At 33.4% G+C, this 112,313-nt stretch overlaps 1 protein-coding gene across 2 annotated transcripts; it reads left to right on the forward strand.

The window, feature by feature from the left end:
- The first annotated feature begins 43,304 nt into the window (after nt 1-43,304).
- LOC118181179 (uncharacterized) lies at nt 43,305-111,591 on the forward strand. 2 transcript variants are annotated; one of them, XM_035350259.2, is made up of 2 exons: nt 43,305-43,616; nt 109,558-111,591. In XM_035350259.2, the coding sequence occupies exons 1-2, from the start codon at nt 43,593-43,595 to the stop codon at nt 110,473-110,475; spliced, it is 942 nt and encodes a 313-aa protein (XP_035206150.1). In that variant the 5' UTR covers nt 43,305-43,592; the 3' UTR covers nt 110,476-111,591. The 2 variants fall into 2 exon arrangements, with proteins under 2 accessions (XP_035206150.1, XP_085665259.1); XM_085809133.1 differs by lacking the exon at nt 43,305-43,616 and adding an exon at nt 96,011-96,142.
- The last annotated feature ends 722 nt before the right edge of the window (nt 111,592-112,313 follow it).

Genomic DNA, 112,313 nt, shown 5'->3' on the forward strand with positions numbered 1-112,313 from the left:
AATAATACGGCCGAGCGTAACAACAGCTTAAAGAGACGTAGCCAGAAGCAAACACGATTTACTCAGGATTCCTAACTCTCTCCCTCGAAGTCGGTTGAACTTTCCTTTAATACTATCTCTTCCTCATTTGCATTCAATGAGGTTCTACAATGCGGTTCAATGCAGATGTTAGCAACTAACCTAATAATTAATTCTTAAAATAAGAATTAAAAAGTTAATGTTAAACTGAGTTTAGTTAACGCAATTTTGAAATGTATTTCCTAAACTTTTGTAAATGTTTTTGATAATTACCTAAATTTTACACAGAAGTGATCTATCCGTGTTTGTTTCGTATTGCTCATCGACATTTTTCAATTGCATTTTCAAGTTCGTAATCCTGCTTGTAGTCTGCTGATCAGCATCTTTCAGTTACTGTGTTTTTCACAATAACATTTGTTGTTCTTTTTTATATTCCATAGAGTCTGGAACGTTATCACTTTCTTCCGCATCACTCTCGATGTCAAATTTAATTTCTGCAGCTCTTTTAACATGTTATTTAATTTTTTCACATGTCATCTCAGTATTGCTCACTGCAACGTGTCCTGGAGCTGAATCTTCTTAACTTTCTTTATAGATGCAACGTCGGCTATAAACCTGCGTTTCTTCTAAATGAAAGCTACATTTTCGAAAGCAGGTTTTAACTGTGTTATAAGAGACGGCTCCATGCAATGACTATAATATGCATGGCCTTTATCAGAGATATCAAATAAGTTATTTCTTTCGAAGTGTTAGCATTTTCACAATGTTCAATTTTGTTTATAATTGTTTGAGTGACAAATTTTTTGTAACGATATTTGAAAGATTTATAATACCTTGGTCTAAAGACTGAACGATAGAATCGTATTCGCAGAAAGAAACACTAAATTAGAATTTTTCAGAATGAGATCAGAGAGTAGAGCAGCACAGCTATCTAACAGTAAAGCTATTTTTTCAGTTTTCAGTTCTTCATCGCATTTTAAAAGAAAATAATTTAAAATACTTCCTGTTATCCATGACTTCTTGTAGTTATGGTAAATTAGAGATAAAATCTTAAGTCTTTCAAAAAAAAAACTATACTTTTCTCTTTTTGTCAATATTGCGTTTTTCAATGTCTCGACAGCGCGACTTACGATATATATTAGATTTATATATAGCATTATTCTAACATAGGTCTTTTGACACAAAATTGGACTTTTTCTGAAATGACATTTGAAACCAGAAGTGAAAAAAGAGCGATGCCCTCGCCGGGACTCGAACCACGGGCCTCTCGAATACGCGCCGAGAGTGCTGACGACTACACCATGAAGGCATGCTAAGAAGGCGGGAGCTCATACTCACATTGAGTATGGGAAAAACCACGAAAACGCTCATACAACTAATCCTTTCGCCGAGATTTGAACCTTGATCTTATCTACTCAGTCATCGGCTGGCAAAAACTATGTTTATTTATATAATTAAATTTCGTATAAAAGTGAGACATATAATAAGTTAAAATAATAATTAATAACTTTTTTTCGGTCCGTTTTTAACTTATTTTTACTTCATCTGAATAAAATTGTTAAACTTATGTCATAAAATTTTATGAAAAATAAATTTTGAATTATGCTGTATAACATCTGGCTGAGGCAAATAGAATCAATGAAGCTAAAAGCTTCTTTTTTGAAACAAATTCTTTTATAAAGAGACAAATTTATGGAAGGTTTTTTACTCTTTTGATTTTGATGGATTTTGCCCGCAGACATATTTCCTGAGTTTCTTTTCAAAGCTGTACATTCTAGAATAATATATAAATAAGGTTATACACACTGAAAATCGCTTTTAGGTTTTAGAACTACTGTTATTCACGTGTTAAATTTCGCGTTAAAAGGCACAGTGCGGAATCATCATGCAAGGAGTTTCGTAAGCTTCACACACTTCTGTTTTCAAAAATGCAACCTAAATTTATCACTCTTTAAATTTTTCGTGAAAATTTAAAATTTTGAGCCTTAATTAGATAAATTATTTATTGCGCTGTGTAACTTACGTGTACAGATTTCGCCCATTATCCTTAAGTACAACACTCTCATGAAAACTTCCACTTTCCGAAATGGCTCAAAACAAAGAAAAAATGTTTCCATCAATTTATTTGAAAGTATTTTTTAAAGCTAGAATAAAATTAGCAACAAATCTACTCCTGTCCTTCTTCTTACGATGCATTCGCGCCATATTTTAAGTGTTACTAATGTATTAAGTTCGAAATACCGTAACAGCGTTCGTAATATCTAAAGTTCTGGAAATTTACAGTCTAAAGTTATAGACAGTTACAAAAGGTTATTTTGCAAATACTTGATACCCTCCAAAATCGTCGAGGAATTTTAAAATTTCCTTATTTATTTATTTACAATGACTACTTTCTGCCAAAAAATGACCTGTTAGATAGCAAAATGTTAAACAGTTCCATTTTTTAACAACAGCTGTAAAAGATTAAAATATTCAAGTTGTTTGTCAAATGCCGTACTGTTTCTAAGCAAAGTATGTCTTTCAATCGATAACACTTCTCAGAAGTCGAAAATGACATCATGTACTTCAGTGTGATTTGTCAAACTTCCCTTTCTTTAGATAATTCTTAGAATAAAGCTGAAAACGTGTTGAATATGAGCCAGTTTCCATTAGAAAGCCCTCCGCGAAGGCATCCCTTCCCTAGGCAGATAGCTCTCGTGTTCTTTGCCTTATTTTAAGTAACCTAAGCTATAAGGTTTTTCTCCCGCCTTACAGCACGCTTTCTTAACGTAACTAGAAAGCACTTCCAGCTGACAATCTGGTCCGGCTTCAGCATTGCTGAATTTCTCACATTTCTGGTTTAAAAAATTCTAAAGACCTCTAAAAATAGCACCCAATCTAAAAGGTGGTGGACGATTATTCTTCTCCGCTAGGGTTGGCGATTAGATCCTGGCCTCCCCATTGTCCTTTAAGTGGAGGAGAATGTAAGGTCTTCCCCCTACCACTTAACCGCATTCCTTCGTGGTGTAACTAGAAAGCACGTTCGGCTGGCAGTCGGAAAGGCTAGAGTTCAAGTTCCGAGGGGTAGCACATTTTTCGAGTTTTCTGCTTCGACAAACCTATTAACTCTACAAACCTAGCTTAGTTGCCTACTAATCAAGTCCTGCTTATGCTATTTCTGATATTTATGCCTTAAAAGAATAACTTTTTGCAGTTACTTTTGTTTTTAATCTTTTACTATAAAAGCAAAATTCGTCTTAGGATTTTTTCCAGTTAGCTAAAACGCATATTAATCTTTGTTTACCATAAAAAGCGAATTCTCACATAGCGAGAAGATCTTTTTCTTCAAACTTGCCTTTAATATACCGGGTGGCCATAATTAAACTGACAGTGCTCACAGTGTTCTGTAGCGCAATCTATTTGCGAGAATGACGCCATATTTTGTAGGAAGATTAAATAAGACGGGGGACGAAGGATTCCGCGAAAACAAAAATTAGTTCCGAAAGTCCCCGCTAGGGGAATATTTGGCGCTGTGTAATAGAAAAATAGAGTGTTAACAAATGCAAATTAATACTGAATAAAATTACCTTTCATTATGGATATGCCTTATGGAATATGGATATGCCTTACAGTACGGTAGGAAAATCTTACGAAAGATTATCAACTTCTATCCGTACAAGATCAGCCGTGTACAGGAGTTACTGTACCCCGACCATGATAAGCGATTGACTTTTGCTCTCACCTTTCTTGCCAGAATGGAGGTGGATGATGCTTGGCCGTGGAAAATCTTATGGGGAGACGAGGTCCACTTTTACCTAAATGGAACTGTGAATACCCAGAACTGCCGAATTTGGGATGACAAATTAACACATGCAGTCACAGCAATTCCCTTACATTCACCAAAGGTAACTGTTTGGTGTGGGTTCACAGCGGAATTTATCGTAGGTCCATTCTTCTATGAGAACATTATCCCCACAGGACCGGAAACCTGTTTTGTTACCGCAGAGAAATATCGCCACATGTTGAACAGCTTTGTCATTCCGGCACTTCAGCAAAGACAATGCCTGGGGAAAATCATTTTCATGCAAGATGGAGCCCCTCCACACGTTGCTGTACGGGTGCAACAGATGCTACGACAAAAATTCACAACAGAAAGAGTCATTAGCCGCTACTTTCCAACTGCATGGCCACCTCGGTCGCCTGATCTTACCCCATGCGACTTCTGGCTATGGGGATTACCTTAAGTCTAAGGTCTATCAAGGAGTGGTCCAGGACCTGGCTACGTTGAAGGATAACATATCACGGACTGTACGGGAGATTCCTGCAGACATGTTACTTTCTGCTGTTGTGCATACTGTGTGCAGAATGCAATATGTGGTCCACAACAACGGCAGCCAGATTGAACCTCATTGGAATGCAAAATAAAAGGTAATTTCCGTATTGATTTGCATTTGTTAATACTCTATTTTCTATTACACAGCGCCAAATATTCCCCTAGCGGTGACTTTTGGAACTATTTTTTTTTTCCGCGGAATCCTTTGTCCCCCCGTCTTGTTTAATCTTCCTACAAAATGTGGCATCATTCTCGCAAATAGATCGCGCTACAGAACGCTGTGAGCACTGTCAGTTTAATTATAGCCACCCGTTACATAAAAGTTAGAAATCTTTCAGCTTCGGCATTGAGTAATTACATTTATTTGATAAAATTATCACTGCTTACAAATTGCTATCGAATTTTGCCCATACATTTTACTTCAAAATATTCATTTCCATGAATGATCGATTTTGTTTTAGCTTATTCTACAAGAACATATGAGTACTTGCCTTTAATTGCAGTTTGCCGGTGCCCTTTCAACTGCACTGCAAGGACATTAATTTGTAGACTGTTTTGGTCTGCATTTTTAGATGTACCCTTACATATGAGGAAAACCTTGCTCTAAAGAATCGCACTATTGACCTGAAGGGAAATCCTATTCTAAATCAATCCATATGTAAGGAGTACACTACTCAATATATCATTCTTTTCATAAGCGAATGACGTTTCTATGGTCGACTTTTCTAGAAACAGTAATGGATGATACGAAAGAAACTCTCATCCTCTTTTTCCAGTATTAATTTCAATATGCGCATAAATAAAAAAAAGTGCACTGACACATTTAGTAGATTTTAGATAATGGAACTGAAAAGATGTAATGTAATTATAATTTTAAAAACTAGTTTTTTAAACTATTTTGCTTTGAATATATTTTTAAGAGCTAAGTTATTTATTTCGTTAAAGTTCCAGTTCAAGATAAAATGAACTACATTCGCCTGTAGGTTTTTGAAGTAAAACAAATAATATAATCAAAAGATTCCCATTAATGCCTGGGAAGTTTTCCGAAAACAAAAAGTATTTGAAGCTGATGTGTTTTAAATCACTGTTTTTGTAGAGAAATAGCTCTCGAATTCGATCATTTATTTTTAATGTATCCTTTGTTTTCCTAGCCAAGGTGAATAATGCATTTCACCTATATCCTGTCCGATACATTAAGCTGCAGTTGCCACTAGTAGAAAAGGTTAAAAATATGAATTTTATTTAGAAGAGTTTGACGTATTCGTATTAACTGTTCGTTTACTGGTCAAATTAATGGCTTTGATGAATAAATTAAATTATGATTATGAAAATACATCAGCTCGACTTGATTTTATTAATAAAACTGAAAGGTATTTAGTGAAATGTAGATATTTGTTTTTCAGTTTTCAGTGACGTCAGTACGTTAACAGCCTAATATGATTTTAAGTGTAGAGGCAAAATTTACAATTGGGTATCCCATGTAAACAGCATTAAATATAAATTATCATTCGCAGAAAATCAGCGTGAAATATACTACTTCCAATGAGATACTGTCTCATGAGTCGTATTATTACTTTTCCTGGCATATTTACTGTTATTAGTTTTTATCATAATATTCATCATTCATCATAGTCATCAATCAACTGTCATTCATCATAGTATTTTTAACATACAAAATTTGTTGTTCCTTTTGTTTATAATTTTGCTTTATTGTTTATAATATTATATAATTCTATTCATAATACTGTTTTTTACTGATATATTTTGAGGAATTTAGAAAACTTTTGCTCGCTGAAATTATGGATTTTTGTGAAAAAGTTATTGCTGTTTACAAAAGTGTTTTCAGTACCTTTTCCGAGAAGTAATGCAAAACTGGATTGCTGCCTTTATGCAGTGGTCAGGAGTTCTTTTTGGAACTCTCGTAACTCAAAGAATTCTGTTTTAAAACCTTTATATGTTCTTTATAAATTATAAACTATATAGGAGTGAAATATTTTGTTTCTTTCTAATGTTAATTTTGCCACGTTCTTGTTTATTTATGCCTGCAAAACTTCTAGTAAATATCTATTGATTATGCTTGATGTTTATAATGTATTTCTCCCCACCTTCTTAGCATACCTTCGTGATGTAGTGGTCAGCACACTCGGCGCGTATTCCTGAGGAGGTCCGTGGTTCGAGTCCCAGGGAGGGCATTGCTCATTTTTCATCGCTCCTGCATCGAAATAACCTAATGTCTCTACAGTGGCGCTCGAACTAAAAAAGGTGGTGGATGATGATTCTCCACCACCAAGATTTGGCGATTAGATACCCTAATTCCCAGTCGCCCTTTAAAAGGGAAAGTATATAAGGTATTTCTCCCACCTTCTTAGCATGCCTTCGTAGTGTAGTGGTCAGCACATATTCGAAAGGTCCGTGGCTCGAGTCCCGGCGAGTGCATTGCTCATTTCTCGTTCCTCTTGCTTTCAAAAAATACTTGGATGCTACAACTGGATACTACAACTGGATGAACCAGTCTTCTCTCATATGCAAAAATAGGAATGAATAAAACTATTCTTCAGCTTAGGGAACTGATAATTAATGAAAAAAGGGAAGGTAATTTAAGACAATTGCTTTTTATCAAGAAAATGTCGGTACTTAAAATTAATTTTAAATGCATCAGTTATTCTTTAGAATGTAGTTCTGAGCTATGTTTTGGAAAAGCAGAGATTAATTTTACCCGTCTTGTGGGTTAATGATCCTTTCATAGTCTTGCATTCATTGTTCTTAACAATTGCAATACTTGGAATGTATTAGGCTCTTAGTAAGATGAATGTTAGGGCAATTGTAATCGTAGTGAATGATTTTCTGTTGACAACACAGATTTCGAAATAATTTTCAATACATTAAAGCGATTTCTACAGGTACCCTATTATTCTTATTCTATTGTGCAGGGTATACTCGTAATTTCAAAGTTTATTCAAATTGCAATCGATAAAGAGAAATATGTAAGATTTATTTTACATTTTAGTGCAACTCTGAAATAAAAACAAGAAAATTCTACAACTGGGGCATAAAAAGCACGTATCTTAACAGAACAAAAGAAGCAATTTTTAAAATTTATGCGGACTAATTCTATAGTCTGATTGCAGTGGTTGAAAAGTGTAATTAATGATGTTTTTAGGGAAAATAGGAACCTGAGTGTAACTGGAGTTAACATGTTTTTTTGCAACCTAATTGAATTTTATTTATTTTTTTACTTCTTTTACACCACGCTGGTTTGCGTTGTTCAGTTCCTAAGAAAGTTACACTTCCCACATCTGATTTCAGCAACATTTTTCTGAAGGCTGTTGATTGGTTTAAAGCTAGCATATCCAGTTTAAAACTTTTTTCAGCAGTGAATTCATTAACTGAAACATTTTTATAATACAAGATATTCGAAAGCCAGTTTCTTCAATGGCAGAATAAATATATTGTAAAATATCATAAAAACATTAGAAACATAAGAGACATTAAAAAAAATCTGAAAGGTTTCAGATTTTAAATTACGTCCAAAGGAGCGTTTTTTCAACGTTTTGTGTGTTACCTTTATTTATGAAATATCATGTTCTTTGCACTTAAACCATAAAATTCAGTTCAACAGCAATATTGCAAAATAATTTTAAAATGAGAATATCTTTAGAATTTCCGCTACAGAGTTCCCCCCACTGGAGATAAAAAGGTTTCCCTCCCCCCGTAGGTTGCCATTGCTCGCTTTTAAATCGTTGAGTTTGTTAATCAAAAATTCGTTAGAGTTTTACAAAATATGAAATTGATAATAAAACAAATTCCAAATTTCAAATTTGGACTTTCAGATGTCCATATTTGCAGTAGGATTACGTCATTCAAATTTGATAGCTCTAGGTTCCGTTGTTTTAGCACAATGGTAGAAATAGACATACATTTATGCAGATTTTTCATTATTTAATTTCTTTAAATATAATACAGGGCGATAATATTTGGTGGGGAAAATTTGAAAAGTGAAACAACGCTTGTAGTGAATCAACGCAAAACGCCAAAACGAAATCAATAGTCCTTCAAGGACAAAGCCCCTTTGGACTAATAATTTTAAGTATAAACACTGTAATTTTTATCAGAACTGCGATATATAATATCATTGTATCAAACATCAGGAAGTAATGTTGTGCACAGTATTATTAAATAAAAATACATTTCGCTTCAATCAAAAATAAAAATTTAATAATATGACATTTATTGGTATTACGATAGTATTATCAGTAGTAGTTCATCAAAAAAAAGGCTTAAATATATAGATAACTGCATCATACTTAAATTTTATTGAATAGTCGTCGACAAAAAACTCTTTAGTTTTTGTTTATTATCAAAATTGTGTTTTCTTCTATTTAAATTTTTTCTACTAAAATTTTCTCGAAATTCGAAATATTAAAGTTATAGTCGAAGTATTGCAAAATTTACTTAATTGAAAATATGAATTTATTAATAAGATGAATAAAAATGTTTTTTATTTAATTTAAATTTAATTCTGAGTTTTGACTGAAAATTTAAATATTCAGGGCTCAAGCTATATAAGGTATTTTCTCCTTTCTTTTCGCATGCCTTCGTGTTTTAATTGGAAGTATACTCGACGCGAATTTGAGAGGTCAAGAATTCGAATCCCAGCGGGGCACTGCACATTTTTCATGTCTTCTGCTTCAAGAAACCTAATAACTCTACCAGTGGCGCGCGAACTGAAATGTGGTGGACGCTAAATCATCACCACCAGGATTTTGCGATTGGGTTCCCTGATTCCAAGTTTTCCTTTAAAAGGGGGATTATATAAGGTATTTTCTTCCTCCTATCCGGATTCCTTCGTAATATAATTGGAAACATACTCGACGCATATTCGAGTTTCTACATCTACTCAACTGGTCCGACTTACCGAATTCATCGGCTCAGCGATACATAACAAAATGAGTGTTGCGATCCTGATGCTAGACGTGGCAAAAGCTATTGACCGCGTCTGGCATCCAGGCCTCATCTACAAACTCATCAGGCTCAATCTGCCCTGGAACTGACCATGATAATCACATCATTCCTGAAAGATCGTAATTTCTCTGTCAGGCACGGCACCGCGACGTCGAGCATCAGAAACATCCTTTCGGGTGTCCTCCAAGGAAGTATTATTGGTCCGATATGTTATATCATTTACGAGAACGATTTCCGCAACTTTCAAAAAGATGATACTAATTTCCTCCTGGCCAGTTACGCTGACGACACGGCTCTTGTTTGCAAGTGACGTTGCCCTGACCATACATTTGTCAAACTCCAAGAAAAGATTCCAGTTATTGAGAACTGGTTTAGCCGCTGAAAAACCAGCATACAGCCCACCAAATCCAAGATTCTACGCATCAGGAAGTATCGGAAAAGAGCGGAAATCAAGACTCATGTTCCACTCTTCGGCCACCTTGTCCCAAGAGTTAGCAAGACAAATTATCTTGGAGTTACACTTAATCATAACTTTACATGGAAAGATCATATGGCACAGGTTTGTGGGAAAGCATACATACATACCTTTTAGCCGTTTCCCCTGCTCAAAAGTGAGATGCTTTCTCTTCTTTTGAAGAAAAGACTTTTTCTCTCAGTCATCCGGCTAATTTTAACTTAACCCAGCCTGGGCTAATGCTAACGAGAAGGACTACAGGAGACCTTCAAGTCGTCCAGAACAAGTTTCTGAGAATTATAACTGGTGCGTCCTACTTCGTTAGAAATAGAAGCCTCCACTCCGACTTAAAGTTGGAATTCATCAAGGAATTTACAACTAAGAATTAATGATAAATCTTTTACTAGAATGATTAGTAATAATCCTGCTAACTTTGCCGAAACTCTCAACTACGAGATTCTGAGCGAGGTAGGTTCATACGCTCATACGCCCACCTCATTTGCACATTTGCATTAATCAAGCGGACTAATGAGAGAATAGATTGACCCTCTGGACTCGACGGAAAAGTATTTTCATATTTTCCGTTGTTTTTATGCTCTGTGGAATACTTCTGATGTAAGCACATATATAACGAATTTTTATAAATATTTTGAGCAGTTACTTTCTATATTTTAGACATTTCTTCCAGTATTCATGTGCGAAATGCTTTTTCTGCCTTTTCGAGTTCTGGACTTTCCAACTGCCGCTGATGAGCTAGGTAGCTCCTGGCTCCCACATGCCTACAAATTCTGAGATACTTACTTCTGCTCTTTAAGAGTTGACTGTGTATTGTATATAATGCAAATAGCGAATTTTTTACTGTTTGTATCGTGCATATTTTACTTTGTACAGTAGTTGGCAAGTTAGGAGTTTCGGACTCAAGACCACATCAGTCTCATGCGTTGCTTTCAAAACATCGAAGCAAAGAGCTTCTTCTTGTGTCACCTCTTCAATTCTACCTCGTATGGAGAACTCTCATCTTCAGACTTCATCATATGTCATGCCCAGTCGAGATTCTCTGAGGATACTGGTAAGAGCAGGAAGGAATTATCTTCCTGAATGCCAGGAAAAAACACCAAAGCATCAAAGCGTATTCAAGTCCCGGCGAGGGCATTGCGCATTTTTCACGTCTCCTGCTTCAAAAAAATCTAATGATTCTACAAACCAATAAAACTGATTAATGTTGAGGGTAATGCTGCTGCCGTAGCAATGTCTCTTTATTCCTGTTATAAAATATTGATTTTAAACGAAATAGAGATTATTAAAACAGTTAAAATTAATCCAGTAATCCAGTATTGAGGATAATCTCGATAGTTTGTTGATATTACGGGATCTATTGTACCCTTAGAAATAATCCGAGTACTCACTGAATCAACTTCATGTTTAGTTAACAAGTGCATCAGTCAAAACTGTGGCCATACTTCCTACCTTTTACGTAAGTAAGTTGGACCACGGGACTCGTGCAACAGTTTGAAATCGAAGAGCTCTTCTTTTTCCCACAGAACGCACTTCTTTACGTGGGTCAAGTTTCGCCGCATCTGAAACACTTCTTTTATTGAAGGGCAACGTATTTTAAAGATTAATATTTCCCTTTTAAAGTATGGAACTCTCTCTGTTCCACATGGGACTGTGCCAGTAACTGGTTTGGCTGGATAGGTAAAGTATTTACAGTAAATGTTTTAGCTACCAATCTTGGTATCTGAAATTTTTAAAATTGGGAATTGTTAGAAGTATTAAAGAAGCTCTGAAATTTTTTGGCTGTAAATGTAATAGCTTTGTCTATTTATTTCTTGAAAATTTGAATACAAAGAATTATAAAAATGTTAGTTTGCGTGATTTTTTTTTTTTGTTTGTTTTGAGTTCCATTCATATGCAGAGATATTCGTTCGTATGGTCATAAATCTCATAATATCAAATAGCTGAATATTTTTATTTTGAATACGTGAAGCATTTCCTGACGTTATACGCGAATTAATCACAGATATTTAATTACTGGTTTTAGATTAACTTATTTAACCGAGGAAAGTATTGCGTCAAGCTATGCATTTATTCAATAGATTGATTGGTTCGGTGGAACTTTTAATTCGACTTAAGAAGACTATAATCTATATTTATGTCTGTAGACACACCTGTTTCAGATCAGCTATTCCTATCAATAAATCTCAGCGACTTTTGACTTTTTTTAAATAATCGGATTCATTGAGTATTAAATTTATATTATACGATAAAACTGTAATATATTTCTAAATGATATGCAAATACATTTCTGTTTGGCTAATTAGTTATGTATTCATTATTTTAATAACGACGTTTTCAGGAAATGATTTGCGAATTAAGATTTAATAGTAAATAAGATTATTTTAAGAGAATCTTCGAGTCTAAGACAGCGTTTCACTTCACAAGATTGCTTATTTTATGCACCGCAGGGATTCTAGCATTAGTTGGCTTTTTAAGAAATTAGTACACATGCAACTTCATAAGCAAGATCCACGGGATACATTTGACTAATTAAACATTTTATTCAAGACTCTGGGTGTAGTTTTGACTGGTCACACGACTTCATGAAATAACAAGCTCTGTTATTTTGTGATCATTAGGATCAGCATCGAACCATGTTTATAGCTAGGCAGTTATTTAAAGGGATCATGCAATTATCAGTTATACGCTGTAAAAAATATTTTTATGTGTTAAAAATATTTTTTCAGTCAGTAAATTCTTCATAGATGGTCAAAGAGGTTTCTTAATGTAAAAGTTTTTTAATGCAAAATAATAAGTGCTATGATTTTGTATTATTGTTAAGTGTTTCATTTAAGTTTTTAAGTTTTTAAACGAAATTCAACAATTATAAAATAAAAAAGGATGTTTAATTTAATTTTAAACCAGAGTAATTTATTTTCTAGGCAAATTAATATTATTATAAAATTTTTAAGCTTAAAAGGTACTTAAAATTATAAAAGTATTTACCCCTAGAATAACATTCGATCCCAAAATAATATCCTGATATTACATTAAAAATAACACATTAAGATTAAAGAACAAAATTATTCACCTGTTTAAGAAATTTGGAAACACTATTATTAATTGCCTGTCAAAAAGTTAACAAAACTTGTTTTTAAGAAAAAAATTGAATTATACAAAATTAGTATTTAAAAAATTAAACTACACAACATTAATTAACTTATTTGTTTATAACTATTTTAAAAGATATAATAACGCTATGAATATTATTATTTATTTTACAAAAAATTGCAAATGAAATGTTTCAAATACAAAGCAATATATGATAAATCTGAGAACAGGGATGTCCATTTAGACCATAATGGGAATAATTGTTATAACTCTATGTTTTCACATGAGAAAACAGTACCCGAAGTTTTCAGATACAATATACAAGAAAAATCTTTTTTTTTTTTTTTTTTTTTTCTTTTTTCTTTTTTGTAAAAGTATTTTGTAAAATTTTGTCTCCTGCGAAAATTAAAAGTACTTTCTTTGATAATGAATTTCATAATAGTTGCATTCATGATTATTCACTTCAATGCCTTAAACTGCTAAAATTCATATAAAATCGGATTTGGCCAGTAATCTGTTTCCATTGAAGCGCTGAAATCAAATATTAATTTAATTAACTTCAGTTTCTGTTTTTTTTTTTTTTTTCGAGTAAGAATAGAGAATTTCGTCTCACCTTGAATTCCTTTTCATCAAAATCCGTTTAAATACCTTTATATTTCCTGAGAAGGTTTTTTAAATGCTTAAATTCCTAAGAAGTTGGTTGTCACGCATACAAAGAATTTTAAATTTGCTATGTGTGTTGCCGAATTGATGAATTAATGACTAAGAATGCTAGAGGGTATGAACAACGTATATCTTATGTAGGCATGCATGATGAGGCATGAGTTTCGATTCTACGTTTCCAAGGAATACACGCTCGAGTCCTTCAAAAGAGATTAATAAATTAAGCAATCAATTATTCAGTATTTTGAATTGACGACAGTCTATTTCTTATCATTAAAAATCACATGCATATCAAGAATTGTTTCGCTATCCATATATATTGTCCTAAGATGGTTTTATTTTAATTTGAAATTATTTTAGGAGCGTCAATTGACAAAAACTTCCATTGTTCATTGAATATCATTGAATGTAACACACCTAAGAGGGTGCGAATGAATCAGTTATCAGAGCACGAGCGTTAGAATCGAAGAATTTTAATATTGTATCCAGCTTTCTAAATTCTATAAAATGTCCCATAATTCAAGCATATAAATATACTATTTTTTATTTCTATCAGTTATTTCCCCTCAACATTCATCTTGAAGTTATGATTGTACCGCAGTATATAATAATCGTTATGATTTGGATATAGAAAGCTAGTTACAAACCAGATTTTAAGCGTATGGTTAAGAAATCTTATTTAGATTTGGAACTCGATTTTGAGAATCGGCTCACTGCCTACTATCTACTTTTTTTTTCTCTTTCAGATGATGGTTCATTGCTTCCCCATGCTTTTAGTTTTGTGCTTACTAGAATCTGGATTCAGTCTTAATTTACTACTATCAAACCGGAAGTTATAAACACGGCACACTTAGAACTCTATCAACGTATCCATTTGAGACCATGGGTATAACAGTAGGTTTTTTTAAATTTAATTTCAGCAGCGGATAAAGAAGCTTAACATTCTTGAAGTCAGATTGAATTTATATGAAAGAAGATATTTTCTTTTTAAATATCAACTCCATGTGGAGTTGCATTTGCATTTTATTATTGAAAACTGGTCTTGGCCCACCTCAAAAGGCGTCCTAAGAATGAGTCTGAGACTGGCACTTAGTTTTTCAGCTCATTTAGAATGGTTTTTCTTAACTCTTCGCACATTTCACAGCACTCAAAGTTAGTTACTCAGTTCTTGATCCACTCCAAAAGGCAATGAATGAGGATAATTTTAGAAGATAAATAAAAATCTGGAGAAGTAATGAATCAGTCTCAGACTGATCTTGTAAAATATTGAGTACAATGTTATTTCACAGAAGTTTGTAATCGGTTAAATTTCTACATCACATTAAAAAATATATTTGACGCCCCATTTGTTCCATCTACACATTCTAGCAGAAACATTCAGCCATCATTGGCTATTCCTTACTTTTGAAATAATTAAATTGGTTTTAAGAAATCATTATCATGTTATTCCCTCATTATTAAAATAAGTTATATATAAATACAGTAAAATAAGAAGCTGATTTTTAACATCTGACAATGAGATTGAAAGCTTGAAATGTAAAATTTCTGTCCAAATATTATGCGTACGTTATTGTTATAAATTCCGAGACATTAATAATTAAAATCCGCATTCTTAGCATGCTTTCGTGATGTGGTGGTCTGCACGCTGGGAACGTATTCCAGAGATCCGTGGTTCGATTCCCAGCGAAGGCGTTGCTCATTTTTCACTTCTTCCTGTTTAAAAAAAATAATCTAATGACTCTAAAACATCAGTTGGAGGAATGTTGAAAAAAATAAAAGAAGAGAATACTTTCTGTTAGCAATTTTTTGTACATTCAAGTTCTGTCTATTATAATAGAAATTATAAAATTTTAAATTTTTTCGACTTGATTCTTCCAAGTTGAAATACACATAAGAAATTACTTCTTAAAAAAAAAAGGATGAATTTTAGCTCGATATTAGTTAAATATTGCATATGCATTAAATATTTTTAATTGCAAATAAAATAAAATAGTATAGGTATGTTTATATCAAGCAGGCAAGATAATGTTTGGATTAAGTCTTTTTACTTCGCAGGCTTCTGTATCATATTTACAACCAGGGCCTTTGTAAACGTAATCAAGCACCTGCGCATCACATCATGATTGCGTCTTATCTATTTTCCTAACTACAAGAAAAATACTCACAAACAGTTATGACTGGGTATAGCTTTATAAGAGTGAGTAATATATCAGACAACACTATGCAAACTGCAAAATTAAGAAAAAAACGCTTATTCTGGATCCCGTTTCATACTCAGGACGTAAGTATTAAAAATAATTTTCACGAAAATATTGGTCACAAATTTGATCTCAACTTACTAAAAGGAAGGATCATGGGATCAATTTTCCAGAACGGAGGATCATGGGATCAATTTTGCAGAACGAAGGATCATGGGACAACACGCGAGTCGCCGGACAGGTTCTAAGATGGCAATTTAACTGCGTATTTTTGCCTTAAGGCAGATCTTGGTATTATTAGAAATGTTAACCTATTTGATATTTTTAAGTCTGTGCATTTCACGCATTAAGTTTGTTTGCTTAAATATATTTAGCGCAAATTTTAAATTTTAGCTAAATTTATTATGATTTTGGAAACAAACTCAGTTAAAAGTTATAAAATTTATCAAAGTATCATTTAAAGGAGTAAATGTTTTCTATACATCTCTCTCCTTTTTTAATTCCCCAGGCTAGTTTACATGGTAGGAATTAATTTATAACCCTCTGAAACAGGAAAAATAGATAAGTTTCAGTTTAAAAGTGTCTGACGGGGAACCGAAAAATATTTAATCTGTTTCTTTTTCATTTTTTATGCATAATGCTAAAATATTTTAAGGGTTCCGGGATTTAATTTTAATTCGAAAGGCTTGGTCTACAAAAGTATGGGCAATAAAACAGTAGGAGTGATAATTATGAGACATATGTATAATTAACATTAATACTCATTTTCATGTTTGTTAGCGATTTGAATTGGACTTTAATAAGATATTATTCATTGGAGTCTTTAAATATATCGAAATGGATATTTCCGCACATCTCATTTGTGTACACATAAAACATAATTATAAGTTTTTAACTAAATTCCAACTCGTTCTCATTACGCTAAGCCATCCCATCAACGGCATTCTTTGCTTTTTATATTGAGGTCAATAGTATTACGACGTACGAAGTGAGAGAGTTGCTTACTCGTCCCCTCTTTGACCCGAATTTGAACACATGCGGGCGGATTCTGGTTGTACGCCAAAACGTAGTATGCGAACAATAAGGGAGGTAGAATTCCTTTCTCATCTTCAATAATATCTTTCGAAATTGCTTTTTTTTTTTTTAATACTTCAAAGAATTATTCCAGAACAAAATGAAGTGTTATATAAAGTACCTTGACGGTTGTGAAAGAAAAGTGGTGATTCGGTGATTCCTGGGAACCAAAAATTTCATTTAAATTATGCATGCGAATTAATTTATTTACATTAGGCCATAATAGGCCAAATAAGTGTAAGACTTTCATTTAAAAGGAAACTTTTTTTATATTGTAAATGGAGCATTATATTCCTAGAGATTTGTAAATGTATTCTTTAAATTAGGTTTTATCGTAAACAAAGAGACATTGTAGCTTCAAAGGCCCTGCCGATTTAATTATAAAAAGTAAATAAATGAATAAATTAGAAAAGATTATTTCCTCATTCCCCTGGCAAGGGCAGCAGATCGGGCTTCAGTCGAATAGATTGAAGAATTGCAGTGATGAAAAAGACTTTTTGTGGGACGAGATAGGAAAAACCAATATATCGCTGCTTCTAATTTCTGGAAGTCATATCTTTTGCCTCGGATTAGGTCTTTGGGTTTCGTCTTGATATTTTTCGCCCTTTGCTGAAATTACCGTGGAGAGATTCTGTATTAGGATTTTCAGAGGGAGAAAACTTAGAAAAAAAGTGCTTTTTCTGGGATTCGAAACACAGATTTTCATGTGCTTGCTGGATGGTTGTTTGCATATGGCAAAGCACACAAGGGCTAACTGCCAAGGGGCCAGTAGCCTTTGTGAAGGATTTTATAAGGAAAACTGGCTCGTATTCACTTAACACAGAATGAAGTCCACGAAAACCAACCATGCAGCCAGCCCGTTAGCCTGGTTTCGAGTCCAGGTTGAACTACCAGCATTCAGCGGTCTTAACCATGTGACCACTGATCAGCTGCTAGTTGGATGTGCTAACGACAAGTGAGCTCGCGCAGAGAAAATGTGATGATTCCTTTCAATTCATCCAATTAACTGAAAATTTTAAGAAATCGTTCCTACAAAGGAACACAGACCTTATTTGAGAAGGATATTTCAAATTATTTTAACTTTATTTATCTTCAACATCGACATTTTCATTTTTTTAATTGCCTGTTTACTGTTTTCAGAAAGTATTACAAACATATATTCTGTGTCGAATGAAATTTGTTCTTATTCTCGTTACCGCTGCAATTATTTTATTCTTTGTACTCCAGTCTTTGCCAAAAGTTCTGACAAGGTTAGGCCGGGCATGACCCAAAGAAATGGCATAGAATTCTGCCATTTTGCGAATGCGGAGCTGACTGACAATGTTTAGTAGCTTTCATCTCTCGATCAACCGACTATTATTATAGGCCATTCCTCAAACGATTTGTTGTTAGTGGCGGTAATTGTTAGCACTGTGTTTGTAAAACTGCTTCTTTTAGTGTCGTTGTCTTCAGACTATAATGTGCGGAACCCTGAAACTTATACAACTCCTCTATGGGTTCCGCAAGTTAAAAATGAGATTATGAAACATTTTTTGAATACTGTGTGAACTTGAAAAACTAAGCATTAATTAATTAATTTTTCTGTCTGTTATTATTATTATTATTATGCAAAAGGAACATAAAGCAGGTTCTCAGAATACTAATATATTTCAGTGCTTTCCTTACACTTATTTTTCTGACAAAGGTAGAGGTTCCAAAGGAAAACATAATTATACTTTAATGGATTCCATGTGTCGTCAAAATTTGAAGACCCCTGCTTTAGAGTAACTAATTATTTTTTTACTTTCCTACTTCAAAACTACATTGTCCACTACTATATTGTTCTGTAAAATTAGAATTTGGGATTCAAGGTGGGTGCGTTCAAAAATAGATTAGTGAATAAAACTAGAAATAAAAGTTTTGTCTGAGGGTATGCATGAATTTCACCTTTGTGAAATTTTCCTTATTTGACATGATGAATAATTCTGAGTTTTAATTAGACAAGAAATCTTCAGGAAGAAATCCATTAAGAGGCTGAAATGAAAAGACTCTATAGACCTCTGATTTTGGAAGTTATATCTAATATTTTACGAACAAAAGGCTATGTGTAAACATTTCTTATCATCCAAGCTTACGTAACCGGATGAAGAAACATCTTAACCTTGGATGAACAACTTTCTTCACTAGTCATTTAATGACTCAATGTCAGATGATCTTCAAAAAGGCACTGGTAATTAAATTTTCTAAAAGAAAGATGAAATCTCATGAAACAAATCTTGCTTTCTTCTTAAGGTTTTATACATTATTGATTATCTTAACAATTTAACAACGGAGCTCGCCAGTTGGAAGCCTAAAGAAACCTTACGTTAACGCGGAACGCCATCTGGAGTTTTATCTGAACGAGGGCATTTTCAATAAAAGGTAAAAAAAGGATCTTAAGTTCTTACAGAGCATGTGAAGAGTATGAAAAACGTATGAGAAGATTTTCGAGACAAGATACGATCAAAGAAAATAAACTTTCAGAGACAACTCGAAATCAGGCTCAACCGAAGAACTTCCATTCTTGCAAAATTCGCAGATTCCTGAAAGAGGTGAAATTCTAAATCCAGATAAAAACACTACTGAAGGTTTTACGATCACTTTCGAAAACTCAAAGAAACTAATGAAGAAGAACCCGGATTTTTCGCAACAAAAAGAAATTACTGCATCTTGTAGCTGAATTTAAAATGCAGAGTAACCCAGGAAATGAATTCTGTTTTCAAATTCATGATATCCTAGAAGAAATGTTAGACAAATAACCATTTCTACGCGTCACTAGATAAGCCTTTTCCTGCATTTTTAAGTAGAAGAAAGTTTAGTGGTTTTGCGCTAGAATGTTTTTATGGATCTTTACATCGGTCCCCCCAGATGAACATTAGCTAGTATATCTCAAACTTTAAGATGCCTTACTAAGACATTATATATTTTTAAGCATTATTTATTACCTTATTTCTAAAAGCTTTAATTTATTTTCAATAGCAATATTTTTATTTGTAATGCATTATTTTTCGTTTTCTTAAAATTTAAGATCTTAACTTTCCAAACTTTACAGGCCATTTAATACTTTCAGGCATTTATTATTTTTAATAGCATATATTTTCTTTTGTAATGTTTATTTTATTATGCTTTATTACTAACGAAATTCTTTTCAGAATCGAATGGATCCGGAGAATTTTTCAAAGATGGGGGGGGGGGGGACTAGTTCGTCACTGTTTTATTTTTTCGCCTGCTGATCTGTGTATTAACGTTGGCGCATCTACGCTTTTTCAATTTAACACCGATTTTTCAATTTCATGCCGCTTTCATCTTATTTACAGGTAAACACCCACAGTGGCTGTATGTCTGAGTATTCACCATGGTATACGGTATACAATAATAAAATGATTGATTCTTTAATTATTATAACGACTAAATTAAGTAAGATGTGGATTTAAATTCTGAAAGTGCACAGTTTTTCATATCCTGAAACACCTTCTACGTTTATTCATCACAATGTCATTATTTTACGTAAATCATTCTCCGTTAGTAATGTTAAATATTCCATTTGGTGTGTTCTATTGTTAATGTGTTAACTATTATATCATGCAGACCAATATATAGCAAGTCAGTGTGCTTTTCCTTACTGTGCTTGGTCAGTGTACCTTGATTACTCGCGTGAGAATTAGTCACAGGATGCAACCATACGGAGCTAGTATGTGACATTCATGGGCCTCACAATGTTGTCCTAGTTTTAGAAAATAGATCTAAAATTATTAATTAAGTTTTCTCTTTTATTCTTAATACCAGACTGTCATTTCAGTTACTGTATTTTTAGGTCGCATGATATGCTTCAAATATTAGTACTGACTTACTGAAAACTTTGACTGATTTATCATAATGTTACAGCAGACTTTAAAATGAAATTTTTCTTTTGGATTTCATCACATCTGGTTTTAAAACGATTTTATTCCCATAGAAAAATCACTTCGCAGTAAAATAAGTATAAATTACAAATGTATTTCTGCTCAAATCTCTCTCGCCTATAACGATATGTTGGAAAGAGAAGCCCAGTTTAATCGAAATATTTGCAGGTGTCATGTTTTAGCTGATTCTTGTAAAGTGCGATTGATAGAAATAAGGAAATTTCTATGGTGACCTTGAACAGGATCTTGATCTACGAAAACAGCAGCGCGTGAGTGAAGCATCTGAACTTTGGCGTTCAGCAATGATGTTCCAGAAGATATCACTTAAAGATAATTTTAAAGTGTGGTGATTTATAAATTTCACCATCGGAAGGGAAAAAAAAATCATTATTTTCTAGACTAACTCAAGTCTTTTATACCGACCTTTCCGTAGGAAAAGCTTCATATTGATAGGGATACAACATCATCCCTTTTCATAAGGTTCCCATCCCTTTGTACAATACTTCGCGTACCTCCTAGTAAAGTTTTACCTACCTAAAGCCAAAAAAGGGGTATATCTATTTAAGGATTTAAAGGGGGGATACGTTTTATCTGGCTATATAAGACGTTATACCTAAGCAAGAGGGTCCTGATGATGTACCCTTTGTATGAATAGATAAAAAAAAACATTGTAAGGTACATTTTAATTTTATAACAGTTATTTTAATTAAATCGTGCTTTCCTATCGACTCTTGTTTCAACTTACAACTCCATACCAGAATGAGTTTTTAGAATCGCGTTGAATGCAAATGAATAAAAACTAGTATTTAAGGAAGGTTCAAGTTACTTCGTGAGAGACACAGCTAGGAATCCCGAGTAGCGTGCGTTTGCCTTTGGGCTAAGTCTCTCTAGAAGCGGTTACGATCGGCCGTATATTACGTGGCTTTTGATATTCCCCGGCTAGTTTAAATTAAGGGCGAACTACGTTAGATTTGTGTTAGCTTCGGCTAAATCTCTTTTAGTTAGCCCTAAGTTAGCTCTTATTTCTTACTTTTGAGTTTAAGCCCTAGTGGAAGCTTTGTTGTAAGCCCGAAGAAAGGGGCCGACTCTTCATCTTACTTTGAGTGAAATAAAGGGTAGTTAACCCTTGAGTATACGTCTTAGTTGTTTGAACTCAGCGATAAGTAGCTAACAAATACACTAGGTTCCTCAACGTTTATTTTAGTACAAAAAGAGTGAGGAACTATAAAACATACTTGTAGTACAGTAATAAAAATCAAACAAAACATGTCTATGTGCAGATTAAAGTTTGTATTCATAAATTGCATATATCTGTAAACACAAAGAATGGTTTGATCCACTAGCGATTGAGCGGCAAAGTCGTTGAACACTGGTCATTCGATCTAAATACGACTGAAGGCGGATGGGCTGACTGCATGGGCGTTTTCACGCTTTTTTCCATGTATAACGCGGATACGAGCCAGTTTCTTTTAGGACGTCCTTTACGAAGGCATCCTTCCCCTTAGGCAGTTAGCCCTCGTGTTCTTTGCCATAGTCAAATAATTCTGTCAAAAAAGGCATAAACGGTAATCTTAAAAACATACTGGATAATATCCAATAGGGAATGCTAATTGCTTTAATTAAGATAAAGCACATTAGGAATATCTGTCTAAAGGATTAGAATTAGGATTAGGATTATTCAGTTATGGCAAAGCATACGAGGGCTATCTGCCTAAAGGGAGGGATGCCTTCGTGGAGGACTTTCTAAGGGAAACTGGCTCGTATACACTTTACACATGGGGAAAACCACGAAAACGACAATCAGCCAGCCCGTTCCGCGGGATTCGAACCTCTCTCTCTAAATGAAGAGATAACTTTGTTGAGAATTTTCTGCTGAAAAACTGTACTGTATTTACGTTACACATGGACGTACGGCCAGACCCTTCGCCTGAACCCAAATTTGGGTTGAACTACAAGTTTTTAATGATTTTATCAATTTGGACACCGGTGGGCAGTCTGATAGAGAAGGGTTCTATTCTTAGATAAGAATGGGAGGAGGTACTGACAAATATATATAGACATTATCAGCTACAGCACTATGCTTTGTCATTCCCTTCTCAAAAACTAATCAGTAGCAAAACTGAAAATTTGCTACTACACTGCTGGTCATTAAAATTGCAACACCAGGAAGGAATAATCTGACAAGCGTCAAAATCATATGAAAGAAAGAGGTTGGGATATGCAGCGAGGAAATGCATTAGTATTTCAGCGCATTTAGACGAAGTAGGAGGGAGAAACGACAGCTGAAGAACTGCATAAAAGAAAAGTAGTGTAGTGGATTACTCATTTGGAAAGCGCTTTGTAAGGTCGGAGTTTGATCAGAATATCGTGTTATCCCTCGAATAATAATAAGAAATGCTTATCAGCAAGTGTCGGAATTCGATAGAGGCAGGATCGTTGCCTATCGAAAGTGTGGATTATCGTTCCGTGGTATCGCCCGTCACACAGGTCGACATAAAACTACTGTCATGCGAATATGAAATCAGTGGTTTGTTGAAGGTCATACTGAACTGCATGCACGGTTTCAACGCCCTCCCATAAATAACGCCCGCGTGGACAGATATATTGTGAGGTCAGCCCTGCAAAAGCGTACAACCGCATCATGGACTATTAATCAGAAAATCGGCATATCTGCAGCACGTCCAGCATCCGCTCGTACTGTGCCTCGACGTTTGCAGCAGCGAGGAAAATCAGCACGGCGACCATTACTTCGTCGTCCCTTGACAATGCAGCATAGAGAGAGACGGCAACTCTGGTGTGGCGAACGACAAATCTGGATACAGGAGTGGCACAACTTCATCTTTTCAGACGAGTCCTGGTTCTGTATGCGGTATTCTGATGGCCGTATAAGTATCTGGAGGCTTCGAGGAGACCGTACGCCAACTGCTTGCATTCGATATCGGCTTAGAGGCCCTGCACCTGGTGTAATGGTTTGTGCAGCCATTGATACACGACGCGCACATCTCTGGTTCGCATCGACAGTAATTTGAATGCAGATCGGTACATTTCTGACGTCTTACGTACGGTGGTTGTGCCCTATCTTCGAGGCCAGCCAAACGCCATCTTCCAAAATGATAATGCATGACCACATGTTGCACGTTGAGTTCTGATCTTCGTCGATACACAGGGTATTCGATTGCTGGCCTGTCCTGCTCGGTCTCCAGATCTGTCACCCATTGAAAACATCTGGTCATGGGTTGCTGAGAGACTGGCTTGCCACCCCTCTTCAGCTAATACCGTTGACGAAGTGTGGCATAGACTTGAAGCAGCATGTAATAAGTTGCCCGTTTCTGTCATCCAAGCCCTGTCCGACTCCATGCCTAACCGGTTAATCGCCGTTTTAGCTGCTAGGGGTGGCTGTTGTTCCTACTAATTTCGCCTCCTGTAAACCCCCAAACTCCTTACAAATTTAATTATTTTGTCTTCATGCCTTACTCTTTACGTACAATAAATATCTTTTTTGTATTTGCTTTCCTTTCATGGTGTTGCAATTTTAATGGCTAGTAGTGTATAATCAACGAATTCGAGCACTTTCAGCTTACGGACCCCAAACTTTTCCGCACCACAAGTTGAACACTGCGTCAAAAATGCATTCTGTAATTTTTCCCGAATGATTTCTGTACCTCTTGCAAGGACTTAATGTTTAATAAAGGATGAAATCTTGTTTTTCTTTTAATTCATATTCTGATACATGTTGCTTTTTTGTCCTTCTTCACAACTTCTTCATCAGACTAACAAGATCAACAAAAGAATATAAGTCAGTCTTAAGGAATATCGTTGAATTAAAAACCGCAAAGCTTTTACGGATTTAATTAAAGATACTTATCGAGAATCATATTCACTCTTGAAAATACTTCTTTTAAATTTATTGTGCTTTTTGAAATTATAGTTTTCTTTTAAATTTACGGAACGAACGTTGTTTCTCCGTATTGTTATTCTTAATCTATGCTTGATTTGGTAATATTAACAAAGGAAAATTAATCATTCTGAATTTACCACTTTTTAAAATGTGCAGGAAGAGAAAAGGATAATCATGAAAAAAGCTTTTCTTCTAAAAATTTAAATACGGGTCTTCCTTTCTACTCCGTTTAAATGTGTAACAAGATAAATTATCATACGTTCTCAACTTCCCATAAGTATAACTTACCGTAACCCCATTACGCTAACTTACTAGCAACAGGTATTCTTTCACATTCAAAACGTTTTTCTTAAAACAAATCTAATGCACAACATGAATTTCTCTTAATGCGTAGGAAATGTTCAATTAATACTCTACTTCAACCACACGGCGAGAAGCATTTGCAGTGTCACTTTGTCGACTGTAGCTACAGTTCTATCATGTAAATCTTCTAGATTATCCACCTCTACAGCGTACAGCCAATCTTCACTTCTTGTACTTAACCCAGACTGTGTGAAACAATATTGTCCCCTAGGTTGGTTGGCCGGGGGCGTTAATCCTCCTCGGAAAACCTCTAGAGGTTGGGGCGTTTAACTGTGTATGATAGCCTTAAGCTTGTCGGTCTGGGTGCCCCAACCTCCTAGTGTATTTTACTATGCTGTACTCAGACTTCAGTAACTTCAGCAGAAGAATAGCAAAATTAACTTCAAGATAAGGCATTTAATATTAATCCTGTTTCAGTTAATCCTACGATAAAGCAAGTTGCAGATTGCAGAGTCATTATGTTTAATTTGGAGTAGGAAAGAAGAAAAATCAGGAATGCTCTTGCTTGGATTTGAACATCGGGCCTCTAAAGTATATTTCTATAATTACATTGGTCCTTTGAAAAAAATTCATGCATCTCTTCCCGTCCCCTATCTGCTGAATCAGAGTCCGCTGTTTATGAAACCCCACTTTACTTCGAAAATTAAAGAAATAAAAGGTATACAATTTGCAAATTGTGTGCTAAGCGACAGCGAGTCGTAATATTGAGAAAACGCAGCTGACAATACTGTTTCTCTATACTAGATCTGACACTCAGTAAAAGTATGTATGCACGATTCAGATCATTTTATCGCATTTAGCATTTAGCATCCCTGCCATTTCTTGAAACTAAATACGATACCATACAGAGAAAAATCAGTACATTTTCACTTATCGTTCTCATGAGAATTAAGCTAAAATGTATTTATCCCCAGTTTTCACACGCATGCGATGAAACAGAAAGTACATTGTAAATGTGTAATGTTAACCCAACAAACTATCTAAACGCATTTGTTTAACCTTCTTTGATCCGATGAATTACCGTCTTCACAAATAAATAGATGAAAAGCTCAGTATTACTGGCAAGAGGTAAAACTGAGCTAAAGTATTTATTTGGAAACGAAAGTTATCAAATACTAGCCACTGCTTCATGCGGAATTTCAGGAACTCAAGCAGTAAAACACAAACTCTAAAACTTGTTCTAGCAGCATGGGTTTTGTCTCTATAGATGCAGATACAAAATTCACTCGTCAAGTTCGCGTGTCGGTTAGTGGAGAGGCTCATCGTCTGATAAAAACATGCTATACTGGGATACCATCACTAGATTCTCTAAACTACAAATTCGCTCGCCCATTTAAATTTAAACTAATTTTTAATCTAGTGAAGGCTGACAGAAGAACTAGAAGGCACAGAAAAGAATTAAAATAGAAAAACATGTTTTGGCTTAAATAAACTTAAGTATACAATGTAATTTATGAGAGATTCCAGCGTTACTTTATGTAATGTTGGTCATGTCTCACTATGCGTAATTTCTGAAGAAAATTTAGGTATGCTTATACATGAATATCGCGTTGTATGCAACTTTCTGTATTATTTGTAACTTCATAAAGCCGCGGAGACGTATTACCACAGAAAGGTACTACTATACTGGATATGGAAACATTGCTATAAATTAGCACCCAAATCAGCTCTGATTGTACATTTCAAGATTATTCTTCCTACTGGTCTATCCCTTTTGTTCTTTGAACTAATGGTACGTTACGAGTTTTTGTTTTATTGTACATATAAGCTGAACACCCTGTGTATGTATCTCTGAGTGCATACTATATGCACTCGTAAATACATGCACACTGATTAAAGCATGTAAGGGTGTTCGTAAGAGGTGGTTTCAGGATCGTAGACATGTAATTCCACTTGATACGTTTCTGAAAATAAAACAGAGAATTTTATGAAATATTTTCAAAGGTGTGGGCGTAAACGTTCTGTAAATACTATATTAAATATCTAACTTTTTTATGATCTCTGTAGAGCACAAATTCCGTTCGACAAAATTTGCATTACGCTTCAGACATTAAAATATAAAAAATCCATACTTTTACACGCACAATTCGCACATATTGCTAATTAGTAATGTCATAAAGGCTAGTTCTTAAATTAATAACGTACTATTTTAACTAATACTGTACCATTGATCACTAATTTTAACTAATACTGTACCATTGATCACTAATTTTAACTAATACTGTTCCATTGATCACTAATTTTAACTAATACTGTTCCATTGATCACTAATTTTAACTAATACTGTACCATTGATCACGAAAACGCTCAACTTTTGTTTTGTAGTTGTTTCCTAAATTTGGTCGAAATATTTGGAATTTTATCGGTAACAGGCGTTTGAAAAGGACATAAATTAGTAAAAGCGCTTCCTAATATCTCCAAAAATTTTACACATTAAGGTATGGAACTTCTAGTACTTAATTTACTGAAATATACTAAATATTTTAATAACTGGCAATATTTGCTCTTAAGAGATCATATGAAAAATAAAATTTAATATTTCACACGCCCTTTCATCCAAATGTTGAAAGTATCTTCATAAAAATTCTGTATCCTATTTTGAGAAATTTTCCAAGCTATAATATCAGTGTATTTTACGAAATAAAACCGGTAGCTACCTTTTTTCAAAAATTTAACATTTCTACGTCGAGAACATGAACAAACTTGTTCTTAAAGGTATTGTTTGTGAAAATTAGAGTGAAGCTTCTTCGTTAGTCAGTATTTGTTGAATAAACAATGAAACAACAGTGAAATACAGTAAATTGCGTGTACTTAAAGAAAGAAAATAAAGAATACTTGGCTCATTGTTAATCAATAAGAAGAGAGTTAAGCTTTTATAATAGGATGTATCTCTATCTGTTTCATAAGTTAACATAGTATATATGATCACCGAATTTATCTGTCAGTACAATTTCGAGAAATGCTATGGTTGTGGTTTACTATATATGCAAGAAGAAACAGAATTCTCCCGACTGACACAATAATACTGTAGGGTGGGTGAGAAACTGGGGCATTGTGAATAATTACATATGCAGATATTTCTAGTCTTACTTAATATATCGTTTACCGAACTTCAAAACCCGTTTCGTTGGAAAACCGATTGTATTTCTGCTGCCTTTTGCCATTGAGTAGGTTCTTCAGTATGCATAAAGAAGCCTTTTTAATACATATAATCTAAGAAAAGATTACATGTTAAAGTCGATTGTTCATATCCCATCATGAGGAAATATGCATGCTGCAAATCGGAAGATCAGTCGCGATAGATTTAATGTATGCACAAATTGCATTTTGTGTAATACAAAAAGTAAAAAATATACTGATTTTTGCGTCAAATGGGAGACTGTGGAAGTTCCGGATGGTTCTAATAACGGAATATACTAATATCTAAGGAGGAGAACTAAATTTTCGCCCCTCGAGTTGAAGAATCTGATTACATTTGGAAAAACTGACGAAAATATATTAAGATTCAGGTATCCCAGACTTCAAAGTACAAAGGAAAATAGACAACGCGTTTTACATTCGACTCTTCACTATTGATGTACACCCGCAAGTCACTGCGTTGCTGTACAATAAGAATATTAAATTTCATGCATACAAGCTTGATTATGACAAAACTTAAAAGTCGCAGTTAGGTATCTTCCAAGCTCCACTAATGTAGATGAAGCAGTGCTCAGCCTTTGTGAAAAGTCGTGTCTCCTACGCGGATCGGGTAATTAATAACAGCAAAGTAAAAACCACGATGCAGACAACCACCCACGTTGACGAGTTTGGGTGGCAAAATCGCAACTTGAGAAAACAAAAACCGTTGTTGAGAAACTCACAGCAGCCTTGGCAATCTTTGATGACTTGGCCAAGACTCTGCCGACTGCACAACCTGATTTATCGATGTAATTCCAGGTGACCATGTCACCCAATACGTCTTCCTTCAAGACTTCTGGCGGTGTTTCCAGCCCAGAAAACCAATTATCTCCAATTTGTAGCTGTACTAGCAAAAGGTCCTTAAATCTTCTTCTTTGGTCATCAGGTACCTCGCCGTGAACCCAAAATAAAGATTTTCCAAAAGTTAGGCCCTAAATGAAACCTCGTCCAGGATCTGTTAGGAGCGGGTTTATTTTCACCCTAAAAAACCGAATAACCTACAAAGCGTCAAAGCTAAGCTATAACTTCCACGTGGACTCCTACAGTCTACCTATGTGGACTGTATTAATGCCTCGCAGACGAGTTCGCGAACAGTATGAGGTAATTTAACTATTTGAGAGAGGTTGCGAAATTGGACTAAAAGAAAACAGGGTGATCAAATTACAGGATTGCTAGACACTTGGGTTGAAGTGATACTATCATTCGACGATGTTGGCTGGAATGGGTGTGTTAAAATTAACTTCATATACAGTCGATTAGCAAAGCGTTTATTAGGAGAATGTAAAAGCAAGCATTCAAACTACGGTGATCAACATTTCAAATACTGAAGTTCGGAGCTTTCGTTGGTAGACTGCTAAAAACATGCATTACATCACATAAAGCTCAGAGAGGAGAATACAAGCTAACAAAGAAAAGAAACCAATCATTATATCAATGCCAAAAACATACATTGCGTCACATAAAGCTCTGATAGGCGAACACAAGCTAATAAAAAATACATTACATTAGTCATTGCATCTCAGGATATTCGGAGGTATAAAATAAAAACGGGGTATCATGGCCGTATAAAGTGTCAAGAAAGTAGCGGTTGACCAAGAGCTACGACAGAACGCGAGGAAAGCGTGATCGTTCGATCGGCGCTCACGGCCGCGCGCTTATCAATAATCCGACAGATGCTTCCTTATCAACAATCCGACATGTAACCGGGACACCTGAGACTAGCAATGATCATTGAAAATTGAATTAGTAACGGGGGGGCTGTGGTCGCGGAGACCATTGCGCAGACTTCCCCTCGTCGATGCGCACTGCCAAGCGCGTTTTCAGTAGTCCCGGGCGCATTCGAGCCATGATCTGACGGACTAGTCTAATTGTTTTCAGCGATGAGTCACGCTTCGATCTGAGCCCTGATGACCAGCGAAGATGTGTCTGGAGACGTTCAGTACCACAGTGGGATGCTCATCTGATTGTGGTCCACCACCCGGCTCTAAAACGAGAAGTTATGCTATGATGTGACATTTCATTTGATAGTCGAACACCTTTGGTTATTATCATTGACATCCTTTACATCATAACGGTACGTCGACGAAATTCTACGCACTGATGCCATTTCATTTGATATTCGGACACCTTTGGTTATTATTCGTGACATCCTTGCATTGCGATGGTATGTCAATGAGATTCTGCTCTCCCCAGTATTGCCCTTCCTTTCACTTCCTTCCCTCACATTTCAACAGGATAATCCCCGGCCGCACGTGGCATGCATTTCTATAGTCTGTCTTCTTTCTTCTCCAACACTTCCCTAGACGGCGCGATAACCAGATCTCTTCCCAGTAGAACCTATTTGGGCTTTGATGAGCAAGCGTCTCCGACCGTCCCTGGATCGCGCCGATCAAACTTGACATTTGGAACGTGTTTTTATTATATTAAGAACCTACATATAACTCTGAAATGCTCAGGCATATGAATGTAAGATATCATTATTTGTGTAACACTACTACTTTATTCACCTTCTGATTTTGTAAATAAACTCATCTATCATCCAAACCTTGGTGATGATGGCCGTCTTATCTGTCAGCACCCTGGTGGTGGCGGCTGCTGGACAGTAGATATATCTGCTGAGTAGACATTATTCAGCTTGGTGTATATATTAGGTCAGAAACCTGGTCAGTGGTGATAAATAAATAAATTTAGAAGGTGTATGCCAAGCAACTTCGCAGGAGGACATCCGCCAACTCTGCGAATCAGTGCCCAGAAACAGATAGTTCAGATAACAGTTTGCACCAGGGCCAGAGATGAGCCAACACATTATTGATTTTTTTTAGTAGCTGTATTTCCTGAATAAAACATTCAGTTCCTATGATACTATTAGCGTTTCGATTTCAATACATATACATGATATCTACCTATTTTTGTTTCATTTGGATAAATCCATCTTAGTACTCTGTTTTTCATGTTATTAAGTGTATAACGTAGTGCTTAGATTTTACGTACATATAAAGGAAATTTTACATTTCTTTCTGGTATTTTGCGGCTATCAATACGCACTTGTCAAAGGTAAAATTTCAGCCCCATGAAAGAGTTTGAGTAGTGGTATGAGAATAACATGGTCGGTAAAGGTAAGCCACATTATGTAGACGATTAAGGACGCAAAAAAAAATATGAAAAATTGAACTGTTTATTCAGTATCTAATGCGGCCACCACGGGAACGAGAATGTTAAACTGCCAGGAATGTGCACAAGGGTTGTTCAGTGTCTGAACATGATGCCACTCCAAACCATGAAGCCCGGTTTCTGGCCGGTGTAACGATCGACGATATGGGCTGGCAGGCAACGTTCTCCGGGAAGCCATCACACATGTCCATTCCTCCATAAAATAATCGGAATTCATCTGAAAACAATACCCAATGCCAATCGTTTCTCTATTGACAATAATGCTGACACCAAAGCAGACGAGCAGATCTGTGTCGAGTGGTTAAAGGAACCGCAGTGGCTGGTCGCCATGCACGCATCCCCGCCTCATGCAACCTGTTACGGGAGGTTTGACAGGAGAAAGATGTCCCTTCTGATAATGGTAGATAGGTTTGAATATGACTTGCCATGGCGAATGGATCCCTACGAATCATTTGCCTATCAGTGTGATCTGACGTGCACCTGAATGATCCACTGCCTCTTTGCCGTGTTACCGTGTTCTCAGATGGTCCTGCGTCCATCGTACCACACATCACTGAATTGTACTTAACGTACAACAACACGATTGGCGATTGCGCGCATCGAAAAATCGAACTTATGCAGTTCTAGGATACATTCTCGTTTTTCAGACGATAATTGCTGGTATTCATCTCGCTGATGTCTTCGAGTCATTTTCTAACCTTCTTTAATAGTTCCGTTAGAACAATCTGTCATTGATAGCATATATAGAGCTACGACTACAACTCGTTATTATTACCGAACTATTGCAAAAAGCAACTTCGCCGGTTCCTTGAAGTAAAGCCCAGAGGCACATGATATAAAATGTTTCAGACGTGGGGATCTCTAAAGGGAAATCGGTGGCAAGGCGGCATATACAGAGAGAAAGAAAGCCAGCTACTGGCTTTTATAGCCAGAAATTGGGTATTATGTGATCAGTTGGGCACGCGAATTTAATCATTTGTATATGTGTCTGAGATTTACCGATCCTCCTATATTCACATTGCTAAGCGCATTCCTTCATTGTGTTTCAGTTTCACTTTTTGACGAGTGTATTTTCTATCGCCTTTATTGTGGCTTGGAGATAAACCAATTTCACTCACGTGCTCAGTCATCTGTTTCAAAATTTTTCCGTATGCCTAAGGCATCGATTAACAAAAAAATGGATAACAAAGTCACCAATTACCTGTTAAGGTTCTTTTTATGACAGAACATGTGCGTTCAATACTCCAAATTAACTGTAATGCTTAGTACGTAATATTTTAAATCGATGAACATGTTGTTGACGTTGTAACACATATCTAATTAGGATAAAACGGAGTTATCGGTGAAGATGATTTATCATTAATGTGTTCGTTCATAATCAATAGCTATTCAGTCATAATTGCCTCTGTGTTTTAAGGATGAAACTTGAATTTTTTATTTATTCTTATTACTTGCATTTTACCTATTACGAATTCAAAAATTCAAATTTCGGAGTTTATCTTCTTTTATTTATTTTATCCTTCTATATTAGCATTTCATTTTCCAATTAATTGATTACATTAAGGAAAGTCAGGAAATTTCCCCTTCCCCTTTTTTTCTTTTTTTTTTAGCTCTAATAACTGATTGCATTAAAAAAATCCGGAAGCTCATTCAAAAATGAAATTTAGAGGACGGAAATGCATTCTAGATATATGAAAAATGCTGTAAATGACATCATTATTCGAATAAAATAAATCAAATTTTATGCGTTGTATAAATTTCATTTATCTAATTTTAGTCGAAGCGGTATTTTACACAGCTTATTCATAAGTAAAGGGTGGCCCAGAAGTCACTTTACATTTTGAAAATTAAATAACTTTTTTTCTATTAATATATTTCTTTTTCTCTTTTCAGAATTAAAAAATATAATCCCTGGAAATTTTTGGCATGGATAAGTTTACAACAGAACAACGAGTGAAGATAATTGAATTTTACTTTGAAAATGGACGGTCAATTGTTGCAACGCAAAGATATGCGCCATTTTAATGTTCGACATCCCCCTAGTAGGCCTACAATAAGGAACTTAGTGACGCGTTTTCAAGGTTCAATTAGTGCAATCTTTAAAACCAGCAGACTTTCAGAAACGAGTAAATTATGCTGTCAGGTTTCATAGAACTGCAAGAAATGACAATGAGTTTATTCACAAGTTGATCATGGGAGATGAAGCTCATTTCTATTTGAATGGACATGTGAATAAGCAAAAAATAAAAAAGAATTAATTAAATACAGTCATTTAAGAAAAAGTTATTTAATTTTCAAAATGTAAAGTGACTTCTGGGCCACCCTATATCTAATATTACAATGAATATTTCTTGTTTTATATAACACTAATGTTCCACTTAATATTTAAATTACTTCCGGTATCTTATTACCTGTTGCATTCTGTAAATCAGTAGCTACAGGATCAAAATTCAATATAATATATGCTACGCTCATATAAACTCTAAAACTAAAAACTTCAGATTTAAACATTCCTTGTCTTCCAGCAGACATAAGAAAAACATTTCACTCAAAAATGTCCTTTTAAAAATCTAAAATTAAAGCTGGCGTTAGATATGGAATGTAGCAACACAGCACATTCTTTCTGTGCTTATCAATAATATATTGTGCTGCCAATAATATTCTTGAAATAATATTCTTCAAAAATCGTCAGCCTATAATAAAACCCCATTAATATCGATTTTTTTTTAATTGGGACGGTAAAGAAATATAATTTTTTAAACCACATTTCCTTGTTGTTTATTTGGTTAGGTAAGGTTACGTTATTTGAATACGGGAAAGCACACAAGAGCTATTTGCTTAAAGGGAGGGATACCTTCAAGGGGGATTTTCTCAGGGAAATTGTCTGGTATCCATGTTACAAAATGAGGAAAACCACGAAAATGCCCATGGTGCCAGCCCGTTTACTTGGAATAAAACTACTATTGTTCAGGGACTGACTGGTCTATTGCTTACAAGAATTAAATATTAAGTTCATATTTTATAATATAATTCATATTTTATACTCTTTTCGGGGTATACCGAATGAGTATATTGCAGGCAAAAATAGTGAAATGGTAACTTAACTTCTGCTTAGGAAGTAACTTCGCCACGTTCTACATTCTCATCAGTAACGTAATCTACTTTCATTGATGGATTCAACAAATGAAATTCAAATTGGCTTCAAAAGATGCCTGAAGTTGTTAGAACTGGAAATGAAAAGATCAAGGATCATGTTTTCAAATAAGTTTTTTACTCCACCCCCAAAAATTAGTTAATAGCAAACACTAATGCTGATTCATATTTACCAGACACTTTTAAAAAACTTCATCAATACAACATTAGTTTATAAAAGTGGTAATTGTAATATAGTAAGAATTTAGTACACTTATCCCCTTTAACATCTGATCCACATTATCCTTTAAATTTATGTTTTTTATTAACAACGTTATATGTATTCGCTTCTACAGTTAATTGCCGAAAACAGTTATCATGAGTTATCCGGAAAAAGTGTTATCCGCGATGGCTACGTCACAGGTATTTCGGATACGCGGGGCCTTTTCCGTAAGGATAATTTTAGGTATCACATACGTAAATAAACAGAGTAAACTCTTTGAAAGTGTGGAGGGATTGTATTTAATTTCTCTAGATACGAAAATGAGACCACTTGAAATTCTAGCCAAGTGTCGTAGAGTGACATGACCCAGAAATTTCGGGGCTTGCTTGACTTTGTCCTACATTTGGTCGAGCTTCTGCAGATTGGCGAAAATTTTTATAAACGCTGGCCAATCAAGTTCGTCGCGCGCATTGGATAAAAATGACAAAAACTTAAATTCACGGAGGAAAGATGCTGCTACATTTGGCAAATTATCGCACTTGAAATAACGCTGATATTAACTTCTCAATGCATAAAACGCGCTGAATGTTTTCCGGTCTTATACAGGATATTTATAAATTAATTTTTCTTTTGCTTTTAAATTCTTAAAAAAAGTTTTGAAATGCATTCAGCCATTATTTTCTAGATATCTCCTCCAAAAACTATTATTTCATCCCCAATCAACCTAATCTGAAACAAATTACATTTGATCTCCCAAAATTTTTACGCCAATATTTTATAATAAAATTGATAAAAAATTATGAAAATCAATCGGACGATTCTAATTATCTAACTTATATAAAAATCAAAAAATTAGTAGAAGCCAAAATTCCTTTTTTTTAAAAAAAGTTGTATCATTATTTGTTAAAAAGAGGCATATTGTTCTCGCCTTCTTAAAAATTGCTGCAACGTCTAAGATCATAAGTCTTTTGAAATATAACTCTAACGTCTGAGATTACAGATATTTTCGTTGTTTTTCTCTTTTTAAACAAAAAAGAAAAACCTCGAAAACACCAGTACAGCCAGTTCGCTGGGATTCAAAACGTGGTACCAGAAATGGGCGCAGCCTGCCAAACCTAACCAAACAAGTTGATCTTATGGTCACTACAGGCCACGCCATTTAAAGCTGCGCGAATGTGCTAACCACTTCCATAACAAGAACACACATGGCAGGATGTAATAATTCTTTATGCTCTCCTCTATTTAAAGGGCGGAAGCTAATTGGCAAAACGTGGTGACGATTTATCGTCCATCGCATTTTGTTTCGGGTGTCATTGTGGAGATTAATAAGATTTTTGGGCCGAGAAACGTAAAAAAATTCCCCTGTGCATCCAGCATTTGAAAAGCTGTATGTGCTAACCGCTTACAGTACAAGAGAACGGAAAAGGGTATGAGATAATTATGTATGAAATTAGAACATATAATGTAGATTTATTTAAGTACTTACGTATTATTCCGTCAACCGTGAAGTTTCCTACCATTTAACCTCGGAACACCAATAGCCTAGCTGTAAAATCGCTGAAAACTGATAGTTCTGACCTGGGTTCGATTCCAGGCTAACGGGCTGGCTGCGCAAACGTTTTCGTTGTTTTCCCCATGTGTAACGTGTACACGAGCCAATTTCTCTTAGAAAACCTCCACGAAGTTATCCCTTCCTATAGGCAGATAACCCTAATATGCTTTCCCATAATCTTCTAAACCGAACCAACAACCCATGAAAGTTGCAAGAGATGCGCCATTCGTTTATGCGGAATTCCGAATCGCTCTTCTAATTCTTAAATAAATCATTTGTCAGTCATTTTACACAGTCCATCAATAGCTAATTTTACATAATTATACCAAACATAAAACAATGGTTTTACTAATACTGTGCCTAATGTTTTCTCGAAAGCATTGTAAAATCGAATAGGTTGTTATAAATGCATTAAATAATTGCTCAGTTTTCATTTAGGTAGTATTTCTAACAGATTTATTTCTAAATGTCTATGCGTTATCCCCCCGCAAGCCTTTTCTCCTATAACTGTCATTGTTTTCTTTAACTGCAATGTTTACTTCTTCCAGACATGAGCTATCGTATTTAATGCATTGGACGCACTTCATTTTTGTGCTTCTTAAGAAGGCTTAAAGATATACGTCAATTTCTATTATTTTGTTAGTCCCTTCGATTTTACCGGAAGTTCTTATTAGAACTTATTATTAGTGCAAACTTCCTGTTTCAATCTATTGCTCTTTTGTCGCCTATAGCCAGCTGTTCTTTTTTCAATTCAGCAGAAGTTAAGTCTCTTGACCAGTTGCAAATGAAGTGGAATGCGGTCACAAATATGATTCTGCAGACCTCGAACTCATTGCTTGGCAACAATTTCACTGTCAACGAGGTAATACGTAAGTACCTTTATTTGTATTTTCTTTTCTTTTTCTATTTTTTTTTTTTTTTTTTTTTTTTTTGAAACACTCAGTATATACTGTAGCTTTATTCGGGTTTGAATGGAGTGCATAGCAAATACTGTAGGTTATTTATATTTTAAAAGAAATTCATTAAAAATTCGATCGTTTATGCATGTGAAAGCATATTTCTGCTTCTTTAACTACTCACGTTTGTTTTATATGATGAATAAAATTACTTGAATAGGGAAGAAATTTCAAAGTTTTCTATGTTTACAATTTTGGAGAAATTTTAAAAGAAGAATTTTGAATGCTGTCTTTAGAATAAAACTTCGGTTACTGATATAAGAGAAATTACTTACTGAAGGAATCGGATATTCAAAGAAGACTGCAGTAAGAAAGCAGTTGTTGTTATTATTATTATTCCTTTTAAATGTTTCAATGCATCCCTTTTTAACATCCTATCCCTCTCAAAACCTTGGACGTCCATCAAAATCTTGAGTTACTTTATAAATCATATAATAATCGGACTATAAAAAAGGTAATTTCTAACAAGAAGTAAACATAATACTTACTTTTCCTTCTACTGAGACTGTCATTAAAGAATTTTGGCAAAGAATAAATTTAGGGTTTTTGGAGAGAAAAAAAAACGGAAAAAAGGAACTCCCTTTCTGCCTGATTTAAACATACATTTTCAAAAGGCTAACAATTTATACCACGAGAGCAGGCACAAGAGAGTTACGAGGGCAGGCACGAGAGAGATAATTCCTTACAGATTTAGAAAAGAAATTTCCAGTCGTTTTCAACGGGAAATGAAAACTTTTATAAAAGGTCCCTCAAACTGGCAAACTGGCCTCAGACAAATAAGGGCATTACCCAACTGTATAATAATCTCAAATATGAGAACAGTGAGCTAGCTTCGTAAGCTAGATTTGTAGTCTTTATAACATATGCAGTATTCTTGAATTCGTGAAATGCATACTCAGTTCATTTTTATTCTTTTAGTAGCGTACTTAAGTTTATCATGGTGGTTTTAAAATGCGTTGTAGAACTTGTTTTAAAATGCGTTGTAGAACTTCTTTCCGATTCAACTTGGAACCAATGTTTTACATTTCCGAACTACACAGACTGTAGTATGGTATATATTTATGATTTCGTAACGTTGCAAAATAAAGCCGTTTGCAAGTCACAAACCTACTGTTGACAGCATATTTGTATTCTTGTGGGCCTGATACTGCTTAGATTGAAAGGCTAACGCCTAAGGCCCTGTATATGAATGGTACCCAATGCTCTTAAAATACTGTATTTCCATTACAAAAGATTTAACACTTCATTTACAGCTGGTCGAGAGAATTAACTCATAGTGTTTTGACTAGAGCTTTAACTCGAAGCTGGTAAAATCGGACAGCCTTTAACAAAATAGTTGAAACCGACGAAAGCTTTTTTACGAAGCGTAAAAACGAAGCAGGTTGAATTCTTGCTCAGTATTGGCTATTCGGTGGATTGATCCGAGAGATTGACGAAGTTTTTATTACAGGAATTACAAATGGAAATGCGGCTACTTTGATGAAAGCAGTAGAAAAAATATAGCCAACAATTGTTTCAATAGTTCAAAGGTTTATAAAACTAGTGAATTATAAGCTGCAAGATTTTCGAATATGAAAGTAAATCATAGGTATAATTTGTAGATCCTAAAAGTGTTGCAAATACTCAAGAATATCGAAAGACTGGAGTTCAGCAAAAGTGAAGCAATAAAAAACACCGCGGTACACAGCATCAGCACTCCTTTTTTTAGATTAGATTTTTAAGCGAATTTGTATGATGTCGAGTTCATAAAAAATATTTTGCTACTATTTTAAAAGCCATTAGGGAGTTTTTGCCACCGCAATACCTGGTGTAAGTTTGCCTAAATTTATTTATTAGTAATTTATTTAAAATATCGCATGAATGTTTATGCACGTTTTTCATGCTCAATTTATAGTTTGCATTTGTCGACAATACAAGCAAATGAAGAATGATTCTTTACTAACGAACTCTAATCTGGACACTATATGACTTCCTTGTACGGGCCGTTAAATGATATATATTTTTTGCTGCACTTCATTTAAAATTATTAAATTAATTAATCCTAACTGAATTAATCGATCCTTCAAGTCAAATTGAAAATGAAAACAAAGATTGCAGATTTTGAAATTAAATATCCCGGTCAATTTTTATCATACTGAAATCAAACTTCTTATAATTTTATTTTTCCATAATGAGTATAAACTGTTGCCGAAATTTCTGTGAACGGGTTAAACACATTATGTGTAATTGGGTAGTCACACATTATGTGCGACTACCCAATCTTAATATCGATAAATTCTTGTATCAGTCTTTTGTTTTACAGCTTACTTTTGAATGTGCACATTTAACAGTCGGTCACGAAGTTGTGTTTTCCATTCTCTAATTTCTTAAAATCTTTGATTCACGAGAGAGAAAAGGAAGCTTCTATTTACTTTGATACCTCTGAAAGCATTTCAGTATAGCTGTGCAAAAAATCATCATGTGCTAAGGATGAAAGAAAATTCTGATCTCATATTTTGGGAAGGTTATTGATTTTAAAAAACGCGATTTTGAGTTATCTAAAGCATTAATGTTTGCAATAGCTTCTTTTTATGTGTTATTTACACATTGGCTTTTTCTTAACGTTATAATTCTACGACATTCAATAACGTCCATTTATTTTCCTTTAAAAAAGAAATTTGAACTGTTAACATTTGCCAATATTATATTTTTCATCAAAAATATTTTTTTTTCAGTTTTGGTTTAGTTGATTATGGCAAAGAACACTAAGGATATCTGCCTATGTCTTCGAGGAGGACCTTCTACGGTAACCTGGCTCGTATATACTTTACACCTGGGAAAAACTACAAAAACGCCTATGCAGCCAGAACGTTCGCCCTGAATCGAACCCGGAACTATCAATGTTCAGCGATTTTTACCCCTCGGACGCTAGTGGGTTGCTCAGATTCTCGTTATTTATGCTTTTATTCTGATAATTTAAGTTTTCACTTCGTTTTATTTATTTATTTTTTTCAAAGACCATCTGCAGTGCCATTAGTTGTAATTTGCTTTTCCACATTTTACGCCTTCTAATTTTTGTAATTTTATGAAGTACTGAAGCACCTTTTGCTGGTATCGTAACTGAATCGCCCAGCAAGATCTTCACTCAAGCAAGATGCAATTTTTTTATTAAATATGAGTCTGATAAGGTAGCTTTCGAATGCTTTGAAGTAATTAAATGACTAATCAACTAAATGAAAATGCACAGAATCCAAATGATATTCCAGATTTTCCTGGTGTTCCACGAAATAGATGATTCCTATAAAACCATACCATTTTCTAGATGAAGAATATTAAAACAACGAAGTTGTATTTTGGGCTATATTTTGGACTCTCTTGATTTTGGCATTCTAGAAGGAAATTTTCAAAATGAGAATTTTCTTGTGTTTTCATTTGCACCAGTTAATAATAATACTGACTCCACAGGATGAGGTTGCCCGCATTTTATATTAATTAAAAGGCAATAAGGAAGCAACATTCTATATGAAAGACATTTATTTCTGTTATAGCAGACTGGAATTACATTAAATTTGTTTCGCCAGGAGTGCTTCAAAGAGCCACGAACAACTTGGAGTATTTCCTCGATCAGCTCCAGTCTAAGTGGATATTTTCCTTTGAGATTTATTTAAAGCCTAAATTCCCGCTTAAGGTTCTCTACGTCTAAACGTGCAAAATGTTTGATTACTAGCTGAATGTTCGTTGCGTAGTCAAAGAAACGTATTTCATAATTTTTTTCTTGGGGGGGGGGTGTGGTAACTTTGGTGTTTTTCCTTTATAATGATGTAAACTAGAAACTTTTGAGATAAATATTTTCTAGGATATAATTTTATTACTCCCAGGATCTTCAATGTGGATACTTTGTACGAATGAAACAGTACATATAGAGCAGATAAATAAACCAATCTATTTGTTAGAAAATGAGAATAAAATTTCCAGGCAGTATCAGACTTTTTGTTTCTTTTTAGAATACTAGAAGGATTTATTGAACGTCTGTATTTCAACAGCATGAGCTGTTAAGTTATTAAAAGCACACAGAAAGATAAATTAGTTTTAAAACATTGAAACTCAGTTTTTGATTGATTTTTAGATATTTGCATTACACTGGGATAAAGCCCTCAAAAGCTCTCACACCGCTAAGCCGTTTCTTACACGGAACAAGGATTGCTCTTGTGTGACGTAACTGACGCCTAATCTGCTTAAATACTTTCTTTCTACCTTCGTTCCTCCTACTTGCTTTAAATAAGTGATATCGGCGTTGCAAAGAGCCCAACTCTGTTTTTTTTATTGATTTCGACTTGGAATTTAAACCAAAAGGGATTTTATTATTTCCGGATCATATCCGTTCGTCCATAGATGGGCTTAGCACTGATGACATATCTTAAATTTACATGGCCTCACGAGACCTAAGCGTAGATTTCGAGCGTTACTTTGAAAGAATTTATTTAAAATAAAGTATATGAAGCATAGTATTAAATTTGTCTGGTTGCATTAACGACTGCATTTTCTATGCATCACGTAGTAAAGAAAATGTTTATCTTGCTAGAAGTTAAATAAAGTCAATTGATTATTAATTTGATTTTTAAGTATCTTTGCAAGCCAATTTATCAGTAAAATTAAACTAAAGAACTTTTTTCCTAGCTGCGAAACACACTCATGAGCAAAATTAAGAGAATTTACATATTATGTAGAATTTCTGAAATACTAAAAACAGACTTTAATGAAATTTGATATGAATATATATTTATAACAGAGAAAGCGATGTACCATTCAAAAGTAATTTTATGTGAGCATAATTATCAGTAAAGATCATAGTGCAGGGATTTCCAAAATACACCTTGTGATATCGAAATGAAAATGAGTCTAATATGGCGTATAGCCCCCTCTCATAGCCAGACATTTTGCGCAACGTGAGTACATTGTTGGACAGGAGGTATCTGAGGTTGATCTCAAACCTGTAGGAAAGCAGTTTTGACTCCGGGATGGTTCTCGAAGGGCGATGGCGAGATGAAATTGCCCTCCCAAGAGCGTTCATGCTGCATAGGGTTAAGGACATCTGACTGGCCAATCTATGCGGGGAATATCCACACTTTTCAGGTAATCGTCGACCAGCTGAGCCATATTTGGACGAGCGCTGTCATCCATTACCGGGAGACCAGGTCAACTGTATCCCTGAAAAGTCGAGCTTAGGGCTCTAAGATCTCCTCTCTGTACCTCACAGTCAAGAAACCTTTATCAAACACATACAGGGGTATAATGCTGTCCAATTCTCATTCTGTCATCCATACGTTCGTGGTTACTCATTTTACCTCATACCTTATAAAATTTATACATGTCTTGCGAGAAAGACTGCAAATGTCGTGAAAGAGTACGAGCACACAAAATCGCCGAAAACCCCTTGTGCGCTTACTTCCCCTCCGCAATCACACCTCCGCAGACTCGCACTTGTACGCTTACGTATTCCACTATGAATACTTCCATACTTCTTCGGCAGCATTAGTACCTTTGGTTAATACGTTTCGTAAAAATAGACATAATTTGCATATTCTCTTAATTTTGCACACGAGTGTAATTTGTTCGTAATAAATATCTAGATAATTACGCAAGAAAAGAACCAAAATTTTAGAATATTAGTATCTTTTGCCATCTATTTTTTTTTTCCTTTTAATTATCAGCTTCACGAGAATTCAATTTAAAAATGAGCATATTAATAAAAGGTAAAATCAAAAATGTGTAAATTAATTTCGAGTTCCATAACCTCTCGCATAATAAAAGTGATTCTCCGAAATCGGTTATCTATTTCTCTGATCGTTAACTGATTCAGATAATAAAAGAACAATAGGAAAATAACATAAAAGTGCTGTTGTTCATGGGCAAAAAAAGAAAAACCGTCAAAATTATTGCGATAATTATATTAATAAATTAATGTCACTTCTTTAGATGAGGCTACTTTTTCAATGAAAAACCTTGAAAAATATTTTCTTTGAGCATCAAATACGAGCCGCAAATTCATGTTTGGCGATTTTCTTTGATTCGCGAGTTGATTGGCGCCTGGCGAACGAAGACATGGCAACCTTGCAGTAAAACGAGAAACACGTCGAAGTGTGCGCTCTTTCAAACTTCCAAAAGAGAAAGCTTAGTGGACATGTGATCTTCATTTATCCTCGCGTGCGTTTTAAAGCAGCGGGATTTCAGCTCTTGTGAATTTTAAAGAAGGATGTAACTCCTTCTTAGAGCCATGTGATATGATTCATAAGGAATTCATTTATGGTGTTCTTTGTTGCTAATACTGATTTTTCGTCACGCGGCTAAATTAATGAAAATGATATGGAATTTTAGCAGAAGTTTGATATCAAAATGAAGAACAGTCTAATTTTCTGATTTTCCCTGTCCAGCATGCAGTGGCTAAGACATTTTGCAGTAAGTAGATACATTTATGTAAAAGTATTTAAAAAAAAGAGATTATTTTTTTAAATTTCGGGTTTGTCTTTATAAAGCAGATACAAAAGAACTAGGTCTAACAAATATATATCTAATAATATGATTTTGGTCAAAAACAGCGATCTTAAGAGATCTCTGCTTGAAAAATTATCTTAGAATTAAAGAAAAATTCTTGTTAAGTCGATAAAAGTCTAGCGAAAGATAAAACACTTGAAAGGCTTTTCTTAGCAGCTCTTTTAAATGAATTTCTTGCTTTCGTGTAGCTATTTTTTTAAATTTAGTTAAAAACTGCTCTGAATACCAATCTTTTAGTACGTTTAAAATGCTACATCCGTTGGCGCTATTGGTATTTTAATTGAAATAAAAAGTAATTTTACAAGCTAAAGTAAAACAAGTAAATTTACAAAGATTTTTAATTACTTTACACTACTTTATAAACATTAATATTTTATTGTAAAAAGAGCCTTTTACTCACCTGGTTTAGAAAGCAACCTTAGTACTCCAACTGATATGTCCCTCTAATTACTGAAACTGCATGTTACGGCATGCAATTAAATACATTTGTTTTTAATAGTTGAACATTTAAATTTGAAAAGATGCTTTAAAATAAATAATTTTTTGAATCAATATTTTCATATTAGGCTTATAGTAACTTAATATTGCTTACTGAGATCCATTAGAAATCTTAGTATTTTGTGATAGTAAAGGGTTTTCCACCTGAGGGATTATAAAAAAAATCGCGTAAAAATGACATCCTCATCAGACATGTCATAAACATGCGTATTTGAATGTGTGCTTTGTGCTTATTGCCAATTGGCAATATTGGGTAGTTTTTGGTCGCCTAATTTATCTTCTCGCGACTAACTCTCCCTTTTCATCTTCAGTATCATCTCCTTTTGGCTTTCGAGACACTACTACAACACTCGTATTTAACTAAATTCTTAACCCACTGTTTTTCTTTACCATTGCATTGACATTAGGTAACCCTAGTGAATTATTCAGAAGTTTGTTTTTTCGGTTCATTACATACACAAAACACAAAATGCTACTAAACTTACAATATATAAGAACTCGTACGTTAAACTTTGCTGTTTTTCAAATTAGTGGTTATACTAATGGTAAATAACAATCAAAATGCGAAGAAAATATTTCAGTTCTCTGAGCCACCTTGTTCATAGCTCTCAAGATGTATATTTTTTGCGATATAATTTTTTAAAAGCAGTTATTTTTCTGTTATTATCAGTGAGAATTGTTACGAACTGCATTATCTTTGATGCAAAATAAATGAATGGTGTATCTTAAAATTCTATCTGTTCAAGGAAAATTAGAATGCAAATTCCGAATCCATACTAAAATATATGAACGCAAAATTGGAGGAATTGTATTTGTGAGGTTTTAAATATGGAAAACAGGAATATATTTCCGTCCTCATTAGCAAGACGAGTTAAGATTTAAGTCGTGTAGTCGAGAAGAAATAGCGATTGAGGAAAACTGCTGAAAATACCAACAGTGAAATGGTTTCGATTTTTATTTGTGAAGATGATGTGAATTTTAAGCATTGCCTTAGGGTAAAGCTTACCATCTTCAAAACAGTTATTTCCTAAGAAAATAAAAGTATTTTGTATGATTTTATTTTTTATTTCCTATAAACCGCATTCTTTTACACTGGACTTTTCTTTTCCTTAAAACACTGTTTTACTTTGCAGCTCGTAATGTTACATTAAATTTTTGCGTTGCATTATAAATAGAAATTACAAAGAATTATCATTTCTTCTAACATACATGAAATATTTATTACATGCAGACACTGACTCAGTATTACGTATGATTATATGCATACAGTTTTCTTATACTATGCCCCTTTGGGCTTGCCCTTTGGCCCCTTTGGCCCTTTGAGCGTTTTTGAGCTTGTGTATCTATTAATATGTGCAGTATGTTAATATGTTAGCTGAAATTTCAAAGACTGAAAATCTGACTGAAGACTGAGTCTCTAATTTTATATCATGCCGCTCCTTGAAATTTCATACGACGATAAATAACAGAATTTTTATAAATTCAGCTAAACCCCAAACGTTTATGAAGAAAGGAATATAAATTTTCAAAGTATTTTTGAAAATTTCTCTCCTTGTAAGTTACAAAAAAATAAATACTAAATTAATCGAAGTTAAATTAGTTATGGAGTTTCGGGGTATATTTTTCTATGCTTTTTCATACTCCAAAGGAAACATATCTTCAGCTAACTATGATGCTAAAAATTGGGGAAATCTTAATACTTTTATGAGTTGAAACTAACAATCAAAAAACGCATTCGACATTTCCTCCTCGTTGACAAAATTCTAATCCGGAACCTATCGATGAAAACTGTGAACTACAAAGATCATTAGCTGCACTCTATTTATCTTTGTCATCAAAGACATTAGTTACAAAAAAATTTGAAGTATTCTGTATCAAGTTGGTTTTCATTTTCTACAGTGGCATGTGCAAAATCGCTAAATTCAATTTGCAACGGAATTTTCCAAACTAAATGTTTTGCAGAATTTATGCTATTGCAGCACACATACCTTAATATTCAAATTCTCATGTAATCCTTTTAATTACATTGGATTATTTGAGAAATGCCAAATACATGAGGGCTATCTGTGTAAGGTCGATCCCATTTTTGACCTGACGACGGAGTGCTGTAGTCTTTTACCCCTTTTCGTTTACATTAATTTTTTGAGAGCACTTTCAGTTAGCGGAATTTTAGTGGTTATTTGCCCCACAAACATTATACACGTCAAAAACCTTCATGCTTTGCCTAACAACATGGGGATTAGTTAGCATTCGTTAACCATCATACCATATGAGTGAATGTGCATTTATTTAATTCGACAAAATGAACTCTATGCATTCTAAAACTGAATTTATACGAGTTTTCAATGCTATATTAGCTTAGGAGAAACTTAATGCTAACGCAGAATGATGAAAGTAACATATGCTATGCCGATTACTTTTAGCACTTGAAGTAAGCTCTCAGTTAATTTGAGGTATATGTCCCTGCTGAATAAAAATTATTTGTAATTTATAATTCATATCGTCTGATAAGATGAAAGTGAGGAAAATAGCTTTTTGTACTTTACAAATACCTGATTCACAGGGCCACTGTTTAGATTTGCTAATATTAGTGTTATATTAATCTGTGTACTTGTCACTTAACTGAAAATGAATATTATTTAAAATACTTACTTTTGTATTCCTGAATAATGCTGAAGCTTTGTTAGCAATATTTCTGTAGATAAGAAGTTAAAGCCACTAACCATTGGCAGCTTCATTGGGTTTTAGTTGCTCAATGGACCGAACTTGATTGTTTGAAGTTATTTACTTCTTTATTATAGACTTAATGGACAAATTTAAAAAAAAATATTTATTTTTAAATTTCTGAAATAAAAATATGCTTAAAATATTAGTAAACCTATTATAAAGCGTTACTAATTTAGAAGTCAAACAATAAAAATCAGCGTTATATTTGCAAATTTTCACAGTACTAAGTAAAACCACCGAAACCGGTCCGCGAATTTGTTCGGCATGTTATTTTACCTTAATAATAGCGTTAGTTTAAAATAAAAATATCAAAAACTCTTCAGTAATGAATGACTGCTTTTGAGTATTTCCTATTTCTATTTTTTAAGTACTTCTTATAAAAATAGTGTTTTAGCCCAAAGGGGCAATTTTCCAAGAAGGGCTATTAATTTAGTTTTATCTTACAAAAATAGTTTTTTTATCCCAAAGGGCCAATTTTCCCAGAAGGGCTATTAATTTCGAGTTGAGTCATCCACTATAAAACGGCGTTTCACTTTTCAAACTGTTGCCACCAGATATTAGAGACCTGCTTTATATTTAAAGAAATTAAATAATGAAGAATCTGCGTGAATGTACGTATGTTTCTCGCAGTGTGAAAAAACAACGGTACCTAGAGACATAAAATTTTGAATAACCTAGTCCTCCACTCGAATATGTGCATCTAGTAGAAGCCCGAATTTGGAATTTGTTTTGTTATCTATTTCATTTTTGAAAAACTTTAATGAATTTTTTATTAACAAATTCAACGATTTCAAAGCTAACAATGGCAACACTGTACGGAGGGAAAAATGATCTCCAGCGCGCGAGACTGTGTATCGGAAATTCTAAAGATATGATATTTTTAAATATTTTGCGATATTGCTGTTGAATTGAATTTTATAGTTTAAGTGCGAAGAACATTATATTTAATAAATAATGGTAACATACAAGACGTTAAAAAAACGCCCCTTTGTGCGTAATTTAAAAATTTGAAGCTTTCAGATTTTTTTTTTTTTTTATTTATTTAAGTTATTTAGTTTTGAGCTTGTGTTCGGTATTTCTCTCTCACTGCATGTGTAGAGTCGACTGTCATTAAATAGGCAACCTTTCTAGGTCATAATAAAATTCCATATTTCTCACAAGACACTTAGCCTTCGAGTCGAGCAGTAGGACAAAAGAAAACACTAAGAATATTAAATGCTAGTTTAATGAAACTTTTCTTCTAAATTAAAGTAGTTATTTCAGTTTCAAAATAAAATATAAGTCGTTTCTAAGGCCAAAAATCATTTTACTTTTTTCTCTTAAAATATTTAATTTTTCAATGTTATGTTTGTTTACCGAAATATTTAATGCTAATATAGAGGGAAGTAAAATTACATGTCCGCGACCGATGGCTTGAAGTAAACTTTAAGCTGGTTTGAGAATATTCAGCTGTGGAATACACCTCAGGTGAGTTTTAATATAATCTCCGCCAATGTCCAAGCTTTTCTTCAGATAACAGATTCATTGTTCTCAGCTCTCCTCTTCATCAGATTATCCAGCTGGTTCAACCCGGTGTCCTGATTCCTGGACAGCTCTCAGAACATTATCTTGATCTTTCTACTTTTTTTTCTGTCAAGAATACTTTGATGTTTTGGGAAAAGCAAGCAGTCAGCTGGTATAGATCATTTAGGTCGGGTGGAGTTAGATCTAGATTGATTTCCGAGATGATTTCTGCGAAAATATACCGAGCGAAATTGTCGCTGAAAAAAACAACGCGGAAAAAAATTCGAACTAAATATCGCGGAAAGAGAAAAAAAAAAAGGTTAAAATCTCACACGTTCGAAACACAGCCGTGCAAATCATCGTTATAAAAAATATAGCAACAAAACTTCTTAATTTAAAATATCGTTGAATAGAACATGATGGGATATTTTAAAGACGGTTTTTTTTACTCGCACTGATTTAATACACGGTGGTTTTGCCAAGAACTGCTTCCAAGATTCCAAAGGACTTCATCTTCTTGATTGCGAGCATGGTAAATATCGGATCCAATTTTACGGAAAATGCAGCGACATGGACAACGATTATGCTAAAAAATGTTGAACAGTTATTCTTTTAAAACATAGAGATCAACCAGGTTAATATTTCGTGAAGATATCATATGACTTTCACAAAATTCAATGGACCTTTTGACCACTCTCAGAATATAATTTCAATATAACTGCTTTCTTTCGTTTAGAAACAAAGAAGACAAAACGATAGTAATTATATCATCTTTGAAAGAAAATTGATGTTAAGTTTTCTATCCTTTAATATCCAAAGACGTAATCATGTTTAGCACACATTATAATGCATGCAATTTTTTGTAGGCAACATTGTAAAATTATTCAACATCCAAACCGTTGGAAGTATGCGCTTAATTTACATTTTTTATCATTCGAGTGAAAGAAACGCAGCATTATCATTATGACAGCGAACTCTCATTTTCTGACTTTTCAATAACTCGTTTATATGCCATTGGGAATATTAATGATGTTTCTCGTCTTCATCTGCATTTTCACCTCAACTTCGCAATTACAGTGCCACACCTAAGGATGAAAAAAAAAAGATTTTGTACTTCGAAAGGTGATGCCGAATGTTTCAGAGGAACACTTCTTAAGTATATGAGGGTCAGTTTCATTAATACCGAGAAAAAGGTGAACGGAAAATAATGCAGGTAAATTGTTTGCAAATTTCTAAATAAGATAGAATATCACGGGAAAATGGCAGTAGAGTTATCTAAATAAATTTTCAGCAATGCATATAACATTCTATATTTAAAGAATAAGATATCCTAATGAATTGGTTTGAAATCCTTCCATCCCAATTAATTGATTTAAAATCTGATTTATTATACTTAGTGAATTATGATAAATCAAATAGTTGATTTTCTTTGAAATCAAGCTAAACTACGCACTAATTTTTTCCAAAATATTAGCTCTCCAAATTTGGCATCGTTGATGGCTGTGTACTCTATTTAAGCCTTAAGATGTTCTTTCTCATATTGGCTTTCACCGAGCATAATTAAAATATTTCTCAAACTCATTAATTTCATTTAGAAAACTAAATTGAATGTTATTTGTTTTTTCTGAAATTTTATTATCGTTTAAAACCCAGCATCGTATGTGGCTATGTAATCTGCTTAAGCTATTTATAATATCGTTGTAGTGATCGTGTTTAGACCGTAGATAAACAGGATGTAGTCATGTTGATCTTCAATCTAAAACTTCCTTGAAATACCCCATCTGTTAATATCATCAAGATCTCTAAATCTATGTTTATAGAGCTGTAATCAGTTTAATCCTTTGAGATTTTTAAATCTCTGTTGTACAGAAAAAATTTTAAGTGTTTTGCAATTTCATCAAATGATAAAAATGGATCAAATATAATTTGATCATTATACCGCGGAATATGTTTGAATGTAGGAAATATGTTCTAGAATTTTAATATGTTCTTCGATTAAAAAAATTATCGCAAATATTTCATAGTTTAAAATAGAATACTTTCAAAATTTTCAATCATCATTATTGATAGTATATACTTTCTTTAAAAAAAAAATGTTTTGTCGATTCTATAGCATTCGAAAAAAAAAATGTTAGAATATGTTTTCTGCCTGACATTTTAAAAGTAATTTAGAAGAAAAATGTAAGAAAAGCAGCTTAGAAAATCATCTGAGACTTTAAAGATTATTATTATTATTATTATTATTACTATAAGGGCACAGCCCCGATCCTCCTAGCCGGCTTATGCCGGCTGTATGATCAAAAATGGGCATGGCCAGAAGAAAACAAATATAAGAAAAAAAGCGTATAAAGTCCAAAATCTTAGTGCCAAATTCCAATTCTATCTTTGTCCGTATTTATAATCTTCATTATTGTCTCTGCAAAATCTTTCAAATTTGAATAGTTCCTTTTAAAACCTTCTTTAAAATTATTTCTATATTTCTCTCTTGCACTCCGGGTAAGCGTACATTCATCGACGAAGTGCCTGGCGTTCTTAAACTTATCACAAATTTTAAGCATTTATCATTATTCTGTAGATGAAACCGATTAAAATAAGCCGGGAAACTCCCGTGATTAGTCAGTACCTGATATATACCAACATTATTTATAATGAGTCTTTAGAGATATCGTATGTATCAACTTGCGCACCAATTTAACCTTATCAACTATTTACTTAGCTATAATCATTTGTTTCAGAAATTATAAATTCACTACAATTTCCCGGCACTGTTGCTTAAGTATTCAGTTAGAAATATTTAACAATCTTGTAACCTGCCTGTAATGAAAAAAACTTTTAAAAACCAGCGGTATTTTTTACCATGCGAAGAACAGCAGGGCGGTGATAGGATGTGCCATAGTAAACGAGGGGAAAAAAATAATTGTAGCATGACATTGCTGTTGCTGGTCGAGATAGGGTAACTTAGGAAACTGTAAATTTGTGTTTATGATGCGGAACATACCATGAAAAGAAACACAACATTTACGAATTACGATTATACGAAAGGATACACATTTAAAAATAGAATGCAAGTTGCTTCGTTCTTTGGTGTAGAATCTCGGAAATTCTCTTCGTATTGAAATTTTCCTTTTCTTGCACACAGAAAATTATACTTAAAGCTTTTTAGTTTCGTATCCTTAAACGAACTATTTTAACTAATTAGCATAAATCTATGTAGACTAACTCTAAGTTAAAATCTTAAATTTTTTAAAATTTAAATCAAATAAAACTTCGATGATAAAAGAAGGATGATGATAAATGTTATGTATGCGCTTAGTTTTGAGAGGAATTCAGTCATGACAATTCTAATACATTCGTCGCACAGAATGCACATTTGTTAGTATTAACATAGCACAAAACATTGAAAAATAAGATGCAAATAGATGTAAGTGAAAACAGCAAAATATACAAATTTGTGATTTTGGGGTAAAGCTAGTCATACTAGCTATTGTTTACTAACTGATGTTTATTCTGTATCTGTCTCGCTACCTCTCTCTCCCTCTATCTTTCTCTCTCCCTCTATCTTTCTCTCTCTCTCTCTCTCTCTCTCTATATATATATATATAGAGAGAGAGAGAGAGAGAGAGAGAAATACAAACATAGATACAGATATAGATATAGATAGATAATAAAAATCAAAGCAACTTCAAATATTACACTGAAGTTGGTTATTATGAAAAAGAAATACAACAAATGATGTGAAAACTATTGTATAAAATAACTTTCAAAACAATAAAAAAAGAATAAAATAGGAAACGATTTTAGCTTTACCGGTATATCTCCTTCAGGGGGCTGGTATATACATAGAAAAAGATATAGATGAGTGCTATTGTATAACGAGATATTAAAGCGATGCAAAAAAATGCAATAAAACTTAATTTATAAATTACGTACAGCAAGACATTAGTAATAACAATTAGTTACAACAAGACATTAGTAACAACTTACAGTACATTTCAATGTACTGTAAGTTGTACATTAGTATTATGTACTTTTTATCTCTGCCTTATATGAGGAAGTAAGGTAGTCAGGCAATTTATTTAGGTTTCCAAGAGATAATAAAAGGTACAAAATACTGTACCTGCTTTGTATAGTATCACAGGCAGTTTAAAGGGCTGGCGAGAAAAAATGTGCTTTACATCAAAATACACACGCAATGAAACAGGTCCGAATGAAATTATCTAGAATATTAGGATAAATACTAGAATGAAAATCAATCAAAAAATATTTAAATGAATTTCTCTCTTTTACACGCAGTATAATAAGGATTACACAGCTATGATATCTGAAAATTGTAGATGCTACTTTGGCAGACTTTACGGATTATGCAATGTACGAATTAGAAGTAATTTCAAGGAGGATTGTTCCATCGGCGAACACTTTTTTCTTTTAAAAAATATATATAAATGAAGATACCATCCTTAAACAGTGTTTTTTACTAGGCAGAGATAAATTCTAATGCTCGACATGTTAACGCGTATTTCAACAATACTTTGCAAGTGGGAAAAAAAGCTTTTTCAAAGTTTTTTATCTAAACTTAATGCTTTTTTTTAATTGACCACTTTCCTCTTTAGCTACTTTTCCTTTCGTTGTGAAGATTCAGTTGCTGGGAAGCACATGTGAATTAAATAATTCCTTTCGCTACCGAAACGAGGTCGATGCGGGTTGAAGGAAACATCGAAACCGCTAGAGGCAGACTACCATAAGTCCTTTTCTTGCAACTGGAATTACTTAACCTCTATCCCTGCGACTTAACAGGTTTTAAAATTTATCAAGTTTTAGATGCTGAACCTCGTGACCAGTCTTTGAATGTTAAGTTTAATTTTAGACCACAGAGAGATAATTTGTGGTGTCCGATGTATTTTTATAAGAACATTTAATATAAATAGTTTGTACGTATTTTTATTTTCAAAGGAAAACTTTAACCAATACCTTGTATTAGAAATGAATTATTAAATACGAGAGGTGAAAGTGAGCTGAAAAAGCTATAGTGGAGAACTGGAGAATAAACTGGCGCGTGCCACTGATTCCCAAAGCTAGGACTTAATTTTACTGGATCTCGGCTTGAAAGTTTCTTTGTTACAGATAAACTTTGTAATTCCTTTTGGCATGAAATTTCCACCAATAAATGTAAACAACGTTCCAAATCTTAAAAAAATGTACTGTTAAAATATCTGAACATAGGAAGTTGTTTGTTAAAATATAATGTTCAAGATATAATAGAAAAAAATTTCTGATTTCAAGATGTAATTCAAAGTTTAATTTTCAAACTTTTCATAATACTTAGTACTTTACCGCGACGGGCCCACTGGCTTAAATTACTTTCGGATCCGTTAATCGAGCTTGAATTATCTGAGCTTGTTAACGGTTACCCAAAAATTATCCGGTATTTATATCAGAATGAATGTGATGATCTCATTGCTTAGAGATGCCTGTCTTTGAAAAGTCTTCCTAGCTTCAGCTATGATTGGCAGTTATTTGATTACCCTTGCTGGTAGGTGCATAGAGGCCACGATATCTGATTGCGGCCTCTATTCCCACGTTGCTTTATGAATTTACTTTCTGCATTGGGAAATTTGCCATTTCGCTCAAAATATGGATATAACAGTAAGTTATTTACTTTTTTTAAGATTTAGTTATTTTATTTATAGGCTCACGCACAGTAACGTTATTTTATAAGGTATAAAAGCTTAGATACGACATTATGCTTCTTTATTTTTCTTATTTATTTATTTTTTCGGTATGATCGATTTTATGATTATTTGATGGAACTTTATGGACTCCATGAGCTGTGGATGTTATGAACTTTACTTTTAATGCAGTTGCATTTTATTTTAATTTTAGTTCGTTATTCCTCTTTTATGTAAATGTATTTCAAAATAATTTACACGTTCAAATTATATATTGTAACATGCAAAATGTAAAATTCGGTTATTATTATTTAAAATTAAAATAGATTTAGTTAATGATAGATGTGGGACAATATTTATTAATCACTGGTAAAGACCAGATGTCCCATTACCTCGTCAACTGAACTGAACTTAACTTATAGTAGTCACAGTAACCTGAGAAGCAGTTTTTAAAACTACGTGTCCATCTGAAAGAAGCCATGGGTTCAATCTTTTACCAAACTCATGTCGTGACATTAAGAATTATACTCCTTAACTCATTGTTATAAAAGGTAAACAACAAGTAAAATTGTTGTTTACCTTTTATAACAATGTGCGGATTGATTTTTTAAAATTATTTTTGATAACAAGCTTTTATCGTTTAATAGCCGTTATAATCTATAATAACGTCATACATCGATTTAATTCTTAAATTTAAAACTCGTCAGAAGTATAATAAGAAACCTTATTCTAAAATGTTTGGCTAGGGATGTGTGTTGTAGTTATACTGAATGAATTGAAGTAATATTTAATATTTACATTTCTCCCTTCTTTGATATCGTTTTTACGTTTTCTGTTATGACACTGATTCTGATTTTTTAATATTTATTAAAAACTCAGAATTATTTTGCACATTTTAATCTTATTATTAAATTTTAATTAACATTCTAGGCTACCTTCTATGAGGTCTTTCAATAGCACTTATAATTTACAGAAATAAGCACATTAGGGCCTCCTTGGGGGAAGGCTAAGGAGAGAAATGCCTTTGTTGGAGGATTTTCTGGGGAAACTGGCTCATATTTTCGTAAACATACATTACAAAGGGAAAAAACTGCTTATATTTGCCTAAAGATTTGAGTTTGGGACACGGCTTTTATTCACGCTAATCGTATTCAATAAATCAGTCCAGACAAGTGCAAAGTAAACATCTAACTTCTTAAAAGAAAGTGTTTTGCATGCATAATTGATTGAAACAGAAAAGTAATCATTTACAGAGTTTTTTTTCTTTTGGCATTAAAATTTTGAACCAATAATTGGAGTTTCACTCCGTTGCCTTTTATTCGTTTACGAAAAAAAAAAAAAAGAAAAGAAAAAGAAATGGGGGTGCAGAGATTATTGTATACTGTGTTTGGATTTATTAGATAATGGCAAAGCATACAAGTGATATCTGTTTGACACAAGCGATGCTTTCATAGAAGAATTTCTGCGGAAAACTGGCTCGTATCCACATTACACATAGGGAAAACCCCCGAAAATTTTCATGCAGCTGGCTATTCGCCGAAATTTGAGCCCAGGTAAAATTGCCAGAGCTCAGCGGTCTTATCCATTCTGCCGTTCGGTGAAATATTGTAAACCGAAGAACGCGATATGACATTATAAACATCTTCTGTTAATTATTGTAGATGTATTTGTAAAAATTAACATTTGAATATATTATAAATTTTAATAACCTACCAATATAATGCAGTACTTGAAAAATAAAATAAGGATATATATTGTTATGAAGAACATTGTGTGGTTTTAAATCATTCGTTTATTAAGCCTCTATTATTATAATGTGGAAGATAAATTTACTTTTAGACCTTGGATAGTTATAATTTGAAAATAAATCTTAGATCTTGGAATGGCAACATTTGCCAAGCTACGAGGATGATAAAAACCCTGGCAAGTCAGCATCATATAGCACGTTGTAACAACCCCCAGGATGAAAGAATACGCAATTTTTACTGCTACACACGACTTTCAGTTTTTGATGTGCTTAGTGTTCTGAATTGATGCTTTTATATGCAAAGACTTCATTATTCGTGCACTTATATCATAGTTAGGATATTAGAAAGCAATATGTTTGATGCCTCATGCTAGAAGTATTCTCTTGTGTTCGAGCTGGAAATAGAAAAGAGATTAATAGAAATTAATATGAGACACTGTTCTCATTTTATCGCGTGAGTTAAGGAAAAGCTTTCCAATTTCTTTTAACAAATGAAAAGCTTTGATTAAAAACAAATAAAGAAAATAATACGATAAATGCTCCGTCTCTTGCTACCTGTTTGAACTCTCCGAACTTTTGTATTGCTCATAATTCATTGCCGATTTTACCTAGCGCAATACATGAGACAGCTCATTAAAAGAAATACCGATATAGATCTTTCGGTACAATATGAGACGGATTTATTTTAAGCCGTTGCGCAATTAAACTATTTTTCAATGACAGCAAGCTGACGGCGCTTTTCCCTTCTGATGTTACTGCAGTCATTTGCAGAATATAGTAAGCAAAAGAGCAAAACAATGCATCAAGTATTCTTTGCAATAAAATATCCGAAATGAGGTTGCAAATAAACTTCCACGGAATTAAATAAGATCGAGATTGATTCTGTCTTAAAATAGAGATTGCGTTTTAAAATCGAGATTGATTCTGCCTTAATATCGAGATTGATTTTGTTTTATTTCCCATTATCAATAGTTTTCGTTTAAGTAATTTGAATGTGTAGCGTTATTTTATCTCGCATTTATTCTGGAGAGGAGCAAATGATCCGGACTTTAGCAAGTCAATTAACAGCTGTACAAACAATTACCAATTAGCTCGATATCATTCATGCTCTGTCGCACGAGGTAGCCTCGCCTGAAAATTCAGTTTTGATCTTTTAATTAAATATGTTGTAACCTCACATGGAATATTTTTCTACCTACAAATAATTCTGTTTTACATTGCGTTCTATAAAATTATTTGGCGCCTAAATTAACACCTAAAGCTTTTAGTGAAGTAATTACTTTAAGAAATTAAATACTATTTAAATTCATAGAGCATAAAATGATAGACGAAATTAAATATTCTGCTATCAGATCATACGAGGCAATTATTTATAGCTTGCTGGACATTGAAATATACTTTTCACATGCTATTTCCTCCAGCATGTTCTTTCGCCTGATAACCTGTCAGAAACAGGCGTTGTATATACGTTCATTCTTTATTCCGAACTAAATATTATTACAAACTACAAAGTATATTGTTAACACAACAATAATGACGTTAATACAAAAGTAATCTGGTAACAATTTTTTGGTTGACTTCGCATAAAATGAGGAGAGGGAAGGTGAGAATGCAGGAGAAAAGTATTTTGTAAAAAAAAATTCCTTCTTTATTTACTTTTTATAGCAAATATGGCATAAATCTGAACACTCATAATTTGACAGATCAGTTATATATATATGTATATATCAGTCCCTAATACTTTTGGAGCGCTTAAGCGATGGCACAAATGTATTCAACAATATATACACGCTCTATTTTCCTTTGTGTGCGCGCGTTTCGTTTTCACGTGTGTCATTCTACGTACACAATGCCTTAGTTTTCCCAATATGGAATGTAACCTAAAAACTTTCAGGCAACATTGAAATCAGAAGTATTTGTTTACTTTAGGAACACTGCTATTAAACTTCCATATTCTTACTTTTGCTAATAATGTGCCCCAGTACTGAAGGGTGAAATCGCTAATATTAGTAATTTCGCCCCACTTTCAATGTTTGGAATTGATCCAGTTGACTGCTTAGAATTTCTATGAATTTCTTTGCGTGTCACATTAATATGCGCCAGTGCTTTAAGAAAGTTTGCTACAATAAAGTGAAACAGCTCTTGCGTAGCTTAATTTAAATAATATAAAATTGACTGACCTTAACTTCGTATCTGAAATAGGAGTTCACGAAAACGCTTAAAAATGAGCTAACTTTTTAATGTTCATCTGTTTTGAGATGAAAATTAAAAGGTCTAAACTGATTGTATTTTCAGGACAAAAATATGAAAGTTTTTAAAAAGCTTTTAAGATATATTAGTCTTTCATTTAATAGTATCTTTAAAATGTTTCATTTTTTTTTCTTATTTCTTTATTTGTAACATATTTTTACAAATTATTAACGCCGGATTAAAAATGCTCTGGGGTCTTAACCACAATGTGCTAGCAGAGTTCATTTTTCTTATTTTTGTGAAGAAAAAATGGTACTGTGAGGAATTGCAGAATGATTTGTACCCCAATCCCGGGCCTTGCGGACCTAGGTATTAATCAGGCCCCGCATTTTGCATTGCATTTTAAAAGTAAATTTAAATGGAACATTTGTTTTACAATGAAATTTGATTTTATACCATTATCTGACTTTCTTAGTTTCCCAATACACGTTTAAAATCCATTTATGTTGCTGGAAAAAATTGTAATGACATCACTAAATTTTGTTATGGTATGTACATACATATCTGCAACACTAAAAAAAAGAAAATACTCATAGCACTCACGCATAATCACCAGATATTACAGCTTCAAATAATACAAAATGTCAAATCAAGTCAGATTTAACAATTTCTTCGTTGCTAACAACCCAAGAGTGCAAATGTTATTTTGGTACCCTATACACTTCGCTGCAACAGCTCTATCCGCCTGTAAAGGTAAAATTTTCTACCATTCTCTGTATATATATTTCTCTTTTTCCTTGTATAAATACACATTTTAATGTGTATTCTTTAATTCTTGCATATATTATAATTTTCTGCAACTCAACTGTTCACGTTTTATGTAATATTAAAACAGTGTGCACATTGTGTGCTTTAAGTCCTTTTAGTACTTTTATTTATTCTCTTATCCTTCGTTCCCATAATAAAAAATGTGTACCAATTTGGGAAATTTTCATGTTCTTTGATTTTTCTTAAATTCATTGTTTTCTATACTACATTATAATTTCCTTTTAGTTGCATTTTATTATATTTTGCATATTTTTTCAACATTTTATATTCCTTCTCCTTTATAAAGAATACGTAGCAATGAAGAAACTGGTTAAGAATTAAAAGAAGAGAATGAAGCTGATTTTGGTTAATTTAATAAACCTAACGGCAGTGTAAAAATTATTTTACATTTAATTATTTTACGTTGAGTACTAAATATTGCAAAGGCATCATAGACAGAAATTTATATTTGTATAGTAAGATGTTAGTAGAACAATTGCTGCGTAGTATAGGATTAAAAAATTAAGGTACCTTTTCGTTATTAAGTCATTTATTTTCTTAAAGCGTTTATAACCTTTATTTGCTGTATTATAATTTAAAGTGCCTTAGGTCCTCAACAATCAGCAGATTTTATTAGTGCGTACAAAGTTTCTAAAACCTCCTTTCATATTCATTGTTCATTACTCTTTCATTCTCAATACATGCCTTAATGCGATTTACTTTCTAATCCTTGCCGACTCAAGTCTCAATAAACTTCCGTTTTTGAATTGCCTGTCTCCTTACGGTCCAGTGATTTAAAGTAAAGGTCAGAAACATTAATTGCCATTCCTTTGTGCACCATCCGGTGTTTTATACAATGCTGACCTAACTTAAATCCTTAGTGTGGACATGGCAGGTACATCGTAAGATCACATGTTCTGGCTTTTCAAAGCCGTTATTTCGAGCCACACGAAGGACAGTTTGAAAAGAGATAAGTCCAATTTCCTTAGTTTCGAAAGCTTGACATATATTGTAATCTTGTTAAAGGAAAGGAATACTAACTATTTTTAATTATCAGGACAATTCAGTCTGTAGAAGATATATTAGTTAAATCTTTCCTACCGCATTTTTTACTATTCTTATATTCAGAACAGACGCTTGCTGATATTAAATTGCTGAAATTCTGTGTTAAGTACACGAATCTTATGTCAGAAAACGAGGAATAAAAACACATTTCATGATTAATCTCTACTGTTCTGTTAATCATGCATTTTCATTTTACTTTGAGGACTTTAATTATGCTAAAATTATCTACGGGCTTTCTTCTACCTTGTTTAAGATAATTAAGTTTCCTCGTAATCTTGCATATTCATCAAAATCTTTTCATCATTATCTATCGATTTCAATTGCAATCCAATTCTCTTCAAATCTTTTAAAATGCATTATTACAAACTTTTGCGTTCGTTTCACTTTATTTTGCTTAACAGATAGCGCAACGGTAGTTTTTTGTTTAATACCTACTTGTTTTATTTTGGTCATTTAAATAATATATGCCTCGCCTACAGCACAATATTCAATTCTTTGAAAACAAAAGTATGTTGGAGTTTCTGTAATTAATATATGAAAATAATAAACTAATTTAAAATTTTTAATGACTAAGGTCATTTGGATTTTTTAAGTGAGAAATTTTGAACTGTGGACTTAATAGGAATTGAACCCGAGTCTTTCAATTGCTAGGTGGATAAGTCCACAAAAGCCCATTGCAGTAATATGTAAGTAACTCCTTTCTTTCAAATGTATACTGATAAAAATGACGAATTCTTTTTCTGGACTAATGTAAGCCAATAGAGGTTCATGAATAAGCGTTTTATAAGCAAATCTGGTAAATCATCATGCAATTTATTCCTTTGCATTATCGATTGGGAAGTTAATTCTAAAGAATGTGCTGTTGTTTCAGAATTATTTTTCAATAATTTGCCTTTGAATTTTTTACTTTCTGCATAATCTGCTGAAGATCCATTCTTTTTGATTGACAAGTAGTACATACCTGTACTTTTGCCAAAACAGTGATGCTGAAATTAATATTTTATGTGCATATTTTGTGACACAACGCTCTAGTTGTGATGATACTCTCCTTCAAATCGTCAAGTCCGCGTCAAAAGCTAGCGTGAAGCTCACTCTTCTTCCTAATATGACATGTAGTGAAAGGAGCTTTGCAATTTCCTATGATTTCATGTGTTCAGATATGGTTTGGTTTGCACGCGATGTGACATATATCGCGCCAGGGCTCATTATCATAATTTTTTGGATTCTCTTTTGCTTTTACTAGGCACATTTCCGTGACATGGATAACTGGCAAGTATGTTATGAGGTTACGTTGAAGTTGCTTGTTGTCAAAGTCTGACGATTTCATTTTCTTTTTTTTAATGCTCTTGCAATATATATTTTTTGATGCATAAGTTATAATAATGGATTGATCTTTTATATATTTTGAAAGTAGCTCTACAGCCGAGCTCAACAGGAAAATCTAAGTGATAATTTGAGCTGATATTACTTTGATGCTTTACTTTTTCACCTGAATTTAGTTATTCTTAAGTATTTGAAATCCCAAACATAAACAATTTTTATTTTGCATAACTGTTTTATTATTCACTTTTATTTTCATTCCCGTAACTCTAAATTTTCTAGTAATTATCAAGGATTATGTCTTTACAGATTTGCTTTTTCTCCTCAATGATTTAATTTTCATTTAAGTTAAAAGTCTTATTTTATTCTTTGACAATTTTTTACAAGGAGTAAAATAAGACTTAAAAACTGTAAAAGCTTTAAAAACCAGGAATTTTAAAATCTTTATGAAGGAGTAAAACAAGTCTGAAAAAAACTTTATCAAAAAGTGAAATAAGAATTAGAAACTTGAAAAGCTTTACTTAAATTTCGGGTTTGTGAATATCTACAGAATATAAAACTACAGTTAAAAAAACTGATACTTTATTTTTATGCTTATTATTATTATTTATATTTTATCATGTTTATTTTTTGTTAAGCCGGAAGATTTGAAGGGGGAAAAAACAAAACAAACAAACAAAAAAAAAAAAAAAAAAAGAAACCGTGGTTTTTGTCCAATTATAATAGCAAATTTTAGAACTTGTTTCAAATTACTCTTTTCTCTTAATTAATCCCGTAAATCCTAACTGATTTACTCTAATTAATGTGATTACGTACAGGTAAATTCCAAGCTTCTGAGACAGTTATAATAGTCATTGTCCCTTCATGAAATTTACGGAATAATTCCTAAACGTTGATGTAAATCGATATTTTCAATGATTAATGGATGGCGTTAAAGAGGTGACGATCAGCAACATTGTTGTCACTGCCACTTTCATTTTTCCACTCTGCGCTTTTCTAGGACGTGAATTGGAAATTAAACTCGGCTATCCAAAAACCCGGAGGGGCGTTAGAAAGTAAGCCTTCCGCAATTGTCTGTTAAATTAGTAATGCTCAACTGAGTAAACAAGTTGCCCCTTTTTGTGTACCGCATTTAACAAAGCAATAAGACTTATATTATCATAAAATATAAAACTTAAAACAATTTTTAATCAAGCGTGTCAAAAGTTCATACGTTTTGATTCGTTGTTTAAAATATTATTAACATTATTTTGTAAGCTAAACATTATTATTATAACATTATTTTGTAACAGTTTACTACAAATGAAGGTTTACTTAGCACAACTAATTTGTACAGGGTAATGCAGAAAAGTCCCAGCTGAAGACCTTCTTAAATCGTATGCCGAGAAATGGTGTTTATTTGCATCTGAATATTAGCTTTATCTGACATTCGAAAAGTAAAAGTCAAAAATACTTCCAAGTCCAATGTGACAAGTCAAAAATGCCGTTAAGTATCGAGGATGAAAGTCTTAAGCAGATTCAAGCACCTTGTATTGAAGTTAGTATTTACTGTGGATTTAAATCGATAATTCGGTAGTACAGTAAAATAGTAATATAGTAAAATAATTTATGTAAAATTTTAACATTCATTTATTGTTCAAATTAATATATATTGCATTATAGGTTAACGTATATTTTTAATAAACATTTTACATTAGAAAACTTTCATTTGTATTAAACTGAAAGACGATTTCAAATTGAAATGCGCATTTGGTAAGGTTTATAAAATTGATAGGCAGGAGAGTAATGTACACGTGATTATCGCTATTAGAACTATTTCTTATCAATACACAAACATCGCTTGCCCAATGGGAAGGTAAGTGTTATTACGTTTTTTAACGAATTTGTGACACTGAGATAATTAACGACTTTGTGACACTGAGATAATTGATAATTATTCCATGTCTTTATATTTCTTTGTTCAAAACAGTCGCTGTCAGCATTCGTGATAAGTATTAAAAATAATTAACAACTAAATTGTAAAGTTGACTCAGAACTTGTTACTGTTAAGTCATCAAAGCTCCTCTTTAACTTTCTATCCCTCGTATTATTCAAACTGTATCTCTGGATCTCTGAGATTAGATTGTTTAAAGGGAGCATGAATGGTTTTCAAGCTGCGACAAAAATCTAAGATTGCTTTTTAGAATGCAGTCAATCGTGCAACAGAGTTTAGGGTGACAATGTGCCGTCAAAGACAATGTGGAATTTTCCAACTCTTTTGACTATTGTTTAGTTGAGGGATGACTGAATCCTGAGGGTGTGGTAAGGAGTATTCATTGTTTCTGCAGGATGACATAAGGCTTCGCGAAGTTTCCCAATCAACTGTAGTGAAGACCGGTCCGGAAGCATGAACTTCACACCGAAAACCCTCCAACAGAAACTTTGCTATTTTTCAAGTAAAAATGAGCCCATGACATTTGGTGTATTTTAATTTGTACAGGAATGCTATTTTCTTTCTGAATGGACAGACAAAGTTGTCTGTAAATAACTCTTACGAGATCTCCATTAATTCATATTAATTTATCAGCTCTTTATTTGTAATATTAGAATGTGAAATCTTTTTGAGATCCAATGAAATCGAAGTAATTGAATAAATTATTATGACGGAACTACTATGCATATCAGAGGGCACAAACAGTAGAAATACATGCACAAGGATGTTAAGTACGAGTTTCCAGTATGAAACTTGGTTTTCTTTTATTAAATAGAATATATGATATTGGTAAAGCACACTAGAGCTATCTGCATAAGGAAAGAGATGCCTTCATGGTGGATTTTCTATGAGATGCTTGCTTGTATTCAAGTCACTCATCAGGACACCACGAAAACAGTCATGCAACCTGTTCGTCGGAATTTGAAACCATGTAGAACTACCGGTGTTTAGCGGCTTCATTCCTTCGACCATTAAAGGGCAATTTCTTTAAAACAAAATTTAAAACTTAACACTCATCTACGCGAGCAATGACACTGTCTTGGTCTGTGGCTATATGGGCATTTTTTCCTTGATATTTTGAAATCTATAATATATACTTGAAAGAATTTCTTTTAGAAGGTTAAGTACACGATTTACCCTCTTTAGCTGCGAAGTTTACCCTTTTATCTGCGTTGATCTTTTATTAGAAAATGGATGTCTAAAACAAAGATATCTACGGTTCGATTTCATTTTCTGTGCCTGTGATGTATTAAGAGAAGATGGGTATTTTCAAATGCCGGGCAACTGCTGAATGTTATTGATTCCTTGCTAGTGATGGTATAGCTTGGTTGGAAGGGTATTTTGCCACTTTACCTACATAATATGATACGAATAAGTTTGTATTAGATAACTGTCCATCTAAACAACGGACCTATGCTGCACATAGTCCACCTATAGCTGAATAGCTAATGGAGCACTGACAGATTGGGCTCGTGTTCAAATACTGGCTGCCTAATGGGCTAGTTGCATAACATTGTCTTGATTTACCTCATAGATAAATCTAAATAGGAGATAACTTCCTTCATAAAAACCTCATGAAGATATTCGTATTGTTAGAAACGTAACCTTCGAATGCTTTGACTTAATTAATAAATCAGTTAATTAGTAGCTAGTTAATACTATTTGAGTAATATAGTCCATATAATTAAGTCGCTAATTAATTATTTGGAAATACACCTTCATAAGTATAGCAAAATGCTTCACGCTCAATAAAAAAGAGAACTCGATTAAGTACTTGGTAACCAGCAACACTTAAATCCTAAATGTAGATGACTATTTTTTTCAAAATCAGTTTCAAATATTCATTCGTTAATATTCGCCTGCACCCTGCGAAGCTTCCTGGGCATCGTTCTCTGTAGCAAGATGATTAAAATGATTCATGGGTTTAGCCATTCCTTTTGGATTCAGCTTTACTGAAAATGCGCTGAATATGCTTCGGTATGCTGAATATTTGCTCCGGTACGTGAAACTTTTATTAATACATCTTCTTGCTTTATACTTCACGGCCTTTTCCCTATAAGAAGAGGATGATAATTTGGGAATCTGTGAGGTGCACATGTTTGTGAAATTAATCTCTCTATATAGAAGTAGATAGAAAATATTTATCCACGCAGCGTGTATTCGTAAATTTCACGTAAAAAATACATGTAGTTAATGAATGGTTTTCATGTAAAAGCGTAAAATCTGAACCTAAAAATATTATAAAATGTGTCTAGAAAAATATAGTAAAAATTTGCGTATATTTTAAAGTTACAATATAAGTAAGTTTCACGTAAAATTTGGGTATATCCAAAGAAAGGTTGTGCTTTATTCGTCGGTTTTACGCAAAAGTTTTGTACATTTCAACAAAATAAGAATATTTTTAGTGTACATGTACGCATATTTATCTAATTATACGTAAATCTGCCCAACTCTTTCTTTGCTTCGTTTATACGTATATTTTTAGAGAAAATTCACGTAAATCTTCCCAATCTTTTTTTCACATAGACGTATATATTTGGTTAAAATCTATGCGAACTTTCCTTACTTTTTACTATGCATAAAGGCACATTTTGGTAAAAATTAACGCAAATCTTGAATTACTTTTTTTACTGCCTTTATAGTACATTTTTCGTAAAATATCCATGCGTTTTCATACATTTACTTACATATTTTAGTACCATATCTTTTCCATGAATTCTATGCAGAAATTATCCGCATATTGTGCTTAAAATAATAAAATGTCATTTTAATATGATATGCTATTTTATTTTTATATTATAACACTTTGTCCAAAACAGAATTTTGCATTATATTTTCTAGACTTTACTTTCCCTAATCAAAATTTGATAACTTAAAGTTACGTTATAAATTACTGTAGTTTTTAAAATGAAATAATTAAGAATATATTAATTATAAATTTCTGGACTTTGCAATTTATAGCAAGTTGATTTATGATCGTGACGAATTTGTGACACTGAGATAATTAACGACTTTGTGACACTGAGATAATTGATAATTATTCCATGTCTTTATATTTCTTTGTTCAAAACAGTCGCTGTCAGCATTCGTGATAAGTATTAAAAATAATTAACAACTAAATTGTAAAGTTGACTCAGAACTTGTTACTGTTAAGTCATCAAAGCTCCTCTTTAACTTTCTATCCCTCGTATTATTCAAACTGTATCTCTGGATCTCTGAGATTAGATTGTTTAAAGGGAGCATGAATGGTTTTCAAGCTGCGACAAAAATCTAAGATTGCTTTTTAGAATGCAGTCAATCGTGCAACAGAGTTTAGGGTGACAATGTGCCGTCAAAGACAATGTGGAATTTTCCAACTCTTTTGACTATTGTTTAGTTGAGGGATGACTGAATCCTGAGGGTGTGGTAAGGAGTATTCATTGTTTCTGCAGGATGACATAAGGCTTCGCGAAGTTTCCCAATCAACTGTAGTGAAGACCGGTCCGGAAGCATGAACTTCACACCGAAAACCCTCCAACAGAAACTTTGCTATTTTTCAAGTAAAAATGAGCCCATGACATTTGGTGTATTTTAATTTGTACAGGAATGCTATTTTCTTTCTGAATGGACAGATAAAGTTGTCTGTAAATAACTCTTACGAGATCTCCATTAATTCATATTAATTTATCAGCTCTTTATTTGTAATATTAGAATGTGAAATCTTTTTGAGATCCAATGAAATCGAAGTAATTGAATAAATTATTATGACGGAACTACTATGCATATCAGAGGGCACAAACAGTAGAAATACATGCACAAGGATGTTAAGTACGAGTTTCCAGTATGAAACTTGGTTTTCTTTTATTAAATAGAATATATGATATTGGTAAAGCACACTAGAGCTATCTGCATAAGGAAAGAGATGCCTTCATGGTGGATTTTCTATGAGATGCTTGCTTGTATTCAAGTCACTCATCAGGACACCACGAAAACAGTCATGCAACCTGTTCGTCGGAATTTGAAACCATGTAGAACTACCGGTGTTTAGCGGCTTCATTCCTTCGACCATTAAAGGGCAATTTCTTTAAAACAAAATTTAAAACTTAACACTCATCTACGCGAGCAATGACACTGTCTTGGTCTGTGGCTATATGGGCATTTTTTCCTTGATATTTTGAAATCTATAATATATACTTGAAAGAATTTCTTTTAGAAGGTTAAGTACACGATTTACCCTCTTTAGCTGCGAAGTTTACCCTTTTATCTGCGTTGATCTTTTATTAGAAAATGGATGTCTAAAACAAAGATATCTACGGTTCGATTTCATTTTCTGTGCCTGTGATGTATTAAGAGAAGATGGGTATTTTCAAATGCCGGGCAACTGCTGAATGTTATTGATTCCTTGCTAGTGATGGTATAGCTTGGTTGGAAGGGTATTTTGCCACTTTACCTACATAATATGATACGAATAAGTTTGTATTAGATAACTGTCCATCTAAACAACGGACCTATGCTGCACATAGTCCACCTATAGCTGAATAGCTAATGGAGCACTGACAGATTGGGCTCGTGTTCAAATACTGGCTGCCTAATGGGCTAGTTGCATAACATTGTCTTGATTTACCTCATAGATAAATCTAAATAGGAGATAACTTCCTTCATAAAAACCTCATGAAGATATTCGTATTGTTAGAAACGTAACCTTCGAATGCTTTGACTTAATTAATAAATCAGTTAATTAGTAGCTAGTTAATACTATTTGAGTAATATAGTCCATATAATTAAGTCGCTAATTAATTATTTGGAAATACACCTTCATAAGTATAGCAAAATGCTTCACGCTCAATAAAAAAGAGAACTCGATTAAGTACTTGGTAACCAGCAACACTTAAATCCTAAATGTAGATGACTATTTTTTTCAAAATCAGTTTCAAATATTCATTCGTTAATATTCGCCTGCACCCTGCGAAGCTTCCTGGGCATCGTTCTCTGTAGCAAGATGATTAAAATGATTCATGGGTTTAGCCATTCCTTTTGGATTCAGCTTTACTGAAAATGCGCTGAATATGCTTCGGTATGCTGAATATTTGCTCCGGTACGTGAAACTTTTATTAATACATCTTCTTGCTTTATACTTCACGGCCTTTTCCCTATAAGAAGAGGATGATAATTTGGGAATCTGTGAGGTGCACATGTTTGTGAAATTAATCTCTCTATATAGAAGTAGATAGAAAATATTTATCCACGCAGCGTGTATTCGTAAATTTCACGTAAAAAATACATGTAGTTAATGAATGGTTTTCATGTAAAAGCGTAAAATCTGAACCTAAAAATATTATAAAATGTGTCTAGAAAAATATAGTAAAAATTTGCGTATATTTTAAAGTTACAATATAAGTAAGTTTCACGTAAAATTTGGGTATATCCAAAGAAAGGTTGTGCTTTATTCGTCGGTTTTACGCAAAAGTTTTGTACATTTCAACAAAATAAGAATATTTTTAGTGTACATGTACGCATATTTATCTAATTATACGTAAATCTGCCCAACTCTTTCTTTGCTTCGTTTATACGTATATTTTTAGAGAAAATTCACGTAAATCTTCCCAATCTTTTTTTCACATAGACGTATATATTTGGTTAAAATCTATGCGAACTTTCCTTACTTTTTACTATGCATAAAGGCACATTTTGGTAAAAATTAACGCAAATCTTGAATTACTTTTTTTACTGCCTTTATAGTACATTTTTCGTAAAATATCCATGCGTTTTCATACATTTACTTACATATTTTAGTACCATATCTTTTCCATGAATTCTATGCAGAAATTATCCGCATATTGTGCTTAAAATAATAAAATGTCATTTTAATATGATATGCTATTTTATTTTTATATTATAACACTTTGTCCAAAACAGAATTTTGCATTATATTTTCTAGACTTTACTTTCCCTAATCAAAATTTGATAACTTAAAGTTACGTTATAAATTACTGTAGTTTTTAAAATGAAATAATTAAGAATATATTAATTATAAATTTCTGGACTTTGCAATTTATAGCAAGTTGATTTATGATCGTGACTTTCCATGCATCATATAACTTCACTATTTTCTTCATTTTAAAACTTTATATGCTGTAAAATTTAGTGAGAACCGAACTCCTAGTGTTGTCATACATAACCTAATTTTACGTCTTTCACTCTCAGCTGAGAAAAAGGAAATTTATCTCCTCTGCCAACCGATTTCTTTCACATTGAGTTCTTTTCCTAACACGTTTGCCACAATCTTCCTAGTGACACCATAAATATCATTTCCGCAGTTAACAGCCAAATAATTTAGCTGTTGAGATAAATATTCTCAGTGAAAGAAGTGCCATACTTTGCGGAGAATTGGCAGGACTTTCTAATAAAATACATTTTAAATTATTAATTTCCTTTAATAATTTGATTTGCATTTGCTGCGACAATTATTCTAAAATTTTATTTATCAGGAAAATTAGTATTACTTTCTAAGCTGTGCTTGTTTCCCTTAACAGGAAACCGCATCCCTAATTCAACAGCAAGCTGATACAGAATCTAATGGCAGCTGAAGAGTATCTCGCGGCAAATTTTGTTGACTTATTGTTCTGCTTTCGGAAAAGATATTTCTATTTTTTGCTTTAGCTCAAATGGGCTATTAGACTCGAATTGCGAGTATGCATTGTTTCACTTTTCATTCGAGTAATTTGTCATTCGGAAAAACATAAAATATTATTCTTTCATATTTAATACGTCTGCTACTGATGAACAAATCAAGTTATTCAAAAGTAATAGATGCAATTCTTAAAAATTTTTATTTTTTTTAATCTGATTGATTTAAATAAAAATGCATTTAATTCACGATATATCTAAGTAAAAGCATTAAATATCTTTATAGAATTACAATACATATTTTTTTCACTTTTTAAATATACAGGAGATACATCACGTCCCCATGTTAGTCTAAACGAATATTCATCTAAATAAAATGTTTCGCTATTCCGGCCTGGGCTATCTTTATTGATGATCTGGGCTGACAAACCATATTATCTTTTAAAAGAGCCTTTTGAGAGGAACTTTGAAGTGTGGACCCTTTCAGATATTATTTTATTTACTCTTTTTAATGTGATGAATTTTTAAGGATAATTTTCTGAAAACATGTCGCACTGAATCACATAGTAGCACAAACATACAAAATTAAGAGAAGTGATTTCAAAAAGGCATAAAACTGAGCAATAATCTGAAACACAGAGTATTTACAAAAAATGTTAAAAAACCGCAACTAGATGCTAGCTGGTACAAAAGTATGCTCTATAGCTTTCCTTTCTTATAATATGAGTTTTGTGAAAAGCTTTCTTAATTTATTGCTTTTATTTTATTATTTTCAATAGTATTGTTTATCTTTTCATAAATATTCTATCTCTCACAATGTTAATTCAATGGAATTTTAGTTTTTACCTTAGATTTGTCATTATGTTAATAGCACATTTTTATAACTTATGAATGACATTATTATTAAGTAGCTTATCTCCTTATGCAAAAGATATGTGATTTAACTTCTTATTAAATATTTTTAAATCCGAAAAAATGAAAAATACGAGTGACATTTATTAGGATATATACTATTGCGGCTGTTTAAGTACATTGGTCGATTGCGCAAACCACACGAAGCCTGTCTGCTTTCTATTTATATAATATTGCATAAGTATTGGTATAATAATTTACGTAAGTTAAAATATCAGTCGTTTGCGAAATCAGAAAAGCAGAGAACATATTGAAATAAAATAATGTAATATCAGATAAATAATATAAAATTCGGTCTGAAATTGGGCCTAATGGGTGCCAAGAATTAAAAAGAAACACGTCTTAGTTATATTAAAACACAAAAAAGTATAAAAATGCTTTTAAAGGATTGCATTCATATATGTCTGTTCTTAATTTTAGAATTAAACTTTGTATTAACTTGATTAATAAGATAAAAAAAACTCAAAAAGGTTAATGATTAAATTTTTTAAATTAGCTTCGGAAGAATTTTTTATCAATTCTAAACTTTTAATAATATGTTATTTTTTGTTTAAAAAATTAAACAATTTTTATCTAAAGAATCTTGATGTCTTTACAGTTATGTTAACCTTTACAATTATTGCAAAAATAGGAATATATATCTTTGGATCTTCAAAAGAAAACGAAAATTATTTTAATAATAATTTAATATTTATTTAATATTAGAGGCTTGAATAATGGGATTTCAAAAAAATCAGCTCTTATTTTTTCCCTTCTTTAAACCAATCAAAAATTAAATTTTAAATGTCATGTTTCTGGAATTAAGTTGTTTGTAAATTTTGATATCCGATTTATTTTTATTTCAGCAATATTTACAAACAAGTTGATGAAATGATAAAAAGGTATCTTCTACGCTTTAGTTTCTAACTTTGTTTCCCAACCCTACAATTTAGGGGCAATTTTGTTTTTCTTTCCTTCCTTTGCTGTACATACGTGATAGAACTTAGTAAAATAAATTCAGTGTCATTTCTTTACTGTTATCGTAGCATTCATCTGGCTTCATACGTATTTAGACTTTTGAATTTATTGTGACCTTGTTTACTCATAGAAGAGATATCCAAAAGGACGACTCAGAACTTAAACGACGTTATTGCTCGATGCTTTACTGGAAATGTGCTACGCATCCTGAATATTTGCTCCGATACATGAAAATTTTGTTAATACATCTTCTTGCTTAATAATTCATGACTTCTTCTTTATAAAAAAAAGATGATAATTTGAGAATCTGTGAGGTACACATGTTTGTGAAATTAATTCCTCTATAAAGAAAGAGTAATACTTAAATAATAATAAATAGTAAATACTTAAAATATCGTCATGCGAGATTTGGCTACATTTTGATGTATGCACGTAGAAAGTATTAATTTCGAGATCGATAATGGTGGATCAAAAGAAAAGTTTACTAATACAACTAAATGATTGAAAATTCGAATGACTATGGAATTTTAGTTGAAATTCCAAAAAATAATTATTCCACCTGGTTGTAAGGCAATGAGTTTAATCAATTAAGATTAAACCAACCTGTATTCCTATCACATAATAGCTTTTTGGGGTGGACTAAGTCCTTGAATGTTACTAATAAAAAAATTAAAACCATTTTAAGTAAAATATTTCACATTTTTACACTAGTCAACTTTCCGGCTCTTTCAGATTACTTTAAACTGTTTAATATTTTTTAACATGGTAATAACTAAATAACAGTTTAAAAAGATTTTTGTAAGTGAAAGAGGATATCTATTATTTAAAACTGTTGTGCTTTAAATTGAACTTCACTAATGACATGCTTGTATTAAATATGAAGAAAAAAGAAATTTGGCTCTTAGAAGTTAGAACGTTAACAAAATTCAAAATTGATGTGTTATAGTTCCCTTCATGGCTGTGAAAATATTTTACTTATTTTTAATATTAATTCTATTAAACGGTGATCTTCATTTGATCTTCCATAGCTGCAATAAATAATTATTTCTCATTATATTTTTAAAATTTTCCTAACATTTAAAATTTTCCTAAAATAAATAACAAATATTGTGTGTTAAAGACTAATACTGAAAAACAGGTATTTTTAGTTCACAGAGCGATAGGTTTAGTGAATGGAATAGGTGATGGGTTATTTTGAAGTGTTACACTCAGATCTTCTGTTCAACTTCGGCAATCTGACAGCATATCAATTATATTAAGGAAAATTATACTACGCCTACTAGTTAATGTCATTTGATAAAAAAATGTTATAATAAATGTTACAAAAATGTTTTAATAAATTATAGTCTGTTCTAGTTTAAAACGAATTGTTTAAAAATGCATAAGGGTTTATGTATGGAGCTACTTATTGGCTTTTTAATATAGCGAAGCGAACAGATTAGCATCTGTATCGTATGCGATTTATCATTAGGTACCGTGACGGCGGCCAAAGCCGTGCATTTTTTTTTTTTTTTTTTTTCCATGGGAAATGAGCTTACGCTTTAAATACAGTTCAGGCACGGCAAATGGTTAAACATCTAATACTGCACTTTATAAATAGACGAAAAGCCCAGGCACGCTGGGCGGTTATTAGCTTAACAATGCGGTTTATAAATAAAAGCATGTATAATTAAACAGACTCCTTACATCTACGTTCGGATACTCAGATGTTCTAGTTACTTATAACTAATACCTCTATGTAAATAAAATTAAATTCTTCATTCGTTAGAATCTAATAATTTATATTGAAACTTTAAAACGTCTTCAGTAAGTTGGAAAAACCTGCCCTTTTTCACGAGGAATACCTTCCTTCAGCAGAGCTACGAGTACTATTACTTAATAAGGTTTATTTGGTGAGAAATCTTTCTTGCCTTTTAATACATTTCTGAGAGATAGTCTTATAATGTCAAATCGGATGTCTGAACACTTTTCGCTAAACAGCGCTAAATCAATGTCGCCTGCAAAAGAGGACGCTTAAGCGCAGTCTGTCGCACCAGCAATTAAGATTTTGACGACAGTTGAAGTCTCATGGGATTGGATATTTCATTAGTGCACATCTATGTATCGCCACCAAAGGAGTGGCTTCTAGAATGCACCAATGGGCTTCATTTAAAATGCCCTTTGCCGCGCTTTAAGCAAGATGGTTGGAAACGTTTTGTTAAGCAATTTCCTGTACAAAATAATTATAGTATCGTGAATTTCTTGTAAAAATTTTCATTGCAAAGTTAGATCAAATATAAGCATAATTACATATGTAAAAAGTAGTAGTCTTAGCATTTTTGTTTTAGTCTGTATGAAAAAGATGTTTCTATAATAATAGCCAATGTACAGTTTTATTCAAAGTGAACTTTCCTAATTTGCATTCCTACACATTGTGTTAAATTTGACATTAATAACTGTCACTCTTAAATAAACTGCCAGCACGAGAAATACTCTTCAAACAAAATGAATTAATCTTATTCACAGTGAATAAATTAATTTATTCATATATAATGGTCATAGTTAATGTTCACAAGATCAGACAATTCACAATATACATTCTGAAGCTAACACTTTCAAAATCAAAGAAATGCAAGCACTGAGGTAAAGGTTATACTATATTCTTTGTAACGATTCCCGTTATTCTCAGCTCCAATAAAAAAATATACACTTGAATACCCTTAATCCCGCAGGTCTTGGTAAATGAATAATATTCGAGACTAATTGTAGCTTGAGTCTTTTTCTTTATATAAAGAGCGATAATATGCCACGAACATAAATCTGTATATAAGAGCGTGATAAGTTTCACGAAAGTGAGATGTTGACGATTAGATAAATAATAAATTATAAAGAAAGCACTACTATATTTTCTACTAAAATGATAGCAGCATCTATACGCCATACATTTATAACTGCGAAACAAATGCAAAATAAAACGTAAACAACACCATGCGCTCATATATATAGTTTCCGAGATTCAAAGTCACAAGAGCACTAGAAGCTCATTGGACCATTTTTGAAACCCCTAGCAGCTTCTTCAAACGATTTCAATACAGTTTGAAATTAAAGGTGATAAATTTCATAGAAATACTAAAAAAACAGGATTCTGTTTTGTTCGGGAAATATAAATTAATTTTCAGAACAAATGAGAACAGTACATGTAAAGGATAATCTTGCCAATGGAGCGGAATATTATATTTAAACTAATGAAAAGGAACGTCAAAAAGGAATAGCTGAAAAACGGCCATAAAAGAATTGTAGAGTAATTTTAGTATAGTTTAACTGCTTCGGTATCTTTTCTAGCTTCGTAATAATACGTAGACACCTTTCACTACTTCGGTAATTTTTATAATCTTCTGCTATAGCAATAATTGCAATAATTCGATTAGTTATTACTGTTCTGGCATTAGTAAACATTTTACTTTACATTTCATAAAACTATGAAGTAAAATGTATAAAAATATACAAGATTGTAACTATTTTTCATAAGTTGCATTGGTAGATGACCATAATTATATTATTTAAAAGCATACTATATATATCCTTGAGTCATCAATGTTATTAAATAACGGTAAATTTGCTCTCTTAAGTAGCTTTTCTATACTGATACACGGAGCTACCAATCTCGTATATTGCATTTGTAAAATTTGCTGCAACTGTGGTTGAACCTGTGTAACAAGGTGACCTGAAATAAGTATGTCCTATATTAATTCTTCTTATTTAACCACAAAATGCTGACCTGAGTAACCTTGAAAGAAAACAAAAGTCATCTCAATTCATATAAACGTATGCTGAACTAACGGTGAAAACACTAAGTGTTTCACTATTTAAAACTCCCAAATTAACTCGTTTCAGCTCTTACTTTTATTTTTTATGAGAGGTTTATTTTACTTTTTGATATAAGAAAAGATACCTTCACTATGTTTCCTTCAGTTAAAATCTGAACAATGGAGTTAACAGATGTTAATTGCGGATATCAATAGAAATGACGATTTTCATTTTATCTTTTGAAGATATTCCTAATATACTTTTAGTAAACAAAATGAAATGCTTTTACAATATTAATAGATCAAAACTAATTCGATGTTTCAACGCAGCAATTTACATTACTTTTCGCCCAAGGCACATAAATAAATAGCTTATTATGAAGATATATAAAGTAAAGGACAAAATATGCTTTAAAGAAGACATACTTTATCATTAAAATTCGAATTCTTAAAATATTTTTCAAATTTGAATCTTGAACTTATTAAACTTGAGTTATTTTAAAAAATGTTATCGATAATGGATTATTTTCTTAAATATATATTAATATCTCTAACTATTCCATTTATTTGAATGAGATATCAAATAGAGCTGTTTATTGTATGATACCTGTTCAACTCAAGCCCGTTTCTCATTTCTCTAGCGGGGAGAAAAAACTGTGTTCCACTATAACTTTTATCAATAAGATGGGGAAAATCAGATTCTGTATAAAACAGGCTGCCTTTTGATGATTTTCCATTTTATGCTATATTATGCTTCCCACTTATATAAGAAGCATAATCAGCCAGAAAGGAGAGATTTAAAATGCAAGGAAAAGAAGAAATAAAAAGTCTGCTGTCATAATGTGTTTAAATTTTTTCCTTCTGCAATGTATTACTGATTAGCAGATCTGTTTGCCACATCGTTAGGTTCAGATTGTTGCCTTGGATAACACATGAACATCTGTGACTATAACGTATTTGCGGAACACATGAAAGTATGACGATCCATAAAATCTCTGAAAAATTTTTTTGTAAGAGACGGTGTGTGGTGTATTTAATTATGGCAAAGCACACTAGGGCTATCTGCCTAAGGGGAGGGATGCCTTCGTGGAGGTCTTTCTAAGGAAAACTGGCTCGTATACACGTTACACATGGGGAAAACCACGAAAATGCCCATGCAGCCAGCCCGTTCGCGGGATTCGAACCTCGGACCGAACTACCAGTGTTCAGCGACTTTACCGCTCGGCCGCTGGTGGGCCACTTGTAAGAGACGGAAAATACCATTACTCCAAACATTCTTCCTATAAAGCCTAGTACGATGGAGATAGGCAAAAGGTTTCCTTGTTTACAAATCACTGCTGGTGCCTAAGGCCTGTGGCTAATGGTAAGCGCATCCTGTTATAGACACATGATTACTAATGAGCCGTCTATCAGGGGGTTTGGGCCCAAGTATGGTATAAAAATAATATTTGAATAAAATAGTATTTTTTATTAAACTTTGAATTGTTTTTATCGTTATTGTTCTTTTATGAAAAAAAATTTAGCATGGGAAAAATTTATACTCAAAATTTTCTTATCCAGCTTTCCATTATAAGGTATTTCTCCCGCCTTCTAAGCATGCCTTCGTGGGGTAATGGCCAGCACATTCGGCGCGTATTCGAGAGGTCCGTGTTTCGTGTTCCGGCGAGGAAAGGACATTGCTCATTTTTCATGACTCCTGCTTTAAAAACATCCTAATGACTCTACAGTTTCGCTCGAACTAAAAATGACAGTGGATGATGATTTTCCACTACCAGAATTTGGTGACTGTGTCCCCTAATCCCCAGTCGCCCTTTAAAAGGGAGAGTATGTAAGGTATTTTTCTCGCCTTATTAGCATGCCTTCGTGGTATAATGGTCAGCACACTCGGCGCGTATTCGAGAGGTCCGATGTTCCAGTCCCAGCGAGGGCACTGCTCATTTTTCACGTCTCCAGCATCCAAATAATCTAATGACTCTACACCGTCACTCTTTTGAAAGCCCAAGGCGTATTTTTGGATTATTTTCGAGATGTGTCAGTGTAAGGTAATACGAGATGAAAAAATCTGCCTTGCCTCTTTGGGCCCAAAATAAAAACTCAAACTAAATAAATGTTGCATAAAACTCTCGGGTGCACTTGTTTTCCGATTCCTTATTTTTAAATTTTGCTCTTGATAATGAAAGAAAAAAAAAATTACTGACGGTGTTTCTATGATGTATGATGAAGAGGGCTCTCAGTATCTGAACTTAGTTCTGTGAGTCAAAGTATTTGTTGCTTTATTTTCCGATTTGGAGTTTCAGGGTTAAAGAAATTGTTTGAATTCTTCCATTTAATTGAAAAGTCGCAATGTTAAGAACTCTGATTTAGATTTTCTATTACAGAGAATAACCAAATGTATTGTTAGATTAATATCATTGATAGCAATTGGAATAGGATGTTTAAACGTAAACTGAATGAACAATTGTAGACCAAATCGTTGTCTCTTATGCATCCCTGTTTAAGTTTTATAAAAATGTTTTTACTAATGAAGTGAAGTAAAATGTTCAAATTTCAGGGCATTAATATACTTATATTATGTGTGTTATCCTTTAAGGAAATTTGTTGGGGTAGTCTGGCCAGCTGTCTTAACTCATGGTAAACTAGAATTAATAAATGTGTTTAAAGTGAAATCTTTTTGTATTAAACATTGTTATTTTTTAAAAAACACAATGCATGTAATGTACAAATCACTTATTATTTTTGGATGATTTCTTTAAATAATGTGATCATTTGAAGATGCTGAGGAATTTATTAAACTAAGTTCATTACTAATTTGAATATATTCGTCCGGCACCATTTGTTCAAAGATATTTTTAATAATTTCTAACTTATAATACAAAGCATTTATAATATTATTTGGAAACCATGGTGAGCAAGAGATACCATAAACAAACTACCAAACCTGAAGGACAAAATCATATAGCATGTGCGAAATGCAATCGCATGATTGTTGTATAGATTAGTTACAGTGATGTTAAATACCAAGGCTGTATATGACATCGCTTCATGGTTTCATTTGGATTGAATGTAATGCCAACGTAATAAACAGAGCCTTTTATCGTTCTGAAAATATCCAAAGCATATTTTACCTTTTTCTTAGAGTATAGATAATCATTCCTACTCTTAACATTATTTTTTTGCTTCATTCCCCCCTTTTTTTTAAGGAAGTTTTTCCCTTTGCCCGTAACGCATGTGCTCTACGTTTGCTGGTACAGAATATTCTGAATAGTTATAATTTGAAATACCTTGCATTTAAAATAATACGCATATAAAAGACAGTATCTGGATACAAAAATGGTAAGAATATCAAACTAGCTACTTGCAATACTAAAACTTTCTATTTCCCTGATGGTGGGTCGAGATGATTTCTTTTTTTTTTCTGTTTCCTAAGTTATTTTTATGACGTTTTATTTTTGCTTAAGACTTTCATTTCTCATATGCATATCCTATACTAAATCTTTGAACCAGTTACTTAAATTTTATGCTTGTTTTTATAATTTTCATGTATCGGCTTCTGTCATGTACAGCTGTCAAAAAACCAACTTTCCATGAGTCCAAACTGGGGCAGATGACTTGCTTTAATTGTTCTATTTCATGTATGCTAGAATTCCTCGTTAGCTATTGCCTTAAAAGTAGATAATCTATTACAAAATCATTATCATTATTTATACGAGGTTGCTAAAATTTACGATTACGTTATGTTATCACGAAGAGTCTTTCAGAAATACTAAAAACGTTTATCTTCTAGTAATTTTATTATGTTAATGCAAGCTATGAAATTTTATAACTTCTAAGACTAAATTTAAAGGCTGTATGTATTAATAGCATGAAATTTACCAGCTGAGTGTAGAAGTGATGATTTTCTTTTGTGAATAAAAGAAAGCGTTTTTGAGGTAAAGTATCATCGCAAATGATACCATCTTATGTGTTTTTGAAAATTTCATTAATGCAATTTTTTCCAAGTAAATACCTCAATGTCACTAGCAAATTTCCATTCTAATTGTTACTTTAGAAAAGTTTTCTCCTGAGTATTAAGGTTTTAGTACACATTTGGCAAACCTAGTTTATAACGCACAGAATGAGTGTATTTTTAAGAGCGTGATAGATTTTTCAAAGCATGAAATGTGAAAAAATCAACTGAGCCCTCTTCGGGATGAATCATCCAGTTTGCTAGCTGGGCGCCCTAATCATGAAAGCCCACACGGAAAATATACAGCAATTCCTTATAATTTTCCCACATAAAGGCCTTAGTTTTTTTAAAGCATGAAATGTAAAAAATCAGTTATGCCCCGGCCAGGATTACAGTCATGGATATTTCAATTTGATAACTGAATATGCTTGATTTGATTTGGTTTATTTGATTATGGAATGCACACGAGGGCTGTCTGCGTAAAGTGAGAGATGCCTTCGTAGAGGACTTTCTAAGGGAAATTCGCTCGCACATACGTTACACATGTGAAAAGTTGCGCATACTAACCACTTATTTCCCCCCAAAAAACAAAACGCAAAAGGAAATGCAATAATTCACTTTTAATGTAATTTCTTTCTTAGAAAAGTAATTTGTAAGATAAAATCGATATGAAAGAAGTTTTAATGAAATTTTTAAGTTTCAGTATAAGCCAAATTTCTTGTCTGAAAGTAGAATAAGACTCAGTTTCATACAGAAAAAAATTAGTTTAATTAAAGTGTAAGTTTTCTAAGCTAAATAAAATCTCACAATGGTTCCTTATTTGGGAAATACGCCTTTAACACTACTCACTGAATACAATGGCGTTTCTCCTCGTCACACAAGTCTTCTCACTTTAACAAGTGCTATTGTTGCGCAAATGATAGCTATTCATTTCACTTATTACACCTTTTCTTGACTTTTGAAAATAATACTTAGTTGCGTGAGTTTTTAACTTATTGTGTGTACATCGGGTATTGAAGGTTGAGTTACGATATTACTGCCTTCTATCAAAGCTGAGTACTTTCATTTAGACTTACGCCCCACTGGTGTAAAATTTGCAGAAACTAAGCGCAAAAATGTGAATTGGTATACACTGTTTGAAAAATGGAGTAGTCAAATTAATTGCTTGTTTTCTCTATAAGAACCTGAACTGCAAAGTTTCTGTGATACACCCATCTTTGATTAAGGTTAAATTAAAGTGAATCAAAGAGCACCAGAGTACATTGCCCGATCTGTGGACGTTTCTCAAGGAGGACCAGCTAGATTAGCCTTTTTGTCCTTTTTGATATTAAAAACGTCACTATCGTACCCTTGCAGGATTGCATTATTGATCTCTTCGTTGTTGTAAGCTGATCGTGTCATTGGTCTGTGGGTTGGCAATAAATTCGTGTCATCATTATCTACTTTTACTATCTTGCTTATGGGGAACTCTTAATCAATATAAACTAATAGAGTGAAGTGAAATCAATCGATTTGACAATCTTAGATGGCAATTTGAAAAATTTTAGGTTAGAAGGAAATTTATGCTAAAGTTATATGCTTATAGAAAAGTGACAGGTACGGGTAACAGAAGACAGGAATAGCATTACTTTGCCGTCATCTTTGATGGTATCTGCCTTCAAAAAAGGATGCCTTCTTGAAGAATTTCCTACAGAAAATTGACGCACCTTTATGTCACACATGTAAAAAAAAAATCATAAAAACCCTGTGTGGCGAAATCTGTTACACAACATGGGAATACGAACCTGGGGAAATCTACCAGTTTTCTACTGCGCTCTGATTGGCCCTTGAAAAATTAAGTTTCTTAGTGTCTGGAACCATTTTTATCTAAATTAAGGAAACTATAAAACGTGTTATGAGAAGACTTAGCTGTTGCTTCTTACAAATAGTTAATCTAGAAAGAGAGGAATCGCAGTTAAAGACTATCTATTGGTATCAATTTAATATTCCCATTTCCGGGGAAAATGAAAAATATTTCCTGTTCCTAATAAAACAAATTAAAAAAAAAGGTTAGTGAGGTCTAATAGTTTATTGTATTAAGGTAATTAGTATTCTAAATTAAATAATAGTATAACTTCTCTAGTTTCTGACAACAACTTTTAGAGAAACTAATAAACAATTTCTTTAATTTCCGAAATAACGTTTATTTTTACTAATTCCTGATTATTATATGTCTTATTTAGCACACTTTCATTTAACATAAATAGATTATTAAACATTTCAATGAAATGCATGTCATGAATGATCTCTGACAATATTGCAATAGAGAAAAGGCTCAGACCCAGGCAGCGTTGGGCTCTTATACGCGAAGTGTGCCATTCTCCAGAAGCAGGCTCAAGGGGCCAAAACCCCAAGAGCCGAACTTTTTTGTAACCAAACATCTAGCGATCACAGGTGCTTCTCGGGCTCATTTTCCGCATAGACAGAAGAACCATCCATGCGTAGTCGCCCCTCCCCCGCGTCGAGGAAGGCGATTTCTGAAAATAATAGATTAACTCATTGGTTCCCAAACTATGCCCCGGAAAACCACGGCTTGCTCACAGGGGTGCCGCGAAATATTATTGCAAAATTTCATTATTGAGTGAACCAAGACATTTAACCAAACTAAACAAAAAAAACAAAGTGAGAAGCTAAAAATATCTAGATTTTCTCTATGTGGTTTGTTTTTATTTGAGGCCGTGTAAAGTTGCCGACTCAGAATAATCTTGCCAACGCGAGCCGACGACGCCATGGCTTCTCAATCGCGCTATACCTTAGGACAATCTAACTTGAGAAGACGTATAAGGCTAGAGCGACTTTTTTACGGTTCATTCCTCAAAAAGAAACTGTGAGCTTTTCTTCGTTTTGTTGCTAAAGTTAGCTCATCATGTCGTTTGTTTCGGCTTTGCGTGTGCAGACTTTCAGATTTAGTAGTCGAAAAGTTCACCAATTTCTTTCAGGTCTGATTTCATGAAATTTATGCTTGTCACAGAAATGCCACCAGCTCCTTTCTCCAGCCCTTAACCAGTTCCTTTTTTCAGTTCATAATGACTTCTTCCAATTCTTTAGCGAAAGTTCTTTCTTATTTTATTAATTTTTATTAACGACGATGTGAAAGGAATTGCATATAATTGCAAAGGTAATCCATAAACAAAACGCCTTGGTCCTTTTTTCAGAAACGCCAGCCAAATCAGAAGCAAAAGTAACAATTTTGTTACCGTATTTATTTGGAAAATGCTTTCGTAATCTGACAAAAATATTCATAAATTATACACATATGTCAGCCGTGAAGCAGACGCTGTAACCATTGCTTCTTTCTCTTCCCGTACAAAGAATGAATGAATGATTTAATTATTTGCTTATCGAGATTGGTGTTAGGTCAGGGTTGTTGGAATTTGCATTTTTGCCAATAATGCCAGAACAAGGTATGTCTCCTATTGTTCATCAAATGATTGACATGATATTAGCAAATTTTTAAGTAAGAAGCTGTATGGAACATAATCTATCATTTCACTTAATATTTTCGTTCCGTTTTCTTTGCTCAACAATATTTATATTTCATTGCGTAATTTTTACAATATAACATCTCGAAATGGTATATATTCTACGGCGGACGCGTACACTTTCTACTATATCCAGTGTTTTCAACTTAAGGTTGTCCGGTAGTTTAGAGACGTGTTAGGTGCTTAGATCCTTTAGGACAGATTTGGCCTGTTCTAGAAGATATTGCAGAAAGCATATAAGCAGATGTGGTAAGCTCGATTCAGTCAGTCGGTTTATAATCTAAATCTAGTGAAATTAAACTCAGTGCTTCATATAAATAAACAGTGATATCAGAGAGAGTTAGTTCATGTAGTATAGTTAGTGCTATATTACTTCTTGTTTGTTGTCTTTGATAAATGGGCTTGTGATTCTTTTGTTCTTGTATCTTTGACGATAGACAGATTTTTGAACAGTAATAAACGTAACAGTGCACATAAAAAAGCATGTCTTCAACCAGTGGCAGGACTGTGAAGTAATTAATACCTGATAAACAACAGCCCGGGGCCTGGTCGACAGATCAGACTGCGTTTTTATCACTTTAAAGAAAAACGTTTTCAGGTAGCAACTGTTCTTTTATATATCTTAGTGGTACTGTTCAAATTCCAGTGCTGTTACGTAATTTTTCAGAATTGATGTAGAAGAGTCAATGATAGTTTTACACTACATATGGTAAAAGAAGAATATGAAGGGGTCGTGGCTATGTAGTTTGGTTGATACAAAGTAGCATGCGAAATCCTGTAGTCCCTAGCCTACACGTTAGTAAATGGTTTTTAAACTAGGGGGGGGTGGCGAGGAATGTGTAACATTTATAGTAATTAACCTATTATCCTATTATTTTGGTTGCGCTGTCATTTCTACTTTTTCTCATCCCTTACTAAGACGAAAATTAGATAGGTGTATATCAGAAGAGTTCTTAAATGTTAGAGAGAAACAGAGAGATTTGGCTGTGTCGTTAACCATTGTAATATTTCCTTCTCCAACTCTGACTTACTCTAGACCGGCATTAGCCTTTTGCTGGCAAAATTGCTCGCGCGAATTATACTACGTTGAGTCAGTGCTTGATGGGAGGTCACTTCCGTGAATTTCCAGGGTGTTTGCTTTAATTGTAGTTTGTTAGTTGTATCCTACAAGCTGCGGAGATTTAGCCTGTAAGTACAAGGTCGTGCGTTGTTAAGTTAATGCTGTAAGTTACTTCGTTCGTGGTACTCTACAAGTGCATCTGCAAACAAAAATTATGCTCCTTACATCTCCTACTCATATATAGCTTAAAGCATTTTTTCTTTTTCACTACTAACGCATTTCGGCGTTTTCGGCTCACCTGAGAAGAAGTTATTTTGAAATATTTGCAAGAAATCGTAACAGGTTTAAATTATCTGTCATTCTGATTTGCATTGAAATATGTTTTGCACAATGACAGAACTATAATAATTTCAGCTGTTGATTAATGAATCAGCCGTTATAATGAGCATTTTAATATGAAAACCTTTGACTATTTTCATTTAATGAAAGGTTAAAAAGGCTAGAGAAATTTCTCTCAGTTGAGCAGGTTCAAAATGAAAGAACTAAATCATTCATCAACTGTATCATTAACTGATCAAATAGAAAGTTTCACGACAGTTGTTTATCAGGAAAAAAGAACTAAAACAGTTGCCCTCTCTGTCCATAAAGGTTTCAGATTTCTGGGACCAGAAGTTTGAGGAATTAAATTATCAAGTTTTGCGATCAGTCAATAAATGAATATCATGTTCGGAATTACCTGTTTCTTTACTTATTTGCATATAGATAGGATGCTTGCTTTTGTGTTCCGTAAGTAATCAAATACGAAATATAAAATTACTTTTTAATCCATAGGCTGTAAGTGAAATAAACGATCTTTCTTTTTTCCCCTTGGGTAAATAGATGCATTTATTTGCGAAGGTTAAGGGATTATCTTTTCTATTAGTATACAAGCTGCCATTTATGATGCAATTTCGTTCGCTTATTTTCCAGAAGAAATAACCAGTTAGATATAGCTCTTTATCATAAAACAGCAGGCGGATATCAATTCTGGGCTGTATGAAAGTGGTTAGAAAAACAAATAACTAATTCAACAATGAAATTCGGTTTCTGTCACAGCTACTTAAATCAACAATCTAATTCAAATTAATAATTTACTAAACTGTTCGCTGTCGAGAAATTTTTGAATTTTTAGAAGCACAAAACTGTGAATTATAATACCTGCAGAGTTGAATCATTGATAAAATATTACATTCAATATTGTTAAACTAAGATAACTATATTGTTAAACTAAGATAATTTAAACGTGGTTGCGCCATGAAAATTTCAGCTCACCTCTTAATAAATTTTACTTTTGAAAATAAGCATTTCCTTTTCGCAATGATCCTAAACACTAACATGGACATTCTTACGGCAATTCGATATTGAAGAATGCATATAAAATATTTTCATATATGTGTATACGGGAAAGTAACTGGTGAAAGTGTAAAGACAGATAAAGGATACAGCAATAAGCAGATTTTGTAATAGAATGTATATGCAGTAATAGCGCGTTGAGGCGGTACAGGGCGATGTTCAGCGGTAGATAAAAGCGTTGTACTAGCGTAAAACTTTAGTCTCCGTGCGAATTTTGAGCGGTATGGTGAATTTGAGCTATGCGAACTCTTAACTCGCGAACGTGCATTTTATCTGTAGGGCTATAGATAAAATGGAACAACTACTCGAAAGAGGTACAGAGAACGATTACCGAGTGTGCCCTCCGAGCAACTGCTCCGTTGCCATTCAATTGTTAATTTGAATGGCTGTGAGAGAAACCGATTTACATTACCTCAAACTACCTCTACATTTCTGTCAGAGCATTACCTATTAACATTCATCATAATAAGAAGTCTGCACCGGAGAAGATTAAGACTAGAACAAGATGCGATTCCGTACGTCAAATGCGCAATCAGTAATAGCCATATGAGGAAGCGCATAACTCAAATAATGGATACTCTAGCATAAAAGAGTCTAGAACTCTACAACACAGAGTGATCTCACCCAAACTGTTATGCAAAAAGCAGCACCTCCGCACTAAAATGGTACCGTGGTCTCCAAGGAAGGCGTTACAACTCTGGATAGCTAGTGTAAGAGGCTTATACCTAATTTACTCAGGGTAAATAATAGGTGGCCCCTGCACTTATACCTAACCTAACCTACAAATTTCTGTCAGATATTTTGTTACTACCTTGTATATTGTGGATAGGTAACCAATTAAATAGTGGGAAGTTCGTCACAAATGTATTTTACATTTGACTTTAAAAGCTTGTTGCTGATACAAAGTAATATAGTCGCACTGACGTTATACGAGTTCTTAATCAAATCAATGAAATCTAGGCTTTGCTATATGAAATTTATTGTGACAAATCACTGTCCGTAAAAGTACGATCGGAATCAAACAGAGGGGAAAATTAAATAAATAAATGAATAAAAATAAAAAGAATCAAATAAAAAGAAATGAATAAAAAAACAAAAATAATGAATAAATAAATAAATTTAGATTTTAACTTTGCATTGTGCTGTGATATGATCTGCTCCTGCTCCCTGTTAGCAAAACAATTTTTAAAATAATATAAAATTTAAGTACAAGCTTAGCGTTACGGCTAAAGGATATAAAAAATAGTAGTTGTTTGTATAAAATTGTCGTTTATTGCTATTATGCATTTTTATATTTATTACTTATGTACTTTTTATGCATGGCTTTGTTACATCCCTTCAAAACTTGCAACTTACAGATTTTAAAATTTTGATTATATACTCAATATAAATCTTTTATTTATCGTAAATGCATGAGATAAATTTCATTTTTAAATTATTTTCTGAAGTAACGAGGAATTTATATTACCTACTAATTTTGTTAAAAGTATTCCAGCTAGTTCCCTGAACATTGATTCAAATCACTGCCGTGAAACTGCGTAAAAAATTACGACTTCACAAAATATAAAACAATGGAAGCCATTACTTTATTCCATTTTTTAAGTATTTAGAGTGTTCGAAAAAGTGGTATTGCAAGCTATATTTGCTTAAATATCAACCGTAAGTATATACTTCCAGATACAATTGTTTCTCAAAATAAAGTAAATTAATTTTATGAAAACATTTTCAACACTGTGGGTGGGAAAGTTTTGCAATTATAAAAATCTAACTTTTCATGTATTCTAATCAGTAAATATTCACAGCAGTTTATAAGGCCTTCTTGGCATGCCTTTTGTTGTGTAGTGGTCTGCACGCTGGGTGCATATTCCAGAGGTCCGTGGTTCGATTCCCGGCGAAGGCGTTGCATATTTTTCATCTTTCCTGCTTCCACAATACCTAATGTCTCTACAGTGGCGCCCGAACTAAGAAAGGTGGTGGATGATGACTCTCCACACCCAGGATTTGGCGATTGGGTCCCCTAGAAACCCCAGTCTCCCTTTAAAAGGGGGAGTATATAAGGTATTTCTGCCACCTTCTTGGCATGCCTTCGTGGTGTGTTAGTCTGCACGCTGGGCGCGTATTCCAGAGGTCCGTGGTTCGATTCCCGGCGAATTTTTCATCTTTCCTGCTTCCAAAATACCTCATGTTCCTACAAGTTTAATAAATTAAATGCAAAATGATTTCTCTTTGCATGTGGCATTCGCGAAGGTATCGGTAGTTAATACTTTCTCGACGGCCAGATCCAAATGCAATAACGAAGGTTGTTTTCTTTATACGAATCCGTCAGTTTCCAAAAGGAGATTTTATATTCCAGATGCTCTTTAAATGGGTAAATGCGGAATTCTGTTGATAATAAGTGGAAGCAAACGAACACATTCGCACTGCAATATCACGACTGATAGATATCGCGCGTATTGGAAAGAAAAAATTGTTTAATCTCGCAACCTCCGTAGGGTTAAAGAAATAATCTTTGTAACCATCCTTTTCGAACATCTTTTATACAGCGCAAAAGATCATATACGTCCTATATTATGATAATGTCTTACACGCCCCATGTAGTGATGCATTTATTACGTTCTTCTACGAGTGCTGCAGAAGATTGCATTATTGGTCATGACGTTCTGATCCACATGGTATCAAAATACTAAGCTATAGCTAAACGTTGTTTGTTTTCTTAAGTCTCAGATCTTCTTTGACGGATTTATTATGATATTTTTTTGTATTGTAATTTGAAAGGCTACTGTTTTTTAGACAAATAGTTGGAAATATCGAATACATTTGCTGAATTTTAATGTGATATTCTCTGAGTTTTCTTCGCCTGAAATCAACTAAATCACGGAAAACTTCTTTCAGTTACTCGTATTTCAATCAGTTTAGTTATAGTATGGTACCCCATCTAGAGTTGGCAGAATGTGAAGGAGACAAAAATTTTAGAATTTAGAAAAGCACCGAGCAACAAAATTTAGGGCTGATAAAATTTTTGAAATTTATAGGAGGCAAAATTTTTAGAATTTGAAGAGTCACCGGGCAACAGAATATATGACCCACAGAGATTGCGCTGGACCGCAAGATGCCTAGCACCAGCTCTGATTCTATCTAAAGTTTGATAAAATTTACTGCTTCCGATTTGTGCTTTTTCAATGAAAATGGACTTTAAAAACTTCAGATAATTTTATAAGGTATTTCTCCTGCCTTCTTAGCATGCCTTCGTAGTGTGGTTGTCAGTACGCTCGGCGCGTATTCGAGAGGTGCGTGTTTAAAGTTCCGACGAGAGAATTGCTCATTTTTCATCTCTCATGCTTCGAATAACCTAATGTATCTTCAGTGGCGTCCGAACTAAAAGAAGGTAGTGGATGATGATTCTCCACCACCAGGATGTGGCGATTGGGTTTCCTAATTCCCAGTGACCCTTTAAAAGGGGGAGTATATAAGGTATTTATCCCGACTTCTTAACATGCCTTCGTAGTGTAGTGGTCAGCACGCTCGGCACATGTTCGAGAGGTCCGTGGTTCGAGTCACGGCGAAAGCATTGTTCATTTTTCATCTCTCCTGCTTCGAAATAACCTAATGTCTCTACAACTTTACCTCGTCCCTTTAAAACCAAACTGCAACTTTCCTGACATTTGAAGCCTATGTAAAAGTATGCTTTCATATTGCACTTTTCAAGGACTTCTCTGATTCTAACTGTGCTGGTGTACTCCTGCATTTAGCAAGATGCTTTGTTGGGCTATCATTTCAGAATCATTAAATTAAAAATTTGCTATGAGCTTATGCCATCCTTTCCATAGCTTTATATTTTCAGTTGCAGGTATTCTCTGAAAAACTTTCTGTATCTCAAAAATATGAATTTTATTGGCATTTGGATGAAATATGTTTTCTAAAATAGCATCGGTTAAACAAGCATTTACAATCTTTTCTTTTTGTTTGCACTTTAAATACACTTCCGCTAATATGAATTCGGCAACGTAAATAAAATTTCTTCTATAGAGCTTTCTATAGCTGGTCGAATCATATAAAAATCAGTTTTTGAGTTTGATACGTATGTGCATGTTTCGTGTTGATGCATTACGCAGGCGTGTACATATATATGTAAGATTAGATAAACTCTTAAGACCCTATTAAAGTGTTGAGAAAATAGTATGCTAGAAAATTTTTATCTGTTTGAAAGAATATTGTATTCATTCTGAATCAAAAACCTTGGAGTTTTAAAAACCTTATTTTGCGTGCGATGCAATTTATTACTTTTGCTCTTCTCTTAAATTAGGCAAAAATGTTTGTAGATTTGGATGACTTTGTTAAGACAGAGTGTGCATTTTTCTCCCAAATTCCTTTCTCTCTACATTGGTGAAGATGCCATCAGAATTTTGAAAGGAGTTAAAAGAATGTACTGTACCTTGATATAATGCTGTTGGAGTAATGATGATTTTTCACGGCCTGGAAAGGCAAACAATGCAGGTTAAGAGTTTAGATTCATTTTTCTGATAAAGAAAGAATTGCCGCATGCTCAAGTTTCAAAGTATGTTTACTACGTAATAATGTCAGCAATAACAGGTTCCCTAATACACACATAGGTTTCATCGTATGAAACTTAACAAGGCAATTAAAATACCAATATATATCTCAAGAAAACCTAATTAACCATTTAGTCTCTAAATCATTCCGCTAATCAATGTTCAATCCAGTTTCATTATTATTCAGATTCAACTAAATGCTATTGATCTTTTAACTGAAATTTTTAATTTAAATAATATTCTTTCTCTCTTCTTATAATAACACGTAACAGAAACTGTTAAAAACTTAGAGCTTAAAAAATTTAACTCTTGAAAATACTGTATAACCTATTGTTTTTCCCTTGAATACGCAGTCACAGCTTTTACTAAAGTCACTAATGTTCTTCAATAATTAGAATATCATCATAAATAGAATCTATATATACTTGTATATTTAGAGTAAAGCTAGTGTAAAAAAACAAGTTATTTCCTATTATTTATGGATGTAGATAAAAGGGTCTGATATAGATAAAAGAAACTTAGAAAAATGTGAGTCAGTAAAAAGATTTGCTCCCAATTATGAATATGTATGTGATCTCCATCACTGATCAGGATTAGTTGTGGTGCAATTAACAGCAAGCTTAAAACTTTACGTTGAATAGTCAAGAAATTAATATCTGTGTTAAAAAGATTAATTTTGTCAGATTATAAGTATTAGATGCAATAACTTGATGGATTATAAGCAAAATAATCGTCGGTGTAACTAGACTTTGTCGAAGAGAGGGGTGTAACTGTTCCTTACCCTAAACTGTAAATAAATAAAATTATAATTTCCTTTTGAAAGTTATGTTAGTGTAAAAATTTAATAAATTTTCATTCGGATTTTATTTTAGCATGGATATACGGATTAAATATAAAAGTCCTAGTACTTTAGGAGGAATCATTTATAGAGGGGCAAGTTGTTTTCTTTTTAGCTACTTATAAAAGTGACAAAATAAATTAAATGATTTTTAAATGAATGATACTATTAACCACATTCGGCACTAAAGCTTCTGAAGAATAAGGTACGCTTTTCGGACATTTCATTTATTTGCACATTCATAAATGCTTTAAAATTTTTATTTATTTCCCTGATTTTTTATTTCTTTTTCCTTCTTTGATAATTTTTGCTTATCGAAACTGAGAAGTCAAAAACTAGTTACTATTACTACTCGATATTTCAAGTTAAAAGTTAATTCAGCATAAAGACAGCTAGGTTGTAGCTAGACTTATGTAATGTAAATGGAAACTGTAGCTTCTAAGCTTGTAATGTAAATGGAAAACAACTTAGTGAAAGCTAAAGAAGTTCCATAAATCAACAGACGAACAGGGCAGACTGAATGATAAGCCAGACAACCTGCAAAACATTGTTTTTCCATAAAAAATTTAACGTATGATTTTGCTTTTAAAAAATTTAACATATGCTTTTGCTTTTAAAAAAATTTAACATATGCTTTTCCATAAAAATTTAACGTAAAGTTCCTTCCTTGAAATAAACCAAAATGAATTACTTTTTAACTTGTACATTGTCTTGTTTAATATTTCAGACTAATGAGCTGAGCATATTCATTACATAAAATTATTAAAGACTTTCCAGTGGTTTATTCTCTAAGGGCTAGATCAGAGGTTCTCAACCGGTGGTACGCAAAGAAGCAAAAATTTTTAACTATTAAATTCAAAAATTAAAACCCCAAAATCCTGATTGAATTTTTTCTCTAACACTCGTAAATTTATGCGATCTGAGCTTTCTTTAAAGTCAATAGCCGCTTATAGACTTTAGCAAGAGGCGATCGATCTATCTGCATGGTAGTTTTCGTGGTTCTTCATGTTGTACGTTTCACAAATATTCTTTTAGCCTTAAACATAACAAAATTTGCCATAAATGATGTTTTTGAAAGGAGTGATAGAAATGGATGCTGTATTTAATGGGAAATAAAAATAAGTTTCGATAGGAAAGATAATAGTTTCTCGTTAATTCTGTTAGAGTTCATTGATTTATTAGCATGTCAGCACTTTGTCACCACTTCCGGGCTCATAATGCTCCATTTTCAATGAGAATAATTTTTTACATCGGTTTGCTGTCTCTAACAGCAGGTATTTTGTCTTCTTTTTGCTTTGTATTTCTTACTTTTCTACGCGATTTGAGAATATCGTCATCTGTTCTTGAAGAACTCGTAATATATTGTGCATTTAATTATTTGTGAAAAAATAATAAAACAAACTTAGATTTTCAAAATGGAAAAACGGCTAAGAGTGACTAAGTGGAAAAGTGACGATTCACAGGTGATGGATCCAGGACAATCTACTAGCACTAAGAATGTTGAAAAGAAACCAAAATGTTTCTAGAAAATATAATGAAAATTATTTACCATTTGGATTTACTTGGAAGGAAGATGAAATGGACCCTCAACCTCTCAATATGTTGTTTATGGTGAACTTTTATCCAATCAAAGTATGAAACCAGCGTTTCATGAAGAACATCTTAAATCTAAGCATGCCAGTTTAAAGGATAAATTTGAAGAATATTGTAAAAGTAAATTATCGGAGTTCAAATATAGTAGACAAGTAATGAAAGGTTTTGTTACTTCAAGTGAAAAAGCTTTGGAAGCTAGTTACCAGGTAAGCCTAAGAATTGATAAGATGGGACAGGCTCACTCTATTGGAGAAAACCTTATATTACCAGCAGTTAAAGATATCGTTTTATCATTATTCAACGAAAACGCGGCTAATAAACTTCATAATATTACGTTATCAAATGATACAGTGAGTCGACGAATTCATGAAATGGCAAATTCCATAAAAGAGACACTTATTCAAAAAAATAAAACACAGTAAGTATTTCGCATTGCAGTTGGATGAAAGTACTGATATAAGGAGCTTTCTCAATTCAGATTCACGCATTCAGATTTTATTTCTTTCTCTCTAGCCCAAAGGGCGTTAGCTCAGAAGGGGTATTAACTTCGGTTTGGCATTCTGCGTTGAAAACTTAAATGTCCGTTTCACTATTCAGATTGTTGCCACCAAATATTATCATCTTGTGTTATATAATCTTCATAAATGTATATATGTTTCTCGCATTGTGATAAAACAACGGTACCTAGAGCCATCAAATTTTGAATAATGTAATACTCCACCGAATATGGGCATCTAGAAGCCCAAATTTGGAAATTGTTTTATTATCGATTTCATATTTTTTAACACTTTAACGAATTTTTAATTAACAAACTCGACGATTTCAAAGCGAGCAATAGCAACACCGTACGGGGAAGGAACATTTTTATCTCCAGCGCGCGCGACTGTGTATCGGAAATTCTAAAGATATGCTCTTTCAAACATTTTGAGATATTGCTGTTGAATTCTTTTTTAATTGTTTAAGTGTGAAGAATATGATATTTTATAAATAAAGGTATTACGTTAAACAAAACATTAAAAAACGCCCCTTTGGGCGTAAAATTAAGATCTGAAAGGTTTCAGGTTTTTTTTTTATATTGCTATTCAAAAATTAAAAAATAATCATTGCAAAAAGGTAATGGTGGTACTAAAGGTTTTCAATTTTTGTTTAGATGGTTTTTGTTTAGATGTTTAGATGGTTTAGATGGTTTAGTCAAAAGGTTGAGAACCGCTGGGTTATTGCATGAACCACTGGGCTTTATTGCATGTTTTCATACATATTTTCAGCTTTGGAACTTATTAGCAAAACTGGGGCATTGTAGTTTTTAAAGGGGAAGAGGAAATGTCTCCCTTAACTAGGAAAACTCGCGAGAGTCCAATGTCCGTTCGACTGGAATCTCGCGAGAGTTATAAGTTATTTTCTCCCTCCTTCCAGCATGCCTTTCTGGTGTAACAGTAGCTTACTCAGCGCGTATTAGACAGGTCCAGGTTCGAGTCCTGGCGAGGGCATTGCTCATTTTTCACGTCTTCTTCTTCAAAATAACCTAATGACTCTACAGTGGCGCCCGAACTAAAAAGGTGATGCTCGATTATTCGTCACCACCAGGATTTAGCGATTGTATCCCCTAATCGTCAGTCATCCTTTAAAAGGAGGAGCGTATAAGGTATTTTCTCCCTCCTTCCACTATGCTTTCGTGGTGTAACGGTAGCACACTCGGCGCGTATTCGAAAGTTCCAGGTCTGAGTCCTCGCAAGGGCATTGCTCCTGCTTCAAAATAACCTAATGACTCTACAGCTTATCATGTAATTTCATTACATATTATAATTTTTATTATAACGTAGGCTACTAGGGGTTCTCCAGAGGATATTATCACTGAACACTGAGATTGGGGCTCGAGTCCTAGCAAACAAGCTGGCTGCATGGACATTCTTGTGATTATGTCCTATGATTAACGTATAAACGAATCAATATATGTTTGAAAATCCTGGGAGGATATTCTTGACTTAGTTAGATTGTAGAGACATTAGGATTTTTTGGAAGCTGGAGACATGAAAAATGAGCAAACGCCTTCGCCGGGAATAGAACCACGGACCTCTGGAATACCGGCCCAGCGTGAAGAACCACTACACCACGAAAGCAGGCTAGAAAAATGCGAGAAATACCTTATAAGATAGCCTTCGTTTGCTTTATCATAATTCATTTAATAAATGTGAGGTATTTTGTAAATTATCGGTAATATCGAGGAAGAATAATATGCTAAAAAACTGACTCAGAAAGCAAAGATAATTAGTGTGAAAGAATTAATGAAGATAATTAGTGAAGAAAGGCAAAGATAATTAGTGTAGGTTTTATTTCAGCAGCTAAAATTAAAATAATAATAATAATAATAATTGCTAAAATTAAATACCCTCCAAATATATTCTAAAATAAAATATCGTTGTGTTAGAGGCAAAAGGATCATTGATTTTTATTTAATTTTAAACAATGTGTCAGTTTAAATGTTTTAAATAGCATTTAAATTAAAGCAATATATTGGAAGAACAGGCAAAATTCTGTCAATAAAACATTTATGTAGTAAAGTTAGCATTTAAAATTATTCCTTCGTGAAGAGGCCCCACCCAGTGGCCGTAAGGTAAAACCTCTGATCGCAGGATCGACCCAAGTTCAAACTGCAGCGAACAGGTTGGCTCCAAGGCGGCTTTCGTAGGGGCCTTCCAACAATTCTCAACGAAGGCATCCCTTCCCATAGCAGCTAGTGTTCGAGTGTTTTGCTGCAATCTATATAATGCTTCCTAAAGAAAAATTTTATTTAAACACACTATATTCTTACAAAGAAAAGAGTAAGTATATAAATTACAAAATATATTTTCCAATATATGTCTCAAAAACTAAAAATTATAACTAATTTGCGTTTTTCTGTTCAGAAGTATAATGCGTTTGAAAATTGTAATTAGTTAACATGACATTTTCAAAATGATCTCCAAATTAAATGATTAAAATTAGTTACATTAGGTTGCAAAACCTTCCAATAGTTCAAAAACTGAATAGTCTTTATATTTTAGACCTGAAACAGAAATATTCCAATCATGCGATTCTTAACGGTTTATTTCCTACCAGCACTTCTTCCTCTTGTTGCTGACCTTCTTCCCAAAATATTTCAGCCTACACTGATCATAATTTTCAACTATTGATTCACATCCGACTTTGAATAAAAAGCCAAGAAAAGATGGAATGTATGCTTAGCTGCTCTTGTGAAAAGTACGGTCAAGAGACCGAAAGAAAACAGCTTAGATTGGAAAGAAAAAGGGAGACATATTCGCATTAAATTAGTCGCTCGGTTTCTCGTGCTGTCTTTCGACGAAATATGGCAGCTCGAATCTGATAAAAAAAAAATTGGAACAGCAATATTGTTCATATGTGTGCCGGAAAATTACGAAAAATACTTCTTAGCTTTTTTTTTCTGCGTTTGGATTGTGTGTGTTTTAGTTAGATGAGATATATTCAACAAACGCTAGTGAAATCATGTATATTTACGTAAGAGCTAGGTTGTTTCTGTCAATAATTATCCTTCTGTGGACTAACCTCAGCTGAGTAATCTGAGCTGGAGAAACAACTTCAGCCGTTTTGAAGACTTAACAGCACATATTCCTTTAAACAGAAAGCCACATTTTTTCCTACTTAGAAATGATAATTTCCATATCTCGAATTGCTGATGTATAGAAGCCAAGGATAAAAGATTTGCTTCAGTTACATGCTCGAAATTAAACTTACTCGTAAACTCTTCTATATGATAAAAGTAAGAATTTTATCTTATTAATTTTAATTTTGTATTTAATATACTATATAAAATGAAATTACAATCTAATTTTAATTAGTATCAAATTTACTCTTCTTTAGAGTTTTAACATATCATAAACTTGGGATTTTACTCATTTTCAGATTCAAATTCTAGTAAATTATAATATTTGGCTTTAAATTAGCTAATTTTGAAAGATTTTATCGAAATGTTATTCTGTTTTTACTTATTCATAAATTAACAGTTGAAATTTCACTTTTTTTTTTTACTTATTTTAGCTAGTGAATACTTAAAGCATTAATATAAAAAGATCTGGAATATTGTATATTATATATATCCCCACATTTGTTGCACTTTCAAAATGAATTTAGTCCCTTGTAACGGAAGAATGTTTATATTTGCTTTTTTTAAGGAGAGGGGGGGGGGAATAATCTGTTATGGCAAAGTACATGAGAGCTAAGGGTATGCATGCCTTCACAAAGCATTTTCGAAGGAAAACTGGTTTATATTTATGTCACATGAGAGAAAAGCCCCAAAACGATCGTGCAGCCACCCATTAGCCAGTTTTTCCTGGGTCGAACTACCAGCGTTTAGCGCTCGTAACCATTCGGGCACTAATTGGCTCTAAAGGAATTTTTAACTTTCATTTAGGCAGATACATATACTAAATTCTTTGTTTCTATGCTTTCGTATCAAAAATTAATATTTAATACTAAACCTTTCTCCGAATATCGAGCCAAACACAGGCTGACCGGTAAATTCGCTGAACACTGGTAGTTCGACGACTTAAGGCTCGAGTCTAGGCGAACAGACTAGCTGCATAAATGTTTTCGTAGTTTTCTTCATGCGTAAGGTGGTTACGAGCCTATTTCCTCTTATAGATCCTCCTTTAACGCATCTCACTATTAGACAGAGAGACCTCGATTGCTCTGGCATAGTCAAATAAACGAAACAAAACTTCTCTGAATATAGAACTACGATATTACTTACATATTAAGATATTAACAATGTAATATTACGGATGTTTTATTACTGATAATTCAATCATTAAACAATCGTTCAGAAATAGATAGTATGCCAAAGTCAGCATTTTGTTTTACTTAAAAAATAAAGCAATGATGATTTGGTAAATTTATTATTCCCTTTCCTTTTAATTTCTTTTTATTCCGAAATTTCCGTTTAACCATCCGACTGTAGTTTACTTAATCCATTCAATAAGAAAATAAAGGAAATGTAATCTTTATAAGCATATCAAAAATATACTGAGTCACTTCCGCAAAGGAAAATGCCACCGGAATTGAATGGAATTTTATTTATTTATAGAATAAAAATATAAAAGGGACATCTAAAGAAAGCAGCTTAAACATTATTTATAATTATTTATAAAACCAAACTTCATTTTGCACGTAAAATAGTCTTGACTTTAATTTTATGTGAAAGCAAAAACTATGAGCAAAAGAGTAATATTTAATCATATGATATATTACTTTTTATGTACTATATATATATATATATATATTGTTGAGGAACTGCCTTGCTTTGTCTCCAATTTACTTTTAACTTTAAATTAAGTCTCTCTCTCTATATATATATATATGTGTACACACATATATTTTGCGTATATTATAAAAACACGCACATATACACACACACAATTAAAGTTATAAGTTAAATTAGTTAAAATTTAAATGGCATTTAAACACTCACTCGGTGCACTTGAATTTTCTTTGCAAAATAGCTTAAATGTAAGTTAGAAATAAAATACACTGAAAATTACAGTTAAAAAAAATTAAAACGGTAACAGGAAAAATTAATATATATAATTTATGCAGTATCTAAGGAAAACAAATTAATTTTTCTTTCGAAGCATTATTAACAGATACAAGTAGGTATTTTAAGAGACAAGCTAAGTTCGTTTTTTTAGAACTCTGGATCATTTTATAATGTAAAAAACCCATTTGGCTGTGTTCTTTTACAATGTATAAAGAAAATTGGCTCTATGTTGAAAAGAAAAATCAGTCCTTTCTTTTCGTCTTTCATTAGACTCTTTTCCTTAGAAAATTACCTTCGAAGTATTATAAATAAACGATAAGTTAAGTTCTTGAAAAGATTTAACGATTGCTTAGAAAGCAAATTAGAATGTACAGAATAATTCAGAGAAAATAACCAATTAATATATATAGTGAAGTTATACACACCTATATATGTGATGCCTTTTTACACCTATATATGTGAATAATAAGATTGTTAACTGTTGGTGAAAGGGAAACTAACACAAGAAAGAACATTCTGTCATACATCTAAATGCATTTAGATTAAGATGCTTTGCAGCTTCTATAAGTGCACCTCATAAAAAGAAAATACGACAATCGAATCACTATCTTCAATCAAGAAGTAAAAATGGGGTACTTGGTCTCTCAATGTAATATCATAATGGCTTCACTCCGGACATTATCGAGCGCCAAACAAATTTCATAATTAGACAAAAGCTCATTCATCAGATACAATTTGAATCGCTCTCTAATCTCTTTATTCATCACATTGCGATTATGTTTACAGCCTATCAGTTATATTTAAAGAAGGTCAAGTATTGTTTTACCTTTCTAGATGATTCAGATACTCTATGTATGGATTAGCATTTATACTGTGAAACTTTCTACTTAGATGAGACAGACATTTACTGGCGGAAGAATATTATCTTTACAATGATTCTACCACATTTTCACTAAAAATATATACGTAAGCATTTAAAAATAAGAATTGGATTTTGGCACATGTAGATTGCTTTGTGAGTACAAGTACATTAACATTTACTATTGTGAAGCTTTTTGCTTAGATGCTGCAGATTATATAACATACTTATTAGCGGAAGAAAAATATCTTAATAGTTAATCTGTCATAGTTTCATTAAAATATATACATATATATGTATATATATTGAAAACCGAGAATTTTAATCTTTTATGTGTAAATTAAAATCCTTTGAGCAAGCATAGTAATTGAACGAATGATATTTGAAACTAAACGCAAATCATAATCAGAAATAAGATCAATTCATTTAAAGAAAAGCAGGATTTAAATTCTAGCCGGAGCCCCAAATAAGATGATCTCTGATTTTTTTTTATTTATTATGTAACTACTTCTAAATAACTTAATTCATTTAATTTTACTCATTATTTATTATTTAATTTATTTTTGTTTGCCTCTCTCTATGTCTTTCTGTAGGGTTCCGATACTTCTAATTTTCTTTCTGACGGATATTAATGAGGATAAATTATTAATAAAAAATAGAAAATTGAGAAAAGCAAGGATTAAACAATGTCCTATACTCAAGATATGCCATATCGAAGAAGGGGCCTTTCCCAATCCGCTTTTCTATTTAGCGCAGAAAATTCGACTTTCTTAGAACAGAATCATACATGAACAGAAAGAAATCAATAATTAAACGCTAAGGAACACTGAGTATGACACTGTGTCCCATAAATTTGGATGCTTTTCAAAATGGCGTTTTTTTTTTTTTTTTTTTTTTTTTCCGCATAAGAATAAATTTTAGTTCACATTTCGCCAATTGATGGCAGTGGAGTAGCGGGCATAACTGGCGCTCAGGGCAAAATACCTTTCTTGGCGCCCTTCCCCCCCCCAAGAAAACACAGTGATATGATGAAAATTTTGTTTGGAAACCATTTGGCGCCCCTCTGCGAGCGGCGCCTGGGGCATCATACACCCCCTTGCCCCCCCCAGCTACGCCACTGATTGATGGTGCTGTTAGTAAGTATCCCTCTATAAAAAGAAAGAAAAATTAAGAGTATAACAGAATGCATTCGTTTGCATTTGCTAGCATATTCCGGTATTATTAATGATGTAACAGTCCATCGCAAGCTCTCAGTTGCACGTCTTCTTTTAAAGTATTTAAATTTACACATTTTTGCGATATTAACTGTGATCCGCCATCTACCACATGAAACTTCGCATGAAAACATTAATCTGCGTATGTTGCTGATTATTCTGTTGTATTTACAGCTATGTTTCTTTAGAGATACACAATTCTTAAGGAGTTAATGCAATATGCCTCTTTTATTACAATACAACCCTAATATTTCCTCATTCCTTTTTGAGAATGAGATAAAATATTGGTATTTCATTTGTTTCTATCAACTAAATTATGGTTACTAGTAGATAATTTGTAAACATATTTTAGATTCTTTCTCAGCAAAGAATTCCATTTTAATTTTGGTAGCTTAAATAAAAATTAAACATCATATTTAATCTGTATTTTATCCAAAATTTTGTCACAGTGAAAGAAGTTACTTAATTACCTTGGTTAGAATACGGTTATATTTATTTAACCTCATAATTTAGTTTACCTAATAATTTCGATAATCTTCCAAAATTTGCTCGCATGGTACTTGATGAAGTTCCATTGTGGTGAAAACTATTGTGAGAACACTTTCCCTGTGATGTCAGGAAAAGATTATCACAGATCATTATGTCATATTCCATTTAACGAAACTGAAATGAGGAAAAACACGTACATTTTAAAAACTTGATACCTTCACGCGCAACACATGCTGATGAGAAGAAATGAGGTCGAACTTAAGTCGGACATCCCGAATCCAAACCTACAAACAGATATATCAATAACAGTCAAAACCAGCTGGATAAAAAGTAAAACTAATGTTAACCTCAAGGCCGAAACAATAAAAAACTCTATGCGACGTAAGAAGTTCTGGTGAAAAAGACTCATTTTTTTAACTTCCCATTTATAAATGAAACTCGCAATTTGGTTACGCGTCAGATACCGCAGTGTTTGCAATTAGGCGTTCAAAGAGGATTTCGCTTTTTTTTCCCTTTTTTAATAGATAAGAAATGTGATTTCATTCATAACATACGGACTTGAAACGGAACTTAAAACTTCATTGAGCTTTTCACCATGAGTGATAATCTGAAGCACGCACAATAAAAAATAATCAGAGTAGTCGTCCACTGTAGATTGCTTATCATCGCAATGAATGCCGATATCGAAAAACTCCTGCAACAACAGTAATCCTGATCGACGATAAATAAATCTAGGTGTATTCTACGCCATACTATTTTCTACTTTGTCCGATTTATTCTACAGCGTACCTCTTAACTCATATGTCTACTTTCATATACATACAAAATACTAATACTACTTTCATATACATATGAAAGCAGTATTAGTATTTTGTAATGTATATTTGCATAGTATTAATATTTTGCAATGTATATGCATACGATAAATTAAGTAAAATAAATTTTAAAAAAAGAAAGAAACTTACAGAAAAAACGAAGACTGTTGCTTTATCTGTCTAAAAATATGTGTTCTGTTCGCAATTTTTAAGGAAACTAAAAAAAAAAAAAAAAACATGCGCCTTGACTTTCAACAACTAAATATTTGTAAATCAGAAAAGCTTATCCTTTAACGCCCTTTCAGGAAAATTCCATATCCCCTTTTCTCTTAAACAAAGACAACGGGGAAAATGTTATGACCACAGATTCTCAAAAGAAAGCTAGCGGCCCCCAAATAGACGGCAAGCTCTGCGGCTTGCCAGCGGTTCTCAACCTTTTAACTAACGTGTACCATCTATAACGTTGCGCGCCTCTAACTTGCACGCAACCAAAGAGTGACTGTGGAAACTGTATAAAAGACAGAGTCTTGTAAAGGGTTTAAGTCCCTTTTTATTCAACGTAATAAATTACAATTGCGTGCTCTTGACGCTTACAGACGGTGCCAACTCGGCAGTCAAATAAAAATAAAAACCTGAAAAGAAACTAAAGACAAGATTCTAACTACGAGGCTCTCTAAAATAACTAACTCACCGCGTTTTACAATACCGCTGCTAATTCAGCAGACTTGAAGCTCACTGGAACGATTACCACTACTTCCTGCCAAGCACATAGGCCGAAACGCGGGGTCCTTCAAATTCTCGCTAACTACCTCCGCGCTAGTGAAGTAAGAATATCACACACCGAACTCGTTTCCTTGCTATTTAAATCAGAATACTTCCGCTGATAATTTGAATGCTTGCGCGTTCTACTCACATTTACATATTCTGGCATTGGCAGTTCCAGGGGAAAGTAAGGCTTGACAGGAAAGATAGTTTAAACTTAAAATAAATGTTAGTTAAAATAAATATAAACCCTACATTTGCCGCTGCCAGAATTTGGAAAACTTGGAAGCAGGTCCTACAAACGACCTGTTGTAAGTTTCTCTAATTCTGAACTAACTGGCGAGAACCTCGTTTACACAAAAAAAATCTTATGTAACAAATTGTATACTACAATTCTGTTGATCTTATAAAGCTCTCTTCTTACAGCAACTTTTCCTGGACTTCATCAATCAATCTTGGTCTTTCCTTCCAGCATCTGGAAGGAATAAGTATCAGTATCTTTCTACATACATTATAATTTACACTTTCTTGACACAATAAATTTTTGTTTTTAAACGATTCGTTTTTCTTAGTTATTGCTTACTTCACATTCATTCAATTTTTCAAGCATTAATTTAACTTTACCCTGGCTCTCCACCGTGTGTGGTGTCAAACGGGAATATTCGTGTTTTAGTCTTACAACACTTCCCCTAACCACCATGATTTGTTAGAATTCAACGACCAAATAGACACACCTTACTCGACATTCTACAACTCAATGAGCTACTTTAATATTCTTAAAAATTCAAATGTAGGTGGAGAACCCTACAAAACACATTCATTCTAACTTCCCCCTCATTCATCTTTAAACATGCAGGCTTCGCTCTAAAGCATGACTTTACAGTTTAATACTTAAATTTTGACTTCATTGCTTTTAAGCATTCACTTTTAGCATCTACAGTTTTATGCTTCTAGACTAAATTCTACTTTTACATAACCTTCAAGTATTTACATACATTTACAAAATTTTAATACATATGCTTTTTACAATTTACCATAAAATGAATAAGAGAAAATAAATTTTTACTTTACTCATTCTTCGCCAAGCTGGCGGCACTGAAAGTAAAATTCTTATTAGTACAAGAATACGAAGTTATTTTTATCTTCGGCCAAATTTTGGCTTTAACATGACAGAATTAGTCTTTCGACCAACAGAAAATGCTTGTTTTTAGCTTTTACACTTAAAGAAAATAATACTTTTGCCTTAGCTAAATAAAGTAAAACAAAACTAAGTCTCAACCGAGACATATTGACTTTCGTCAAAACATAGAACTTCGTACTTATGCATAACATTTCGGAACAAAAGAGAAAAAAATTTATAGAAGGTTTTAACTTATCTTTGAGTTTTCGATGCTTGAAACTCCGTCATCCGTTTTTGGCAAAATTGATCCCAAGTTAGAGGTTTCATGGATGTCAATCTTCTCCTTATTGATCTCAGAGTGTCGTCCACGTTGCTTTTTGTTTTGCGTCCTCTACATGCTGGCCTCTTGGCGGAGTAATCGTCTGGTTGTTGGCACTTCCGTTTCTCCCTGGGACGGCTGGTCTTGACGTCCTCCGGTCTGGAGTCCTTCTTGAATTTCTTCTGTTCCTCGTATTTTTGTGCCTCCTGTTGGCGTTTCAGTTTCCGGAACGGCGGCCTTGCTGGCACCTGACTCTGTGGCCGTGTGCGCGTTTTCCTTGATGTGTAATTTCTCCTGCTATCCTTTGTAGGTGGTGTTTTTCTCTTTACCACGGTTTCTTTACCCAGTGCATCTGTATTTTTGTTTTTCTTAAACGCTGGAGTTTGAAAATTATTTTTTCTTTTTGATACCGACGTCCGGGTTGTAGAAGTGCTAGGTCTCTCTTCAGTTCTCTGTTTCTTTGGTGGTGGAATAGTTGTTGTAGTCTTTGGACCTTCTACTTCGTTTAGACTTGAGTCCTGCAAGAAACTTTTAAGGATTTCAAAATCATTTGGATTATAGTATCTTTTCACCTGGTCGGGACTTGCTTTACAGATTTCCCCTCTCTCGTTCTTAAGATATAAGACTACTCCTTTGATTTCCTGAATTACATAGGGGCCTTCAAACTTTGGAGCTAGCTTTGCCATAAAATTGTCTGGGGCACTTGATAAAGAAAATTTCCGCTTCAATACTTTATCCCCAACTTTAAAATCTGCTTCACGGCGTTTTCTATCGTAATAGAGTTTCTGCCTATTTCTTGCCGTATCCGAGGTTTTAAGTGCCTGATCAATTAGCTTTTGCACATCTTTTTGTTTAAACTTCTGCTCTCTTTGTTGCACAAAGAATAATTTATCTAAAGGCGTAATTAATTTTCGGCCTAAGAATAATTCTGCTGGAGTTTTTCCCGTAGTATCATGATGCGCCGTTCTTAAAGCATAAGCTAATTCATTTATGTAGCCATCCCAGCGCTTGTGATGTGTGCTAACGTAACTGCGAATTATTTTTACAATGTTTTTATTAACTCTTTCTGCTATGTTAGCCTGTGGTCTATACGGAACCGTTTTGATATGGCGTATGCCAAGTCCATTGCATATGTTTTCAAATATTTGACTAATGAATTGTTTTCCGTTATCACTAATGACTTTTATCGGTGCACCGTATTTTAAAATGTATCTGTGTAAGAATGCATCTGCGACTGTTTTGTCTGACGCGCGTTTAAGTGGAACAATTTCTATCCATTTTGAAAAATGATCTACTATTACTAAAAGAAAACGATTTTTATTTAACTCGCTCTGGGGGAAGGGACCAAGAAGATCTATGCCTAAAATTTCATTCGGAAATGTAGCGCGAATGCTATTTAAGTACCCGGCCGGGCTGTAATTAATATCATTTATTAACTGACATTGATTGCAGGACCTGACATACGCCGTTACTATTTTGTATAATTGCGGGAAATATACCGCCTCGCGTACCCTTTTTAAAGTCTTTCTGACCCCTAGGTGGCCCGCTGTTTTTTTTTTCGTGCAACTCCTTCAAAATGCTTAATCGAAGCGAGGCTGGGATGACTGGCTTATACTCAAGATTTTCGTTTGTTGTTTTCGTATAGAATAATAAATTATCTATTATTTCATAGTTTTTTGCTCTATTTCTTATCGCATCGATATCTGTATGCTCAAAGCTTTCGGGGTCTTTCAAATAAGCATAGATATTTCCAAATTCAGGATCAGCTTTCAGTTCAGTAATAACCGTATCTCTAGAATCTAAAATTTTTGAAGTCAACACAGCGCATTTAAGTTCATTTCCTTCATCGTCCAGTTTTATACGAGAAAGTGCGTCAGCTACATTGTTTTCCTTACCCGGTTTATATTTTATTGTGATATTATATTCTTGGAGTTTTAAAGCCCATCTTATTAACCTGGGCGTTAGATTTTTCCCCGAGTAAAGTCTACCAACAGCCGCATGATCCGAAAAGACTGTTACTGGCGATTTGCCGAAATAAACTCGAAATTTGTGTACAGCCATTAATACGGCTAATGTTTCTCTTTCTGTAGCTGTATAATTCCTTTGTGTCTGATTCAATGTTTTACTAAAAAATGCCAGAGAATGCTTATTTTGCATAAGAACCGCACCCACCGCATAGTCTGACGCATCTGCTGCAATTTCCAGGTTTTCGTCCCCCTCAGGGAATTTTAAAACAGGGGCATTAATAAGCGCTTCTTTTAATCTTTCAAAAGCTGTGTTAGCTTCCGCTGTCCACGTAAATTTAGCCCTTTTTCTTTTGATTACTAAGAGTGGTTCAACAATATTAGCGAAATCTTTTATGAAAGATCGATAGTAAGAACATAATCCAAGGAAAGAAGAAAGTTTCTTGGCGGTGTTGGGCGGTGGGAAATTCTTAATAGCTTTTATTTTTGAATCTTGCGTTTCTATACCCTTTTGCGAAATTTTATAACCGAGATATTTAAGTTCCTTAGTTGCGAACTTACATTTTGAGGCGTTAATTGTAAGACCGGCCTCTTTTAATAATTTAAAAACTTGTTCGAGGTCATTAATGTGTTGTTCCAACGTACTACTCGTTATAATTATATCATCTAGATAAATTAAAGTTGATTTTCCTAGGACAGGCTTTAGAACAATGTCCATAGCTCTCTGGAATGTTGATGGGGCCCCACACAACCCAAAAGGCATGCGTAAAAATGCATAAGTGCCCGATTTTGTTATAAACGCGGTTTTATGTATATCTTCGGGTCTCATAGCTATTTGATAGTAGCCAGACGTTAAGTCCAAAGTAGACATATATCTTGTCGATTTGATCTGTCTAATGATCTCGTCTATAACCGGCAAAGGGTAAACTGGAAATTTAGTAATACTATTTAGTTTTCTGTAATGGATAGCAAACCTCCAAGCCCTTTTATCCGAAGGAGGAAACTCGTTCTTTTTCCTACATAGTACGACTGGACTCGCGTACTCACTATTTATGGGCGTTATTATTTTATTCTTTAACATCTCCTGAATATGTTCTTCGATGATTAAGTCTTTTTGTTTGTCATAGCGGTAAGGTTTAGTCCTACAAGGTTTTTCGGCATTTAATTGAATCTTATGTGTTATTATTTGGCAGTTTCCTGGTTTTTCTGAAAATAAATGAGAAAAATTACTCACCACTTGCTGTATTGCTTTACTTTTATGGTCCTTCAGATGGCTAAGGTCCAATTCAGGTATCTCCACAGGTTCCACCACCCTCTGGTCCATCTCCAACACCACGGAACTATCTTGAAAATTTAATTTGGCCCTCGCGGCCCTTAAAAAGTCCATACCTAAAATAAGAGAGTGTTGCAGGTCTTTCACCACAAAAATTAATACTTTGAGATTTTCCTCTTTTACCTGTAAGTTTAATGATAATTTCCCGATGCAGTGACATGTTTTTCCTTGCGCCGCTATAATTTCCGTATTTCTGGTTTTAAATAATCGTATCCTATAAAAATTCTTTTTGAAGAAATTTTCACTCATAAAATTTCCTTCTGCTCCTGTATCGATGAGGGCTTCTACTGGTACATCGCCAACCAGGACTTGTATAATTGGTAGCTGTGAGTTTTTTACGATGACCGTGTTTAAATGTCTATTTGAGGGTTTTTTTAAAACTTCCGGGGTCTGGACCCTCCCTTTCACAGGCCCCTCTATTCGTTTAAAGCTTTCCTTTCAATCTGTGTCTTCTGGGTACGCGGATGTTTATTTTCAAATTTTCTTTTTGGGCCTTGACCTTCGAGTTTCGATGCGTTAGCTTGATAGTTCTTTCCCCCATAAGAGCGATTTCCATTTCTGGTTTCCTCCTTCCTTCGGGTACTTTGAGAATATGTTTCCCCTCTCGCTTTTTCCGCTATTCTGCGATTTTGAAACTTCACCGCCAATTCGAAAAGTTCCTGCAATGTGCTTGGGTTTCTAATTTCAAAGTAGTCTTGGACAGCGGGTAACAATCTTGGTAATATTATTTCAATTATCTCCGCATCGGGTTTCTTTCCATACAGCATATCCGTTAGCTTGAATTTTCGTAAAATAAAGTCCGTCAATTGTGCTGTATCCCGTTGATAGAAACTATATAGTTCGGCTTCCAGCCGTGCGCGATCTTTCACTATGGGGAAGGCCTTTACTAACGATTTTTTGAAATTTTCAAATGTATACGTCTGGCCTCCAAATTCCCCTAATAAAAATTTGCCTATGTTTTTCCACCATAGCGCGGCCTGTCCTCTTAGTGCTGATGTGGCGATGGCAACTTTTTGTCTTTCGGGAACAGGGTAGAGCTGAAAGTGGTTTTCTAGACCTTCTAGAAATACCGACACCGAATTTTTTCCGTCGAAATAGACGTTTGGCTTGATTGACGCTCTAAAAGTCTGGACCAGGTATCCAAATCCTTCTAACTGAGTTGTCATTTCTTGGTGTTGTCCAGCGGCTTCCATCCAATTTTCGGCCATTTCAGTTCGATAATTGTTCGGGCGCCAATATAACGTTGCGCGCCTCTAACTAGCACGCAACCAAAGGGTGACTGTGGGAACTGTATAGAAGACAGAGTCTTGTAAAGGGTTTAAGTCCCTTTTTATTCAACGTAATAAATTACAATTGCGTGCTCTTGACGCTTACAGACGGTGCCAACTCGGCAGTCAAATAAAAATAAAAACCTGAAAAGAAACTAAAGACAAGATTCTAACTACGAGGCTCTCTAAAATAACTAACTCACCGCGTTTTACAATACCGCTGCTAATTCAGCAGACTTGAAGCTCACTGGAACGATTACCACTACTTCCCGCCAAGCACATAGGCCGAAACGCGGGGTCCTTCAAATTCTCGCTAACTACCTCGGCGCTAGTGAAGTATCCTTGCTATTTAAATCAGAATACTTCCGCTGATAATTTGAATGCTTGCGCGTTCTACTCACATTTACATATTCTGGCATTGGCAGTTCCAGGGGAAAGTAAGGCTTGACAGGAAAGATAGTTTAAACTTTAAATAAATGTTAGTTAAAATAAATATAAACCCTACACATCTAAACAGAAATTGAAAACCTTTAGTACCACAACTACAAAGTACTACTACCACCACCACAACTCTTGGACAAAGCTCAGATCGCATAAATTTACCAGTGTTAAAGAAAAAATTCAATCAGAATGTTGGGGTTTTAATTTTTGAATTTAATAGTTAAAAATACATTGCTTCTTTGCGTACCACCTTGCGTACCACCGGTTGAAAATCCCTGGTGTAGAACTTAACTCAATCGAACGGACAATATTTCGATAAGCTTGTTGAAATATTGTTCGATTTCCTATAGCTTGTTTTCTGACACAAGACGCTTGTTATATGGGTCTTGTGTCGTAAATACAGCATAATTGTTGCATAAATAAAGCTTATTTAATGTGTTTCATAATCTTGAAAATTTAATTGTGTTGCATTAAATTAACATTTAAGAAATGAACATTCGTTAATGAACGAACAAATATCGCAAATCGAACACTTATTTTTGGACAGAAAGTGTATACAGTAGCTTAAAATAATAACAGGAGCCTTTCGTGACGCAAACGATGTTCTCTGTCAAACAGTTTCAGTTGTCATGTTCTTCTATTAGTGGCAAATGTTATTGATTGCGTTATTAAAATGCCATAAGTTATTTTGATCCCGTGGCCGTCGTGATCACTTCGAATACGTAAGGAGAAAGTGGATGTAATGAATAACTAATTCAGAGTAGAACAGCGGGGCGGAAAGAACAAAATTTTGCTATTTATTTTGAAAATATGAATAAATAATAAATAGAAAAAGAAAAGAAACTAAAGTATTTAAAATCAATGCTTCCATTTCTTATTTATCTTCATACATTATTGTAAAATATGGATATCTGTCTCCCTTTCTTTTCAAAGAACGAAGTTTCGTTTTTCTATCCTAAATATTAAGAAATTTAAATATAAACATTCTTATTAAATTCTTTTATAAAATATTATTTGTGTTAATGCTCATTCTGTTCTGATTCGATTTTATATTCTAGGTGATTCTGTTGGTAACCGCGTCTTGCGGAACAGCCTCTATATTGATCAGCCAAGTTCCTGAAAAAAGAAATAATGACAGCAAGTTTGCTTCTGGTAAAGTTACACCTCTCTCAAATAAAGTCCAGTCAGCGATTGAGGACAACTCCCATACAAATAATTTGGATTATGATTTAACGGCCAACGGTGCTCAAGAATCCACCAACTTCTTCACCGCTGATTTAGGAGCTCCTTTTGATTCCTCTTCAGATTATGGAGCTTTGTTTGACAACTTTCCCAGTTTGCCGTATTTTCCAGAATTTGGAGAAATATTTCGTATATCCCGCACGACAACACCTCAGCCACCGTTTCGGTTTCCTGATTATGTGCGAGATGCTTTTCCAGACAGACCGCCGGAAAATACTGTAAAACCCTTGGCGCCATCAAGTGGAAGCTCTACGGTTAGTTCCTATGGCGATTCTGTTGGAGGAGGTAGACGGCCGTCCCGACGACCCCCTCGACCAGCGTCCAGCGGGACGAGGACTAAAGTGAGCAAACAGAATCATAATGAACCAAAAGAGAAGCCCAAATCTCTCAAAAGTAAAGCTCCCAGCAAATCGAGAGACTACCCTAAGATTTTCAGGTTTACCTCAGATAGAGTTAACCTTGCTGAATTCGATATGAAAAAGAAAATGAATGAAAATTATTTGACTCTTACAAAAGGAGATGAGCTAGACTCTGACAAAGTTAAAAGAAACAAATTTTTAATACTTCATGGTGGAGTATTCGAAATTGAACGATCAGGTAGATCTGGTCTCTATCATGCCAGTTCTAACAATCATCCTGAAAAGGCTGCACCTGATAGCGAGTATGTTTACAATCCAAATCTTGAAAATGACAAAGTGGGACTAGAAAGTATGCAGTATTTTTACAAAACGTGAAATGCATTTTGCATGCATTGCTACGTTATTGTTAAAAATTATATATTTGTTATTTGTTACAACTGAATCTTCTAAGAAGGTTCGTCGAAGATATATAACTGGGTATTACGCCTGAAATCGTCTTTACAAGGGTATAGTTTTTAAAAAGAAGGCTTGTGAGCTACATTATATTGTTATTCCTGTGTAAATTTGTTCTTTTCGTTGCAGGTAACATTAGAAAGGAACTATTCTTGTATTGTAAAGGTTAAAATTCCCTTTTCTTTTAATTAGGCAGATTTCTGCTATATGATGCAGAATTTTAATATTATACATAAAGCTTGCAGGAAAGATTATGTATTTAAATGGAAGTGTTTTGTGTTATTGGTACATAAAAATTCTAAAACTACAGTTTAAAGTGTTTGCTAATGGAATTTGTGGAAAGCTTTTCATTCATGTCAAAATTCGAGATCTCTTGGGGCTCTGTTAACAATTACAATAACGACAAGTATGAACACGAAAACTTCCACTAAAATTATTATATAGAGATATAAAAGAAATCAATCATTTAAATTGATACTTATTTTTAATTCAGTTGAAAAATTCTCTTAAATCTTCTACTTCAGAATATCAAAGAAAGATATTCTGAACTTCTTTTATTGTCACCTTTTAAATACCGCATCATGACATTTTCTGGTTTTCTCAGCTCTGCAAACAGATTTCGACGCTTTCTATTTTCAGAAATATTTTCTTCATTTCATGATGTATCAAGTTGTTTCAGTCTAAAATGGAAATATCTAACTCCATTTTATGCAAGAATTTTAATATAATACGCTTGAGTGTATCAAAAAAATTCTTCACAGTGCTTCAGCAGGTATATTTTCTATGTTTAATTATGTTAATTGAAACTAAATTTTACCGTACCCACTTTATTCAACCAGTTTCATTTATTTTCATGAAAACATATCTCTCAACAGTCATCTTTTAGTGTTTAATTTTTTTTATTATGAACTAGTGTAGCATGCAGTTTTGTAATAGTACTTTCACTGACATGACCATCTGTACCCTAAGACGTAGTTAAATAGTAATAAAAGACAGTTTCATAATTTATGTTAGAAATAAAGATTTTTTTAACATCTGTCTGCGAGTCGCTTATTATCTTTTTCTTATTTATGTCCAATATATTTGTATCAAGTCAGTGCAACTGAAGTGCGTTTGAAGTCCCCTGTGTTATCATTAATGAAAATACCTTATAGGATTGTTCTGAATCAGGAACTGTAAACCCCTTAAAACATGAAGAGAATTATCACTCCAAGCTATGAAATTTTTGACAAGAAATAAAACCACCTTCCAGTTTTCATTCTTCACCTGCACATATAAGATTACTTTCCCTACACTTTCACAATGTTTGTCTTGGGCGAAAATTACTCTCGTTACTTCAATACCAAATACTCTATATCGTTTAAAATTTTTTTCAAAAACAATTTTCTGACAAGAAACTACTTTGCACCAATCTATTTAGTAATGCATCCGCTGGCACATTAGTTAATAGGATTCGACTTACTGGGAGAGACAAATTTGTAATCAACACTGTATTGAACCGAGTCCGAGAGGGATTTTCTGCCTTCCACAGCGACTGTACCCTCCATTTCAGCATCCTCGATTAGTTTAAATTCTGACCGTCTTCACTCTGTTTCCTCTTTTGTGATTTATCTTGGTGATAGCCATTAGTGGTTGAAAATTTCTTCCTATTATCAAAACGTCTACCGCCGGCAGACCGTGAGTTTCCTTGCGCTATAGGTCTATACAAATATCCCCTCGAACTCTGCCCGGACCCCTTCTTCGCGTGTAATTACTGCTGC

The sequence above is a fragment of the Stegodyphus dumicola genome, chromosome X2 (genome assembly GCF_044657685.1).
Source record: "Stegodyphus dumicola isolate Sdum_Otavi_A_Nest chromosome X2, ASM4465768v1".
NCBI classification, from domain to species: Eukaryota; Metazoa; Arthropoda; class Arachnida; order Araneae; family Eresidae; genus Stegodyphus; species Stegodyphus dumicola.

What these genes read in the sequence shown, in the direction of transcription:
- LOC118181179 (XM_085809133.1), top strand. Translation starts at nt 96,098, where the DNA reads ATGCTCGAAATTAAACTTACTCGTAAACTCTTCTATATGATAAAA. An exon ending in AACTCTTCTATATGATAAAA is followed by an intron (nt 96,143 to 109,557) that starts GTAAGAATTTTA and finishes TTTATATTCTAG; the next exon opens with GTGATTCTGTTGGTAACCGC.